Consider the following 112,812-nt stretch of genomic DNA (forward strand, 5'->3'; position numbering starts at 1 on the left):
CAAACACTTCTTTAACATACACTCACACACATGTGATGTCAACCCACCGTATGTCCCTAATAACAAGTCATCCCTGCTGCCTGTTTAACATCATCAGCTCTAATGAAACTTGTCACATGTCTGGTGTTATTACATAATACTTGTCTCTTTACATGAATATTTCAGCCATGATTAATAACCATGTGACCAGATTTTCCTCCCATAGATTCATGGTAAACACTGACAGCATGAACCTCATTAAAACTAAAGTGAAAAAGGTCACTCATTGACTCTATAATTTAGTTCAGAATGGATCGATGACATGTAAAGCACCAGGAATTTATTTATAAATCATGCACAGATGAAGACACCAGGAGGTCCTCAGGAATGAGCAGATTAAAAATAAAAGTGCATGTAGGCGATAATGAATTGCTAAAATTAAGATGGTTCATTATGCAGTTAGGTATAATTAATGGCAATTAGTGGGAAGAAACTTATTTCATATGCATTCGAACATACCCACTGTATACATATGTATACATCATTACATACTGAAAATGTAGTTGACAGGAAATAATTGATGAGTCCTCTAAACGTATAAATCTGTGACAATGTGTTACAACCCCAGCTCACCTGGGCAAAAGGAGAGTAACATAAAAGAGCTATAAGGAGGCAGTTTTTCCAAAGTAACAACAATCATCTTTTCATTAATAAAATCAAATGACAAAATAACCAAAAGCAGTATAGAGTTTACAGAAGCTAAAGGAGCTACTCAATACAAAGAAACAAATATAATCAAAGAGGAAAATTAAAATCCTAAGCCTGCTAGCCAAAAACCAAAATACAGAAAGAGTAGCACTCTTTGAACAAAATGTGGATTCTTTGGGAAAAATTGTTCTAAAAATCTTCCTATTCCTGGTTATATCTCCAAATATAAGGTACACTAGCAAGAGCAACGTCCAAACCAAGTGTTGTAAAGTGTTTAATAGATAAAAAACACAAGCCCTAACAGGTGTCCTCTCACATGCACAAACAAGTAAACACGAGAAGGGTAATTCACCTTCTAAAACAAGCGTCTACAGACAATTAATACAAAGGTGTGAGAGATACAGGGGCAAGCTGCTGACATAAAGACTGACGGCTGCCCACTGAACCACAGACAACCAAGGTTTGAATATCATGTGAAGGCCTTGCTGATTGGCAGTTAGAGGACCGAGCAGCATCAGCCAGGCAAAATGGAGTGGAGTAATCAGTGTTCGGATGGGACACTGCAGAGATGAAATACTTAGAAACTAGGCCATGGATTTCAGAATCCAAGGCCAACATGGTTCAAATTGGTCGTGAAAAAAAAGAAAGTGGAAAAATGTTCACTATCTCAAAAGCGATTAATCATTTTCTATACATGCTTTGTCCAATTCAGATTTGCGAGGGGTGTAAAAATAGTGCATGTAACTTCAAAATTGGACTACTTTAATTCTTTATTTTTGGGCGGTCCAATAGATTCTCTCAAAAGCCTCCAGCTGATCCAAAATGCTGCACCAAAAGTTCTGATGAGATTTAGGAGGAGAGATATTGCTTCAATTTTGGCTTCTCTTTATGGGCTCCCTGTTAAATCCAGAGTAGAATATTAAAAGCTTCTTCTTACATTAAAATCTCTTAATGACCAAGCTCTGTGATATCTTTAAAGACCTAATAGTTCCATATTTTCCCAACAGAGTATTTCCCCGAGACTGTAGGCAAATTTGTGGTTCCTAGAGTTAAAAGTAGAAGGGGAGGCAGAGTCTTTAGCTACCAGGCCTCTCTTTTCTGAAACCAGCTGCCAGTTTGGGTTCAGGAGGCAAACACCCTCTCTAGCTTTAAGATTAAGCTTAAATCTTTCCATTTTGATAAGGCTTATAGTTATGGAAGGCTCAGATGACCCTAAAACCTCTTTTAGTTATGCTGCTATAGGCCTGGGCTGCTGGAGGACTTCTTTGATGCCTTTCCTCACTCTGCTCTTTTATTTTTGTCAGTAACTTATATTTCTCTGTCTCAGCAGGTATTCCTGGTGCTATGATGCTTTTTGATGCCTCTTTCTTGACCTCTTTTAGTCTTGACCCCAATCGGTTGAGGCAGATGGACACCCTTCCTGGGTCTGTTTCTGTCAGAGGTTTCTATGCATTTATATATATATATAACAGATAGATAAATAAAATAAAAAATGGCATAACCACTGTTGGTGTCGCAGTTATTCATTTTATCTTAAAACAGCAGAAAAACTGCAAAAGATAAACATATAAAAATAGTGGTTAGCATGACCAGCTGCTGTCACAATAACCAAACAAAATTCCAGTTGATTTAAACCTAAATATAACATCAGAAATCTGTAAAACAGAGATATTTTATTATCTAACTTCTGTCTTTTTTAGTGCTCTTTACTTTTTGCAGCATCTAATTCCCCACTGATGGGATTGTGTGAATGAGTCACACTCATTGCCTTGATTGCTGCATGCAATTGATTTAGCTGTTTTCTTGATTTCCCCTCATGCTGCACTGCACAAGTTCAACATGTCTTTTATTTTCTAATAGCATGCCTCCCTATATCAAAAGCTCAATTGATAAAAAAAAATTCTGTGTTGATTTTGTTTCTCACAGGAAAAATACAGTCAGGCTTTTTCCTTGTTTTTATCTGTACATACACAAACACATACTGACATGTAAGACAACATTCACAGAAGAAAAAGATATTTGAAAATGTAAGATAATGCTTGTTTTGATTCCCCTCCAGAGACAGTAAAGTTTCTGAAAAGCCAATAGCTTAGAAAAAACAACAAAAGAAAAAAACCTTGACCAAGATAAGCAGGTGAGAACACTGAGTGTGGCTGATACACGGTGATGTTGCATTTTACTTTTGAGCAGAGCCGGCAGTCCACATGGCAGAATTTCATCTTGGGCTGAAAAGGTTCACATCTGCAGACACTTACCTAAAACGCCTCCACAGGCCCATGAGAGATGTGGGTGCACCATTGTCTGTTATTATATGTCCCACACTGTCACCTTGCTCTCTCTGAATACAATTCCTGCTGTTCTCTCTGTGCAGGGGTTCGTCTGCAGGAACCACACTCTGAAAGTTCAACTGACATGAACTTCATGAGATGGTTTTGCACTGAAAGAATGTCACAAACAATACATATGCTGCATGGTTGCAAAAAAAAAAAAAAATGGATGTACAGTGCACAACACCTGACTACTGTACATGCTGGACACAGAACACAGCTTGCGTCAGCCATGGCGTTCAGCACAGAGCCTGAAAAAGATAAGGAGCTGATATGTGAAGCTCCCTTTTTTATTTTCATGAGGCTGTGTGCCTTGAATATTGTTTTTCTAGGAGGACACATTCCCATCTTTGTGGGCAACATTTACATTACCAGTGCATCTACCGGTGCCAGTTGTAAAATATGCTGAAAAAAAACTTTAAATAGCATGAACATTGAGATTTATGACTAAAACGGAAGCATGACAGAATAAGACTAACAGCCAATGCTGTGAGAAGCTATATGAGGTTCTTTCATAACAGAAGTATTTTATCTGATCATCTTTAACATCTTAAGTGAATATGGCAGCATGCTAACACTTGCTAATTAGAAAATAACATAAAGTGCTGCTGCGGATGATTGAATTTCAACCTGATGATGACCCAAGGTGACAGTTTATGAGGTGATTGACATGATCCAAAGGTAGCTAAAAATGCTGAATGAATACACTGAAAAAGAAAAAAAAACATAGACAAGTATGAACAAAGTATGAGTAGTCTCCTAAAAGTTCAAATAAATAAAGGAATAAATAAAACTAGACAGTGTATCTTCACATTATGTTGTTTTTTTATTTAATTTATTTATTTAATTATTTGATTCATTTTATATAATTTAATTTAACATGTCATCATAACAACAAAGCTCAGAGAAAGTTTTAACACCGTGCTGCATATTGTCGGCCCCACAATATATTTCCCTTAACATATCTATTCAATTTGCTACGTTCATGAAATAGCTTATTCTGGCCCCACCTTTCACAGCCTGCATGGGTTTGCTTTTGTGCTCACGTTTCCTTTCACAGACCAGCTCACAGTACATGTCAGGTCAGTTTTAAACTGACCATAGAAATGAGTGTGGGCATACTTGTTTGTCTCTTTTTGTTAACCCTATTATGTACCCCGCCCCTTGCCTTATGGCAGATACGATAGATCCTCTAGATGGTAGAATCATACAAATCATATTGTAGCAGTAGTAACACTAACACTTACAGTAAAGAGTTTTGATAGCCATTATAAGGAAACATAAAGGAAATCGTACAGAAATTTTCTGACAAAAGCTGTAAGTATTCTGTTGCTAATTTATGGTAATGCAGTGTAGTTCTAAATCACATGTCTTTATAGCTGTCACAAATGTAAACTCATCAGTTATTATATCAACACCTCAGCTAATAATGTTGCGCACAGTAATGAGTCTGTGTGTGGGCAGTGCTACTCTTTCCAGTTGTGGGAATCAAAATCCTTGAAAGGTGCTCATTATTTCAGGCCAACGGCAAAGGCAAACAGCAGGCTACAGGCTCCTCTGTAAATCCTGGTTGACAGGTAATCAGTGACAGGTATGTCTGAAAAGACATAAGCTTTCCATGATATTGTGCCAAGGACTGAGTCACACTGAATGAATAATTTATGGAAGATTTACAAGTGCCTACCGTAAATCTCACGGGGCAGATGTGCTTTAAGCACACCTACCACTGCTCTTCACAGATGCATTATTTATAAATCAAGCCTGGGTCTGGGTTAAAGCCACTCCAAGTCTCTTGAAGTAATGCCAGAGGCTTTGAATTGTTTCGTCAGTCTCAGACTTTACTGCAGATCTAATGACGAAGGGCATCCCTTGTTGTTGTAACTTGTTACAAGTGAATGAAAGTTTCTGCTTTCTGTGTGTGTTATGGGGAATCTAATCAAACTTGACTTGTTTCAGGAAAAGGTGAAATTAGATGAAATTCCACTTTTATATACTGTGGAGAAAATAGTTCAAAAGGTTACTTTAAACACAGCTTTAAAATCTAGTGCAGCAAAATCACATATGTTTGTTTGTGCCTCTTTGCATTTAATTGTTTGTGACGGTCTCATGTGAAATGTAAATTGACAGTAAGTGCCACATGTGTAGGTCAACATTAAAGGTCATGTTGTAACGTCCAGCAGGGGTGGAGACAGCTGTGGGGAGACACTGCTGAGAGGTATTCAGTACATAAACACACACAGTCACTTCCAAACATAAAAATCACCAGTTCAGACACACACACACTCATTATAGCTGTGAATGTAAACACAACATGAGAATCATGTACTCTATGCAGCCTACATGCACACACACTGGGGGACAAAGATAAACAGAGAGCGACAACATGTGACTCTGAGCAGTGTACGAGTGCATCACAGCACAGAGGTCAGAGGTACCAGCCACATGTGTTTTCTATTATCACTCCACGGGACACCGCTGGATTCAGAGGAAAGCTGGACCTCACATAGCTGAAACCTGTGGGTTAAGGGATCAGGAGCAGTAATAGATGCTATAGCACTGCCTTTAATGACATAAAACATTCCTACTACTGGACACAATATCGTTATAAAAGTGCTGCAACAACACCATCTTGTGGATTCTTTCATACACAGATTTCTGCAGGACATCTTCATTAAGCACTAATTCTCCCTTACATAATGACATGTTACATGCATACAATACATTATTACTGAGTTCCTTTTAAGTTTGGAATGTGTCCTAAGTGTGCAATCATAGAAGCAATTATATGCAGCGACAGACGACAGAAGAAAGGTCCCTGTGTCATTTGACTATAATTGTGAAATGATTTAAAAAGACTGATTAGACAAAAACCCTCATAAAGAAAGCATTTTAAACCAAGTTTGATATTAAGTCAAAATAGTCATCAATACCAACATGCTGTCAGGTTAATCAATACCTAAAAAAGTTTTTAAAAAAGTTGGACTCAAACCTTTTACACAGTCAAGGATTGTTTCAGTTTTTCTTAAGGTCATCTGTGCTTGTTTGAAAAGCCTGAATACTCTCTGGGTGCAAGAATTGACTTTACAAAATCTTTACAGACCCAGACCATCCATTGGGTGGTTGCTTGAGAGGTTGTAGAAAACTTGACCTCTGTTTAAGGACAATAATTCAAGCAAGTTAATCATAATAGTCATGACAGAAAGCTGATAAGAATTTAGGACTTTCATCATTCAGCAAAACACTATCAGCACTTAGTGCTTGATGTCATGACAAATACTGATGGAATAAAGGGACGAACATAAGTGAAAACCATGATGTCGTACTAACATCTGTGTAATGAAGCAATGGCGTTTTAATGGATAGACATAATTATTGGAGGGAAAACAATTTAAAAAAGACCTTTTCAAAAAAGGCTGAAACCATCTGTGCTTTCATTCAAGGATGCAAAATGATAGCTTTGTTTTTCTTTGTTTGTTTTTGTTTGTTTTTAAGTAATTAAGCTTAACTATTTGAAAAAAAAAACATAAATGTGCGTGTATTTCCTCTGCTGTCTGGCAGCACTGCGCATTGACCACAGGGTGGCAGCAGCTGCAGCACTTTTTACTATAAATCTTTATAGCAAATTTAGTGCAGACTTTTGCCTGAAGATCTAAAATACATTTGGCATTTCTGAGAATAATTATCCGTAACAAGTTTGTAAACTTCTAAAATTAGTCTATTGCTCATTTGAAGTTTTTTCATTTTCATTTGAACAGGCTTCACGAGAAAATTAACCACAGCACAGGAGAAAATAACCCCTCTGTTTAAGTCAGTCCCGCACTTGCAGCTGCTTACACTTCCACATCAAAGTTAGGCTTCTGCCATAGGCAGTCTGTAGCTGCTGCTTTTCCAACTCAAACCCGTAAAAAAAGGCGGTGCTATAGTTGAGTGGTGGGTCATATCCTGCTCCTCACCAGGGATCTCCCGTCTGCCGCTCAGTCCCTGCTGGAAAACACTGGCAGGAGGTTTGTCTGCTCAGCAGCATGGAAGCAACCAAACTAGAGGAGCGGTCGGCCGGACAGACGGCGTCTTTATTTGGGACATCAGATGTGGAGAATCAGAGGATCACCGCTGAGCGGAGAAAGAAACGGATTTACTACAGTAAAATCATTATTGGGGTAGGTTATCTGGCGTTAATACTTTTCTGTTCAGACTGGAAAGCTCCACTTGGCTTTAGACCGTACTGCAAGCAACATTTGAAAGTCACTGCTCCTTCTGTGAAATATCACACACTTTATGAGTCAAACAAAACCAATTCTTACAGGGCAAATTAGAACTTTTTACTTGCCAGACTTGTTTTTGTCTTTTTTTTTTCATCTTTCATCTTTCATGGATCTGTGTGGTGTGACCTTAAACTGCATCTACAGATTTCAAAGTTCCATTCAAAACTTATCATAGTGACTTTGATGAACTGGAAAACAAGCTACAACTTTAATAATTGTAATAAAGCAATGATAATTGCTCAGTAGCTTTTTTTATCGAGCAAAAATAGTGCAAATATGTAGCATGTTTTGATTCAGAGTCCTTAAGATATGACTTTCTGCTTTTCTTTGTTGTATAACATCAAAAGCTGAATAAATTTCTGCCGCAGACTTGCAGCCAAACAGCACAAAACATTTGCAGGTGATATTTTGGACTCTGGAAGGTTTTACTTGGACTTATTTTCTTTCTTATTATTTAATCGACTTATTCAATGATAGAAAAACTTCTTCACAAGCAGCCCCAAGTCCCTGTAACAGAATTGAGGAAAATACTTAAAATACATCAGAAATAAAAAACCGCAGCCTCATGTCTGCATTTTACACTGTTTACTCTCTCTGTCATTAATCCGCAGCTGTCACACAGCTGAGACTCTGGGTGCTGGCAGTGTGAACCTGGAAACTAAATGTTTTCACCCTGGTGCAAAGAGACAGAGGCCAGGAGTGTATCTGCAGGTGGACATAACCAACAGTTGTAGGTGTAAATCAGGACTGGACCTTCCAGCCCATAATTCTGTTTTAATGTTTGGGTTGTTCAATTGAAGACCTTTGCAACCGCCTCGTTCTCCTGTAGTTGCAGTTCTTCTTGATGCTCGCTGGGTCACAGGAAAAGGTAGAAGATGATGATAAACTATGAGATTATAATGAAGAAGTGCATCGTTTTATTAGTTTTGTCCAAACAGCATTCTAAAACGCCGACATATTCACTCTCCTTAAATGAAACAACAAGATAAAGCAACAAATTTGACAATCTTCAAACACAATTTCAAACAAATCATCTTACAAGTTGCAAGTTTGATCCAGGAAGTATGCCAATATGCCATTAATTCAGAGTTTAGTTTCCGGTTAGTATACACGTGGCACCATTACATTATTTGGATAAAAGCATTGACCATGTGTGTTTATTGACTGATCAACAATACCAGCAGTCTATAACTGACTACTCATAGCCATTACACAACCTTGAATCTGATTGGACATTGTAGCAACACAGAGCCTTTTTCTTATATTAGAAAGAAAGTCCCAAAACAATCCTTGCTTTCATTATTCACAGATATTGAGAGAAATCCCACCTGTTCTGAGTGCAGCATTAACATCATACAGTTACTGAAATCGCTGCAAGGAAATGCACCACACTGCTTTGTTATTTTTAGGTTGCTGATGTCAGAGCTATTACAGTTCAAAACAAACACAAATTGACATATTTCACCAAATGGCATGTTTGAAATTAAAACTGTATATCACTGACCTCGAAACTGCCTGACAGTTCACTCATCTTTCACACTCTTCCTGAGCAAACTTAATCTGGAAACCACTGGAACCAACTGCCGTCTGCTTGGCACTGATGCGATACACAAGAGCCAAAGTCTAGACAATGCTATGCTCCACCACACTATGTCTGTTAGCAATTGTAACTCTGGTACTTGTTGAACTTCAGATCTTTGAAAGCTCTTTCTGAATAGAATTATTGCAACACCCTTTGGCAAACAAACAACAAGATTTGCTTTTTCTACAACACAAGGATTATTCATTAAATGTTTGCTGATTTTTGGTATCTAGAAGGATCGTGTTCAGGTTTGTGGCCTGTTTTTGTGATGTGTCAGTTCAAACGTAGGTTTAACCAGTTCATTTTCACGTTGAATGCAGAGACAGAAGATTGTAATTACAACTGCAGTTGTGAAGTTTATTTCTGAGTCAGACTCGTAGGTTTCTACCAGACAGTCTGTTTACTTTCACAACCTACAAAGACTACATACTAAGTTTCTCCCGAGAAGCCCATCCAGGTTTCCTGTCAATTTACCTATAGCTGAAGAAAAGAAGTACCCAGACACCGTGCACACATGGCATATTTTCACAACTGTCTAGGAATTCTAATTCTTGTGTGTGTGAACCAAACTATGTGGATTACTTGTGGTTGATGATTCCCACAGACCTGCTTTTAAGACTTAACAGCACATCACCACAGCTTTCTTGTAGGGTAGAGGTAGACAGCCTGTTTATGATGTGGAGTGTTGTTTTTGTCTTAAAGCAAGTAAAACAGCCCCAAATAGCACACAGCAACAACCAAGTTTGTTTTTTATGTAAGTCAGTGCTGAAGAAAAGCCTGTAAGACAATTGGATTTGAAGTCCAAACGTTCCCTCACTTCAGATTTTCGTTTTTCTCCACTTTACAGAAGATGTGTTTTACCACAGATGAAAAAGAAAATGGCAGGAAAAAAATAGAATGAGACTAGTTGAAACAAAGTAAGGTCATCATATTATGACCTTTGAGGAGAACATTTTTCAGATAAAATTAATCTTTTTCAGGGACTCTCCTCATTAAAGTTCAACATGTGATGTAATGAGTAAACATTCCCTGCCACCTTTCCAAAGGAGGGGTCATAAGATGGTCAGATAGATTAAAAAATGTCTGCACATATCATGGATCCTGGACCTTCAAGGACACCTTGGATCTCGAGTAAACTAACAAGGGGTCACAATTTTGGGTGTCACAAGCCAAATTTAAATCTGGCCACACAGAAACTCCCAAACTATTTCAGACTTCTTGATAAGTAAACAACCTCAATAACCACTGAAGGCCTGCTGTAGGCGTTGCAGTCATTGACAGCACAGCTGAACACCTCCCCATCTCTAACTCAGCATATTCTGATTTCTTTGAAACGCCTGTCTAATTACAAACCCCTCACTTCCAATGAGCTTCCATTCCCGAGCAGATACTAACTCAGCAGCTGGTAAAAAAGATAGGTTCAGTTGTAGAGGGCTCAGACCAACATTTTAACAGATGGAGATGGGGTCTTAGACACAATGGGAGAAAATGTAAAGAAGTGGGCCAGTGATCTCTAAACAACAAATATCTAACTCAAGATGTAAAAAAAAAAGAAAAAAAAAAAGATTTGGAGTCTGTTATTTTAGAGAAATCAGGGAGAGTTGGTAAAATCAGCCCTCACTGCAGACAGATGTTCCTTGTGATCCGTCCAATATTTGTTAAGACAATCTTAAACTGTGCTAAAAGAAAAGTAAAAGAACCACCAAAACCATTCAACCACAAGAGACCATGAATATGTGTACAGATTTTAAGTGTTTTCAGCATGTGTTCTGCTGTATTTACTGGAGGTGATTTATGCCTCTTCTCAGGGATCCAAAAGTTTGTTGCGGTATTTCTAAATTATGGTTATAAAAGCATCTAACTGACAGTGTCTCTGGACTGCCACTAGCTCAAACTCAAACTTTAGCCAAGGCTATTTTCACCACAATATCATTCCAAATATATTGAAAACTAATTTTTTTTCGTTGTCTTTTTATCACTTCTCATTGACAGTAAGTATGAACATAGTTGGTAACAACTATTAGTCAGTCTTAAACTGTGCCAATTCGCATTGTTTGTGTCTGTGTGTTTCAAGCCTGGATTTAAAAATAAACGATTTCAGCCATGTTTGGCAGCTATGATTGATAAACCATTATCGTCAGTATATCAAACAACCATTTGTTGTCTGGGTTTTAGGTTCTGCTGCTATGCTTACTGGTTATCCTGCTGGCTGTAGTAATTTCAGTGAGAATGGGTGCGTCTGACACAGGTAAGCTTAACTTTTTCTGACTCGGTTTTCAAACACACTGATTTTAAAGTATGTTTCCTGAAGAAAAAAAAAAAAAAAAAACTTACTTAGGGGTGTGAGGAAAAATATAATTTTCCTATGATTCATATAAGAATTATATTTGTTATTTTCAAACATTTATTATCAATTTACAACTTAGATAAATCTGCCTAATAGTTGCTATTTTGCCCAGAGGAATGTTAACTTCCACTGAAATTCAATGCATGGGAGCAACGTAAAGTCACATCTTCTCAAAGGAGCTTTGCTGTAGTTAGATGTAATGTGATAGCAACTTCACTGGTCTGCCAAGGCTACCAGTTATTAATAACAGTGGCCCAAAAGTCTTGATTAAGTTGTTGTGCTAGTGCGACGTGATCTTGGGGCAGATAGGGAAATACACTTTTTGATGTTGCAATTTCACAGCCTCAAATATAGCCTTGATTATGTGATTATATGTCTCAAAGCAGCGAGGTGAGCAGTGGACTCGATGAAAGACACGAGGAGATTACAACTGCAGTTGTAATTTACCTTTGCAGTTTCCCTTTACATTTTAGGATTAACGTGCCTCACTCCCCTCAGAAGTTGTGGATGCCTCTTCTCTCCTCAGGGTGCACTTTAGGAATTGAGAAATCCTTCAGAATTCTTTGCTGCAAATATAATTCCCGGTTTATGGTCATCACAGAGGGGAAAGGAGATGAGAAGGCTTAAATGAGATAAATGAGACGAGCCTGCTGTTAAACCTCTGACTTTCAAGAGAGAGATTGCCTTTCATACTTTCACTTTTCAGTTACTTACTTTTCTACTCTGCTCCCACCTGCAAATGGTTAGGGTTAGAATTCATGTGCATAGTAAGGTTTACATGTCAAAAATACAAGGTTTGGGGGTAGGAAAACTAAATGTCATGAACTGCATGGTTTAATTTATCACATTTATCACAGCTCCTGTTGTGTAACACAAAGCAGCTCAACACAAAACAACTGCCTACCAAACTATCTTCTCACATTTTCAATCTCTGGGTTGTGAAATTACTAAATTTTTGGTTTATTAAAAACAAAATGTACATACGACAAACTCAATTGCGGAATCGTCTATGTCCACATCACGATCCAGTTTAGAAATTTCCACACAGTGTGTCCACATTTCAGAGCTAACATGTGGCGAGTGGGTGTAGAGGCTATAGTGCGTGCCTAAGATTAGATGACTGCACACCCAATCTCAGTACTATACATCCTCTGCACCTCAACAATACCCTTGCCAAGTTGGAAAGAAATCAGAGTGAGTGGTTGATGAGAAAAGCAAACTTACACACACCCACACACAGAATGCTGAGGTTATTAGTGAAATAATCAGCAAAAATGATAGTAATATATGTACAGTGTTTTTTATTGGAAAATCTTTTAAGTGCTGATACCCTAACAGTGTACATACACACGGCTCTCAGTGGCAGCCTTTTTCCTTTTTTGGAGAGCCCAGTAACCCTACAGTGTAACCTTCCATAAGCAGGCATCAACATAGTTTTGCTTTAACTCACCCATCACATCAGTTAATACTTTTTCTTTGGGTTTTAAATCTGCATGGACCGTGGATAGAGTGTATTGGCGGTGACAGCGTGAATCCCAGGTTACATTCTTTCACTGAAGACTTGTTGGCAAAATACATTCAAGCCTGTTTACAAACCTGCCTTAAGACATGCAAGAAAGTACAGCTAATGTTGAGCTGAGAGTCCCACCGCAGATCCTTCAGAAATCTGAATCTGGGAGTATTTAGAGGAGCAGTGACGCAGTGAGCGATAGAGAGAAACAGAGGTGAATGTTGACTAAGACTGAATGTGATTTGCTCACAGGATACTTTTCCTTCTGGCTTCTTTGTCCACTATTACAAAGCATGTCATAAACACACTTTTTCATGACACAGGAATGTGTTCTGCAGCCTCTGGTTAAACGTGGGCAGCAGTGTCAGTATGCTCTTTGTTGCAAACAGCCATGCCAAAACACCCCACTTCCTTTTCTGGGGCAGCGGTGGTGAGTGTGGGCAGCTGTCTCCATGGGTGGGGTGCTCCCTCTGCTGTGGCATTTTCCTCTAACTTATTTTTCCAACCCAGCTAACATGAAAGCCATATGGGAAGAATACGTTCAGATTTTTCACTCACCCAGACTTTTATTTATGTCTTATACACATCTATGCAGGGCCGCTGGAACTTCTGCCTCTTTCATAAGGTTGCTTTCTTGGTGTGGCCTTTGGAAACAGATGAAAAGAAGTAGAAATAGCCCAGGATCCCATTTCTTCCCAGAGACTCACTCTGTTTTGTGCAAAATGCTGAGAGTGGGTTTTCCTGTGGATTACAAAACACAGCAGCTTGTCTCTTGAGACAGAGCATCTCCGTGTTTGGTCCAAACCGCACCGCTGGCCTCCAAGCAGCGAGGAGGGGCCTTCTCACCAACATGCAAAGACCCCTTCCGTCATATGTCCAGTCAGCAGGCGACTTGACAGATGGGTTGGGGAGGATTTGGTTTGAAAGGTGAAAGAGGAGGCTCAGAGTTTCCTGGTTGGTCTCACCTTGTCTGTGGGAAAGTCCTTGAGAAAGTCCATTTGTTTTGGGTTTTGTGTCAACTTGTGTACTCTGTCACGGCTTTAGAGGATTTATCCTTAGCTCACACTTCATTGCAACACCAACATTTGGTTTCCCCAGTCATTCTTTTGACACTTCTGTCCCAAACTCAGTGTTGTCCTGTGTGTTCCCCCCAATACTTTCTGACAGCTTCACTTATAACAGGGCTGCTGGTCAATATAAGAGGGCTGTTTTAGTAAAAGTTAGAATCATGATTAATTTATTTACTTATAGAAGTGAAAAGGCCACCAAGAATGGCAATGTGCCCACTGGCCATGAAAATAAGAGCACCATTCATGTTTGTCATGTTTCCATCATTTCTTTAATTCCAACTTTGAAGTTGCCCACCAGAAAAGGCTGATAGAAACTGCACAATTCAAATAAACTGTCAGCATTGAGTAAAGACGAGGATCCAGGCACAGACTTGCACAGGGGGCTGGAAGGTGTGGAATGAAAGAAAACTTTCATGGACTTACAAAATGAACCAAACAAAGGTGCTGTGGGCGAGGAAATACACGACATGAAAAATGAAGCAGGAACAAAACTGAAGGCAACCTCAAAAGAAAACCACAGAGTAGAACAGAATGACTGAGAAAACCATGAGGGAGTGACAGCGAATATCTAACAAAGATTGGGACCAATCAAGGAGCACAAATACTGTGGGGAAACCGACTGAACTGAGACAGATTGAATACAGGTGAGCGTAAAGCAGAGAACCAAACAGGGGATTCAAGGACAACTACTGGTGAGAAGGTGAAACGAGAAACTAAAATGAACTGCAGCAAGACTAGACTACCTGACCAAAGTAACACTACTACAGAACAATGGCAAACTATGAGCTCAAACAAAACGCCAACAAATAACACAGAACAGAAAGCAACCAAGGAGTACAAAGAAACAACCGCATAAGACACAGAAGAGTAGAACAAAGAACTAAGAAATAATTAAACCAGAGAAAAGACCAACAAAAAAAAAACTTGGAGTAACTGTAAATGAAGAGAAAAAAAATCATGACTAGACAAATACAAACTGAATAAATACTAATTTAAACCAATAACTCAACACACCAAGAAGAAAACAGAATAGAAAGAAACAAAGGCAAGAAAAAAACAAAGTCCAAAATATGTACAAACCGTAACACCTTTTTGCCTCTTTTTGAACCACCATTGACAAATAAATTCTGATGTGGCATGCACGTTATTTGCATGCCTAATCTATATAATGACTGATTATATAGAAAAAAGCGTGAAATATGAGCATGACATTAAAAAAGAACCCCTTTGTTCCAAGTTTAAAAGAATTCCTGAAGACTTTGCTCCATTATTCTGTCTTGCATAGCCAAGGTGAGAGAATTAGTGTTATTTCTGATTAGTAACCATCACTCTGTTTATCACACTCTTGAATAACACAGCATATGTTACCACAGTTTAGTCATACTACTTTTTTTACCCCAAACCAGCAAATAGAATGTTTCTAATGCACATTTTGTTTTGTCAACACTATAAATGTTCACTTCAGATTTGCTTGACCATTGGATGGAAACGCAGCTTCAATATTAACTGTTCCCAGTTTCTATGCTGTGGATTTTTATTCAGGAAATTCCAATCATCCTCAGCTCTATGAGCAGTTCTTAAGATTTAAAAATTAAAAGTTTCAATGTGTGTAACTTTACTTCTATGGTAAATTTAGAGTTAGGGTTAATTTTCTCTTAATTTTCCCACAATCGTCATGTCCTGTAGCAGTAGCTGGAAGTTTTACTTGGAAAAGCTCTTATAAATCCAGAGAAATTAGCATTTGGGAACTAAAGAACCATGTGTTTCCTACAGGAAAAACATAGCATTCATTTGGAGGAGAGGTTGTGTCCAAACATTTGACTTTTACTTTATGTCAGTATTGTGTTACAGCTTGTTGCACTGCCCCCATGTTGCCAAAAACTCATCACATTAGCAAATGTTGGTATGTTGTAGTTCACTATATTTAATGTGCATATACATACATAGATAAAGTAAATAAGATGAGTATGTGTAAGGCGATTTCAAGTCTAAAGCTCAAAATCATGTGATCACTTGGTTTTGGATTTGCTTAAAAGAAAAAATTGTATTCATCGTGTTGTGTTTCTAAGAGTATCATATCCAGATGTTTTCCATTGTATGTAAGCATATGCTGTCCAGAACAAAATCTGGTATAAAGTTGAGAGTTTTTTCCCCCATCTGTTCATGGAGTCGGTTGATGGAGTCTGTCTGTACTCTCGTTCTCAAAGAGCTCTCTTTTGCTCCTAAAAAAATAAAGTAAAGACTTTACTGGCTTGAAAGCACATGAGGCCCTCAGTCATCCTCTGTCTCTACCTCATCACATGACTGTGGATAGAAAATTGACTCCACTGTTCATTTGTGCACTTTTGGCAGTCATATGATTCAACTGTCCCGTTTATCGCTGGATTCTTTTCTTTAGATGACGCTGTTAGTCAATTTTGTTCCAACTACTTTCTCACAGGCTCCATGGTGTTGAACTCTCTGTCTGAGTGTTTATCACATAATGTGGAATAACTGGATATTGAATTTAGATGTTAGGTAAATGTTTACAAATAAGAACTGATTCTTTAAAAAGTTCTGATACAGCTAATCTTCCTAAGTGAGTCTAAGTTGTGGATCTTGCAATTACTTTGGTATTTTGTAACATAGATTGTGTTCTACAGTCACATTAGCTCAGAACAATAAACTATGCACAGCAGGAAACATTGCTCTTCTCACCCATAACTTTCCTCTTCTCTTCCAGGTGGAGACGTCTGGATACAGGCCTCTGAGGAAGTTCAGTGTCCACCTGGGTAGTGAAATACTCCTGTTTTATTGCTGCAATGTGGGAAACGGTGCAGTTTTGAAAGTATACAATGTCTCAGCTTGTACGGAGCCTGTTTTGGATGACGTCAGCTCAGCTTCTCTTTTCTGAGTGATATGTTGCTGCATGTTCCACAGCTGTGAATGAAACAATTCAGCTGTATCGCCCACTGTTCCGACTGTTCCAACTGATCAATCCTCAGTTGGAACCATTTTTCCCTGCAGGCAGCTCTTGGTGGAAATTAAACTGTGACTACAGAGAAAAATGGAGAGGTTTTCCTGTCGCTGTCTGGCAGTTTAGTCTGTACTTCTTTGTGTTTTTAGAAGTGCGTAAACAACCCGAATACACGGCTTGTGTTTTTCCAATGGAGTCATTTTATTCGGAAAATAAGTAGCTGTCTCTATGGAAACTGGGCTAATGACTCTGACTAATCAGGCATGTGTTGCTGAGTAGTAGAGTGTCTGTATGTTAGGATGAGATGAGCTCACATTAGTGTGTTGCTGCTTTGGTATGGGAGTAAGCCCAGACAGACTCATCACAGTATGGAAAGGAAACCTCCAAACTCCAAATGAAGTTATTTTGGGTCTGCAAATATCAGATCCAAGTATGTCTGGGTTTGCCTTTTTTTATCAGTCACTCATTCTGCTGGGTTTCATTACGTTGCTTTCTAGTGGTAAACCACACTTTTTTCTGTCTTTAGTCTTTTTCCACAGATAAAGGGTCTAGAGTTGATTCCATGTGTAGCTTTTTCATCAGCAAGTTGTACAACATATGGTCCAAGGAATTCTCAGGAACTTCTAAATCAACAGAAAGAAAGATTTTTTTTATTTATTTTGAAATAACCTTTATTCCAAAATTGTTCTATTTACAGCATTTTTTCACAAGCTCAAAACCAAGCTAAAAAATCAAAGCAAAAACACGAAAAAAAACAGACAAATTTTTTTTTTTAAAGTTCAGGATCAGAGAGTGTTCTCTAACAGAGCACAGGACGTCCTTCACTCCCCATATATTTACAAAGTTTCCAGTAATTTTAGAAAAACTGAAATCTATTTTGATCCGAGCTGCCATCAGTGCAGTCACCATGACCACCACGTCTTCTGACCCCTGACCTCTGACCCTGTTCTTTCTTTCTGAAAGAAAGAAATACAATGTACTGGTGTAAAATGGCAACTTTAAAAAGGCCTTGCTAGCACCGGATGACAACATGTGATCTTTTCCATGGTAAAGAAAAACTCCTTCACAACTTCCAGCCAAGTGAAGAACACTCTCCAGGAGGCAGGCTAATTATAAAGACAATACTTCACCGGAGCAAATACAGGGTTCGCTAGAAGGTGAAAACTATTCACAGCCTCAAGCATAAAGAGGACAGATTAGACTTTGTCCTGGAAGATTCTTTGGATAGATTAAAAAAATTGGATGAAAGATAAAACTGCCTTGGAATGATGGTAAGAAATCAAACTATGTGTTGACAGTTTGGAACAGTTTGTGTTCAGAATCAACCAGCCTAATTTGTTAAGCATGAGCAGCCAGTTGGATCATGCATGGTTTTCAGTGGTACTGAGTCACTGGTGTGTACTGATGACAGAAGAATTGGGAATTTACAGAAAGATACTGTCCTCTCAGATTAAGCCACATGCAGCATGACTCAAAAGAAACCATGAAAGCAACTAAGTTTTTGAAGATAAAGAAATTAAATATTCCAACAGGATCCATCTGCAACCTGTAGGAGCACAGTTTGCACCCACTTCAGACCACACTCTCATTACAGGCCACACCGACTTTATGTTTGTAATAGGAAATGTAGTGAGGGGTACCAGTCCCTCAATCTCCTCATTTCTTTGAAACAGACATCAATTGAGCAATACTATTATCTATAACAGAGAGTAAAACTACATGTAAGTGTGAAAGGTTGAGCCTTTTTTCTTTATCCTGTATGGGTTTGCAGTAGCTCAAGCAGGAGAGCAGTTATCTGCTAATTGGAAGGTTGACAGTTCAGCCCCAGCTACATGTCAGACCACATGTGTAAGTGTCCCTGGGCGAGACACTGAATTACCATTAATCATTACAGTTGTAAAATCAACTCATTGGCAGCATCTTTAAATATCTAATGGGACTCTTTGAGATTTGGAAGTTTTAACTTTAACCTATCTTGATTTATTCCTTACTTATGAAGATAAAAACCAGACCCTTCTGGCAAAATAAAACTTCAGACAGAAAAACCCAGTGGACCAAACAACAACTGAAAATATTGACCCATTCCGATCAGCTAAAGTCTTTTTCATTTTGCTTCATTTTTCAATGTGTAACTTTATGTTTTAGTTCAAACTTAGAACTCTGTATGGTTTATGTAAGCAAACATCACACTTTTTTTCACAGCCAAGCAGCAGAGGAACACTTTGCTAAATGCTGGTAATCATAGCAGAGTTTTTAGCTACTAAAGACATGGAAGAGATGGGATTTTATCATATCCGCATAACTCCCGCTGACTGATTATTTCACTTCCTTTTTCTCAAACCAACTTCAGAGTTCCCCTCAAGAAATTCCATTAATCAGCTGTTTTTTCCTGCTCAGGTTTTCCAAGCCTCCTCTCATCCTGGTGTCTTTGGATGGTTTTCGGGCAAAGTATCTCAAAGATCATGAGAGCCATTTGCCCACCATCAACAAGTTGCGTAAGTAATCAAAATAATCGACTCCCAAGGTCTTCAATGTTTTACCAGATATCTGGGTGTGACTGAACTTTATTGTGTTGCAGGAAATTCCGGAACAACAACACCATACATGAGGCCTACCTATCCTACAAAGACCTTCCCCAACCACTACACTATTGTGACTGTAAGTCCTTCCAGTGGCAGTCATGAGTTCATTTGTTGATAACAAAGAGAGGATTTGTCTGCTTGGTTGTGAGTTATGGAAGAAAAAACTCTTATTGTCTTTCAGTATCAGTGTAAAAATGTAAACATAGATCAAGTTTAAGTCAAAAACCCATATAGGTTAAACAGAAAGTATGCAAGCACTTATTCTGCAGGAGAATCCAGTTTATAGAGATGCACCAGTACATAAATATTCAACTGTTGTTTCTCACAAAATGATTAATGGCATAAGAAAACAGAAAAGGGAATGGTCTCTTAAACTAGTTTTGTATTGACTGTTTTTCTGTTATTCAATCTTCAGTAATTTGAATAAAACCGTCTGGAAAATACAGAGAGAAAATGTCTCTTTGTAAATGTGAATGTACAAAGAAATCATTATGATCTGACTTTAAAATCTTGGAAACAACTAGTTTAATCATTAAAGATGCTGAATATTTTATAAGTTCTGTTCATTAAATTTGTCAAATAAATGTTTCCCTCTGCTATAGTAAAGTAGAAGCATAAAGTAGTGTAAAATGTTAAGTGAAAGTAGCTTTGAATTAAAAGCAGTGCTTAAATAAAAGTTGCTTCCCACTACTGCTGCTCTGTTTAAGAGGAAACTTAAAGGCTTTTCTCTGCAAATAGACTCAGTATTTTTCCCAAATAGTACAAAGTTTCTGCGCTGTTTAGGCCAAATAGCTTACATATGCATGGAAAAATCACTGAACTGAGGGTCTTACACAGTGGAATCCTGCAATTTAAATAAACTGCTGTGGTTACCAGCAACATTTAGATTAGAAAGATGGAGAGGGTGTAGCTACAGTATCAAAGCGACTCACTGTGACTGTGTGTTTATTTTCCCTCTGACTCCTGCAGGGTCTTTATCCCGAGTCTCATGGGATTGTGGACAACAAGATGTACGATGTCACGCAAAACACTTTTTTCAGCTTGAAAACTAATGAGAAATTCAAGTCAAACTGGTACCTGGGCGAACCAGTAAGTGGATCTGTAGATATTTTGTATAAAAGTGGAATTGCAGTCCAGTAATTATTAGCTTTTTTTTTTTTTACATTATGTTTTACACTAGGAAGGAGAAATGAGTGTGTAAAGGAAATCGGCCTCAAGCTGGCATTTTGAGTAATACTTACATCATATTTTGTCTTCCTGTTTGAGTTACTGGGTTGTGAAAGTTTCCATACCCTGATTTATGGAAAACCTAACATGATTCAGAAGAAGACACTTGTCGTTGTGTAAGAACTGTGGAACGTGCTCAGGTTACGCTGTAATTTGCTCTCCCAGTTATAAGCTTCTTGATGTGATTATGGATTCAACTCGTGCTAAATGACAGTTTGTGGGGGCTGCAAGTTGTGCTTGTCTAAACACTTTGTGGTTTCCATTTGAATGAGAGGCTTCATAAATCTAATTCCTGTACTGTGTGACAAGTTGCTCCTCTCAAAAGTCCCCGATGCAGCAGCCTTATGGCTTTCCTTGGAGAGAAGGAGAGACAGATGTCAAGCAATTTACTGTGCAGGACTGAAGTCTTCTAAAGTACTAAATTAATTTTATACCAATACAACAAAGTGCATCTGCCAAAACATGTTCTTAACTCTGCTACATGAATGGAGCACTTGTACCTACAGATTGATCTAATCGAAATTGATTTAGACTAAACACAGGCTGTTAGATTTACTTCAGTTTGGACTTGGCTGTGAGAGATTACACTTATACTAATGGACTAAACCCTGCTGCCATTACTCTACTACAGCTCGCTCTGAATTAATCATCGTCCTAAATGACAGTGCTCCTCTTCTATCATCTCCAACACTTCCGTTTCTCTTCTCCTCAGGTTTGGATCACTGCCATGCGTCAGAAGCTGAGAACAGCAACTTTGTTCTGGCCTGGCTCTGATGTTGCCATCAATGGCACCTTTCCAAATTACTACAAGCTTTATGATAAGTAAGAGCAATGTCATTATCATATATTTGTTTTTTAGGTTAAATGTAAGGAATAATGCATGAAAGTATTAATGCCTTCATAAATCACTTTAAGCCTCTTGTGTACAGGAGCTTGTCATTTGAGACCAGAGTGTCAACAGTGCTTGAGTGGCTCAGTCTTCCTGAGGGAGAAAGGTACGACCTGTTCATCGTGACCCTTCTAGTGTTGGCTACAATGAATAATGAAAACCACGCTTAACTGATGTGTTTTTGATTATAGACCGGACTTTTACACTTTGTACCTGGATGAACCGGACACTTCGGGACATTATTATGGCCCAGGAAGTCGACAGGTCAGTTACTCACTAAACCTGCACCTGTAAGCAGATTATTGATTAACTGAAAGTATCTACATTTCTCACTGAAATCTTCACTGAGAGGAAGTCCACTCACATTTAGAACCCCATGCGTCAGATGCTTATTAATACCTATGATGCATTCGTCTGCATGTGAGTGCATGTATGACTATGTAGACAAAGAAGTCCTGTTTGAAAGTGTGTGTGAATAGGGCTTGTAGTGTAAAAGTGCTTTGACTGGTCAATAAGTCTAGAAAACTGCTACATATTGCTTTGAAATATGTATTTTTTTTCTCTGATTAATATTTTTGATAGAGTAAAAATGATGTTCAAATAGTTGCCAGTGTACTCTCTTGTCATTGAATTCATCTTGTATTGACATTCAATCAAAATTTAAGCAACTTTTGGTTTTCCATTGATACATTTTTCATGTTTTACTTTCTCCTTCAGTCTTACAGTCAAAATAATGACCCACAAGTCATTTTGACTCATTATATTTGTTAATTACATATTATCCAAAGTAAGTTGTGGAGAATTCTAATGCAAAACTACGGTGCATGTAAACAACGGGTGTTTTTCACCCAGATTAGCACATTGACTGTGTTAAAGTTTAACATGTTGTTCTCTCCTCAGGTGGTAGATTCTTTGGAAAAGGTCGACAGGATTCTTGGCAGGATGATGGATGGCCTTGTAGCGAGAAACTTGCATCAGTGTGTCAACATAATAATCATATCTGACCATGGTGAGATAACTGTAGTGTCCACACTGCTGCGATACATTGTGACCAGTGTGAACTTGCATTGGTTGAAATCTCAATAAATATAGAGTGGTTTTGAAATACAAGAAACACAATTTCATACAAAAGACAAAAATAGTTCATTTTGAGGTGACAAAACACCAACAACCCATTCACTCAAAAAAAAAATAGATTTTATTAAAGGAGAACAATTTTTCTTCTTTTCACCCAGTTCACACAGGTCCCAGGCACCTTAATGACATGTCTGTGAAATCATTTGGTTAAATTCGTCACGGATCAATCACAGCAGCCCTCTGTGTAAACTGTCTGTCGCACTCGAGCACTGAGGCGGTCGATTTTCCTGCCGCTGCAGCAGCAGCAGCTGCAGCTGCTCACTCCGCCTCCCTCTTCCACCCAACGTCCGCCCAACGTTCCGCGTCAGGCTGCTATAACAACAGTTGAGCATGAGCAATGGTCATGGCTGCCCACACACCATTGCAACCACATATTGTTGAGCCAGAGTCAGAGCCTGAGAATGTATATACTCTAATATAACACAAGCTGCTGTATAAATCATTTATTTCAGCATTTCTGTTTGTACCTGCATGAACTAGCGGTTAGCATTAGCTCGTGGTAATCCGACAAAAGAAACACAAAGCACACTTACATCGTCTGTCCTTTCCCCACGGATGGTTGGTATCGATCCCTCTTTTTGGAAATGTTTTGCTTCCAGTCCTGCACTATACTGACCCAAATTGTGGAAGCAGTCCATGTAAAAATGTTTGGCACTCACAGATTGGTTTATGCCAACCATCACCGGAACTTCGCCGTCAAAAATAAACTTAATCCACTCCCGTCGTAGGTCCTCTGAGACTCGGGTCTTTTTGCATAATATGTCCCCTTTAAAAGCTTTGCTTTAATTAGACTTTGTGGTTTCACAGTAGGGAGACATGTGCCATGGGGTACTTTGATGGTTTACCGTCAGCTTCACAAATTTAACTTGGTTGAGACAATGCACCTTTTCCAGGAAAAACTACAGGCCACTGTCAGCGATAATAAACAAGTCTGAGATGTGAGACCTAAAGCTGCTCTCAGTAGCAGAAAATTTGTTGTTTATTTTTTTCCTTTTCCAAGAAGATTCTCTGGATATCTGGGGACCATATGTTTAGCCTTGTAATTATATTAAAGATCAATGAGTCGGAGTAAATGTGGCCCAGGGCGATGCCCAGCCATCCTCATCAAAGACATTACTTCTAAGAGAAGGTTTCACTTTTAAGCCACTCTTGTAGTTTTTAATCTGCAGTTTGTCATGAAGCACAAGATACAAGACATACTCGACGGGGTTCACGTCACACCCAAAACACTGTCAACAGATGTCAACACATGTGCATTGTGCAAATCACATTGTAAAAATATGGAATCTGTGAATAAGTGGAAATGACAACATAAGTGGTCATATCTTCAGCCACAGTGAAGTTAAACAATACCAGTATGGGACTAAATGCAAACAGTGTAAAACCTGAGAGTTCATACAGTCATCTTAGCAGAAACTTCACTACTTTAAAATAACGTCATTACACCATTACAGCGGAACCAAAAACACAGACTGTTAGGGATAATAATGCACTTATGATCTGATCAGAAGTCTTAACAAACTCATTACCATGTAACATTTGACTTCCTTCTGAGGAAAAATGGTATTTTTCTCTTTTTAAACAGGCATGGAGCAGGCTTCGTGTGAAAAGGCAGTGTTTGTTGCAAATTACCAGCATAACACATCTGACTTTAGTATCATCCAAGGCCCAGCTGCTCGCATCAGACCCAAGCGCCTCCCAGAGGATTACTTTTCCTGTGAGTTCTGGTCTTAAACACTCTCCCTTCCTTCCTTGCAACTTTGCAACATCACTGGGTGTGAATTTATTTGAAACCAGGGACGCTAACCTTGTCCTTTGTTTCTTTCCCCAGTCAACTATGAGGGCCTGGTGAAAAACCTGTCGGTATGCCAAATATTCCAAATGCGATTTTTGTATTGATAAGAAGAATGAAAAATTATCTGCTTGCGTGGCTTCGTGACAAACAGGCCCATTCTCCCTCTGCTGCGTGTTGATTCTCCTCATCTGTGTCTGTTCTGAAGTGCAGGACCCCTGACCAGCCAATGAGACCTTACCTCAAAGAAAACCTCCCCAAAAGGATGCACTATGCTAACAACAAACGCATAGAGAGGGGTCACCTTTATATGAAGGCAGGCTGGCAGGCAGCACTGTAAGTGACTCATCAGCGATCTTTGTTTAGATTTTTACTATTAGTTCATCCAACTGTGCTCTGAAATCGTCTGAAGTTAAATGTTAGTCAAACATTCCCTTCTATGTGAGTGTGCACAGAAGAAAAACTTGGTCAACACTTTTTCCAGAGAGGCCAGAACTCCAACAACACTTGTGGTCTTTAGAGGCTGAGTCAAACAGTCAAATTATATACTGCTAGTGTTGTTGGAATGTTGTCTTATCTAGACATTTTCCCTTCCTATGCATCATGACAACTGATGAGTTGTGCCAGGAACTCCTCAACAGTTTACTGCAGTAAAATTAAGGCTGAAAATTAGTGTCAGTAAGCTGACAAGATAAAGTATATACAGGAAGTTCTGAACTGATGATTATTATGCTGTGCAGACATGTGAAATAAGAAAGTACACTTGGTTGCTTCTAACTGTCTTCATACCTAACGAACCGGCACGGGTGGACTCAGTTTTTCACGCACTACCTCTGCATTTTTGGCTAAGTTTTGTTAAAAGCAACAGATGTAATATATAATAGAATCATTTATAATAACTGAATAATAACACAGTATAATATGTGATGTGTTGTTGTTTATCTGTGGTGGTCTTCACTAGATAATGAATATTTTTTTAGTGTTCTTATACGTAAAACCTTGGAAGTGTAAGAGGATGTGCTTTCTTTTTCACAGGACTTTATAGAAAATATGCACATAAAACTGTTTAGTTTTAGAAGCATTTAATCTTCATAATAGTTGGCTAATATTGGGCCTGTTGTGTATGTGATTGAGTAAGTGAAGGAATGATATTCGAATTGATGTCAAGGTTAAAAAATTGAGAGCATGCAGCTGTATTTATAATAATAAAAGATTGATAAAATGTCATAGATGCAGCACTTAGTGTCATTGTACTGTTTCTGCAGACTGGCTATTTCAAAGTTATAGACACTGTAGTGCTGGTTGAGTTTTGCAGACACAAGATATTTGAAGGATTACGGTAGATGCTGAGATAGATTTTATACCAACTCTTAAGGCACACCTGATGTAAAATCACTGAAGGTGTCAGGTTCAGATGTCTAACAAGAAGATATTTACAGAGGTTGAAGCATTTATAGTAATTAGTGATTGCAATTATGTATAATGAATAAAGTATGTGGGAGAGGGTTTGTCCAAACCTTTGAAGGATAGCAACCATGTAATTGTGGAAAATTGCTTCAGGCTGGAGAAATAAATCCATTGCCTTGACAGACAATAAACTGCTCTGTAATATGCCGCGATGGGTAATGGGATGAGGTGTTTCTTTAAAATGAGATGAAATACACACATGAATAGCTATCAGGGTAGTGTTTTAGTAACTTTTTTCCCACATTCTTTCATCTAAGGAAAAAGTCTTATTTTCTCTCCTCAGCAACAACTGGGAAATCAAGTATTGCACCGGTGGTTTCCATGGCTCGGATAACATCTTCGACAACATGCAGGTCAGAGGAAGGAAGGATAGATGTTTATAAGTGATGATAAACTCACAGTTTCATGTCAAGTTTCTTATAAAACAGGAAGTTGTGATCATTAACACTGACAAGGGGGGAAAACACACATAGATATATATATATAGCTATATATTTTATATTCTGCAGTTCAAGTATGCTTGACAATAAACAGGAAATTAACGTTCGCCCCTTCTTCTGTTGATTTCTAGTTTTTTGTTCAAACTCTTTCAACTCAACGAGTGTTAAAGTTACCAACTTTTTATTAAAAAAATCAGTTTCTGAATACCTTCTCAAATGACAATTTAGAAATTTAAAACTAGACCATTTTCTATGTCTAATGATCAGACTGAATTGCTCTTAATAAGGATAAAAGTAAAATTATATTCTCAAGATAGCGATGTTGACATTTTTAGATGCTTCAGACCATGTTTCAAAACAATTGCAATGACTTGTCTTGCCACTGTATTTGAGACCACATCCAACTGTACTATCTCTGTTTTGCTTTGTACAAATTGAAATCCAAATGCAAAGTAGACATTGGAGCAAACACTTTGAAAAATGTCTAAAATACACATGAGACTCACAGAAACTCAGAAGCTCTGAAAGTGTATTGCAATTCAGCACTTTCTTACTACCAACACACGCTGAGCTTGAGACTGATTTCCTCCTAATCTTAGTCATCACTGCACAGTGTGTCTCAGTATATTTCCAGACATGGTTTACACGAGAACTTGAATTGGTATAATTAGCCTACAGGCCTGCTGATTCCCTAAAAAAAAAAAAGGGTCAAAGTGTGCTTGAAATAGACATAGTTTACTCACCTACAAATATCACTGAATGCTACCCCATTATCTGTCCTTGAATAGCAACCTATAAAATTTTCAAGGTTATATGAAACCCTTTTACTGCTTTTATCCATTTCAAATATTTACGCAGGATCTAATTATGGTAATGAGCGTTTGGCATGTTGTTGTTTACAGAGAGAGTTTAAATGAAGGTTTTTGGTTCACAAACTGGTGGGTGATGATGTTTAGAGACTGCAGTTGACTGAAAGTATGGTTCCTAAACATTAGACTTTATCTTCAAAACTTCTGGAAAGAACTAAATGAAAGTTACGATGTTATCTGTTGTTTTCAGGCAATCTTCATCGGCTATGGTCCAGGATTTAAAGAGAACACAGTTGTGCGCCCGTTTGAAAACATTGAAATATATAACCTCATGTGCGGTGAGTTGCAAGTGTACACTTCTCACTTTACCTCATCCTCCTATAGCTGTACTTTAACTTCACCACAATTCTTTAGTCAGTAGATATTTTGTGAAATGTACTGGTTCAGGAAGAACCAAAAAGAAAGTACACCCTCTTTAAGTTATAAGGGTTTATGTATCAGGATTTGATAAAAACTCATCTGGTCCATGCCTACAACTTTTTAACAACATAGATTAACAACACCACATAACTAGAACAATAACAAAACAATTTCAGTCCACTCCTATTTACAATGTTGCTCAAATTTATTGAAGTTTGGGAGCATTCATACATGCACAGCTCTCCTAAAACAACATTTCAGTTAGGTTCATGTCTGGACTTCGACTGGTTCATTGTAACACTTTTTTTTTCAGCTATTCTGTTCTAGATTTGCTACTGTATCAATTTTATACTGTAACATCATTGTCCTGTTGTGTGACACAATTTTGGATGTTCTCTCATTTGACTCTGAAATACATAGTCAGCATAATGACTGCAAGGCAACCAAGTTCTGTGGCTTCAAAACAAGCCAAAATCATCACCATTAATCATCATGAATTCATGTCCACAAATAAGACACTAAACCATTTGTTTGACACAACATGATAAGATGTTAGGCTAAATCTTGCTCCTTTCTCTGACTTTGATGGCTAAAGGGCTCAGCATGGTTTATTACTTACATAATAGCTGATGAGCCTGCAGAAGTTGAAATTTCAGTAGGTGTGTCATCAACATTATAGTCTGATATAGTACTTAAAATATTGTTATTTGACTTTTAAGTGTATTGTGCTACCTTTTCTTTCTTGGTTTGTTATGAAATAGTGTGCTTCAATGACACACTTGGGAATTATCTTTGCCTTTCAGGATGCAATAATAATAATAATAGATCGGTTTGCTGTTTTACTTGCTTATGCTGTTTCAGTGCAGTGTCGTACAGGTGCCTGTACAGACGCACTTTCGAATTGGTCCAGATGATTTGTCGTTGTCCGCGCTCGCCAAGTTACAAATTTTGACTGGTGTACGACAACGCGCCAGGCGGAAATACGTCATTTTTACGTCACGTGCCGTGCACGCAGTGAGCGACGCGTCAACTAATAAAACAAGCTTCAGTGAGCCATTTTTCATCTTGTTTATGAAAACAGCTGTAACTATAAAAGATACTTGACAGTTCAGGTTCAGGTTAGAAGAGGAAAAAGAGGGGCTTCTCCGAATTTCTGTTTGCTGCTCGGCTTCCAAAAAAGCACAGCAGGAATAAAAGGCAACTGCACCAACCAAAGTGAGGGGAAAAGAAGATAAACTGGCATGAGTAACTGGATAAAATGGCAGGTTCAGTGAAATACAGAAAATCCACTTAATTTTAGATGCGGCTACTTCAAAGTCAGAATAAGGAAAGACAAACAATGTGTGCACCATTGCAGTGACAAACAACCAAGCTGCTTCCACGTGTTTACAGCCTACGCTAGTTTATTAAGGTAGTATGGTTTAATTATGGACTGTATATTTTGGGATTCTTTTGTGTCTTTATGCTTTTCAACGTATGGTTTAAGTAATATTTGGTCATGTTTGGTAACACCCTGAAGGGTTTCAAGATGGTGAATACTTTTGTTTAGCAGAGAAAACTTGTTAGTGTGTGTTTGTGTGTGTATATGTGTTACTTGCTACCTTTGACATAGTAGCCTAGTTTTACTGAATCTGTATATGTAATCCATGATTTCTTCACTAAATAAGTTATTTTAGATATCTGTGATGATTATAGAATTTACTTTCTTTCCGATCAACTCTGCATGTTCTGGTCTGTACCATGTGATGGTCCTTTGTTCTGTACAAGATGTGATGCCTTCCTCTCTCTTTGTCCACCAGATCTTCTCGGTATTCGTCCGGCTCCAAACAACGGGACCCACGGCAGTCTAAACCATCTCCTGAAGAATCCTGTCCACCAGCCAGTGCACCCAGCTCAGCTCTCCCATGACACTCCCTGTGAGGCAACTGACTTAGCTCCCACTGGCAACCTGCACTGCAACTGTTCATCCCAAACCATGGCAATGGTATGTTCTAACCAGACAGATTTTTGCCTCTTTAGATAGTGAGGTCAGTACAAAGAGGAAAGTGGATTGTTTGTCTTGACATTTAGTACAGATATTCATTCGGAAACAGAGAATTTTTGGAGATTTGGAGAGCCTCAGATTTTTATCTAAAGTATGTGGATGCAAAATTTCTTGTATTCAAGGTCCAGACTTTGTGTTATCATGAACATTGTTTTCTCACAAAACTAAATTCCTAAATCTTTAAAAGTGACATCACATGGTCAAAAATTCACGCAACACCTCATTTTTACTTTCAACATTCCTTTTAGGCTGAACCAATTAACTAACAATCAAGCTAATCTTACTTATAAGATGTGTGAATTTCTTTTCAGGAGACAGAAATGAACAGAAATCTCACAACAACTAATTCAAGTGAGTTTTATCTAATTTATCTTTGCATACATTATGGCTTTTGAGAAATGATTGTGCAACACTGTACATTTTCTCTTTAGTAACTAAAGCCAACTTACGTCGCCTCCACCAACCCTTCGGCACACCTCGAGTTGTCCAGTTAGGTGCTTCCTTCTGTCTACTGCACCACTCTGACTACCTCAACGGATACAGTAAAGACCGCCTCATGCCCCTCTGGGTGTCGTACACCATCCAGCCTTGGGTTAGTGTGTCTTTTATCTCTAAACTTAGCATGTTCAGTTGAGGTTGTCCCAGTTATATTTTTTGCTGTGGTTATGGCTTGGCAGCAGATTGGAAGATGTTGTTTAGCATCTGAAGCAGCTGTTACTCATCGCCTCTGTTTATGGTTGCTCAAGCAGCTCTTGTCTTTCTCACTGTGCGGTTGAGCTTTCAATGTAAATCATGATCTCAGGCAGAGTGATGCATTCCCGGGAGAGTTTACTCTGTTGCATTATCTTGTCTGAATGATAGAGCAAGTGAGGATGTGTTATCCAAATACAGCACAGTCTGAATTAAGCCTGCTAAAAAGATTCATAGCTTAAGTAACAGCTAGTTAAAACAAAGCTATCTTATAGATACTTTTTCTATTGGAAAATCATTTGCAGCAGAACTTAATAACTTGAATGAAATTAAACGAAAATATTTGCTGAAACTGTAATACATGTGACAAAATATTCTGTTAAATCAGGTTTACGTGCTTTAGATAGTGTGTTTGCAAGAATGCAGCGTGCCTGATTGTAAACAACCCGGAGAAGTTATATTGTTGCCATAGATACTGGCCTGCATGTACATAACAGCCTTGTCCAGAGGGAAGGGCTTTAGGGACAGAGCTGAAGCACAGCAGAGAGGGAGGGGGAGGGATCTGCAAGCTTAGTTAATTTTCTAAATTTTTCTAGGCATAAAAAACACTTTGAATTTGAAATATTTTTGATTAGTTTTCTGGAAACTTGTGTGATATCACTGAAAGAGTCTCCATTTAAATTCAAGTTAACATGAACTGATCTGATGCGTGTCTGATATAATTTATGTGATATTTTAGTAAGCTTTGTGGCTTTTGCTTATTATTTTATTGTAACTGACTGAAATGAACATTGAATACAGCACTGGTTGTTAAAAAAATTAAACCTTAGTAACTGTATCTAGTTTAAAAATATTATGAGAAACTTGTGAAAAGGTTTTTCATTTTAGCTTTGTTTTGGTTTTCTTAATACTATACAAGTGCTGCTGAATGCATATATAGTTATATGAAAAAAGTAAAGCATACTTTTGATTATTTAGTTTGGAGGAAATCGTTTCTACCAAGTTATTCTTAATGCAGAACTTCAATATGTTATTCTATAATTGTGCAGAGTTGTTTGACATTTTCTGAATTAAAGGATTTGAATATTTTCAGTTTTGTACAAATGTCAGCAGGAATTAGAATGAGGTTTTCTTTTTATTGGACCACAGCTCTGAGGGTTTCATCGAGCCCCCCCCTACATGCTGTGTTCTCTGAATTTATAGAAATGTTCCATAAAAGTGATACCACAACATAGACCATAGTGTTATCAAGAATTTCACTGAAAAAATACCATTTTTCTGCTATGTCAGTGGAATGTGAAATGATTATTGTTTTTAAAGAGCTCTGCAAACAAAATCACTGCAATGCCCTTGCTGACCCATATCCACAAATAAAGCAAACCGAGCCAAGTGATCTTGCATAACATTTGGAGCACTGGTTTGGACTCCTGTTCTACACTGTCCACTGCTGACTTATCCCCTCTTTCAGACGAGCACACGATCCCCAAGACCAGAGATGGAGGCGTGTGTTCGTGCTGATGTGCGCGTCCCACCCTCCGCCAGCCAGCTGTGTCGGCGTTACAGAGACAACTCTACTCTGTCCTATGGCCTGCTGCACCCCGACTGTGAGTGTGTGTGGCTGTATATGTTTGTGTTGCAGGGGGTCACAGCTTGTAGTCCCCACCCAGGTTTTAAATGCAAGTTATTTCAGAGTTAAATTCTTCTGTGACAATTTAGCCACCTTTTAGAGAGATAAACTTCCTGTTGCTTCTGATTGAGATGGTATGCAGTCAGTGTATCTTGGGTGAATGATGCTTTAGTTACATGTGCCATCAATAAAAAAAGTGAAACAGGGAAGTAAATGCCCTCCAACAGCTGCGAGCATGACCACAAAAAGTTTGACTTGTTATTATTAAAGTTTTCATATCTTTTCTCTCTGACAGTCAGTCCAGACACTAGTTTGTGCAGTTTAGTGACAGATTAAATTAGTCGATCTGTTAGTCAATTAATCAGCAACCAAGTTGTAATTTCAACCAAAGAGATTAAAGTGTTTATGGCTTCGGCTTGTTTTTTTCTGTTTCATCATAATTTCTGGGTTTTCAAATGTTTGTTGAGTTAAAGGCAGCCTGATTTTAAACATAGAGGGAATATAGAGAATCAGTTGCAGCCCTAAATGACTATTTCTCTACCTGAATTTAGCTCCAACAATGTGCAGATGTAATTTCTTAGTTATTTCTGAGCTCACAAATGATTTTATATTCTTTCGTAGTGAAACACTTTTGGAAATTTGTGTTATAATTCACGACTGAATCCCATACTCACACATCATGTGTTTTTATCTCTACAGATCTGAATGCCAATGGTCCAGAGACAGACTCTCTCCTCAGCAGCAACATGGCGCCAATGTTTCCTGCTTTTAAAAGTTAGTCGGTTTTGCAAATATTCCTTGATTTCTGCTTTGCCAGGTTCCTGTACCATACCTTGTTTAAGGAGATATTTTCATCTTGATTTGATGCTTATGTTTTATAACACTAAATTAAGTTAACCCTGGGTAAATCCCAATTAAAAGTTTTATCTGGGGAGATTTTCCAAAGTCGGTCCTGCTACACCTTTTACATCACAAAAATATTCAGTTAAAAAGTGTTTTGTTTTTGTTTTCTGATCTGATTAGTTACACATCATATCTAAAGAAGAAATTATTCATTAAGTTTGAACTAATCCCGATTGTTCATTCATTTGATCAGGATAAATTGCTGGGAGACTTTCAGTGTTTGTTTTTTAATTTTAACATAAATCCATTGAAGGCTACTTTAGGCTTTCTACCAAGTAGCTTTTGTGTTGAAAGCCTGACCTAAAGTTAGTTAACAAATGCTTCCCCCTGGTGGCTCATCACCCTCTGTGCACGAGTGAGAAAGAGGCCACTGTGTAACATTAACAACGCAGTGTAGAGTACACTCAAAATACTAGATGTAATAATCTTATCATAGATAGATCACAGCATTATAGTAGCAGTCGTATCATTTTCAATGCAATGTATTGTTGGGGTATTAAAATCTTTTGTGTGTGCTTTCTCAGATGTTTGGACCCATTTCCATTTATCCATACTTACAAATTATTCACATCACCTGAATGGAGTCAACATCATCAGTGGGCCAATATTCGATGAAGACTTTGATGGAAATGTGGATCCACTCAGAAAAGTTTCAGAGTAAGTCAGCTGGACACATGTACCAGGTTAACAATAATTGCAATTCCTTCTATGATAATAGTTGAGCTAAAATAAACTCTATCCTCATACTGAGTCAGCTTCTGAGTATGAGGATAGAGTTTGTGTTTTGACCAAAACTAAGGCTGTAGGAGGTCTCTTTTTTTATCTGTTTTTTATTTTTTTTTACTTCAGATTAGATTAGATTAGATTAGATTAGATTAGATTCAACTTTATTGTCATTGCACAAAGTACAGGTACTGAGGCAACGAAATGCAGTTAGCAACCAACCAGAAGTGCAAAACAGCAGTAAAAGTGGTTAAAGTGCAGAGTATGTGCGTATGTAAAGTGAGTTCAGTGAATAAATGCAACACAGTACTAACAGTTCAGTGGCTGAAGGGGGGCAAAGGGGGGTTTGCGTGGTAGCCCGCAGTCATTGTGTGTGTGTGTGTGTGTGTGTGTGTGTGTGTGTGTGTGGCAGTCCACAGTCTCTGTGTGTAGCACTTTGGACTTAGTTTGAAAATGTCCAATATAATCAAGATGTTCCTCAATCGTGCAAATCAGAATTTGATGATAGTTGGTGGGTTGTTTTATCACTTTCAGTCACGTGTTATCAAAATACTCAGCCCCAGAGAGGCAGATTAGCTGTTTTTTTAGTGCTATAACCAAAAGTAATAAGTCTCATACCTGCAGTCTTTTCTGTTTGACCTCAGCTGATCTAAATAAGATATTCAGATGTTTTTATGAACACATAAAGCTTTAAATACTACAGTTTGTAAAAATTGTCATCTCTGGTCTCCACAGGAATGAAGCTCCCATCCCGACACATTTCTTTTTGATCCTAACCAGCTGCCGTAACTCGACCTTTAGCCCTCCTAACTGTGAGGGTCCACTTCAGGCCAGGTCCTTCATCCTTCCCCACAGACCTGACTACTCAGAAGTCTGTGCTGTGAGTAACACCATTGATACACATTTGTATCTTCTTCTCTGGAAACCTGCTGGCATACAAAGCTGGAATTTAAAACATCTCTCATTAATACCTTTGCTCTTTGTTCCTCTTCAGGACTCAGATAAATTGGAGTTTGTGCAGGAGTGGATGCAGTTTCACACCGCTCGAGTCAGAGACATTGAGCTGCTTACAGGACTCAGCTTCTATCATGACAGGTTATCAGTTGAAGAGACGCTACAGCTTAAGACATTTCTACACACGGAATAAAGTCAGAGACATTACATGAGGCTTTGATTCCCAAAGCCATATTGGTCAACAGGCTGTTTGGACTCAAAGTTAACAGTGGGTATTACAAATGCTTCTCTTAGAAAACCTGAAGTTCCATCCATTTTTTATCATTATGGTTGTATTTTGAACTACAGAACAAATTTGAAAAGATTATTCTTGGTGTGCCATGCTTTTGTTTAATGTTTTTAAAGATTATTGTACAGAGAGGTTTTTGTTTCAAAACTTAATGGCTTCCAAGTTTTTTTTCTCAGACATCTAAGTCAGAGTAAAATAAAAGGGAAAAGAAAACGTGTATTGATGGAGGAACTCAGATCCACACGGATCAATTTGATGCTGGGATCTGAACATCTGGAAACACTTTGCTGAAGGAATTTCTTGACACATCTGGAGACACATTCACAAATAAGTTTTCTTCCTGCCAAATGTTTTTGAATTTTCATGTTTTTACACCAGTGTTGTTTTTGTGTTTTGTAAATTTCTGGATTGTTTTGCAGTTTTCAGTGTGTGTCTGTGTGTTCGTGTGTATTCTATATGCATGCGAGATTTGAAAGGTTCAGTGTGTATCATTCACGGCATTCTACTGACAGAGATGTAAGAATCGTCATGTTTTCATTACCTTATAGCAAGCAGTTTATATCCAAAGATGCCACTGGTTGCCTTCCTCACCCCTTTGCCCTGTTGCACATATATGTTAATGAACTGAGCTCAAAAGAAAGTCCTCTCTAGATTGTGAGTTTAATTTTGTCCCCAGAGTTCTAGGGAAGGTAAGGAGTATTCAGTTGGTTGCAGTCTTTAATTTGTACCCTGTTAGATGTCACTAAAGGCTACAACGCACTGGACCTTGTAACCTGATTTATTTCAGACTCACAACCCCCTTTTGTATATATTTATTCAAACCTTTATTTATACAAAAGAGGGTATTGAATCATTGAGTAAAGTAAAAGATTCAAAACCACATAGAGAACTGCCAATGGCAAAAAGGTCTTGGTTCAAAGTTTGTTTAATGAAAACCACTAAAATTTTCTGTGAAGGTAGGAGGATTAAAAAAGAAATTAACCTACAGTGACAGAGGTTTTTCAGTTTGAAAAACAGATTTCTAAAATCTCTGATTAGCTGCTGTGGTTTTGTTTTTTCTTCCAGCGGTTAGGTGCATTAAAATAAAGTCTTTCCAAATTCTGACCGCAAACATTGGAACAGGTAGGCTTTTCTAATCTATTGACCTCTCACGGCTTTACAATACAGGCGACACTCACCCGTTCTTTTTTGTAGTATACATCACTTTCTGATGACAAACACGGGCAGTTTGGAGTTCAACATTTTACCAAAAGGAGTCGGGCATCAAACCACCATCCTTCCAACGGGTGGATACTTACTACTTCCTGAGCCATAGTTGACTCTTACTGTCTTTGTTGTCATTTTGCTCTTTCATTGTGTCTCTTTCGGTGAAATTGTACTAGGAAGTGTAACTCTCAGGTTGCAGCTGTTGGTTGAAAACAACAGCTGAACTTCAACATTTAGCCAAAACAGGTCGTCTGTGCCTAGACAGTACATTCAGTAATCCGTCCATGAATGTTTGTGATGTTTGTGTGCGTGTGTGCAGGTATTATCTTTTGATCAACACACTCTTCAGTCTTTGATTCTTCCCTTTTTATATCGACTTTCTGGAAGTTTCTATTATGTGTTATATAACTTCTTTTCAGTATTGTGGGAATAACTGGTATGGACAAATACACAATTTCATATAGAAACTCTTCTACATTGACCTTGTGACTTTTTTTTCTTTTTTTCTAAATTGTTTGCACCAATAAGTGCAGCAGAAAACACTTTCCGCACACAGGATTGCATCTAAGGTAAAGGGTATAACCAAGCAGCAGTTTCTCTGAAAGCCCCCTCCAGAAAATAGCAGCCTGTGTGAACACAGAAAGGAAGGAAGCAGCGCTGTGCACATTTCCTTCACTGTTTAAAATCTGCCACTTCCTCATACTGACCACTCCAAACATGCTGCAAGCCAAAAGGTAAGATCTTGCAGCTCTCTGCTCATCTCAACTCTGCAGTGACCTAGTTCTCATGTCATAGGACTTGATTTCATTTAGATGCATTTATAAGATGAGTGCAGTTTGCCAGCCCTCCTCTGACATGTCAGTTAAGACTTAGCAGGAAGATGCTATGTTGAGTAAACGTTTTGCAATCACCTCGTGTTCTGTAGTCCTTCTAAAGGGAATTTCCCCTGTATTTTTTACAATTTTAGTGTTGTTTAATTGCCTGGACACATTCTACATGCTCGTGTCATGTGTTGCATACTGAAGAAGCACTATTGGTTATTGCAACTTAATTTTTTTTCCCCACTCCATATTCTTTAGTTTGCATGTAACTTTAGTCTTTTCAAAGAACTTCATTAAGAGCTTTTGAAAATTAGGTGGAAACCTCAAGAATGGTTTCACAAATGCACAGAAAATTTCCCAACAAGTATTTGGAAAAGAGTTTGTGTTGAGTTGCCAGTATTTGCAGGTGCAGGTCATACCACTGAATGTGGTATGTGAATGAGACCATGGTAGCCTCTTGGTTTTAAATTAGAAATTGATTGCAGTGATCGGTCTGGCTTAGAGCACAAAGCTCACACGAGGTATGCCGTCACTCACTCAAGTCTTCCAGGAAACTCGTGCCGGAAGGCTTGCAATTGATTTGGATGTTCTCACGACACTGTTGCCATATTTGGGTCCTATTGTAATCACTCAGATGCCCTTTTGCTCACTATAGCAAATATGGTCTCCGACCCACTATTCTCGGATGTGAACTCAGTCACCACTAAACCACGTACAACCTGAATCATTACGGTCCCTTGCACAGTTGAGGCGTTTGTGAAATGAGTGTATTTATACTGATACGATCAACATCCCCGAAATGATGGTCAAATCACAGTGATGCATGACAACATGTTGGAAACTCCTTTTATAGCAACAAGCATATTTCCTCACTGATATTTACAGCTTGAGAGAAGCATGTTTCATGTCAGCAAAGGGTAGATAACAGCTGTGTTCCCCTCTGAGCCATAAGGTCTAATTACAACTGAGGCTGATTGTTTTCTCCAAGCTTCCTGGCAGCTCTGGTTAGTAACAAGTGTAGGCTCTTATCTACAAATGCAGGCTGACATCCAGCTATTGAACAGGACCCTTCTTTACTGCTCTCACACCATGATGTGCCTTGCTTGGAAATTATGAGATGGATGAGAACTTCAGGAGCAGTTTTGCATTTTAGAAAATGCATTTTATACCAAGAGCAAGATCATCATTTTGACAGAAGCTCATAATAACACAATACGCTGTATTTTTCAAATAGCACCAAAGGACTATATTCACTACATATACAGTAGTGGTTTGCTAGCACTATAGTAATTATTTTGACTAAATAAATGTAACACAGACTGGTAGAAATGATAATAAACCCTTTATAACTGCACCTATCAGCACTTTAAGCTTAAGGCACTCATGTTGTATTTTGAGTTCAATCTTGATTAGGTTCCATCAGCTTTCTGAGTCATAAATCCATCTTTGGGGGTCATTCTAATTTATTTTTCTGACTGGGAAGTTGGAAAGTTGCACTCCTTGGTAAAGATGGAATATGCCATCATGCTGCCGTCCAGTCCATTCAGAACTGCTGCATTTATATTTTGTCAGAAATACCAGATTCTCATTTATATATATCAACATCAACGATAGATAGATTTTTTTATTTTCCACAAGATATAAACACATCATCACAAGAAAAGCATGAGGTGTTTAAAGTGGCGCAATTTGAAAGTTTTACTCAACTGTAATGAGTCAAGCCACAAGTAACTAGTCATGGGCACTCATGGTGCCGATCAGATTTCAACAGGGGCTATGGAACTACTCCTGTTCTGCAATTATCTCCATGTCTTTAAGGTGTGAGGGTTTCCTTACCATCAGACTCGGCCACTACATAGTGTTTTTCATCCACTATTTCATGAATTGGCTGCACGTGTCATATTACTGTCTAGTTAGAAGAATCAGAACTACTGAGTTATCTTTTCCAAGGATCACGTCAAGCCTAAACATCCCCCACCAATGTAAATAGACCAGAGGCTTTTTTTCATGTGCAGTAGCTCACCTGGACAAGAAGAAAGCTTGTGATCATCAATTCTATGGTCAAATGAGACAAAAAAAATGTATAAGAAAGACACTAAGAAAACCATCCCAGTTACTTTTCTAGTCTAGTTGACCACTCAAAGCTGTGTTTTACACTACAAACCACATTTGACTTTACCTGTGGAAGCACTAGACCTTTCAACAAGATAAAGATATGATACTTATAAAGTGGTCAAGAAATATATATATAAAATATATATAACAATGATACTTACCTTTAATATAGTATGGCATAATCATTTTGATCTTGCAAGTTCCACATAATAGAAATTGAGAAAAAATGCACACTTATTGAAAGCTTTATGAAGCTACATCATGAACATCCAAAGACAATAAATAAAACGAGAGACTGGGGGGAAAAAATGTGGCAAGCAGAAATTTCTGGTGATTTCTGAGTTCAATCGGAAGAAAAGCCCACTCTCCAGCCTCTGGATTGGTGACTAGTGAATGTATTTAATCTGAACACATCTTGAATTTAACTTCTCTATACTTTACATCTTTCAAGTAAGATACATGAAGTCTTGCAACAAGTGTCTGTTCCAAGCAAAGAGCAGCAGCTTCCTACATTCACAGAAATGAATGTGAGATCTTCTCATGTCAATCTTTTGAAGGAAGCGAAAAACACATGATCCACTCCTTTGAAAATAAAGCAGGGAAACTAGGTCACAGGCACACCAGTCATCAATAATGCAAGTGTTGGCATTTGGTTTGTTTTGCAGCCATCAGTGAAGCACCGCTGCACTTCCTGCAGCTGAGGAGGCAGCGGTGGTTTGCCAGGGGATGGGTTGAGTACTGGGAGGAAAAAAATCGAGTCGTGACACTGACACAGGAGAGGGCTGAGAGGATGTTAGCAGCATGTGATAGATGAGAGGAAGTAAATTGTCATTTGAAGCTTGAAATATTGCATCAGATCCTGCAGTGCTGAGGGTCTGAAGTTACTGTGAAGCTGACAATCTGTGTAGCCAGAAAGCAGACTAGAGATTATAAAAGAGGGGCACTTCCACTGCTGTTTGGACATACAACAATATATGGTCATGCAAGCGGAAGTCAGTGTTATATGTGGGGCTCTGGCAGACAAGGAAAGAGAAGGAGGGGTCTTAACAGCATCTCTCTTTGTCTAATCTTTCAGTTTCAGAAGACAGTAGATGATATCTGAGGGGTGGGTCCAAAAAGAGGGAGGGTTATAAAAGGAGAAGAGCAGGAGGAGACAGTAACAAAAAGAAGACAGCAAAACAGAGGGGAAGACAGAGAGAAGAGGAGCACTGAGAGGAAATCAAAGACTGCCGGTCAAAGATGGATTTAAGTTTCCTTGAAGTCCTGGAGAGAGAAACAGTCCTGGAGGTTCTTCGCAGAGACAAGCAGCTGCGAATAATTGAAGAAGACAGAATCAGGTGAGTCATTTCAGAAAAATTGTATATGATCTGAAATGAAACTGATTCCTAGTGATGCTGGGAGGAGTCAGTACTAGTAACTCCTTAAGCAAAATAATCTCTACCTGCTGTTCTTTCTCTAAACAAAACACATTTCAAACAGGATGTCATTTTCAGACTGTGAGCTTTTTAGAGTCAGTCTGCTTCCCTCTGAGTCAAGTCTATGCAAATCCAAGCAGCTTTCAAGTCAGCATGCACACACGCGGTAGCAGCCCTCTTAACTGTAAACAATAAATAGTAGTTAGAATAAAGCATTTTAATCTCCGTGTGTTGCAGTTTTTCTGAGTTATGCTTTATATAGCTGCTATCCAGATGTTGATGGAGGGATGTTGTGAAATCAGCAGTGAGTAAAAGATGTCCGTGTCTCACCTCTCACCTCAGGAGGATGAAGTACGAGCTGCAGGAACTTCGAAGGAAGGGCGCCAAGAGCTTTGCCCGACAGTACGGCGAGCGGACCTGCGCCCGCTGCCAGAGGCCGCTCGGAAAGTTCTGGAACTCGGGCGCCGTGTGCCGTGGCTGCAGCCACCGCATCTGCAGCAAGTGCCGCATAGGAGCAGCGGATTGGAAGTGCACGGTGTGCTATGCATACAGGTAGAGAGATGAAACCAGCGGCTGATTGAATGTGTGACTCAAATCACAGCGCTGACTATGTGTCAAAGAAACAATGATGGGTCATACTTTTTTATACATCAAAAGACTAGAAAAAGATGTACCTGTGCATCTCTGTTTAAAGCTCCTCTCAAGCCTCTTCTTCCCTTCCATTTTCATTATAAAGCAAAAGCACAGATGAGAGATGAGACAAGCATGTACAAATCAGAGAAATAAGAGGACCCAAAAAAACTAGAGGACCAAGCTAAACAAAGACATCTACTAAGTCTGACTTTCTGGAATTAAGAAAAAGTACAGAAAATAAATCAGTTAAAGTGAGCTTTCTAATTTTGTCCACCAAATTTAGAGAAAATAGAGATAATCGCCTGAATCTGCTGAGATCTTTGCTTTCCTGATTGAATTGAATTGCAGGAATCAATCATTCTGTAAATCACTCATCAAAATGGTTGCTGATTCACTGTTTTAACACAGTCTTAATTGCTGGTTTTATTGGTTCAAGCCTCTCAAGAGTGAATATTTGTTGGTTACCTTTCATGATGAAATCATCAGATTAGCACCTGCTGTATCAGCAGACTGTGGACACAGTTATTGCAGATTTGATGTTCAGGAAATATTTATAATATCAAATTCAACATAAAAGAAAAAAGCATTACCAATAATTTCCTAAACCACAGAAAGGGTCATTTTGGTTTGTCCAAAAAAATAGGATACATACATTTGATAAGCTTTATACTGCTTTGAAATCATTTAACATAAAATAAAATACATAAAACTCGTGCTGAAATAAGAAAAATTGCCTTGATAACAACCCTAAACTAATAACGCCAGATAACTGGATTAACCATACTCACTGCCTTCCCTTTTTCATCATCAGTACAATTTGCTAATAACCTATTTGTGGTATCATTTCTGATGACGGTGTGTGTCCTCCCCACAGGGATGTGAAGATCAGGTCTGGAGAGTGGTTTTTAGAGGTAAAAGAGAAGAAATTTCCTGTCACCACAGGTTTGTACAGACACATGTACAAATTTGTTATCATCAATTATTGATGCTTCCTTGATATCATCTAGTCAAACAACATTGAGTCATAAAACATTGATGATCCCAGCTGCTAATTCAAGCTGATTTATCATCACCAGTTTATTGTGTAACACTGATATAAGAATCTGGTTATCTAACTGCAATATGCATGTTTTTACAGACAAATTTGAGACTGTTGGGGAGAAATTACTGAAGATCTACAATGTGCTGAGGTATGATCAACCTTTATTTGATGATGCAGCTCTTATTCATTGAATGAATTCATGTTTTTACATCTTTTTGTCGTTTTGCTCTATTCCGCAGCCATATATCAGTTGTGCCTCCCACTCCTCCACCCCACTTGGATTATCAATTTTTGAGCAGATCTGGGGTAAAGCACTGATATATTTTGGCATAACTTTCCAATGAAAGTGTAAAACGTATGACTTGAGGACCAATTATCATTCCTTTGATCTGCAGGACCTCAATAACTCTAAGCCTTTTACCAAGTCAATGGAGAATCTAATGGTTTCCTTCACGAGTCACATTAAAAGTAAGTTCATGTTTTCATGTCTGTTATATAATCAACACTCATTGAATTTAGCACTCAATACACATGGCACCTCAGCCAGTGTTATGTAGCTTCATGTAGTGAAGCGCTTTGAGTGGTCAGTTAGACTAGAAAAGCGCTATACAAGTACAAGTCCATTTACCATTTATCATTTATCTTGATGAGAAAGTATACATTGAGGTTAGAAGTTTCCTATTGATAATATCACAACCTTCTCTGTTCAGTGAGCTCAGTATTTGCACTGTGACCACAACGGAAATTAGCCAGAAATAATACAATGCAGGAAAAAAAAACACTTATGTCACCTGCTGCATCAGCAGATATGACACAAGCAACAGTTCATAGAATAAGTCCACAGCTCTTTGTACATTTTTCATCATTTTTGTCCAAATTTGTGTCATTGCAGAAATTTCCAATTCTCAGAATGATGTGCGAGAAGACCTGCTGAGAGTCGACAATGGCCGAAAAAGATCGTGTTTCAACTTCACCACCCAAAAGAGCCTGTCTGAAACCGACATCAGCAAATCTAGCACCGTAAGTCAGTCTCAGCTCTCTCTGCTGTAAGACTTTCTTGTGGTCATTGCAGCAACTTCAGTCACCAAACTCTGCAGTCTTAGAGATATCACCACCACAGGAGCAGTAGTTGTAAACGTCAAAACCTTGTTACAAAACATACAGCTTGATCTGAGAATTTGACAGTGAAAAAGCAATAAAATGGACCTAAGTTTGTCAAAAACATAGCAGCCCCTGTAGGTGGTAGGAAGGAATATCAACAACAACCTCAAAAAGTCAAAAAAGTGCCAGGACCTAAAAAATTGAAAATGTAACTGACATTAATCAAACCAATCAAACACCATCTGAATAATTTAACTCTGTTTTGATATCTGTGAGTTAATGTGTTTAAGAGAAAACAATCTGTCTTTCTTTTGCAGCTCTTTAAAGTTCCAAGTCTCCCAAACCTGTTCAAGAAAAACAAAGACAGCGACCATGAGGGCTCCTCCACCGGAGCTGAGGAGGAAACCTCCTTCAGTTCTGAGCAATCTGGAGGAAAGAGAGTGAGTCTATCATAGCTGATAGTAATTTTAAAAAAAAAACACTCCATCCTGTGTTTGAAATATCAAATTATAGATTGTGATCATTTCAGCCTCATACTCTGCCTAAATGGAATCACACTCCATCGTAGTGCATCTTTCTTTTCTCTGAGACATAACATGATAAGCTACAGCCTGTAATTTTCTTTCTCAGGGCAGCTGCAGCAGCATCAGCACAGACTGCAGCCTCTTCGAGAGCATCTCTGTGGCTGGGGAGCTGGAGCTGGCGGTGGCCTACAACTCCAACAAGTCCTGCCTGGACATCACAGTTGGCGCCTGCCGAAATCTCACAAATGGAGACAGCAAGAGGAAGTGTCACCCGTAAGGACATCTTCAAACCACTCTGCATTAGATGTGGTGTTTTTCTCCTTCACAACCTCAACATGTTGCATTTATTTCATTGTGCAGATATGTTAAACTTTACGTGCTGCCAGACAAAAGCTGCAAGCTGAAGACGTCAGTGAAGAGAAACATGACGGATCCGGTTTTTAATGAAGTTTTAAAGGTAAAAGGAAGAAATACCATAATGGTCAGTTTCTCTAACATCATGCTTCACTTGATCAGTGTGTGGATAAGTTCCTTATCTGCTTTTTGACAGTATGACATAGAGCGCCATCTGCTGTTTGGAAAAAGACTGCAGGCCTCAGTGTGGCATTCAGGGACCCTGAACAGGAAAGTGTTTCTCGGCGAGGTGCTCATCCCACTAGATGCCTGGAGATCGAAGGACATGGCCCTCCATTGCTGCAACTGGTACCCGCTGTGTCCGAAGGTAAAACAGAGCAGTTAGAATATATAGAATGTACAGCTTTGAGAATGCAGGTCCAGATTAGTACATTAAAAATGTTGCCTTCTACCTTAAAGAGGACGTGTCATTCTTTTTGGGTTTGATGGTTATTTTGTTTTAATTCATATAGAAAGTATGAAAAAAATTTGATACACTGCTCCTGAACTGCTTGTTTGTTGTCTAATCCTTTCATCCTGTACATATCTACCTCATCATGTAATACCACTTCAGATGAACATCTGCCTTGTATTTACTTTTGTTTTTCCCCTGACTTTGATTATATATTTATTCATAATATACTGATGTCTTTTATTACATGCTTCCTTATTAGTTTTGAATAGCTTTGTATAGCTGATAGAGGAATTATTTTCTTTTGAATCTCCCTGCGTCAGGCCGAGAATCAAAGTGGAAACGTTGTGGAGACCAATGGAGAACTACAGGCCAGAGTCAAGTACAGCTCCAAAAACCTGGGTGAGCAGCTCCGCTCCATTAAATATGGGTCTGTTCCACATTATTTAGTGTCAGTTAAGTGATAATTAATCAGCATTTCTACATTTGCATTAGATTACATTCTCTTAGATTTGCTCAAATATCTTGTTTTTTAACAGAATGAAACATATGATTTGTGTTAAGCTTCTATGTTTTTAACCAAATCATCTCAAAACAAAAGCAGCATTAAGTCATTTAAATGCAAACACATTTTTCATTAAAAGCTATTTAAAGTTGTTTTGATTTGGGTTGAGATGCTCTGCTTAGGAATTTTTTATTAAGAGTCAGAGTTTACAAACTTGATTTACATTTTAATCCAACTTGTAGTTTTTTATAGCAAAGATCTCATTTTAACAAACAGAAGAAATAGAAATGTTATGTCTCGTATCAAATTCATGAGTTGTACAACTTTCTTGTTGTAACTCAAGTACTGTAGTGAATTTTGTTATATAAAGTCGTGTTTAATGGTGTGGTTATCACGTGACTTAATGTGCTACATTTGATAAACAACTATTAAATTTTTGTAAATTTCTCTAGAACTGATTTCAAATTCACATTTAAAAGGGTATAAAACACAGTTGACAGCAGGCTTCATCTCTCAGTTCTTTGATTTCAGCACTAGAGGTCAGAAGAACTTCTCTTTTGAACACTTCCATGAGAGCTGCGAGGTTAACGCTTAGTCGCAGTGATCGACTAACTGTCCTTATCGACATTGCCCAATACCTTCCCATTAATGCAAACATGGGTCAGAGTCCCCGCGTCAGAGTGCAAATACTGTCATTGTGGCCCTGTGTGTCTCATTGTGTGCGCACCTCTGTGCCTATGGGCCTGCAAGGTGTGCTGTGTATGTTCTGGTGTGTATGTGAAATGAATGCATTAATGATTTAAGGATTAAATAAGTGTTAGTGTGTGTTTATATAGTTATTTATGTGTGTGTTGTGTTTAGGGGTCTGACCATGGCAGCAGCCAGAGAGCTTGTGGAGACAACGCCTAGTTCTGAAAGCGAGATGGGGCCTCTCATCGGCTGCTCCGGGACGTCACTCTGAACTGGGATCTATGGGATCAAAGCTTCTCCTGGGAAGGTCTTGCATGTACTAAAGTAACAGCAGAGATGTTCCTTCAAACATTCTGTGGCAACACTTCACTATAATCCCACATATGAAGCATTCATAAGCACATAAAGATGATATTTACAACTCCTTCTGCAAAGCATTACTTAAAGTTGATTTACTGTTTGCAATACAAGTGAAACAGGTATTCATAAATGATATCCATGAAATGTATTTATTCTACTTCTTAATTATCTATGTTAAAGTAAACATGTTTTGTAAAACTGTCGTCTATCACAGGCCATAGTTCCATCAGGCCATATCTTGCTTGGCCCAGCTAATAACAACCCCGTATCTTGGATGAGACAGATTTGTTAGTAAACGGCTTCAACAAGAAGATTGTTGAGGCTCGCAGCTCAGTGCTACAGCACACATTTCTCTGATTAGTTAAAGGTCTGTCTATGGTCAGCACAGGCATTTTCTGCACCGTTATTTTTATTGGTTTATTATTCTTATCCAAAATAAACCATGTTTTGACACAAAAATGAAGTTGATTTTAAAAACCTCTAGCCAGCAAACGACTTCATTTTGAAATATTCAGTATCCCCATACCTCAAATTCAGTCTCTTCAATCTCCTGAACATTAGCTTTCCATAAATAAACCACAGTATATTCACAAATTTTTGCCAAACATTTATTTTTCGTTGCTTTTAGTGTGCCATTTTTAGAGATTTTTCACTAAAAACTGCATAAAAAAAAGAGAGACAGGATTTGAAATACAGGAATACAGGAACAGTATGATGATGAAAAAGATGAATTTGGAAGTATGTGAACCTTCTCTAGAAGATCAAGATCAAAGCTTATGAACACTTGAAAGTATCGTAATATGGATTCTTTAACTGTGATCATCTCCACTCATGAATGCTTCATAGATGGAGTTGTGGAGAAGAGCATAAATGATCTTCACGCTACATCACCACCTGCTTTCAAATGTTAAGCGTAAAAGTGAAGTGTTGCTCTGTCAATTCGAGGTCTCTCTGCTGAATTCAGAGCAGTTTTCAGATTCTCTGTCAATAGATGCAAACATGCCTGCAAAAAATAGCATTAGTGAGAAAGACACAGGCTGATATTTCTGACAAATGAAATCTGGGGCCACACCCGCCTCTCACAGGAAGTGGTTCCTTTACAGTGAGACACGAGGGCATGTCTGACTCTTCAGCGTTTCCTCCTGGACAATGAGGCCTTTCTCGTCTCTGAGGAAGCAGCGTGTGAAAGACATGCTCAGTCTCTGGTTTCACAGTGCCGACATGTTGTTTTGTAAGGAGCGCTGATGTCACTGACCTGGAATTCTGTGTTCTCACAAGTCACCATGGCAACTGGAAGCCCAACAAGTGGCATCACCGGCCCAACAGGTGGAGAACATGACGACACTCAGTTTATTTATTACTTATCTTTATTTAAAGATTAAAAACTCTGCACTTTATTCTCTGTGAGCAGTATTTATTAAGTTAGAGCTGTCAGCTGGCCATTAATTAAATTGATATATGAAGCTCCCGCATGGCACTTGTATTTTCATGAATTTAACTATTTATTTCTCTGTCCAACCGCAAGTACACCTGTGTGTTTACAGGAACTCCCTGAGGTTGCGGCAATGCTTTGAGCAGTTTACTGTCAGGATGCTTTAACTGGTCTTTGTGACACTGTATGTATATGATTTCTAAGCAGTTATCAGATATAGTTTTTCACCATCTTTCACACACATCCTTGTTTTTTTTATCTTTATGGGGTCTGACAGTATTGTCTCTTACACTAAACAACACTTTAACCTTTAGCCCATCCCGAAACAGATTCTAACTCAAACCATAAAATGGTCTTTTAAACTTCTGGTGTCCATTTTTGTTCCCACAAAGCAACCTGACCCTGTGAATTTAGAAAAAACAAGGTCTCACACACTTTTTTCAAACAGTCATTATCAATGACTTGACAATAAACCAATGGTTAAAGATCAATATTACATGTGACAATTATTTTCCCTCTTCTCTAAAAAAAAACAAACAAAAAAAAAACATTTATAAAGTTTCACTCGTAGTTTTCAGCTGTTCATCCCTTCATGCACAACTGAAATGTATCCTGACAGGGGAATTTGGTTTCAACTTTGATTTTGAATACATCACAGACTTGGTGAGACATTTCACAAAAAATATGAAATGCTAAGATCAATTGTGTCTACTATCTGGAAGGACAAAACATTACAAACCATCTGGCAATTGAGACAATTCTGAGTTATCCATGCAGCCAGCTTATGCAGATCATCATTTCACTATTCTGCAGATGTTACCATTGCAGAATCTTGACATCCATATGGGCCTGTAGGTACCTGCTGTGCCTACTGGTTCATACCTTTCATGTTTTGTTGATGCATCACCTGAGCAATCAACCAAACGTCATGCTGCAATAGTAGCGTTGTGAAAGACTGTTTCTGCAAAAAAACATGTCTATCCAATGTTAACTGGGTTCTGGGGAGTTATAAAGAACAAGTGAAAGCAAAAGAAAAGGGTGAATTAATGAAAATAAAGATAAATAGAGAAATAAATGCTGTATCATGGATTCAAACGGTTGAAAAAGTGCATGCAATGGTATAAATGCAAATAGATCACTCAACTTTTGCATTTGTTTTTCTGTCTGCACGCCATAGTCATAAATTTGCATAAAAAGCACTGTAAGTAAGTCATGTCAAAAAGTGTACAGTAAACCGACATTTGGAATATGGTTTAGCTTTACAATAACAGAGGGTGTCTACTACTTTTCACCAACTGAACAAAGTAAATACATGCTGATGCTGATCAGTTTTTTTTTTATTGCCAGTATATTGAACACCTCATTAAGAAATCCGGTTCACATACAAAGGCCAGCATAGCCGTGCGTTTCCATTACAGTGTCACTCTAGTCCACAGAGAGGAGTGAGTTTGGTGTTGTTCGGATCAGTCTGTTATGACCAACTTTAAATCTCTGACTTCAACCCTGGTTTTCTAACCTCGGCTGAGGTCTAACATTAAAAAAACTAAAGGTTTCCAGGGTTCCATCCATTTCTGTGATTATTCACCTTGGCTGAGAGGTGTAGACCAACTGTCTGGGGCTGACCCCTGCAGAGGGAAAGTCGGGGAGAAAGGCCACTTTAGAGGGTAAAAGCACACAACACGTGCTTTTCTCTCTCTACAGCGGCGTGACACAGAACAGACAGGTTAAATACATTAAAACCTAAGTATCCCAGTCAGCAAAGTGCTCTGCAGATCAAGATGTTCCTCGGCGTGCTGTGGACTCCATGACAGAAATGCTGATCAAAAGTACCGGGACATAGTTAGCGATCTCCTCATTTGATTTTAATAGCATGCAGCTGGATTTCTCCTACAGTAAAAAATAATAATTTACAATTAAATCTCTTTAATTAAGTGATCTAAATGACTACATATGGAACATAAGACTTATTTTTGTGGTCAATATATAAAACCTTTGAAACATAAATGCTTTATCGTTAGTAGATAACACAAATATACAAACCAAGATGAAATACCCTTTTTATGTCCCATATACAGTATAAATATCAAACTAGACATGATTTGTAACCTACTTTATAGTAATATTAAACATAAATGGAAGTGTTCAAAAATAATGGATTTTCCTGCATATACTGTCTTCCCCTTTCTGAGTGGTCGCTATTAACAACAAACTGTCCTTTCCTTTACGAAAAATGACATGGAAAAGAAGGCTTTGATTACATATTCTAGGTGCACATTCATGATATACTAATCAAATCTGGCTACTCCCCAACTTCATCGCAGCCCTGCTTAAAAACAAAATATGATTTTGGTTAGACCTAATCCAAAATGACACACAGTCAAATAAGACTGAAAAAAAAACAAAGAAGAAAAAGAGTGAGAGGCAGTTTTGGCACTAAGGTTTTGCAAAGACCTGCCTCCTGCCAGACAAACTCACGGCAGGAGTTCATCTCTGTGCTTTAGTCTGCAGCCAGCATGTGTTAAATATGTCTTTGGGTGAGTGTGTTTGCATCAGCAGAGAAACAAGACGTAGTGACCATTCAGAAAGGGCACAAGGCTGAGCATCAAGAGGCTTCTTATAAGGCTTCAAACTCATCGATCCTCTGCTTGGTGTTGCCCTGCCGGATCTGTCGCAGGGTCTTGTATTTGTCTCGGCCGACCCGCACATTCTCACTGTGAAGGAGGTCATTCTGGGTGTTCTTGGATTCATCACGAGCATGAGCCAGTTCTGAGGTCAGAGCCTGAGGGGGTGAAAAGAAGAAGCAAGGGAACATCAGACAACAAAACCCACAATGTCCCACTGACACAGTTGTAACACGAAAATAGACCGCAGTGATGTCATCATGACACTGAAATGTTCTGGCCTTTGTGTGAAAACACTATCTTCTTATCTTGTTCGTCTTCTGTACTGATTGAGAGATTTTCATTCTTTTAACATCATTGTGGACATTTCTGAAGGCATGAGTAGCAAAAATCTAACACAAGGAACCTATAAAACCGGCATTTATGCAGTACAAATATAATGAGAATCTGAAACTTCTCAGTTCTACAGACAATCTGAGCTGCAAAATATATAAAGAAGCATAGAGCATCAACACTGCTCCTCTATACGGCGCGACGCGTCATACAGAGGCATCCGGAAACTGAATTTTGAACCTTCAATTGGAGAAAAGTAAAAAAACATCCAAAGAAGAGCTCCAAAACAAATCTGTCTCATTTTATATCTCCATGGGCCTGCTTTAATATTGAAAATACATTGCAGCAGTTTTTAACAAGATGTGAAGCAGCATCACAGGGAGAAAGCTGTCTGCTTTTAATGAAAACTGTTCATCTCGCTTTAATCAAACGAATTCAGTTTAGTAACAGGTGCGTAAGCTGTCGGTTGAACAACAAAACCAAGATTATCTAAAAAGAAGGCACTCGTTAAACTCATTTGCGATGGAAAATCAAACTGCCAACCACAGGATTCTGTGCCCATTGACAGGATTTTAGGATGAATTCTAAAGCTTACAGTTAAATCTGACCGCTTTCTGTGAACCGATGTCCAGATGTGACGTATAGTCTGCATTTGAGCCTGGCTCACACTGTCCTCACCTTCAGCTGTTTCTGGACACGTTCGTTCTTCTCAGCCTCCGTCAGACGGTCCTCTTCCTTGCGGTGGTCGTTGATGCCATCCATCTGCAGGTCAGCGCTGTGCGTGCTGGCGTTCTCCTCGCTGTCGCTGTTGTCATCCAGGTGGTCGTACATGGGAGGAGGTGGAGGTGGCGGGGGCACCGTCATCACCATGTGCAGCTCCTCCTTGGTCTTTATCAGATCATCCTGGGCTTCTTGGGCCTGGTGACAACAGAGAACGTCACTCAGTTTGCTTGTGTCTCATGGCCTTACTTTCCTAAATGTATGTAATTCGACTTACTGTACAGCACCAAATCTCTTCAAGGACAACAAATGCAAAGCATTGCGTATCGACAGCTTTGGCCAGTAAGGCATTTGTAAAACACAAAGTATGAACAAGTCCAATTCCATTCCTGTGACGGATTGAACTTACATGCTTTAAAGAGTGAAAGTAGACAAAACACAACAATTAAAGCTCTCACTTTGAGCTGCCATGTGTCGGCCTCCACCTCCTTGCGCTTTTTGGCCTCCTCGAGCAGCGAAATCTTTGCTGTGTGCTCTGCCAGCTCGGCAGCCTGAAACAAAACAACACATTTAATATAGTCATGAAAACAAACAAAGAAAAACAAAACAAAACTTAATTTTGGATCTCATTTATGGACGTTTTAGCTCACCGATCAAGAACAAAATGAAAGATTCCTTTTCCTCTGTGCTAATCTATTTTCACATTTACTTTTATGCCCACAAACTCAGCCATAAGAAATTCTGATATATCAAATCTACTGGAAGAATCCTTTCTGAAATGGAAAGTACAACTGCCATTTCATTCAACTGAATGAAAATGAATGAAATTCTTTCCTTTATTTTCCATTTGTGTGCGTATCAAAGACATTTCTGTCTTTGATACAGAACCAGGCCTGTCGCAACTAACCAGTAAGTCTTATTTACGATGGTCATGATCATGTCCATGCTAATTTCATAACTGCCTTGGTAGGGTCATTATCCACAAAGCACAGAAAAGAAAAGCACTAAACCTACCAGTGATTAATTTAAAAAAAGCTCTCTGACACGACTTTGTTTGTTTATGTGTTTGTTTCTATGACAACAGTTTCTCAACCCTACATTTCCACATTAAGTGTTCATGATAAATTAGCTCTACCCCCTGCATTATCTGTTTGCTAAACATATTTTTTCACCATGACCACCACAGAGGGAGCTTTCCGTCATATTGTCAATGGATGAGCCTGTCACTACTCAATCTGACAGTCGCAGTACAGGAAGAGGTTGCTGTATGACACCAGTTGTCAGAGACAGCAGAACAACGAATATCAATATTATGATCTTCAGTTCTCTTGGTTACTGAGGGTGGCAGTTTCTCACCATATGATTGGTTACCTAAAATTAAGGATTGTGATGATACCGGCTTCCTTCTGAAAAGTTCAGAGATTTTCAACTTGTAGGGCTTGGCGCAATCACACAAACAAAAACGCTTTCCTCTAGGCAGCCACTCTATAGTCAGTGGGAACAAATGGAAAGAAAGATGTTGGCTCTGGACACAAGCCCTTATATCTGTATTTAAAGAGCTGGGTGAAACTAAGAGAAAAGTCATATCTCAACTTTATTTTTCCACCAAGCCCCTGTCCAAAGCAATGGATGTGGCATCTGGACAGTTTTTGTTCAGAAAGCCTAAAAGGCAACCAAAAATTGTATTTATGTCCCTGCATCTGTTTCCAAGAAACATCTGTTTAAACTTATCAAATCATCACTCTGCTTATGTTGTTATAGTGAGATAAAATTGAGCAGAGAAAGATTGGTAATCAAAATTATCTAAATGACAAATAAGCATGAGAGATGAAGCTGGCTCCGTGAGATGTCTGACCGGGTAGCCCCTGCAGGTGTCATGGCACATTCCTTCAGACCACCAGAACAATGCGATCAGCTTGTTTTTCACAGCACTGAACTAACAGAGCTCAGCATCACACACTGCCCCTCCTTTAGCTGTTCAGCATGTGCGAGTCGACTTCATCCCACAAGGGAGCACCAAGCCGTGAAGCTGTTATGAGAAAGGTGTTCGGCTGGAAAATTCAATCACTCTGTGAAACAAGAGGGACTCGGAGCACTATTACTAATAAGTTACGCGCTTTCAAACATTTAAAACATGATGACGACACAGAGGCCCTGCATAACGCCACATGGAGACTAAATCCATTGCATAGCATCTTAATAGGGTTTTGGTAAAAGGGGCGTCGTAGCAGATCTCTTTCACATAAAACCGCTGCTGTTTGGGAACCACTGCTGTATTTTGTGGGCTGTTAAAGTCAAACAAAGTCCTGTGGGTGGTCCACAGCCAAGCAGCTCGGAGTGAGGGGGCTGTTGGTCTGAGGTAAATAGGGCGTGGTCCAACTGAATGCTACAAAAGTGGTTTTGTTTGGAGCCACAGTAGCCAGGCACTGATCAATACACAACTCTGCATGTGCCTTGTGTGGACCCTTGTGAAATAATAACTGGAAACTTGGAGAAAAAGTTTTAAAATAAATTACCTTGCAAACAAAATGCCAAGTTCTAAAGTATTGTCAACAAATCTGCAATTACCATCTTATGTTACAGTAGTGGTTAATTTCATCATATTACAAAACAGTGCCATTAAAACACTGACCAGCTGCTCCTGAGTCTTCTTCTGGGTCTCAGCCTGGCGAGCCAGCTCCTCTTTAGCCAGCAAGGCAGCCTGACGCTCAGCTTCCAGACGAGCTGCCTCCTCCTCGGCCCTCCTCCTCTCCTGGTCCAGCATCATGGCCCTCTGGAGCTGGTCCTGCAAATCTAAAATACAGACGGGAGGCAGAAAATCGCATTCAAACTCACAGAAAATAAGGAAAACAGATGGAGTCCAGCTATTCTCTGTAATATTCCACATCCCTGCCTTTTAAACCTTGTAGTTTTCTCCTTTTTCATGAACTATTAGATATTTATTTCATTATCACCAAAGATCAAAACTGATCTGTCTCCTGACAACCTTTCAACATAACTTAACGACTGGAAAAAGAAAGATATTTTCATTTTCAGGGCTGGGGCATTTTCAGGTGTGGTTTAACAAACAAGGAGTGTTCACAGCAGCACAGAGAATGTGAGATTGAGTCAAAATACACATACAGGCTCGTGTTCAGTGTGACTCGCTGTTTTTGGACATCAACAGCTTCTATATGAAATAGTTGTACAAACTACATCATTGTTAGTTGTGGTCAGATTGGGACGTATGAATCAAATGGCACCAGTGTATTAGTTTTAACCTGTTAAAATGGCAAATATGCAGAACTGGCATGAATATTACAAAGGAACAGGTGGTGAGATGCATAAACAGCGTGTGTAGATATAAAAACCTGCCCAAACATATATAAATAATGCATATTTTCCATTTTTCCACAACTAGATGAGTGTCCAGTTTAAAACAACTTGTGGCAACAGCACTTTAATGTTCAAATGTGTCACTGAGAAAGTGTCTATATCTATTCATGACTAAAGATACGAGAGGTTTTTGTGCATGAAATGATTTAGGTTTATGAGAGATAATCACCCATACGCACAGATTTAGGAATGTGGCAAAAAAGAAGGTGCAGAAAGTACATTCTTAGTTTTTATAGTGATCCCATGTTAAGCTTAAAGTATCTGGCCCCTGTAATAAGAAGTGAAATTGCGGCTTGAATAAAAATTCCTGTCTTAACAGAAAAAAAATTAACTTTTGTTACATGTAATGTACTATTAAAAGGCACATCAGCTGGTAACTAAAGGATTAAAACAAACTATAAATAACTACCAGGTAATCTATGATCAGAAAACTAAAGAGGAAGTCCTGGAGTCACGAAATGATCTGATGGCCCTGTTCCAGTTTATCATATGCAACTATGTGGAAAAATAAGCGGCCTGCTTTCTTAGAACAATCTGAATCTGAACACACGACTGTCCTCTACTTTCTGACTGCTCACAGGATAAGAAACAGGTAAGACTTTTGTATGATCCATCTAAAAATGTGGAATCCTTAAACATCTTTACTGTATGGATTTCTATTTGCCTTTAATATCATTCATAAAACAAGGAACAGGCATATACAGAATAACCTGTTAGCATTCCATTGACAGCATCTGCTAGTGTAACCGCACATAGATATGCCAACTATTTTTCCACACAAGCACACTTTGTAACCTCAGAGTTACAGTTAGTGATTGACGAGCCCTCCCACCTTTCTCTGCCTTCTTGGTCTTCTCCTCAAACTGGTAGAGCCTCATCACCAGATCCTGCTTCTCCCGTTCCATCTGCTCCTTTTCTCTCTCAATGGCCTCTCTCTTCTTCTTCTCGTTCTCCAGGTGGGCCCTGCAGATAAGACACAGCCGCTGTGAGCCCACACAAAGAGCTGACATAGTTGATGCATGGTCACGTCTGGAAACAGTTAGGCGCACACAAACCGAGGACCACAGCATGTTTGCAGAACCTGCTCTCTTATGGCTAGTCAAAACAAGAAAACATCTTTACATCCGTCATGATCACACAGAATCTAATATAACTTCCATGTATCAGCCAGTCCTTTTCTTGATTTACACAGGTAATATGTCTGGAATATAAGGTGCTAAAAAAATAACAAAAAATATACTGACCAAAGTTTCGCAGAGGTCAAGTTTTAATATTCCTATCAATCGTTTTGTTTTTTTAAAAAAAAAAGAGAAAATTTTATAAAATAAAAGCAGGAAATCTGCTATCAGAAGGCACAAAACTACAAAAAAGGAGTTTCTTTTGATCATCTGAATAATCAGCAGAGTAAACACTGCATACCTATCAGATACTTTAATCTTATTAAACTCTACTTTTGTGCATTCAGTGAAGTAAAAAAAGGACTAAAATTTCCAAATCTTACAGCTAAAAAGTTTAAATGAGAAGATACTTGATGTTTAGACTCTAAGTCTTCAGTGATTAGGTAAACAAGAATGACATTCAATTCTTTGTAGAAATAACTTAATTTATTCTATATTGTATGCACACAGTGAACTAAACATGGGGAGGCAGAACATATCTAGAACTAACTGATTCATTCATATCTTCCTCTGTACTGGAGTTTCTATCTGTTTACTGTCAACGTTTTTCCTGCTAAAGATTTTACAAACAGCTCGTCATTTTCTGCGTCTTTACAGTTGCTCACTGAGTACAGTTCTATTTCCTTGCATTATTTCAACACTTCTGCTGCAGTAAGAGCCAGATGTCTCCCTCAGGGCTTGTTTATGTTTAAACACAGTTTCTTATGAGACATCATAAAACTCCTGTAACATTTTGGACACCAGCTTGGCCTCTTACAGTCAACTGTGAGCTACTGTGTGTGAACTCTGGAGATCTCATGCTTCTCCTTTTGTTATTCACTGTGTTGTCTGTGCTGTGTTACATCATCATGTTTGAACAGCTGTGTGGGACAGACTGTGGGCTGACAGCTGTTGCTGAGACCAGGGTCATATTCACTTTCAATTCAGCCGACACAGGAAGTAGACTGCACTTGCAAGGAATGCTGAATTTGTTTCAAATGAATGCCTCTGTTTACCATACTGAACTGCTTCACTAGACTATCTCTAGTATCTGCCAGCGATAAATCTGTTCAACTGAACGAGGTCAAGTGCTCTGCTGGTTTAATCTTCTCATATCACAGTCATATTTACATAAATATAGCTATTCTTACCTCCAATAAGGTTTTTAAGGCACATAAGAGCACACAGACTGAGCATAAAAGATGGATATATCATCCTGGTCAAAAAAACAATGATTGTAGTTTTTGTCCTACGTTATCTAAAAACCAATAGAGAACCATTCCTGTGGTGGTCATATACTGTCACAGGCATAGTTTCTAGACTTCTATAAAGTCAGCATCTCAACAGATTTTTGCTGCTCTTTTTTGTGTCACCACGTCTTATCTTTGTGGTTAGGACTGATGTTCCAACAAAGCGGGAGAGGTGAAAGGGAAACATTTAAAGGGAAAATTATTCCATTAATTGAGAAAATAACTGACATATGAATTGGTTATGGAATTAATACGAAGCAAATAACAGTTTCTCCTCCCGTAATGACCTGCGATGCATAAAAAAGATGCAGAACCTTTCTTTAGGCTGAGTGACGCTGTATGATGACCTTAAGTAGTTGAAACTGACATCTTATCCTGTTCCCCATCATGACACAATCTGCCATGTGACTAACTGCCAAGCATTTGTATTAAATGTCTTCGCATATCAATAAATCTGGTTTCATTCTTACAGTTGAGCTCTCCTTATTGAAATGACTTTCAAAGGAAACTCCACTTCACATATTTTGAATCTACACATTTTTCTTTCTTTCCAAGAATCTGCGTACCTCTCCAGCTGTCTCTGTTGCTTCTCCTCTCTGGCCTGGGCCTTCATCTGCTGCACCTCAATTGTGTCGGGCTTGCGGCGACGCATGTACAGCTCATGGTTGCCCATGCAAAGCTGCAAGATGCGCTTGTTGATCCTCAGTCTCGGTGCATAAAACACAAAGTCCTATAATTTGGAGTTGAAAAAAAACAGAAAATAATAAATATGAGGGCTTAGGAGAAAATCCATCGAATGCCCACTGTGCTGAACAGAGAAACCTCCACTGATATTTACAGCTTAAAACACTGCACAGACAGCTAGATTTATTGTAAAAAGAAAAACAGCCTAAGGCACCAAGATACGGTCTGTACCACTTGTTTTTGTGCGCATCTGTGGTCTATCAGGAATTGGCATGACCTAGAAAGCAGATCTGACTTTTCCATATGCTTGACTGCACTGAATATATATCTAATGCTTTCCCCTTCCATGGCAGAGAAACATGATGCCACAGCTAAAACGGAGGAAGACACCTCAAGTTCAGCCACTCTCTGCAACTCAATTTAACCCGTTTAAGACCTGAAACGCCTTCTAAACATGCACACAGGTTGCATCAGTTCTACGAGCATTATGAAGTAGAAGGAGGTTCAAATGAGAAAAGGAGATTTTCTAGGAAAATTAAGGATTCTTACATTTAGAAATGTCAGCATGTAAGAAATTTCAGGTGACATTTTACTCACTGGGGATTTTTTGTCAATAGGTTTGATGATGAACTTCTTGTCGTTGAAAGAAATGTTTCTAATCTCACTCCAAGGGAAGCCGATTTTTGGGGTCAGTCTGAAAGAGAGACAGCATGAACGTGGACATTATTAGTCACATGCAAGAACACATGAGAAAGGCCTGGAGAACTCAGTCCAGACATCCAGTCCTTTCTCAATCACTGTCTGTTCACAAAAGCACTTCTCTGACATTCCCGGCTGGAGATTTGTTCTCTCAACAGGACATACTGCTGTCACTCATGGATTAGGCACAATCACATAGAAAAGAGCATGAGAGAGCAACAGGTACTGGTATATTCAATCACTCGCAGTAATTTCTCCAGAAGATTATCAGCTTTTTTCTTCATCACACATGGCATCATTGGGTCTTTTTCAGGAGTTATAACTAGATGTTGTGAACATCATGTTGTAGACATCAGGTTTCCCACATGCATTCCCTCAGAGCTATAGTGCATGTGTGAAAAACACCTTATATAATTTACGATGCACTGCGCGTGCAGTGATGTAAAAATATTGCCAATTAGGACAGTTCATACTCTTCTGATAAGTTTTCACCCACAACAGATAAAAGATAAAGATAAAAAAGACATTACTTACAACAATACACCATAAAACTAACAATAACTACAAGTGACTAGTGATCAGTGAACTCAAATAATTTATAGACTTAGAAGATTTCGTTTGGATGTGGAAGCAAAACAAACAAAAAAAGGAATACATTGATTTCGACTTAAAGCACTTTACTGACTGTGACAGTAGGCATGCATACATCCATCAGAGATACAATGCAGTAAATGTTGCTCATGCTTAGATTTCTCCATTCTGAGTAATAATCAATGAAACTGCTGGAAGCAAACCAAGAAACCAAGTCCCACCCAGGTTTTATCATATTTACACAGGTTTACTGTCTCCTCTATAATAGATTCTCAAGTTTTACTATTAGTTTAAAAGATTCTAAATCTCTACATTTAGATAACTGTCTCACATACACTAAGCTGCTGCCTGAAGACATCAACCACAAACAAACAGTATTAGTTTCCCTTTTAAGTTAGGTAGGCTTTGTGTGAGTGCATCTTTGTGGAAATCATACATTTCATTGTAATATAATACAGAAATAAAAGCATTTTGAGCTGCATTCTATGTATGAATGGTGAAAGTGAAAAGACTCTGTATGAGACCAAGCTGTGGGCCAGGAGACAATTGTGAATAGCATTTTTTCAGTCAGTAGCAGCTTTACAGTATTTATTACAGCAATAGTCACAATTTTAGCGTATTATATACATAATCAAACAATTCTAGCCATTTCAACCACATCCCATTGATCCACCTCATCAAAATGTCAGACTTAGTGTCATCAGGCTAATCCTCTCTGGCTAACAGTGAACGTGGCTGAGGGATGAATTTAGGGTGTGGCAGCTCACTGCTCTGTTGTGCCAGACAAAATGAACCAAAGCCAATTTCATTCAACACAATACAAAGCAGCAGTGTAAACATGGACAAGCTGATAGTGTTGTAATCTGGATCAGCAGCCGCCCACCTTGCAGTGAAACTCACTGCTGTGAAACTGTACAGCCTAAACTGGAATTTCACTCCATCGCTGACCCTGACACATGCTTGTGGCATTGAGAAAATAACGCAGAGGTTTCTACTGAATATTTCAATCTGAGTCTTGTGGTTTCTTGAGCTGTGCTTTATCAATGAACTTGTGTTGGACAAAACTTCCAATTTCCATGGGAAAATGTTTGGGTTTAAAATGCCAGACAAGAGTACGTTTTGATACATCTTTGTAATGTTGCTGGAGTGAAACTAAAAGAATTTTCAATGTCAATCAAAATTTTTGATTATTTGACCAGTCCATCTATTGTTTGGTCTACAAAATATCAATAAGTGAAAAATGTTGGTCTTTGAATAGTGTGTTATTATTGTTATGTCCCTAATCATTGAAGACCCAAAGGATAATGAGTTTATAATGATGAAAAGGAGTGTCCAACATTTTTCTCATCTGTCTCATCCGTAAACCAGTGTCAAGGATACGATTAAATATATTCCAAGGCTTCAGATATTGCTGCAGCCTGTTTGGAAATTATCCCCAATTCAATTGATTTTACCTGCAAAGTTATGTGGTCATTCTTTGTGTGTGCAGCAACAAATTAAGTGATGATTGTATGTGGATGTGTGTTTGACACTACCAACTCGACTCTCGCAAAAGAAACTAGAAACTAAGAGTTAAACCAACTCCAGGCTCCGCCTCAGTAAAGCCTTGGCTGCACTGCTGCATTGTGGGCTAGCTGCCCTCATTGGAGAGACAGTGTAATAGGTTAGCCTCACATTCTTAAGTGCCGCACAGCTTGAAAAACCAGTTGGCGTAGCCATGGTTACAGCAGAAGGCACCGTGGAGGAGAGGCATTTCTTTGCTGATCCCGGGAGGCACATAAAGAGACTCACACAAGGACTTATATGTTTCTGAGTTTCACTCTTGTTGGAAGGTTCATACCACAGTTAGGTTACAGTAAAGCTTAATGAAAGACTGGATACTTTACAACACAATGGCACTCACAGTAATTAAATCATTTAGATTTGAGAAGACATAGAAACAGACAGTAAAGGTTGAAGTGGAGGGCCTTATGAAGCAGCTTGTTGGTTTAACTTTGTCATTACTCTGCCATGACTATGCCGTGCTCAGTTCTTCCACTGGCAGACTGTAGACCACACTGCTTGGCAAGTAAGCTGAGACAGAGTAGCCACCTCAGTATGGGAAGAGTTCTAATCTAAAACAACTCAGCCAGAGCAGAGCTGGCACTATTTCCAGAGCAGGGTCAGTGACTGAAAGGAAAGTCACCTGGTTTGAAGTGCTCCTTTGACACAGTGTACTTTACTCCAGTAACCCCACAAACGAGACCACCCGCCACAGGAGATCTCAGAACTCATTTAATCAAATACAGGCTCCAACATCATCCTGCACTAAACTGCCTACAAAACCCCGAAGACAGACAGAATGCCAGAAATGCACCCTGAAATATCTCAAAAAGTAGATTCCCCTATGAGCACAATGCCAAAAACTCATTAAAGGAGGATACAATACAGGAATATTTACATTTTTTCCATCTTTTAAACAAGAAAAGTGTGAAGTGACTGACAGTTGGATATGAACCTGGTTCAGCAAGTCTATCTCTGTTACAGAGCTGAGGCGAGAACCAGCAATGTATTTATCATCCAGCAGTATGTAGAATAAAAATCGTGCCACTACAATGTGAACCCACACATTTACAGGAGATGAGGACTCACCAACTCGAGTCAGGCAAACCTATATGCATTAAAGGCCAAATTTCTGAACCACAACAAGCTGAAATTTGGAGTCTGTGTCCCACAAAAAGTCTCAAGACACAAATTATTACCTGAGGGAAACATAAAAAAAATAGTCACTTTCCAAGCAACAGTTCAAGGACTGCCTAATGCTAATTGATGATTGGGCAGCTCCCCAAGGACTACATTGGGCTTTTTTCTGTGCGCATTTGAACCACTGACAGGAACGCTGAGGTGACAAGCGATTGGAAGAAGAATCAAAATCATGTTGTGATCCCTCAGGGTTGCACTGACCAACCATTTCACTGTATTTGTTTCATTTTAAGGCTACATAAAGCTATGCTCTATGTTTTTACAAATCTTTTCACGTTTTTTTTCTTTTGCTTTGCAGTTTTTTTTAAATGGCGTCTGCTGATGCAATTAACATCACACTTTCATCACCTTTACCAATTATTCAGAGTCACAGATCATTTTATTCTACTCCAAAGTAGAAGCTAAAAGTAGTATGTACAGATGTACACAATAAAAAAAAAACAATACACATGCTATATAGAAACTATACAGTATAGGGACTGTAGGGAATCCCATTGGTGGTCCAAGGACAGCTTATGTTGCTCTAGCAACAACTATTTCTTGACACATCCTCACATTTTTAACTTGATTCTGAAAATGCAAAATAAATCAAAAGCCTTTCTTTTGTCTGGCAATCTGACAAAACGCCAGACAAAAGAAATGTTCCCCTTAGCTAAGCCCCAAAACTAATGTGCAGATAATAAAACAGAAAAACTGATTTTGAATTTCACACTCCTTGTTCTCCATTGTTATTCCTGTCATACTATCTGCACAGCAACAGGAATAGTGATCAAATGCAGACCTTGCCAAGCCAGTTTAGCTGTTAATCACAGGGCTGCAGCCAGCAACATGCAGTGAACAAGAGCCATAACACAAACCAACAACAAAGCTGTGTACTCCAAGAGTCTGTTAGAATAGTGTGCTTACTTGTCTTCCTTCTCATAAATGTTGAGCCCCAGAGCGTCCACTCCCAGCCACAGCTCTGTTCCCTTCTTATTCTTGATATCAAAGTAGTTGACTCCATACATTTCCAGGTCCTGAGCGATCTTCAGGTACTCCAGCATGGCATCCTCCCTGCAAGAAAAAGCAGGAAAATACCATACCATACCAACTTTATTTATAAAGCACTTTCACACAAGCATAGCTGAAACAAAGTGATCAATCTTTCTAATTCCTACTGGTAAAGCAGAATTCCAAGGTATCATTATAGCACTACACAAAGTAGATTAACTCACTTCATCATCCCACAGTGCTCCTCATGCCACACCTGAATCCTCTCTTCCCACTGTTCTCTGGATAACTTGTGTTGTTCCAGCACTCTACAAAGAGAGACAGAGAAAAATAACAACAACAACAAATCAGCTACAATTCAATGCAAAAGCCAAACAAACCAGACAATTTGCTCTATAACATTATGGACTCCATTTCATGCAAACACGTTGTACAAAGTGAAAACCTCTAGGGGAGATACGGAGGTACTTTCCCTGAGGCATAGTGTTTCCTTGTCTGCGAGACTTTGGTGTTTTGGTTACTTGTCACAGAGGATGGAAAAACATAATAGGAAGTGTAGCACTGGAGACTCAGCAGTGAATTGCAGTGTTATGACTATATATACTAATCACTTAGTCATCAGTCTTTAACAAGCCCAAACAAAATGTCCATATTTGTCCAAACTACACCTAGTTATCATGCCAATGGGTGCGCCACTAGCTGCAAACCATTATCCTTTGGTATTCCAGGCTTTGTTTCATAACATATGTCATTAGTATTGATGCATGCAACTGTGATCTTCCTCTTGAATGCTCTGGTCCAGCCAAATAATTATTTTGTTATAATTACTTTTTCATATTCAGACTTTATGTAAAAATGTTTTGACCTGGTAACGTCACACACTGGTAGTTGTGACCTAATCTGGGTAGATGGTACTCACACAAACATTTATCCTCATCTTTTATCCAGAAAAAATATTAATCATATAAACAGCGTCCTTCTGTGTTCCTTTGGATAGATATGGGGTTTATCTTTGCAGTGGGTTCAACCATCGCTGCTTGTTGGAGTAGTAAACACATAAACACATTCATGTTAAGTGATGTGGTGTGAATGAGCAAACAAAAGGGGAATAAAATCTGATGAGTTTGAGGTGTATTACAGCATAATGTCCTGACTTTCAAGATCAAGATGCTGAAACAAAGGAGCTCAGATTGCCATCCTGAGCATATAGGCACATCTCACCTGTGGGGCAGCAGCCGTTCAGACAGCAGGTATCCGGGCCGATGCACCTCTTTGCTATAGTCACCAAACTTGGCCTGAACGGAGTAGGAGGCCAGTAGCACAGCTGTCTCTGGTGGACAGTAGACCTCATCACTGAGGATGCCTTCTTTCACCTGCAGGAAGAAGAGCTTCTGGGTGATGTCTTGGATCAGCTCCTCAGAAACGTCCTCCGGGAAGAACTTGCCCCGAAACTTGAATTGTAGCGGGTTCTCCTTCTTTACGTCCTGAGACGACACCTGCAGAGGATTAAAACACCGTATTTAACTACCATTTTGTATTTTGTGTGCCTTGAACAGTCAGACTCTTGCCTGATTTCTTGCTAAGAGCAATGATAAGTGGGACTGGGATTATTCTTATCGCCCAATTTTCCAGAAGAAATCAAATAGCTGAATTTCCCTCAACCTAAAACTGAGAAAAACTGAATTGCACAAATGTCAGTTGTATTTTGAGTATGAATAAAAACTGGCTAAAAAAAAAAGTCCCAATCAGCAGCTTGAACACTGGACATCAACACTTTCCACTGATGGAAACTCATTGTTACATGTGTTGCAGTGACCTAACCAAAAGAGATTTACCCTCTCAGTATGTGGAAACGCACTTTATTAACTGCCAGTTACAGCATGCGTTTACACAATGTGTTCTCTTCCTCTAATTTCAAAACAGGAACCAAGTGGTTGTGATTGAGAGAATGGGGTCAGGAATATTCCTGTTTGTGCTTTGCATTGTGCTGATGAGCTGCAGTGCCATGTCAGCACACAGTTTTACAACAGCTGACTGATGCAAGCACAACTTTCTGTCACTCAGTGACCCGTGTTAATTATTACAAAATGCAAAAAGGCAACTTTTAAATTAAATTATGTTATTACATACATTAGCCCGGTTTCTGAGAGGTGTCGCAATCAGAACAATTTTCCTTAGATCCATGATTTTGCTGTTCATCTTCAATGCCGCTGATTTTGCATTGCACTATTATAACTTAGTCAGACTCACAATGGGCTGTTTAAAAGCAAAAGTCAACACCTGCAGCAGAGCCTATAATTTCATCATTTTTAATCCATGCATTCTTCTTCCATATCAAAACTTGCTACCATCATCATTACCCACAATGCATTTGAGCCACACTTTTGAGATTCAGATGTGTTATGCTCATAGTCTGAAGTTTTGGGGTCTCCCCAAATGTAGAGGGACGTAGCTTCATCTTGCTCTTCGTTCGCCATCTTTCTCGAATGCCTTAGTTTTGTTGTTGTTGTTGGTGGTGAAGACGTCAACCGGAAGTGGCTCCATTAGCGATAGTTAAAATGAGTACAGCGCCACCTATCGTGCTGGGGTATGACATGCTTTGTGCCAGTGATTCGATTCATTCACCGCTATATTTCCAAGGATAATTACCCTTGCTCTGATAAGGAGCATAACCCAACTATAGCTATAATCGAGTTAATCTCATCATATAGACCCACTGACTGACTGACACTGGCACAGTCTGAAACGTGGGGTTCGAATTCATTGCAGACATGACTTCATCTGCAGGCTGATTTACTTAGTTTAATTATGAACAACTCTGGAATAACAACTTGTGGAGTCCAAGTAACGTCTGTTTACCGACGGAAACAGAAGAAAACAGAGGTATCTATGGTTCACTTAGAGTTCAAATAATCCACCTTTAGCTGATAACATGCAGCCAGGCGGGGCCTCAAAATCAGCTTCCATGTCGGAAGTGGAACCATACAGTGTGTGAATATACACGCAATGTAATATGGTGGCTACTGATTGACTGAAGGGCAAACACTGGAGCTTTGATTATGAGGCTTCCTTAAAGCAATCTATTGTTTCTCTATTATTTCATAGAATTGAAAAACATGGACTGTTAGGACAAAGGTTAATGCAGACATTAGATATCAGTATACATAATTCTCAACTATTGGACATGAAAACATCTATAATTAAAAAAACAGATTTAAACTGCTAAGAAGTGTTGCAAGTAGCATTCAAGTATTTCTAGTTTATTTACAGTATTTTAAAAGACTGATTCATCAAAGAGTTTGACAAGCTGGAGTAGGTTTTCCTCCAAACCATACTGATTATTGTAAAGTCTAATGACTATTTGTTTTATAACTTGATCATGAAACCAAACCGATAACACATTTTCTTTAAACTGATTTTACCTTTTTGTCCAGTTTTAGCCAAGTGTAGTAACCTTTGTTGTCCATATACTGGAGGCCGAAGTACCAAACCTCGCGTAGGCCGACGGTTTTTACCACCTGCACAGTGAAAAAAGAAGTCTTCATAATGTGGCTGCAACAAATGTCTGCTTTCATCATCACATGCTCTGCTGGTTATTTTGGGGTCTGTTAAATGTTAAAACAATGTTGCAAAAATAGCAATTACAGCCTGCAATTACAGCCTGAGTACAAGGTAACAAAGTCATAAAACCAGAGAAAGTGAGGCAGTTCTAAGCAAGTATAAATAATAAGTTATAGCACAAAAGCAATTAAAAACATTTTCAATTAATTTCCTTTTAGATTTGGGGGCATGAGTAATATAAACTAATCTCATGAACGACCCTCTTAGAATTATACATTCCCAGGCTAGAGTAGGGAGGCAGGTGGTGCAGTAAACTAAGACAAACAGAGGTCTTCTTAAATATTACATCTCTGATTTCAGCTACATGTAACAGTAATCCAATGGTAACCACTGTAAAACTATCCTTGCATTCCTGACTGTTTTCTAAAACACAAAGTGTCATTGTCTATTTTTCATGTTTTGTCCAACAAAAAAATAAATAAAATCAGAATTAGATCAAATCAGATAAATTACTTAAAAATTGTGAAAACGGTTGTGGGAATTGATACTTTTTCCACCCTTGATACTAATGGTTTTATTTCCAGTCATGTGTGAATGAGGGTTTGATCAAAGAGGCACATTTAACTGTTTTCTGAAACACTTTACAACATCTCTGCTTGCATCCTAAGAAATTCTTGGTTCACATTGTATCTGATGAGATACGCTGTTGCACACAAGAGCACCGTACAGCCTGGTCTTCAACAAAGTGGTTCTATTGTTTGACTGCTGAGAGTGAGTGACACTGTGTAAGGAGGGTGTGCTGCATGACTGGCATCCTGTCTCTGACTCCAGGAACAGACGAAAAAGGCTGGAGACAGGCGGGGTGAGTCTGCTGCAGGGCCATTTCAAAACTGCTGCTCCTTATTATTAACATCTTAAAATGCAGATTATGAAGCCAGTTTTGATTTCAACCGCACTGGAAACACTTCACATCCAACCTTACAGGATTTTTTTTGAAGATCAGCAGTTTGAAGATTCTTTTTTTTTTTTTTTTAAACAACCAGTTTTTGACCCTGCAGCTGCAGCAGAGAGGGAAAAGTCATTTATAGCTCTGGAATAATCACTTCTGCTGCAGGACGAGTTACCATTTTCCACTGGCTTCTCTCAAAGAAAAACCAAAGTCTCTTTATGGCCTGCAGAGAAGTTTTCCAAAAGCACAGAGTGGGAAAGCAGGTTTTTTGTCTCTATGTACGTGTCACTAAGTTCTCATTCAATCCTCTGCTGGGCCCTTTTTGAATGCATCTCTGCCAAATTCCCCACCCAGTCACCAGGTGAGGTGCTAAGTTTCCTAGGTAAAGTGTGAGTCAACATGATGGCACTATAGCTAAGTGTGTTCCCAATGATAAGCTCCAGGAAATGTTCAAATTAAAATCAAACTCCTCCTCACTTGGTGTCCGGCACAAAACACAGGGCAGGCCATAATGCGGGAGTTAAAGATGAATGGCTTTGATTCAGGCACCTTTTAATGGACTGCATTTAGCAGCAAGCACTACAGGAGGCCTGAAATGAGAGAGCACCTCAGGCTGCATCACCTGTAATGAAACTCATGAGGCCTCAGAAAACAAACAGCCCTTTCATGTTGGTTTTTGCTTTAGGGTCCACAGAGTGAGAGGCAGGAAAATAGTGGGTTACCACACATATATCAATCATCTGTTTTATAATCCACAGTAAAAATGCTTGATGCAACCTTGTCATTGCTTACCCACCTTAAACAACCCTGTGATTTACCTCAACAGGAAATAAACCTGTTTAAATAATATGCTGTAAATGTACAGTATTTTAATTGGATAATTAAGTCTGGGGACACAGGTTTTGTAAACTACTGCGCTGCAGGTTGTTTTGGCAGGTTGCTTTGACTTTAACGTGAGGTTACATTAGTTTGAAGTAATATGCATTTGAAATAAAATCTCAGAAATAAAAATAAATAAAAATAAAAATAAAACACTTGCAGTATCATCCCACTGTCAGTCATAAATTTGAAAGTATGAAGAAAAACAAACCATAATAATAAGGCCAAGCCTTATTCTCACCTAGTTTACATCAGTATGTATTAATCATTTCCCAATTATAGAATAAAAAACATAGCAGAAATGGAGGTTTTTGTCAGAATGAGCTCCCCTGCCACTCCAGCAAGTGCTGGTGACTACACGTACGGTGGTAATCCTGCAAAAAAGAAAAGCTAACAGCCTCCTACTGCTCAATCGACTGTTTAGTGATAAGTTAACAGGTGTGTGATGCAACATAAGAACATTACTATTGTTACACTGTAACTGTAAATGACAGAGAAGAGAAAAGACTTATAGGAGTTTATAAAAACCTAACGTCAATGCATCTTTTATTTTGTGTACAGTTGTTTGGATGAACAATTCTATGCAAACAGCACAAAAATAAAAGCCTGTTTGAGCTTTAAGAGGCAGCCTGCAGAAGTCTGCCTCATACTGACAATCATTAAAAAAAAAAAAAGGAAGAACTCTGTGAAACATTGGTGGCCAGGCTGAAGAAGCTAAACCTTAACAGATTCTGGGTCACCGGCCCCTTCAGACTCATTTTAGGTTGACAAGCCATGCTGCTGGCATAGCGTATTCTACAATCAGACAAAGAGTGAAAATTTCTCCCCATTTTATGGGAGCTCAGGCCCTGTGGTGAGAGAGGAATGCTGTTGGCCTGAAAAAGCATTACTCACTGCATCCTCCAGGCTAAATAACCCAGAGTCCTCCGGTGACTGAGGGGAAGGGAGGGGTTCACCTAGTCAGGCCCCATTCAAGGAACCCACCAGTACAAAAATGAAAGAGTGCATGTCAAAGTGGCAACCGGTAGTGCAGGCAAAGAATACCAACATGAAGAAAAATTTGTTTATTACTGTGAAATCACATTTTCACTGTGACTGTAGTGAGCAGTCAAATGAGTTTACAAAGTCAGCATTGCTGGTTTTAATATCTACAAACTGTCCTGGTAAATTAGGACAAGTTTTAGTACAAATCTGCAGCAGTTTTTGAATGAAACTTTGACGTGTGGGTTGGGCGTCCGCCTCAACAAGTTTCACATTTAGCTTCTGGCACCTGTCAGAGAGATTATCTGGACTTGGACTGAGTTCAATACATTGTTGAACTGTTTCAAATTCGCCATGTTTTCAGATGGTTAACATAACTCTTCCTACTTTTTAATTGATACAAACCAGTTCGACAAGGCTGAAGCTGAAACTGATCTTTAACAATCACTCTAATACAGAATAGGGTATGTAGATATTGGCTGAGGGCAGATTTCTACAACGATATCAGTGATTTTTTTAGGCTTAATACCTAGTGAAAGAAGCATCAGCACACGGTATGGAAGTGAAACTGCAGGAGGGTGTGTAGGGGAGTGGCAGGCGTTCCTCTTTAAGAGCTGCATGACAGGGACGAAGGCTATGATCAGTGCTGACCACACAGGCTACACCAGACCTTGCACTCGCCCTGAGAATGAGCTCACTGCTGTTACTCAGCATTTCCACAGAACCTGTTCAACACTCTGATGGCACTTCTGCTTCTGTTGATGATTACCTCCAAGCCAGCTACTTTAAATGGAGGTGTCAGACTTCAGGGACACTCAAGCTAAATGTCAGCCAAAGGAATAAGTAGCATCCATTTCTCGTGTTCAAACTGGTGAATTGAGTCTTTGTATGAAAATAGAGCACTGAACTATCTTTGACACCGTCACAGGGAGGGGGCTATTATCAGTGGAACACCCCACTGGGAGCTATTCTAACAAGTAGGTGGAGAAACTAGCAACTATAAATAGAAAGATGTCAAAGGGTACTAACAAGCTATTGTTTTATTTAACAAAAGTACCAACAGTGCTTTGCCACACTTGTTACACAACCAGGTGAAAGACAATTTCTGCAGACTGTTGTTGTAGGTGGGTTTTTAGTGATTTTGCCCTCACCATAATTATATACAAATGCTTTAACTTAAATCTTCTAAAAAGCAGCTCAGTCAAGGGGTGAATCCCTGACACGCATCCATGGTCGCTACACATGAATTGAAAAACGAGTTATACAGGAAGTGGTTAAAACAATGCATTTCCTTCCCCGGTGCCGACATGAAGCCACAGAGGAGCTCATACTAATGACCTGACATCTACATTTCAATCCTACTGGCTGAGCTTCACAATAGAAATACACAAACAGAAGAAAACGCTATTTATTCTCTAGTAAGGAAATGACCATTAAAAGTAAACTGTTTTTAAACAACTACTGTCCGTTGCACCATAATGGGGATAAATTACACTATCTTGCAACATACAACAAGCATTGGTTGATAAAATTAAGCTATGTTTATGTTTAGGCATTTGCAGATGCTTTTATCCTAAACGACTTACAAATAAGGATATAACATTACAGCTCACATCAAAGCTAACAATAAGCTACATAGAGAGAAAACCACAAGTCAGGCTCTGTCATAGGTGACAGGGGTGACAGTGTAGAAATAGAGTGCAGGTACAGAGGGAAGTACAAAAAGAGACAATGCAGTAGCGGGGGTAGAGATGTACAGGGTAGGAGATGCTCTCTGAAGAGCTGGGTCGATCAGACGTGCCACTGCGTTCTGGACCATCCATACCATAATTGTAATGGTTTAAAAGCATGAATACATAAAGTTTCTAAACAACTAAATGAACACCATGAGCCCTAGTAAATGATCATTAGAAAAGAATCCATTGTAAAAAAGTTGACGCTCTTCACTGTCTGCTGACACTGTGGAACTTACTACAGAATTCATTCTAAACTTAAAACAACACGAAAACCATAAACCATTTCCTTGATAAACACTTCAAAGTTTTCTCTTGTTGCACTGACACTTTCCTCAATAATAGTCACAGGACAGTGACTGATGAGAACTCTTGAAGCCAAAAGCTCCACTAACCTCGGAGGACCATTTTTCAGGGCTAAAAGTGATAACAGTTTGTAAAGGTTTTGTTGCCGATTGTGGGCAGACTTCAAACAGATCTGAGCAAATCAGTTTTGAAAATGCACAAAAAAATGTTTGATATGTATAGGTACGTAACTGATGATCAACAGTGCAAAAGATTTCTCTGCATTGGAGAGGAAGCGGACACAGTAACACAGAGGAAACCATTTGTTTGAGGACAAAAATAAGAAAAAGACTACTTCGTAGAAGCTATTTTAGTGTCAATTGTAATTTTGACTTCCTGATAAATAAAAGTTGAAAGAAATATTATGCTTTGCAATCATGGTGTTGTTTTTAATCACTTCTTATGAATCTTGGCACATGGCTGAAGTATAGGCTGGTCTGTAGCTCTCCATCGAGGAAATATAGGCCCTCTGTCACTCTTTGCTTGGATCCTATGCAGGGCTGTAAATCACGTGGTCCTGGGCTCCTGGTTGCCCTTGTCCAGGCCATAGACCAACCACAATGAAGAGGGCAGCTGGCATAATGGTTCTTCTTTAGTGTCAAGTCCCAGAGTGACCCACCTCGGTACTATACATTATAACCTACACCCCATGAGTGAGTTGCCTTTTAGTTTCAGTTTGACTGGTTTTACTCATTGAATCTTTCACTGCTGCTCTTTCGTCTTCTTTGGTGTTTTACGGCAATTGAACTTGATAACGTGTGCAGTTTTTTTTTCTCCTTCCACTAAGGCCAGAAAGTCACCAATTATTGATCATGAACTATAATTTTACGTGGACTTCAGATTCTCAGTTATATTCTGTTAATGCATGGATGTGAGCTGTTCAAGACCGACGAGAATCAAGCAGCTGTATGTCAGAGATGCGAGTCGGTGGATTTATTTTCACTGTAAAATTTTGAATAACTTTTTTTCCACAGGGATCTTTATACACTGCTGCTGCAAGTCAGTGAAAGACCAATATAAACTGTACCTGCTCAAACAGCTGCTTGCCGGTGGTGCTGGGCTGGATGGCAAACTCCAGCTCAGCGTCCATGGTGGTGACCCGAACATTGACCTGTAGAAAAACATGAGAAGCAAGAGTTCAATTGCTGACACAGAGAAACAGAGTGGATCTCATAGGTAAGAACGAGTAAAAAGTAAAGTGTGCCGAACTACTGCAGAGCATTGCTTGGGGGGGGTTGAGTGTGTTTGTGTGTGTTTAGTAAGGGGGTGTATTTGCAGAGTAAACAGACGGGGCTCTGCTTTCTCAGAGACAGACGAGCTGATTGAAGTGAACTCTGCTGCAATGTCAGAGGTATTAGAATATTCAGGGAAGGCTGCAATGCTTCAGCTCAAATGTGGAAATAACACATTTGTTCATGTCCAAAACTAGATGCAGGTCTAACAGTAGTTTCACATGTTCGTCAATGGCAAAAAATTTGTGTGTTTTGAGTATTGGTTAAACTCCAGGCCCATTCACAGAACTAAGGCACGTCTCCCAGATCTCTGGTTAATGAATGATCACAGTGACCTGTGCATACAAAAAGAAGAGGTCTGATTAACTAAAATGTCCTTTTTGGTCATCAAATTCAATATCCATTTTAAGATCCGCCCCAGTGATTAATGCTCAATTTCAATTGCAAACAGGATGACTGACATGCTGCATAAAATAATAAAAACTGACATCTACTGTGTATCACAATGGTTAGAAACAATATTCGGTATTGTAGGTTTTGTTAGTAATCAGCACACTGCATCTGAATTTAACACAAAGGTCATGAAACAATACACAGATATTTACAATGGCGGCTTTGAGATAAAGCACATACTGAATGTCTTTTGTGGGTAAAATGTGAAATGTCTCTGGTATTTGCGGGGGTTATGAAAAAACTCAGACCCTCTGAGTATTGACTGAGCTTATTAATGGGTAGTGAAAATGATACAAAGAGGTGAGTGGACAGAGAGAAAGCAGAGGTGAGTGGAGAGAGAAAGCCTCCTGACAGAAGCCTCCAGTGACATCTTTCATCTCCAGTCCATTGTGAGCTGAGCCTCAGCGGTGAATAAATTCAATGTCGCCCTTTGGAAAAGAGATCTTTAGGTCTGCTGAGTCACTGCAACCATGATTCCCATGAAGGTACATGAAGGCTAATACAATCACAGCATCGAATGGAAAGTACCTAACGTATGCACTGTCCAGGATTTGGCAAGGAAACAGAAGTCTAGACAGTGGATATTCAAGATGCCCCATCTTCTTAACCGTGTGCCTGCTGTAGCCAGAGGCTCCACAGAGCCAGACTCTTAGTTTTCCGTCACTGAAATCAAAATAATGCAAGACTAAGAGCCACAAAGACTTGCTAACTCGATCCTGTGATGGTACACATGTGTACAATTTGAAATTTTGGAGTCAGTTGCCCAATTAAGCAACCACTTTCAAGTCAAAGCTTGAGAGCAGGGGAAGGAGGGGGGGGAAACCTGCATTTACTTTGCACTAAACAAAGCTCCCCTTTCAGCTCCAGTGCCCCGGCAGTGCCCCACTATCATCATCTACATCCTACTGGAGCCAGATTACTAAAATCAACCACATAAACTGCAACAGAAGTGATTAGAAACAGTTCTAATGAATGTATTTTTTTTACTCTCTCCTTGTTAAAAAAGATAGTTCTGCTGTTCAGACAGTTTGGGATGCTTCTTTCAACATCACAGTTACAGACGGAGCACCTAGAAAAACACACCCTAACCAACAGACAGTGGAATATGTGAATTTGTGACACAGACGAGCCAACAGAAACTACTGAGTGAATGATATCTGATCTGAAACCAGGTCCTCTAACGGTACAACACAATAAACTGAGGCCATTCACAGCGGTAAAGAAAACATGACACATGTGCTAAAAATATACCGGGCAAGGACCCAGAGTTCCACAAAGAGCAACTTTAGTCAGAGGAAAGTATGAGGGTTTATATTAACCATTCAAATCCCAGTTTCATAAGTCATTAGAGTAAATACTGACTCATTTATTTATCTACAGGGGCTCTCAAATATAATAACCCGTAGCTTATGCAAGTTTGGTAACCAGGAAACAATAATAAAGGTGCTACGTAACACAGGAGGAAAAAAGGGGTGATCAAAAGACACTGCACAAGTCATTTCAAGAAATGTATTCCCCTACTATCCCAGAGTTTGATATGACTGCCAGGACCATTTCCATGTCTGTGCATCCAGATGGTTTGGCAAGCCTTCATTAAGCTTTGAAGCAGTAGGAAAAAGCAACTCTGTCCTAATTGTGTCCAGTTTACAGAACTAAACTGCATATTTAATATATAATATTCTAAACCTAAATATAGCAGCAAACAGCGATTTGTTATGTTGAAGCCTTCCTCCCTCTGTGCACGTCATATTCTTTGTTCACGTGTTCTGTATTGAGGCAGTATGTCCAGCCACTCATGCATGTTAAGTAAAAATGTTAAATGTAAGTCCTTCTCGTGCTTGTTTTAAGTTTGCAACATGTTTCATGAACATGTTTCCAATAAAAGTTTGGACAGGGTCCTTTTTTACCCCTGTTACTTTAGCTCTTCTTTCAACACTCTTTAAGTGTTTGGAAACTGATAAGGCCAGTTACTGGGTTTTGAAAATGAAACGTTTATCCATTCTTGGTCGATACAGGTTTTCAGCTGTTTCAGCAATTTGTGGACTTCTTCGGTGCATTTGTTCCCTCTTTTTACACCAAATGCTTTCAGTGACTGACAAGCTGGAACATCAGTTTATTATCAAGATGACGGAGCTACTCTGTTATAATTTGTGTAAATGTGGTTAAGTATAGTTTCGCTGAAATAGGAGAGAACTTCCAGACTTTCAATTTTAGGGAAGGCTGCAAATATTGTTCAGCATTAATGGTGCCTTCACAGAAATGTGCAGGTTAGTGTTGTCGTGCGCATTAAAGCCCCACCATACAATCACAGATGCTCGCTGTTGAGCTGTGTCCTGATAACAAGTAGGATTGCCCCTTTTCGTCTAGAAGACTCAGTGTACATCATTTCAAACAGAACGGTTTTGATTTGGAAGACCAAATAACAGTCTTCTACTGAATGATTTCAGGCCCAGAGAAGATGGCTGTATTTCCAGACTTCTGTGTTTCAGAGCCCATGAAGTGATTTCCTTTAAATTTACTCTTTTTACACCTAATCATATAACTGACCAGTTGACAATGAACCAAACCAGCTGTGAGAAAATGCACCACAAAATGTTTCAAGTTTTTTGATGTAAAGATTTTTTGAGAAGTGCCACCTGCTTTAAATTCACATGCGTATTTCTTTGAAAAATAATGAAAATGTCTAAATTATGTGACAGGCCATTTCTTTACAGTTTCCAAGATTTTAAACAATTTACAAAAATAAAAAGCAATTCTGGTATAATTAATATTTTACACAGCCTCACAACTTTATTTGGCAAGAAGGTGGTAAAATATTCCTGATTAGGTAAAAGTTGGTTAATCACTAAATCAAGTCAATAAACCAAGAATGCCGGCTATCTATCAGGTCCGATACGTGTGGCGTACTGACACCTGCCCCTCCCTGTTCGCTGAATCACTCACTCTCTCTCTCTCTCTCTCTCTGTCAGGTTAAGAAGCTGTTCCGGGTCAAGTTTAGGAGATGAAGTGGTGATCACGTCTGTGGTTAGACTGAATGGGCTGCATTACATTCTTCAGTCTAGAATATTCAATGTTTAACCCTCTGCATAGTTTAGATGCTTTACAAGAGCATGCAACAATGGGAGGTGCCATGGGGAGGCCACTGAAATTATCTGAGGGGAATATGGAAATAAATTACTGCCACCTTTGAAGGATGGTGAGAATAACCCTACAGGCTCTGTCAACATTAAGCAAATGTCATCGAAGAAAGAGATTTGAGACTTGTGACCACCTCTGGAATAGTGACTCGTGCTGGTGGTGGTTCCACGTATGACTGTTTTTTGTCAATTATTTAAAAAAGGAACAAATACCAACCATAAAAGTGGACATACAAAGGAAACATCCATCCATGCTGATGGTGTCCACACCTTGTGTGGTTTCTGTCGCGGGCTCTGGACCGCAAGGAAACAGGATTCTGGGAGAGCCAAGAAATGCTATCGCTTACTTCCAACAATGTGTCATTCAAATAAGTGAAACGTGAGTCTCTGAGGCATCAATACTGAGGCCTTTCAGTTCATCTTAAATCTGGTCCAAGCTCCAGCCCCTGGGTCATGTAGTCCTATCACAAGAAAATTCATTTCTCTTTTCCAGACAGCACAAGCAGCAAACCGCTGACATTTTTTCTTATATGAAGCCAAGTACCTCAACTGTAATAATCACAGACAGCCCGCAGGTATTTTTGTGCCAGTCAGAATCAAGTTTAAGGCAAGTTCATACTTTAATTCTGCTTGATCTTTGTTTGCTGAGAGCGACCACAGTGACACACATGGGTCTGTGACTTCGCATTTCAATTTCTTCACTGTGAGTTATGAGAGTGACTGAGCTTTGTCTGAAAGAGGGGTGGGTGGGTGGGTGGGGGGTGTATTTGTGCCTTTTGCAAGATAAGAGTTGCCTTTCATGAACAGGACAAAAGGTCAGGAGAAAGGAGATGAAGACATAGGGTGAAGATGCAGAATTCAGACCCATGGAAGGTATCTCTCATTACTCGCTCTTCAGATATAGAACTCCCTTTTTTGTGTCTCCAGAGACAACTCTTGTATTTTCACTGAATAAAACCTGAAACTTGGAGGCTCATTAAAACTTTCAAACAGGTTTTCAGATTCTCAATATCTGTTTTATCCTTCCTTTTGTCCATCCAAATTTTTTGACACGCAGGAGTTTAGGGGTGCTGGATGAACAAAACAAGACATTTATAACTGTGTGAAAGCTAAGCTTTTATTCAAGGGACGAATCAATAATAGAATAAACAGGTTGTATGCAGGATAAAGTAAATATTACTGTGGCTTTAAGTGTTATTTCCTCCTGATGTGTTTCTGGCTACAGTCTGGCTCCACTTATACTTCTGTAACGGATAATCCAATTTTTTCACTTTTTATAGATGTCAACACACAATCTCTTATTTACATATCTCACCAATGCCAGAAGTGAGACTCTGCATTTTCAAGATTAATTTTAAAGCATGAAGGTCTCGGGTCAGAACAGCATCAAAGGAACGGCTTCATTAAAACAGACTTAGTGTCCTATTGATATTTTTCACGCCATGCGGCAAAGACTGGACCAGTCATGTGGCCACAAACTGAACTGTTAGAGGTATACATTATGAATACTTGTGAGCTCCTCTTGGTCTCATGGAAAAAGAACAGAGTTTGATATTATCGCTCAAACAAGCTGTTTTGTGGCAACAGTTCATTGCTGCTTTCAAATATAAATGATGTAATTTCCACAGCGACCCTCATGACAACCCTGAGGCCTTTCTAAACAAAGCAACAACACGCTTTATGACACTGAATGCTGCTATGGTCGTTGTCATCACAATATTACTCTGTTCACCAGCAGTCTGAACTAAATTATATCAGTTAATGTTTTTAGCCTAAGAAAAAAATCAAATCTAAGCTTAGTCCTATTTTCTATGGGGTTCTAATCAAACTTTGCTGAGTGTTTTTGGCATCTCTTGGCTTTCACCTTTTCCTCGAGATAAGTTTCTATCAAAGGTAAAAAAAAAAATTTAAATGTGCTTTCGTCACATCGATATCCAAGAAATCTCATCACATTTTCCTATATACAGTAAAATCCACATGTGCTTGACCAGAAATTTCCGAACAGTGAGTTGAAGGAGGGGTATGTGTGACTGCACAGCATGAAATAGATAGGGTGGGGCACGGCGAAGTGAGTCAGGAGTAACTGAAGGCAAAAACCTGTTCAAGTATATTGAACAGCTTCAAAGAAACTCTTTGAATAGCTTAAGTCCAAAAAGACCTACAAGGGCTTTCAAATTTCGGTCTCGAAAATTCGAATGGAGACTTTTCATCCTGTTTGTTCGGGATGTTGTACAGCAGCACAGATCCTGATTTAACAGATTATTCTGCGCCGGTGTCCGCCCACACTGTAACTGCATCCTAAAACAAATCTGCTTCTCTGTATGTTTAAGGAAATAGACTTTAGTCCAAATTGATCTCATACATGTAGGACAACCCCAGGATATGCGATGAACATGTTATTTAAGTGGCATTCCCCTTTAACAGAGACTTCATTTTTACATTTGTATGACAGAACTACATACTGATCCTGTTAAAATGATATTGTGCTGTTCCTGTTAAGTTTAATGCTTCACATTTTATATCTTTCTGTTCATGTGAAACTACATGTAAGTGGGTAAATATATTTAACTGGTTTTATTTCAAAAAGCACATCCAAACATGATTTATCACCCCAAAACATCAATAAATACCTGATGTTATGACATTTGGAAAGTATATCTAATATCTTTATGACGTTCTGTCAACCAATATAATAAATCATTTCTAAGGTTTTAATTCAATTAATTGACCAAGAGATTACCTTAACCTAACTTGAATGTTAGATTATAGTGATTAAACAAAGTTCTGACCACATTAAACGTCATCCTGCAATACTTCAGTGTCTCGTCCATCTGTAGCTGTGTTTCAACAAAACTCAGTAAAAAAAACATCTGAAATCCAAAGAGTCACTTACCGCTTTGGGCATTTTTCTGTCTTTTTTCCGGGCTCTGCGCGAGAAACAGTGAAATAAAAATCAATGTTTCCAGAAAAAAAAGACTTGCGCTCTGTGTGGCTGCGGTTCTCACCGTGCCTTCCTGAAATGAGAGAAAAGAGGAGAAACGAGTTTCAAACACTTCTGCCTTACTTACACCCGGCTGAGGGCAGTTCGACACTCCTGTGGGCGACAACCATCAGGATGAATCACCTCGGAAACCAACAAGTTAACAGCAGCCACCACAAAACAAAAGGCGCTTAACTGACGCCTTCAACATAAGATCAACACGATGCTCATACTCCAAACGTCACACGTCCCTATGGTAGAACAAAGCTTGCTTTCAGGCAAATACAACCAAATCATTCATCCAATTATTACAGCTATTGTTAATCAGTCCATTGAGTATTCGTTCAGTTTGTATCATCCCCTTTAATTCATAAGCAATCAGAACCCGTCCTGTGTGGGATTTTTATGTGACACTAGATAATACAGAAGTATTGTGTTAATTTGAACAAAACCAGATGTTTAAAATGAACATATATATATATATATATATATATATATATATATATATATATGTTTGTTCAATCTAAATCGTGCTTCTAAAAACCAGACTAACAGACCCAGATAATGCAGTCGAGGATCAAGTTTCTCCTGCAAGTATATGCTCAGCTCTACTCAAACGGGCCTAAGCGCTCACACACTCTAAATGTCCATCTTTCTTCAACTTTTAGTTAAAGTAGAAATGAGTAAGTGTATATCAATACTGTTCCTTATCCTTATTTTATAATCGCTTTTATAATTTTATGGAACTGCCATTCCAGTGATTCAAATCTGTTTGCACATTGAACACCAACAACAAGGTCAATTTCTAATTACATTTTTAACAGTATTTCTTCTCAAATCATTCATTGAATCAACTATTCTCCTAATTGTTTAAAAACTTCTAGACATTTTCAGGATTGGTATGGTTTTTGTTTGACAGTGTTTGGACGCTGTTTAACACAAACCAAAAAAAAAAAAAAACGCATGCTATTCGACATTTTAATCTGAAATACAGCACCGGAAGTAACTCATTTTGTCTATGATTGACACAGTTGAATCACCGAAGCACATGAAAGTTAAATTTGGTATTTAACTTGCCTCACCCATTTTACCCATAGAATAAACTCATCGTCTCCACCCGTGTCTGTTGTAGCCTTCTATTATGACGCCTTCTTACGCCAGTAAACCCATACCTCAATTGAGATTTATGGGACCCTTTCATGCCATTATTGCTCTGTGACAAAATCGTTAAGGAATAAAAGAGAAAATGCTGCGCCTTTTTCTAACGAAAAACAATAGCAGTTCTCTGCTATACTGTAACCTTTAGATGTGTTTACAGGGTGTATAAATGTCATAAAGTGATCATGTACAGAGCAGGGAATACTTCCTCGGGATGGTTTTGTTTACGTTGGGTGCACACCCACAGCAACCGGGAAACTACTGAGACCCAGGACACAAAATCAAACTTATCCACCTAAGATCTCATAGTAAAATCGACCGCAGAACTGTTTAAACACCAATGTATTCATCTCGGGTTGTAACAAAGCCTCCCTTTGTGCGGGAGGTTCATCTGCGCTGCAGTCCGCCACATCCTCACCATAATCCCACAACAGGTGTGGGATTCTCCTCTTTTGTGCTGAGCAGCAGAGAGGTGCGCGGAAAAAGTGCAAAAACAATATATTTGAGCATATTTGGGCTGCGCCAGGATATGAGCTCGACACACCGCTGCTGAGTTTGGAGTCTTACCGGAGCTGTTTGGAGATGAGATGATGATTGACCGGCGGTCCGAAACGGGCAGCCGCAGATCTCCGCTCCCTCTGTTCAGTCAGGCGCAATATGGCGCTCCTCCATCTGAGAAAGTGTGCAGGAGCAGTCATTCCCAACAAGGGGTGCGGGGGCCCTGGAGTGGTCTCTGAGGGACTTCCTCACAAAACCAGTCAGTTTTATTATTGCCCCCCCCCCCCCCCCCCTCTTTAAATCTTTAAAAGTTATGTTTGTGAGTTTTATCTTATTCTATAATCAAAAACACATGGCTTAGATGGCTTTCATTTAAAGTCAATAGCAAACCAGCAGTGACGTTGTGAAGCAGCCTGTGAATTTGTCACTTTAATGTGAATCAAAGAATCAAGAAAATTTTACTAAAAATTTCGGATCAAATGGAGTCAAACTAAAAAACAAACTGATAAATTCAAAAAATAAAATAAAATAAAAAGGTGAATGCATTGTTATATTTGTACCTATTACTTTTTCTTTGTCGCTCAAAGCCTTCATGGCTTACACTTGTTAAGGTAGGCCATAAGTAATGAATGTGTTAATTGAATGTGATGAAACCTAACATAACTCAATTAAAGTTCAATAACCGTCATAGAAATGTACTCAAATATTGGATTAAATGTGCATGACTTCTACCTTAAATCTGCTGAGAAAACTGAAACCTGTGAGAATTCAATCATGTGAGCAGCAGCTCTTAATTCATTGTATAAATACACGAAAAGCTCATCAATCAGCTGAGTAAAGACTGGGGCGTCATCTGTCCCGGGCACAGATGCATCACAGCACAAACTTTGACGGGGAAGGGCGCGACATCATCCGCCCGCGTGCTCAACTGAACCGAGGAGGCGCTGCCGGCGATGGGAGGCGTCAAAGGTGAGCCGACCAATGGCACGGCGGGATTAAAATAGACTCGTATATAGCAGAGGTTAGACCTGCTTCTTACCATAACACGAAACCGAAAGGTGATGCGACAATACCCTACACCACTTCTATTATGTAATCTTTTTCAAGTAGCTTCATCTTAGTGATCAGTATCACTGCCCCAATCTGATAATCCCTTCTTGGTGAGCCAACAGGAAATAAAAAATGTGTGAGTTTAAACTGACTCGAAGACACAAACCAAACTACCTCCCCACCTGACTGATATAATAAGGATTTGTAGTTTGAAGGAACACCACTTTGGTTTTAAAAGAAACGAAAGAGCAGCAGGATTCAACCTTAATAACGCTTCTCCTATGGATTGTTCAGGAAGCAGAATAGCATGAGCTTTCAATATGTCTTTCTGGGACATGCAAAACATTCTTGAATTTGCCTGTTACTGCACTTGAATGAACCTTTTGCAGAGTTATGCGAAATGCAAAAAAGATAAAGCCAATAGAAGGCACTTTGAATGGGCCTCTGAATATTTTGAGTTCCTTAAAACCCGTTTCTCGCCTACTCTACTATTATGTGACTCATTCTTTTCAAGATAAAACCTTTCAAAGTGTGCTATATTGTCTGTTTTTCCTTGGTTGGAATGTTTAGAAGCAGGGGAACAGACAGGAACTTTCACCCTGATAAGTTCAAATGGAGAAATGTCAGGAAGTCCCAAAAAACAGACTGTTTTCACTGGCTATCTCAAAAGTGAGAAAAATTAACAATTACAGGATAGTCTTTCTCCACAGCAGGTTCCATTGGAACATTGTACACCCCATCACTGAATAAAAACTGCTATTTTCAAGCTAACAAATTAACCTTCACCCTTATCATGGTATCTCACAATGTTTAATTCAAAAAGTGAAGTCAGACTAATGATAATGGCATCATTGCTAAGGCCCCTGCACAATGTCCCACTTAATGCTGGCATTTTAAACATATTAGATTACCTCTGTCCTCTGATGAATGGATTATTGAGAAAACTCTTACAGGAGCCACGGTGGGAAACACACACACACACACAAAAACAGTGATTCTTACACTTACAAGGACTTTTATTTCATTGTAGACAGCATGAACCCAAGATATTTTACATTGCGTCTCATCATTTTAATTAGATCTCATCTGATACTACCTCGTACCATCCTAGAGTGTGGCTTTTGGACTTATTGCTGATTACAGTCAGGCTGGTTTGTTTTTCATTTTGGTCTGGTGCACTCGGCATCATTAATCTGACCACATGACACTTTCTGACCGTCACGGTCCATCCCAGATTTCTCTGATCCCAAAGTAGTCATGCCTTTAATGAATCCTTTAGTGATATTTTGCACTGTAGAGGGAGAATTACCCAATATATTCCAAATTTCTTTAAGGATGACTGTCTTTGTGCTCCTCAAAGACTCAGCCTCCCATGGCAACTGCTTTAGTAACAAATCAGGATTACACTTTTATCTTATTACAAGATCGAAGCTTTTTTTTAAGAATGTGTTGCAGACCTATTCAACTTATCAAAATGGATGTATAATAACGAGACTGTCGGCAGTGAAATACGTCAAAGTAAATACAAGAATCACTGCATTTTACCTGAACGTTTATAGATTTGGCAAGGTAAAACCAATAAGAATTCCACATTTTAGGGTATCACTGAGACAAATTTGCTGTCTTTGCCCAGAAAATTTGTCTGTAAAAAACAAGGCAACCATCTCTAAGCTCTGCAGATACAGCTGATGTCAACACTCATAAAACAACTCTCCACAAAGTTAAGTCCATGATATGAGCGACACACTGAATACAAACAGAACATATAACATTCCAATGTAGAAATGTAAACAAACATATAAACTCACACTGGTACTGGTATTTTAGTCAATGAAAAACATTTTATTGTTCAGAGACTCTTTATGAGTCAGATCTGTTCGGCTGTGTCTCCAGCACTTTGAACTCCTCCAGTCTTTTCTGTGTGACATCAAGGATGATATCTGAAACAGACAGACCAGATAAACATCTTTCAGATGCATTCTACTCCATGTGCGTAGACGTCATCATGTTAGTGACTCTGTAATGTTCAGAAACAACCACAAGGTGGCACTCAAACTTTGTCTCTGCAGTGATAGGGATGCTTTCAGGGAATTTATCAGCTGATAATCATGTTGATTACCAGCACAGCAGAAATGCTTTTTAAAGTAAACCTAAAATAAAATAATCTACTAGTCTTTAACGTTTTATCCCAATGATTAGTTGGTATCAATTCCCGGCTGGGGCCTTTCTGTGTGGAGTTAGCATGTTCTCCTCGTGTATGCGTGGGTTCTCTCCGGCGTCCTCCCACCATCCAAAAATATGCATGTTAGGTTAATTTGTGACTCTAGAATTGTCCCTGTGTGTGTCTCGTTTGTCTCTGTGTGGCCCTGTGGTGGACTGGCGACCTGTCTGGGGTGTACCCTGCCTCTCGCCAATTATGGCTGGGATAGGCTCCAGCCCCCCCCGCAACCCTACAGCTGGATTAAGCGGGTATAGAAAATGGATGGATGGATTAGTTGGTAAGAACTTGTGGTCACCAAAACATGTGATTTCTTTTGTTTGATCCATGAATGTAATGGAAGCAGGAATATGCAGCTTCTGCAGAATTTTGTACCACTCAAAGAGGGTCTATTGGCGACTGAAATTGACCCCAGGAGTGAGTGTGAGTGATGTTTTTGTCTCATTTGTCTGTGTGGCCCTGGAATGGACGAGTGACCCATCCAGGATGTATCTCAGTGGCAGCTGAGATAGGCTCCAGCCCCCCCTCGCAACTCTGAATTGGATTAAGCAAGTATATGGATGGAAGAATCAAAATATATTTTAAAAAAAACAATGAGAATATCTTACTGTCCAACATTTCTCTCGCTGTGTATCTCTTCTCCAAATTGTTGTTAACCTCAGCCATGAGCCATGGGAAGAAATTAGTCTCAATATCTGAAAATCAGAAGCACAAACGTGTCATAAACGTCACATGAAAAACATTTGTGCAAAGAGTTGTGGGTGCAGTTAGCTCTCGTGTGGCAGAGTGGTGAAAGCTGAAGAGGCTCACCTTTCTGCACAGGGTCATAAAAGTAGCCGTGGCTTCTCAGTGAGGTGAAGACTGCAGGCAGGAGGCCGGCCAAGTACTGCTGGGTGTACGCCCGGGCTGCGATCTTCTCCGCAGTTTCCTTCTCTTTCTTCAGAATCTCCTTTTGCTGGGCAATCCTACGCTCCTGAGATCAAAAGGAACATATTTATAATCAAGCACCAACAAACCCTTTTTATTAAAGCAGCTTCATCTTGCTTTTTAATTTTTGGTGTGTGGTAGTTCATACTTTGAAAAGAAAATCTTGGTTTCAAGGAAATGCAGAAAGAAAACAGCACATAAACATGCATTTATGACAAACTGGCTACTAATATCAAACTAAAGAGGCCTTTAGGTGATGTGTCACATGAATGTTTGGGACTTAGATCAAATTTCAATGCTCAAACACAGAGCCGATCTGTTCCATCAGTCTCCCTGGTAACATGAGCAAACAGCCCATCAAGTAGATTCAGAAGGTAGATTATTGCATACTTTTTCCTCATTGTGGCGTCTCTCCTGCTCCTCAAGCCGCTGCACTTCTGCCAGCTCGTTATTTCGGAGCTCTTCAAAGGCCCTCTGCTGGGCCCTCAGGCAGGCCAGCTCCTCTTCCTCCATCACCTCCAACAGAGACTGTTCGATTGTCTTCCCCACCAGGACCTCCAAGACCGGCTGCACCTCCATGTCAAAGTCGAACAACTGCAGGGGATAATTGAAGGAAGTAATCTTAAAAATTGTTTTTAAACCAACCATTAAACCAGCTAATTGTTTACATGTTCTCTTTCATTAATACCCTTAGCTTCCTATTTCACTTCCATACAGCCGTGAGTAAAAAAAACATTTTCTAAAAAAAGCATTTCTCAAGCTGTCATGAGTGGGGCAAGATGGCTTAATTTAGGTATGTGTAAGATCAGAAGAGGGATTTTTTTTCGAGGTAGTTAAGATTGCCCACCTCTCCCTCCTCTATTTGTGTTTCAGCATCTTTGCCAGATTTGGCAGGAATGAAGAGCGGAGTTGCAGGTTTGTCCATGAACGCATCAGTCTGACACTCAATGTCTGTAGCTACAATTACTTCACTAAGTTCCTCAAGGTAAAGCTCTGAAACAAATATAAAAATGAAAGAGCAGATCAACAAAAACAAGATTTGTGTTGTTCTTAAAAACAAACAGGTGAAAGTTTGCTGCCAGGAGAAGCAGTTTACCTGTTTGTACGTCAATGTGTTGTCTACCCGGCAGGGCTTCAGGAGTCCTGGGTCTGAACTGCTTTCTGGCCCGTTTTCGAGCCATGGCTGCCTTTCTGATCGCCTCTTGTCTTTGTATCTCAGAGGGGTCGAGCTGAGCGGTCTGTCAATAGTGAATGATAACAGTAGATAAAGAAGGCCACAGAAAATCACAGGAAAACAGAGGGTTCATACATACAGTAGACACGATGTGCTGGGCGTAAGTATTTCCTCTGACAACACGACGATCATACATGATGTTTCCATAATTGTGCTGTTCCCTGTAATGTCAGGAAAAAGCACAGTGCGGTTATGCAAATGAGACAAGAACAAAAAACATTCAGACACATACACTGACACAAGCAGAAAAAAGACGATACATGTAACAAGGAGATCACTATAACAGTGTGTCCAAAGCGGGGACTGATAGATTTCAGTACTGTTTCGGAATTATTGTCTAAAAAGCACTGTCATGTTGAAATTGAAGCCCATTTTGACGAGGTAGATGGACTATGCATGACATTTTGAAATTGACTATATCAGTACACCAACAAACAACTTTACCTGTCAAATTAAGCAATGTACTTAAACTACAATAACTCACAAACTCTCTGCATATTTGCATTGTATTTCCTTTGCAAATACACTGCATTACTCTTGTTTAGAAGGATGACGTTACATAGACGTTATAAGCGCATATATATAAATAACATTCTTAGGGAAACGTACTGTTCATAGTGAGGCTCCCTGTATTTGGAGCGGTTCTCAACAGGTCTGGGGCGACTTGAGAAGGTGTACGTTCCATTTGGGTTTCTGTGGCTTTGTGAACCGAAAGCCATCGTTCAGAAACGATCAGACACTTCAGCTACAGTTAACTAACTAACGATAACGCTGACAGGTAACTAGTCAGCGCGTATTAACGCTCAAATAAAAGGGCAGACGCTACCGACTGTTATGCCATCTGCTATAGCAACCGTTTCCAGGAAGTTTAAAAAAAAACGACTGTTACGTGACTTCCTTTCAAATGGATCCGAGCAAATTTTTTAACCGTTTATTTTACCACTGATGGGCTGGCACATTTCATTTACAAATGCAATTCAAAGCGCTTTTCCACATGCATGTAAAGACACACCATGAAACATTATACTCCGAATCAAAAGAACGGAGTAGTTTCAATAGGAAAACTAAGTGTAAGCGAATTAAATAAAATTAAAGGAAGTGCAGACAGGTTTACAGAGGAAATGATCAAATGAAACGGGCATGAAAATTTGAATTATGAAAAGTTGTGGGGAATAAAAAAACTTAAATTATTGTATCATCATGGGGCGCAGTCAAAGCAGGCTGCATCCTTGATTGTCAAAAATAAATCATGTAGCAGCTATGATAGGATTAAGTGTCATGTCGTGTTCGTTTGTCTGAGAGAAGATATACAAACCAATCCAAGTATGATTCAGAATTTATTAAATGGTTCATGGTTCAAGTTACACAGCGCTGTGGACCTCTCTCTGACAGGCAGTCTGATCAGAAAAAAGGGTACCACTCTTTTGCAAAATATACTTTTATACTGCCATACAAATATGATATGAATATTATTGGTCCAAAAGTTGGGAGAAGCTGTGGTTTAGACTTGGCATTCCCTGATTAGGCCTCGGTCCGATATCAGCCTCGCAACCCATCTCTGCTCAATTCAAATGTCTTCTCCCTGTGTGAGAAAAGTCCTCCCTTTCTCCCCATGTCTGATATTTTTCCACTATAGAGGCTTCATCTCACCTGTTTTGGCTCTCTCTGTAAGCATGTAGCAGTTTCTCTCTACACTCAACTCAGTGTCTTTCCTGTTCTGACCTTTCACAGAAAGGAGTGTATCAACTCTGTCTAAGCACAATGCATAAATAATAAAAGGTAATATATTAAACCTTCAACTGTCAATAACAGCCTGCTTTTACTGTAACCTACCTGTTACATACTCCTGCAGTACAAAAAAAACAGGAGTTTTAACAAGGTCCACACCCTACCCACTCGAGGCCAGAGTTTTTTGACAGGTCTGCTGTACAAACCATCCATTTTCTTTCCCCGCTTAATCCGTTGGTCGGGTCGCAGGGCGGCTAGAGCCTATCCCAGCAGTCATCGGGCGAGAGGCAGGGTACACTCTGAACAGGTCGCCAGTCCATCACAGGGCCACACAGAGACAAACAAGACAAACAGCCACACACACGCTCACTCCTAAGGACAATTTTAGAGTCACCAATTAACCTAAGATGCATATTTTTGGACAGTGTGAAGCCAGAGTACCCAAAGAGAACCCACACATACTTGGAGAGAACATGCAAACTCCACACAGAAAGGCCCCAGCCGGGAGTTGAACCTGGAACCCTGCTGTGAGGCGACACTGCTAGCCACCACACCACTGTGCAAACCAGTAATAAGGATTCATTTAAATTTTTTTAATCTTTTGATCTTTTTCAGAAAGAGAATGCTGAAGATTGGACAGGAGGAAGGTGTGAAACATGGAATAAGAATGGGGACAAAACCTCAGAGGGTGAGATTACCAGATCAGAAATGGAGAAAAGAGAGAAAATTACAATTTGAGAACAGAATATGACAAAAAGGACAAGTTCAGAAACAGGGAGCACTGGATGAAGACAGGGAGGCAGATGATGCTGCTGCAGGATTTCAGGCTTTGTATTTTACTCACTGATCATATATATCCCTGTGAAATGAAACATCTTTCAGATGTCATCTCTTAAGACATCTGACACTTAGGGTCAGATATTTGTTAATGTTAAATAGATCAGTTTGCAGGTTTATCAGTAATTAGAATCAAATTTAAGGTAAAATTAATACATGAATGATATGAAAAAAACAACATAAGTTTGTATTCAATGTAATATCAATTAATTCACATTCAGGGCATTATAATCTAAAGTTTTCCCCTAAAGCCTCTACTGTACATTGGCAGAAAAACCAAGCTTTCACACAGAAGGGTCTAAACCTTGGCCATAATGTCTTCCCAGTGACCCTCTGAGGAATATAGCTGTTCCCAGCTTTGAGGATATTGATTTATATGCTTGAAAAGCGTGGCACCACACCTTAACAACTTTTGCATCTTGTTGTCATGAACAAACATGCCCAGATTTGTCCTGATGGGTTGTGCAGAGGCACAACAGAGCCACAAAGTGCCGTGCAATTGTTTTTGTTTTTTTCTAAACCACTTATCATTCGATCTCATCTATGTATGTTTTTGGATCTTTTTTAAAAAATTTCATTCTTATAAAGCGGGCCACATATAGCCGTGCCATGACACTATGTTAAAACATCGTTGTAAAGTTTTCTAGATCAAATGGAGTGCAAAGCACAGGTGCATCAGAGAATTTGGTGAAAAACAGACACACTTTTCTTGTACGCTGTTACAACATATCTCAGTGTTTCTTAGTATAACCTTCTGATGCAAGCACCACTTCCTGTGCAAAAAAGCCAAAAGGTGACAAAGTTGTCCTCCTGTTGCACATCAATATATTATCTCAAAAGCTGTTTCTTCAAAAGAATTTACAGATTTATCTTGAATTTATCATGTCTTTTAAGTTATCACTAGGATGGGCATTCATGTGAGCTCTGATGCAGGCTTGATATGCTGCTTCTTGTTGTTTTTTTTGGATGCCTAAAGTGTACACGAGCAAAGCAAGATTGTGCACTTGAAAACAGATTTGTTTTGCTCACCGAAATGTGGGCAGCACGAGGTGTTTAGTGAAACGCAGAAACTCAGCTCGACACTGGGCCAAACCACACAAAGCATTTTCAGCTGTACAAAAAAGATCGAAACTGTCAGGGAAAAGTAGGACACCAGAATTTATACCAATCTGTATTTGCAAGGACAAAGGTGAGAGCTTTGTGGTGAGAGTGACGACAGAAGTGCCACCTTCTTTTGTCTCCATGTCAGTGATTCAGTTCTGCGTCTTCATTTTACTTACATAACAGGCAAGGTTGATGATTCAAATATAAAAGCAAAGGATCATTATGTAACATTGCCAAGAGAACTGTGTTTATTGACAGCGCAAACAGCTAAATATAACTTCAGCTGGACGAGATCACGATGAAACTACGTCATCTGTTTTTGATCTTTTTCATGAAAGAATAAAGAACTTCTATTCAAACAAGGGACTTCTGCGTTGTTGGACTCTGGGATTTGCTCTCCACTGTGCACGTTGCATTCTTTACGCTTTAGCTGTCCCAAAGCATTACACATTATTAAAAGAGTAAACCGCTTGGCTTGCCAGTGTTTTAGCCTTTTTCTCATTAGTGATGGCCACAATATTACACAACCAGCTGGGCATGCTTCCACACGTCTACCCCTTTTCAGTGCAGTAATGTACACACAACATCATCTTTTCAGTGTGTTAATCCCACTCACACAATCTACAAATTAAAACACTCTGAAGTCACTCAACAAACACAGTGAAGAAGAATTCTGGCTGATGAAAAAAGTGATGCACTCTCTGTGTCAGGAGCTGTGGTGGAGCAGGAGGAAGAAGTATACTTGAAACCTGATTTGATAAATAGTACCTAATATCCATTTAGTTGTGGAATTATTTGAATAATTTATTCTTGATCAAAAGGAGTACAGAAAGTAAATGATCCCATAATGGCTTGACTTTGAGAAGACATCTAAGAAATCTTAGAATTTGTTGTGATGAAGTGGCGAGGGTCTGATAGTGAGGGGTATGTGTGCTGACAGGTAGGGATGAGCAGGTGAATGAGTAGATGTGGGGAGTGTGAGTGCATCTGGTGAAGAGATTTTTTGATTGACCATGATGGAAACATACTGGCACCGAGAAGGGGAATTTTTGAGCACCAAGTAAAAGGTCACTGCAGCGATAGCAAAATATCTAAAAGCAGAGTAAGGGCTAGATAACCAAGATAACTTAGATGCATGCAGACTTTGATAGTCATTCATTTGCCCACTGACCTTTCCTGATAAAGTCATACAACCCACATCCAAATTTACTTTCATCCACCTGTACAGCATTCACTGTAACACTATAAGAATACTATAAGGATGCCTATTTTGGAGCTCACTGAATCATTCTGTAAAGTTAGAACTGTTAAAGTGCGTCATTTAGTTGTTTTAGATCTTAATTTTTTTTCTGTGCTTTCTTCTAATTTTATCTCCTAATGACTAAACATGGACAACTCAGAGAAAATATTTCCCCATTCCCAAGATTTCCTTGAATGAAAGCTACTCAAGTGAAATATATTTGTTTTAATGTTGCTGCTCGCACTGACCCTCCTGCCCTCATGACCTTAAACATGAATCCAAATCAGTCTATAACCAATATAAAATAAAAGAACCAGTTGCAAAGAATTATGGTATAGCATTTTCTCCTTTATCTATTTTTTTTGTTTTTTATGAAGGATTGTTCAGTATTTTCTGTGTTGAGGGTGATAATAAAGGAAGTACTGAAAGTGCCTTCCTCAACATTCAGACAGATCTACTAGCTCTTGTCATGGCTCCCACATTTGACTCTGTTAGAAACTTTCCTAAGCAAGAAAATATAAAAATTCCACGAGAACCCAAAAATGAGTGGAAGTGGCCAGAGACAAAGAGCATTAGAAAAAGAAAAATAGATCAGAAAGCCATCGCAAACGGGCCTTTCTGCAGCGTAAAAAGCGCAAATGCAGTCACTTTTCTTCATGGAAACTGTGCTACATTTCTTTATATTGTTGTCATAAAAACTGCTGTAAAGATGATAATGCTGTTTGCAACATGCAATATTTCTGTCAAGGCACAGCAGTAAAAGTCATTGGATTCCCCCCAGTTATCTGAGAAAATATCTGTACCCTGTTTTTCTGAACACACACTTGACACGTGAGCATTGTTGATACAGAACGTTCTGTAGCACATGTTCACACCGAGGAACTCGTCACACTGAATACACTGGTATGCCACAGAGTGTTCAGCTCTTGCCTTCATTGTCAGTGAAAGATCACAGTGAGCTGAGCGGTAACAATGAACACTGGTGGGAGCTGAAAGCCTGCAAGACCAAAGGTGGCAAATGAGAAGTAAACATACTTCTCATTTGCAGATTAGATTCTCGTTAATGAACAAACTTAAAAGAGGTGTTTCTGTTTAAAATTAAATGCAAATGTAAATTTGAGAGTATTCTTGAGTGGTCTAAGATATCCAATGCAATTGGATCAATTAGTGGATCAATTTTTTTTCAAGTATGACTAACAGCAACAGCAGCATGAATCATTTCTGCTGACCTCTTAAATGTGATTTATCTAATGACTAAATTGAATAGTTTGTGGGGTTTGGACTATTTGGATTGAACAGCAGCTTAAAGGTACTGAATTTAGGATGCTGTACTGGACATTTGTTGGGCTCTGACAGGGAAAAAATGGGGCAGGTGGTCCTTTACTTCAAGAGTACCTGGGTGAAGACAAGATGGTGAACCATGGCAGCAACATGTCAAATGGAATCATGACTTTTAAGAAAAAATAATAGCGCATTTGTGAACGGGTCTTGATTTAAAATTTTAAAGTGACTTTAAAACATTTCTAAAGCCGGTTCACTCCCTTGGACGCTTTGAACATTTTTAAAGAAATGGACCACTGTAAGGCTTTAAAAAGTTTTAGCATATTCACAATGTTTGACCAGTCTATCACTTCTTGAACATTGTGAATGGGCCATGCCCAACTAGAAAAAAGGAATTTTATACACAAAAAGAAATGTAAAAAATGCAATCATGATGGCCTTACAGAACCAACATGACACATGGTATTCCTGTTGCATTTAGTAAACACTGGAAAGAGCACTTGTATTTACTGTAACCACTGTTGATTCACCACCATATATATATATATATATATAAAGTTGACAATAAAGTTGAATCTAATCTATTAACAAAGGTAGGAGCAGTTGACTCATTACATTTTAATAATTTTGGAGATGTTTCTTTACAGGAAATAAAACAAACTACGTTCTCAGTGCTCCTGTGTGTGCAATGTAATTCATCAGAAGGGGCACAAAGGATGGTTGTTCCTATTTCTAACAGTATTATTGACTAAAACCATGCAGCCTCAAGTTTCTGTTCACACCTCACTTTAGAAATTCAAACAGCGATAAGAAGATGTTAAATGAGGTTGAGGCTCAAAATAAATGCACTGGCTCCAACGAAGTACAATTCATATTTTCTAATGACAGTTTTTGATGTGTTTAAACTTTTGTTGATAGTGTGTCAGAGTGCTGTTTATGTTAACATTCAGCAAAGTATGCAAAATTATACTCACTGTCAATCAGTTGCAATTTTTTGATAAGTTAAGTCATCTTGTTGAGGAAGGAAACACTCTTAAACCATTTTAGAAAGGAAGGAAGAAGCGGTGGCATCAGCCCATCACACAGTCACAGACAAGAGGAACAGCAATTCGGAGAAAAACCAAATCCGTCCATGTGACACAGTCTGGTTTCGTTCAGTTTTAGCTTGCAGTATGTACCAGAACATGCTGTTCTCTCAATGAGGTCTCTACTTCTGTTATGCAACACATATAGCAAAGAGAAGTTGTGCCAAGCTAGTAATGTGCTTAATTTACTCCTTAATTCTACCACTAACGAGTTTAATGGAGGAAGAACAAAGGACCACATTCACTTGTGGGGAGCTTACAAAAGAGTTCATAAAAACAAAGACAAAAGACACTTCTTTACTTTTTGAAAGTTTTATTGTTTTGTTTACCTTCCTTTTTCTCTTGTGCTTATCTTAAACCATTTATGATTTAGTTTCAAGAGTCTAACAGATCCTTTGACAAACATTACACATCTCTATCAATTGCTGTTTCACTTTATTTACAGTTTAGCATACAAATAAGAAAAGCATAGTTACTCATCCTAAAAGTGCTTTTAGTGTAGTGGGAGAAGAAGACCATGCAAAGTGAAGTGCATTCACAAAAAGCAAAAAAAAAAGAAAACATAGAAACTCATAGCATATTTATCCAGGGACCTGTGTTTATAGCTTCATTGTGATAGATTAAACATCTATCGTAGTAACTACATATAATGTAATATCCGTACTTTTAATAGCACTACTAATAATATGCAACCACACAGGCAGCACATGACTGACATTCATTCAAGGTGAACCTGTAAAAAACTAAAGATTTTGTGAGCTTTTTGTACATTTACAAAGACTAACATGAAAACAGATCTGTTCAGTGGGCACAGCTGTGACAATCATTTGAACAGTCATAAGTAAGAAAACTTGCTACTTAAAAGAAATTAAGCAATCCAGCTGTATCAAACGCAGTATGTATGTGAGCATTTTAAATCCATGACTGAAGCCGCTGAGGAAATCAAAGAAACTGCCAGCTCGGAGGACTGGATTGGTGCTCTCAGCTGCACCTAGTGATACCATACTGTGCGCTTTTTATGCCTTTCAGAAATGCTTTGTGTAACTTAAATCCAATTTGTAATACCTTTACAAGGTAGATCAGACATAAGACTCCTTGGCGTAAGAAAGCTCTTCAAACACAGGATGGCTGCATCTCCGAGACACAACTTCGTGCTGGCCTGCGGATACAGACTCGGACATGGCTCTCTGGCGGAAAGGCTGCCGTTGCTCAACAACATTGTCCTGTGCTGTTTGAGCAAAGCAGTCCTGGTTGTATGAGTACTGTTTGACAGAGCAGGCAGTTGAAAAGTCATAATTTACAGAGGAAGGGCGGGACCTCCTCTCCAGCGTTACTGCGTCTTGTACAGTCATTGAGCTATAATGTGGAGGAAGGCCTGCATTCTGCACAGCCTGCTCATATGATGGAGGCCTGCAGGGCATCTTACTGTCTACCATCTTAAACACCTCAATTGCAGATAGAGGACGTTGCTTGGGAAGCTCAGCTGAGGGATCTGCCTCACTCTGGGAGTCTTCCTGGAGTGTCTCACAGGGGAAAGAGTTTTCTTTCTGAGAGTCTTTCTTCAGACTGCTCCTGCTGAAAGCTCCTAAGCTCCTGGTCCTCATTAGGACTTTAGAGGCTACTTTCATGGACTGTGATCGCTTCTTCTCAACTGAAACTGGTCTGCCATTGTCAAGCTTAGCTTTTGTTGCCACTGAGGGCTGATTGGTGATGTTTGTCCTCCTGGTGCATCCTGGTGACCCCCCTGGGGAGCTGGTAAAAACTGAGCCCTCTGACTGGTTTGAGGCGGAGCTCTCCAAAGACGAGCACGAGCAGTCCTTACCCATGTAGGGCAGCGGATCCATGTTGGAGCTGCTGTTCAGTTTTGGGAAAGACAAAACAGACTGGGCTCCACCTCGACTTTTGAGCAAGAAGGAGTCATCAGATATCTGCTTTTTTAGAGGCTGCTCATCAAAGTCTTCCCTCTCCACAGAGCAGTCGTCATGGCTTCTAGCGTGGCCTCTCAAGTTCTCAAGATCAGCTGAGCGGAGGATGATGGGCTCAGAGCAGCGGCGGCTGAAGGATGACTTTGTGGGGAAGGCAGCATCAGATTGCCATGACGAGGTGGTTGTGCTAGGACTCAGAGAGGAATATGAGGAAGATGAACCGCATTCCCCATGGGTAGACCTGATCTTCTCTCCTGCCTCTATATCTCCATCTGGGTCTGTGCTGTCATACGCAGAGTCATGATGTAGCGAAGACAGAGAGTCTATGGGGTGGGAGAAGGAAGACATGATTAGCCTCTCCTTATTCATATTTTACTCAAAACCAGTTCAATTTATGTTTTTCTCTAAAAGAGGTTTATGTTCTAATAAGATAAAATGTATTCGTCTCTCTAGTCCCTAAATAAAGATATTTACAAACATTTGAATTACTCGTTACTTTACCTTCATCAGTATGCAGCAAATTCGGGATATTTTCTCCAAGAATCTCATAATTCTCCATCAGGAACTGAGTTAGCTCTGTGACCTGCAGCAAATCAGAAAGGTATTGTGATGAGTACATCAAAGTGAAAATTAGATCATGAATTTTGATAAAATCCAGACACAATTCAATGCTTCGGGTTGGACCTGATAAGCTTTTTTTTATTAGCACTTACAAGTCTGCGCAAGTGCAGTCTAACTTGTGAAACCTGAGGTTTTCTGCATTGTGAACCACAAAGCTTCAAAGCACCAAAAGTGAGAAAGCATATTCATAACAAGAGTTTTTACCTTCTGCATCTTTTCCCTCTGCCCATCTAGCGGAGTGTCTTCCAGCTGCAGCAGCGTGGGGCCGATGCACACTGCCAGATTGTAGGCATCCATCTTGTTGATGTCTGCGCTCTCGAGGATGTGGTGCAGCACGCAGATTAGGTACTGCAGGAGGAGTTTGTTGGACCCCGGGAGATCATCTACCACCCTGGTTCGCGGGCAGAATAAAGAGGAAGGAAAAAAAAAAAAAAACAGGAAGAAGATTAGATTGGCGCTCTTTGACTGGTTTTGAATTTCTTCCCTTTTTTTAAACCAAAGGCAGACTAAAAATGAGAAGTGTCTTGTATTCAGCCCACAGAAAGAGGATATTTGGAATGCTCAGAAAAAGAACAAAAAAATCCCCATTCCTGCTTTTAACTACATAACCATTCGTGGAAAAAACAGATGCTCTTTACATACAAATGCCACATATTCTAAAAGTGAAAAATGCGAGCACAGTAAATGTCACTGACTACTCATTAACAGCTATTGATTGCTTACTTTGTGACTTCCAGAGTTCTCTGCTGGGTGTCTTCATTGTCAAGAGCTGTCATCCACTTGTCATAAAGTCCAGACCTCAGCAGGCTGCCAGGAAGCTCCTTCAGAAAAGTCTATAAACCAGAAGCAGACAGTGGTGAGGCTTATTGTTTATTCTCAAACAAACTCAGATATGCAATCAATATACAAGTCTGTAAGTGCTGACTTAAACAAATCTGTGTGATGCATTTCTAGTTAATTATGATGAATATTGAAAAAAAAACATAATTGATGACTTTAGCTGTTAGTCACTTTATGTATTCAGTAGTTTAAGCATAATTTGATACTAAAAGTAAAGGTACACAAGCTACTTTGCCTTAAGCAAAGCATAAGAGTGATGTAGTTGCAGGAGGTACACGCTGTTGTTGTGGCCGAAGTGGTCGTGGTTAGTAAGACTAGTAATATTACTCATGTATTTTACAGATGAGTGGTAAAGGTAATATAAATGTGCTTTTATGAATCTCTGCTGTAAGATTTTCTGACTCATCGAACAGGTAAAGAAACTTACTTTGAGCAGTCCCACAATCAGAACGACAGGCTGACTGTCCAAATCCACCTCTGCACCACTGTTGAGCTGCTCTTTGATGTCCTTCATATTCTTGCTGTTGCACGTCTTACGAAACACCCCCTCAGTAGATGGACCTCTCTTCCTCAGCAACACCAACAGATCCTAGTTGATGAGAGGAGACAGAGGAGCAAGCATGAGGCAGGGTAGGATTAGGATACAAAAAACGAAACAGGCTCTGTGTGTGTTTGTATGAGTGCATTTTGGGTTGAGACTGATAAACATGGAGCTCATGTGCTTGCATGGATAAATGCATGCATAAATGAAGGGTAAAAGATCAGCTAATTTGGGGTTTGTTCATTATTCAGGGAAACAGAATAACTGTCTATCCTCAAGCATTTTCCTACTTCATACATTTAAACAACCGAGACACAAAAGGGGGAAATGACACACTTTGGTTCTCGGAGAGAACCGACTTAATCCACCCACTTGGAAAATAAATCTGAAATGAAAATTAACTTACTGTAATTGGTTTGGGAAGTGAGTAGTCATCTGGACATATCTTGCTGAGGGGCTGTCCGAACAGCTGAGTCTTGGTGTCCGTGTCTGTCCGGCATGCTTTACTGGTGGAACCCTTTCTGAGCTTCATTCTGTTCCTCACCAGGTTCCATCTGGTTTCTAATGGAAGCAGAAAGGTTGCAACCATCAATATATTTTGTTCAAATAAATTATTTTGAGTTAGTGCAAACCTGCAATAAGTAAAGATGTGCAAGAATCAAAACCTAAATGCCAACATAACACGATTTCCTTCACTTGTTCGATTTAATCAGTAGGTAGATTTGCTTTTTCTGCCTGTGGTTTTTCTCGTGGTCTCAATGCATACTCAATGGGGCCCTCCCTCCAGCAAAACTGGCACTCTTAGAGATGTCTGCAAAACCAGACACTTTCAAACTCACCAATGGGCTGCATCAGCCTCTCCTCTTGATTGTTCAACTGCTTTGACAGCGCAGAGATCTTTGCATCGCCCTGGCAACAAAATAAAGAAAAAGTGATGTGGTGACAAGCTCACAAAAGGGAACATGAGCACAAAAGCAGAAGAGGAAGAGGATGTCTTTTTTCCTAACCCGCCTGTGCCACACACCCCTCAGTCAACATGCTTACTAACACGTGAATGAGTTAGAGTGATATAATCAGACTACAAATTAAACAATCTGTACGATTTATCATTATCCAACACGGGTACATTTTTCATAGTGCAGTTTAACAGCATGTTTATTTTTGCAGCTACACTCTTTTCTGAAGTTTTACTGTATATTCTTGCAGCGTTAAACAGAGAGGTGCAGATGTCTTCAACCAACAGTTTAACAAGAAGTCAGCAACTTGGAGATTTTACCTACCTCAAGTGGAAGCTCAATTAGTTGCTCCATGCCACCTCCTGTTTTAGTCTACAAGAGAGGGGGAAAAGGAGAAAGAGAAATATTATTGAATAACAGCTCCTCTGTAGTCTTTTCGTCTCAGCTAGTTGTGCTAGTGTGGACAGTTAGAAACTTACCGCGATGCTGCCACTCAACACCTTCATGAGGACGTCTGGAGGTGAAGAAGAACAACCAGTCCTCGCTTTTGAGTCGTTAATTTTTCTGTGATGAAAAAAATAAATTTGCTTAGAATTTGTAGGATTTGTCTTAAGAAAGTTTGCAATCTCTCAAAGTATTTGCTTTTTTTATTGTTTTCATTTCTGTTTGTTATTTGAAATTTGAGGGATTAAACAAGAAAATTGGTTAACCAAAATGGAACGATGTACTCTTACAATCTACAAAATTAAACAGGATCATTCAGGTTCAAAGACACCCTCTTGTTTTTATCTATCATCTTATCAGAATTGATGATCATGAAAGGCTACTTTTTCCCATTTCATTTAAAACTTGATAACAGGAGATGTGTTGATCTGTATTTGTGCAGTGTAACTACATCACAAGGCAGAATAGATCCGAGTATTTACAATGTACCTCAAGTGCAGTTAAACCTATAGCAACAGTAAATGAAAACGTATGACAGTCTGTTGATTTAAGCTTTGTTAAAAAGAATGTTATTTTTCTTACCTGTGAAGAGTATCTAACCAGCGTTCTTTCACCTCAGGCGAGCTGTGGGTGAAATAACAGCATGGTATGAGTTACTAATCCACACAGTTTCAAACAAGCTATCAGATGACAGTGGGAGGAATGAGACTAGGCTTGCACCCACAGTCTCTTTTAACAACTCTGGTGGAAAGTGTAGCACAGTCATGGGAACAGGAAGCAGCGTCACGGCGTGCCCCAAACCAGACACCTTCCACTTCCTCCTTGACTTGCTGTCGAATTGCTGTAGCTTTATGTCCATCAGTGGAAACAGGACGACAACACAGATGCACAAGCCTACGTGTGCACCTGTAAGGCTTTACCCATGATAACCTAATTTCATGCCTGCCGTTGCTGGTTTTTTTGGGCATAAAAAGTGTCACAACAAGCGAGCACGAGGTTCCTCGTAGGCTCCACGGACGTCTCCGTGTGAAACTTTCACAGAGTGAATCATTGCCAAAGTCTCAATCAAGTATCCATTCAGAAAAAGGCTTCTCATTTTTAAACAAAGCAATTCAAAACTCATCTGGGTATTAATCAGCTTCTTGGAATACGATAATGGGCGAAAAACAGCCTCAAGGTTTGATTGTACTGATTTTGCGAGAAACGTGGGAGTCAATGAATAACACAAATGAGGCATTTGTTATGTGGTGCCATTTTAGTGCCTTTGATCAGAAATTCCAAGCAGAGAAAAATGTACACTCATTCCCTTTCAGCCAATGACACTGTCTAAACATGATAAATGAGAAAGGTTTCTCTTACTGTAAAGGTCAGTATTTCTTTATAAAGTCAGCTGATGACATGAGAGTTTGGCTTCCAGCTCCACACTTCCTAATTTTTAAGGCTTTTTGTCTTGTGATGCTTCAGTGACAACTTTCTCTTTGCTACTTCTTTGTTTTACGGAAGGCCACAGATCACATGATCATTTACTATATGTACAGATATTCAATGGAAAGCCTTAGATTTCATCGACCTAATGACTTGCAAAAAAACGTCTCTGCATGTCTTTTTTGCTAACATCTTTTTTCTTTCAGTGTGGCCCTACAGGCAGCAAAATCTACTATTGGCATCTCTTAAAATTGATTTTTAAGAATCAAATGTGTAGCAGTCTGTCTAGGTGGTAGATAATCTTTTTAAATACTACACAATATCCCTGTAGATAGGGCAGGACTTACAAATGAAACAACAAGGCTTATAGCGCTCTATCTCTCTTAAAAATATGTAAAATCAAGAAGTCTAATTATATGTTTGGAGTTAAAAGCATGATTAGGATATATATTGTAAAAATAACAATCACATGCAGCCACACGCATATGTGTTAATGCTAAAGACGTTCATATGTCTTTGAATCAACACTTTTTGTGTTGCTGTTTGCATGTGAGTCATCTTCTGTGTGTCTTCTCACCGGAAACCCACTAAACAAAAAGTCAGAGCCCAGGCCAGAACGAGAGTCAGCCTGAGGTCAATATCCCCAATCATTCTGTCGTCCTCCTCCTCCTCCGGCTCGTCCTCAAAGCCGCAGAGCCAGATGTCCTCCAGGTTCACTCTGTGCTTCAGACGATAGCTGGCGGTCGACCTGTTTGGAGAGAAGCCAAATAAAAGCAACGCCCCTTTAGATAGTCTTTCTGATATATTTAGTGTGTTTTCAATAATTACAGTGCAGATTTCAGTCCCATAGATTTATGTCTCAGTGATTTGTGTATTTCCTTCTTTGTTCAATTTTACAGAGTCATTTATGGGTAATACAGAAACAGACAGCATTTCTGCTTACAAGCAACAGGTTTTTGTTTGTTGTGAGAAAACCGAAGGGCATACATTAATACATTATCATGTAAAAGCCTGTTTTAAACCTTCTGAACACCCCCCAAACATTTAGATGGAAGATTGATTTCTGTACTGTGTACAAAACTATGGTGGCCAACAATGGTCAGGGCAATGACACAGAAATTTGCTCATATGATTTTGTGAACAATTGTTGATTGTTCACATTTCTGAATAGAAAAACTAGTTCAATAACTTTACTACGGAAAAATAAATGTCCCAGGTGACTGAACTCCATTATTGTTCTCTGAAGGCTGTACAGTGATGGATTCTGAATAAATTGCCTTTGTAAGTGGTTCAAACACAGCCTCAACGAAAGGTGAGTAGTGAATCATTAGAGGGAGGAATCATTATTTTCCCACCACACCCCCATACAGCCACACTTCAGTTTTAAAAAGCATTTGAGCATGACCTTGCGGACCTCTACGTGTTTGCAGCTGAGGCCTGCTGAGCAGGTCCTGGTGTGCCAGAAGATTAGAAGAAAAATCTCAGAGATGAAGGACAAAAAGCACTGATCTGAGGGATTTATGAGGTTTCATAGTGCACCAATTTAAAGAGAGAAGTGACTCACCGAGCAGCTTTAATTATAGAAAGCAAGTGAGAACTAAACACAAACAGATCGATGACCAATGTGCATTGTTTGTCTACAGAGCTGTTATTTACACTTTGGTTTATAGACATCTTTTACAGTTTTTCTAAATTGCAACCAGTACTGTTTGTATTGAAAGTCAAGTGGTAAAACTACACAGGGCCATTTAATCACTATTTAATCACCAAATGGAAGTAATAGTTAAAGATTACACCACTTAAATGTGACTCTAATAAGCCATTGAACTGGAACCGTCCACATGTGACTTGTTGTGTGCCAAACTAAAATCCAAAATGAAATATGAGTAATGCCACATGCAATCATATCAAGAACTACTGAACGCTCATATACAAGCCTCAAAAGCTTGTTTACTGTATCACAATGTTGTCCCAGCTGTGAGCACCTACAGGAACAGTGGGCAGGTTGTGGTACAGAGATGACTGTGATTATCCTCCCACTCAAGAGGTGAAAATCTTCCGCCAACTTTGACAAACAGATCTAATCCGAGGCATAAGAATATCTCTTGTTCCAATTTACCTTTGTTTTTATATCAATGTGGTATCTTTAATTATGTTGGGAAAGCAAGATGAGGTTGTTTACTTTGTACCTCACTCATAACATTAAAGTTTTGGTTTTCTTTTCTCATTATGGGCAGGTTGGAACATTTTCTAATTTCCAATTTCAACACTTCTATGCCTAAAGATACATGTTTTGAAACAAATTTTTTAAATGAAAGCACGTTTTAAGGGAAAACCGTTAAGTTTTCCCCTCGTGTGACTTCCCTCGAGGGAAGCACCCTGCTTTCTTTAACGAGCGTGAAGTCCGAGTTAAAACACAGGCAGCTTGGGAGATTCCCCAACAGTCCAAGTGTGCGGTCCAAAAATACACATCTTTGTTTTTACTTCCTCTTTCGCTCTGAGGCTCAGACTGCACAAACATTTTTTCACAGAAACTCTTTCAAATAGCACATCGGCATTATAACTGTATTTATTAACTTTGTCAGGTGAATAAGGTGTTTCAAAGTGGAGTTTGATTAACTGTTTCATGACCATCCAATCGAAGAATAATGATATCTTACTTGAGTTTAGCAAAGACAATGACATCACTGAAGAGGAACAGGTGTCTCTCCCTGGTCTTCGTGCCTTCTGTGACCTGGACGCACTCATCCAGCAGCAGCTCTCCGTTCTCACTGGTCAGTCCAAGGACAAATGGACTCTGCTCCACAGACACCCAGCATGGCATCTCCTCCCTGAACCAAAAGACACGCACCAAAAAAAAAGCTGTTTTGAAAGGGACTCTCCACACCCAGACCCATTTCAATGGTCATACGGGATCATTTTCCAAAACATATGGGCGTTACAAAGATCATGTGCGACAAATGTCCTTAAAAGGACAAAGATGATCACATTCTTGAAAATTTACACGAGATGGGACTTCATCAAATTTTCATGTCTATAAACTGCTCAGTTTACAGAAGTGGTACTTGAAAACCAAAGCTAAAGTGCTGAATAATTAGTCAGTGTTAAACAACAATTTTAAAGATCTTAAAACGCACATATTGTGCCCTTTTCCCAGCTGCCATTGGGTGAGAACGGGATACACCTTGGACAGGTCTCAGTCCATCACAGGACCACTAATCATCACTAATCATACACATCAAAACTCAAATCCAATTAATGAGAATGGACAGCACAACTCGTCTGAGATTCCAGGACGATGTCCTTGTTTAATAAATCTTAACACATTTAATTTGTGTTTAAAGTGTTCCAGATTTAGAATATTCGAATTGATACAGTTTATAATTCATTAAAAGAGTTCAACATTTTATACTTTTGTAAATGAAACAGTTGAGTCAAAAGACCATTAGTTATCTTAAGTTAGCGCAAAGATTAAGCCACACTTAGCCAGACTTCTCTTGCAACAAACAGACTGTATGAACAATGGCTGGATGTAAAGCTGAAGTGCTTTAATGCAATACCACTGACCAATAAATGTTGCTAGTCACTGGCTTTTTTTTTCAGTTAGCATTTAAAGATCACTCTTCAGCACCAGAAAGCCCAACAAACGCCAACATGCCAACAGTTCAATGCTGAGTTTATGGCCTGTGCCAATGGGTGATAAGTTGTTGCCCTTTTAATTATAAACAGCACTTTGTTTTTACAATTTGCTTTTTCAAATCAGTTAAGTCGATATAAAGAACTACACTTCTAGATATTTAATCTTCATATGTAGGCATATACGTAAGCATATATATATATATATATATATATATATGTGTGTGTGTATTTATATTTGCTGAAATATGAATTGCAAATGGAATACTTTGAATAGTTTTTGCATTATGCAACTTATGAAAGCAGATAGTTTTAATCAACTTTATCTACTGTAACATTAGAACTAGACAGTGGTGACTTTTAAGTGGGAATGAGTCACAAAGGTTGGGAACTGCTAATCTACTGCTGGTAACCAAGCAATCATATAGATAAGTGACTACAGATGTTTCTATCTCTGTAGGGCAGTTGTACATTTTACAAAAGAAAAATGTCAGATTTATGTGTGACAGAGTTGCCAGATAAATATAAGCCCATTTTATTACACGTTAATGGTATGAAGTTGACTTCAGTTTGGAATCCTTTTTTGCTACAGAGAAGTTCAGTAATGGCTTATTAATGTATGTTTCTGTGACATACAGATTTGCATCTGTGAACCAGATTTACTCATGAACAAGAAAAATAGTGACTTTGGTGGGGGTTTTTTTCATTGTCTAAATAATTATTGCTTATTCTAAAACATTTTACAGCACTGCTTACTGCCTTATGAAATTTTATGAAGTCTGAGGATTGAATGATTATTCTTTGATCACAGAAAAAAACAACGGTGTGTTGTTGTTGCCCTGTTGGGTCTCAAACAGGCCAATGTCCAACCAAACAAGTAAGAGTTTGCTCTCAGGGATTGTGAAACCAGATTTTGTGAATGCTCTTCCCACTGCCTTATAGTTGAGAGCATAAATTCAAATTCTTTCAGCAGAGGTACTTTCCCTGTCACCCTCTGCAACCTACTAAAGGTGACACATAAATACCAGCAAATAGCACAGTGGGAGAGCTTCTTTTGTTCATGCTAACAACATAAACAATAAAACTGAAGCATCTCTGTAAACTCTGGTATGATTCTATACATGACTGTCTTTTGCATAGTATTGATTAATAAATGTAATCAAAATGATAAGATTGTTATTTACTGATAGCTTTGTCTCAAAGTCACAGCCAGAGAGCCATCTTCTGGTGAGGGAGGTATAAGTCTGGCCCACAATCCTCCATATAAACTTAATGTTTTCAGGTATTTCTTTCCTTTGGATAAAGCATGCTAACTTGTAAGCTATCATTATCACAAACCTGGACTAGCAACTATGCAAATCAGGACCCTCAATTCAAATCTTCCCAGTTTTCCCTCGTTTCCTTCATATCTTACAGCCTGACTAATCACACAAATGTAGTGCCATAACAAAATGGTATAAAGACCCTAACTCCATTTTTTGTTTTCAAGTTGTAATTTATCTAATAACTTCCCCTTTAAGTAATTGTGTAACTAACATACAGGATACTTCCATTTAAATACTTCTCCTTCACCTCAGAAGCAACCACATCTGCAGAAAATAATTATTATGGGAAGCCTTGACTATCCTTTAGTGTAATAACTGTATCTGTGAACATGAGTTTTGTGGGTGGGTTTGTGGAAACAATAACCTTCTGAGAGCCAGCAGTTTATTTTTGTCCTCTGTGGAGAGACATTAGTCTGAGCTCTTAATAAAGCAGCATTTCTACATTTGAGTTCTACAGTACAGTGGACATCCTGTACAGAACACCTGGACTGTGTTTTCAAAATGGCAGGCACTGAATTTTTCCCTTTTTATATTTTATGGCAACAAGGGAGTGTTTTCTTTATATTCTCTCTCTAACTTTCTCTCATTTTTCCAGGTTTTTTATGCTTGAGTATTCCAGGACTTGCTAATTTCTGTTTTTACCCAGTATCCAATCAGATGTAGACCTCTCACGGGATGAGGAGGAGGAGGAGGCCAAGACAGCAATATTGGAAAGTGAAAGTTCAGAGCTGTATATTCCACGTTTTGAAAGCAGGAGCAAAGTGATGACACCCACTGTCTTTTGATGTTGTAATTAACTGGCTTTGTTGGGTCATGCATGTCATGATGAGATAATGAGATGATAAAAATGCTTTTAACTCCACTTCTTCAGTGTCAACCCATTTTAGGAGGATGCTTTACTGGACAAAGCTAACACAGCTTTAAAGACTGAGAGCTTTCTGACTAATTAAGCTAATGTATACATGACCAGTTTTTAAAAAGTGAAGATAAATGTGCACACATACAAACCATAAGGTGGTCCTCACCCTTAAAACTACCCCAGAAATAGAAACACGTGAAAATGAACATATATTAAGCCATTATATTCTGCCATCAAACAACACCTGGACTTCCCTGCAAGAGACAGATTACGAAAAATAAATAAAAGACATTATTATATAGGGTGAAAAAAAAAGAATTCCTGTTACATGTTTCTTGCAATTATAATAATTACAGTCACAAAAAAATATATATATAGGTAATTATGTAAATGTGTTAGAAAAATTCACTAACAGACAATGGTATGAAACCAAGAAATCCCTCAGAGACCTCAGTATTTTTTACTTGCAAGGGGAGAACAACACACAAACCTTCTCTCTGCAGATTCACAAGAGTTCTCCAACGAGTGGTTGCCTGCCTTGCTCTTTTATTTGGTGACACACACACACACACATACATACAATCTTCTACTAGCTTTCATGTGCCCAGGTCTGGTATATCTGCTAAGTTTGGTGTCATCTCCTTATTTGGGGAGCTATAAAGATAACGATCAGTGGGGAGACAACATTCCTCCTTAAAACGCAGCTCTCTGTGTCTCCCCTTTCTCCCCTTGTAAAATTTTGATATATAAAATGGCCTCTCTGGCTGTGACCTTTATATAATGATAATAAGCAAACTTTTCAGACAAAATGTGAGCTGGTATGACAATAAAAGTTCCTTGAATCCTATGTTTACAACATGAATCAATACATACTATGAAGGGTAATCACTCCTACGATCGCTTCACTACTCTATTTGAATAATCTTGTAAGAATGCAGTGATTATTGTTGCGCCTTGGCTGGAAATAAAAACCAATCTATCACTTTAAATGTGATTTTAGTGTCACCTATGCTCTCCGTTTCCATCAGTGGAATTCCCATTATAGTGAAATCAACACCCGCAAGCCCACCCGCTTCGTGATGTGCGAGTGTGAGCGCTGAATGGGTGGCTGTGAGAGAGTGGGATGTGTCTGACATTTCTCTGCTGTTGCTTTCACAGACTCGCCCACTGTTTTGGTGGTCTGTCACTCAGGGACTTGTGATGACAAATGCATGAAGTTAGACGTCAGATGAATAAAAGAGGGCGAGCCCACACACCTTGTCTTGACAAAAGTCTGAATAGTCTGTAGGTGTTTATGGTGGGACTGAGCTTTTTGGACCAAAGATTAAGTATGGATCTTGTTAAGAAACTCTCTTTTGATGTTTTGTGTTTCCTATGAATAAGAGTCCAAGAGTACTAATCTCATACAAAAGTAGAAGTCAGCTCGGTCACTTCTTGGATGAATTACAGAGAGATTGCAGTTGAACGTTATAACTGACTGAACTTACTCTGAAGATGACTGTCTAAATGTAACATGAAACCTTTCTCAACCCCGACAGATGTTCTACTCAGATCAAGAAATGTTTTGGAAGTCTTTTTGTTGGCCTAAAATCCCGTCATTTCCATTTAAGCACACTCAAATCAAATATCAACTAGATCAGACTTTAGTGATATTTTTGTTGACCTAATCATCATAGAAATTGGCATTGATAGTATTGATTATTGCCAAAAGGATAAAAATGTTGAGGGTTTTTTTTAACTCTAAGTTACTTAGAGAAAACTTAAAACAAAGGCAGGGTTGTAGGGACTTAATAATGTTAATTAATATTATATCATGTGTTGGGACAGCAGCATTATGACTAAAAGAAACTGAACAAACTGATATAGAAGGCTGGCACTGTGCTGGAGACTGCTCTGGAGCCCCTGAAGCTGACTGTAAAAAGAAGAATGATGCACAAGTTGATGAGCACGACAGACAAAACTGCCCACCTTCTACATAGAATTGTGTTGAAAAACCAACTGTGTTCAGTGAGAGGCTTCTTCATCTTCGCTTCAACACAAAACGAGACAGGAGATCCCGCTTGCCACACAATGACAGCTAAACATGGTGAATGAAAAAATAATGATGATAATTACTGCAACATAAGATTTTACAGTTGGGATTGAAAATGTTTTCATTCGTGTGATTTACTTTATTTCCATTTTATTTCACTGAAAAACCAGATGGAAGACAAACTTTTGTCAAATTTAATGGCTCACTGTTTTGTAAAATATAGAATGCAGTTGGTGCCGTCAAAATTAAGAAAATGTTATGTTGTAGACAAGATGTGAACATGACCAGCTTCCATAAATCCACATACAGTCTGAAAATGACAACGCTGTCACATTAATGAGCTTAACGCAGCCCCATGGACTGTACAGCCAGCATGATAGTGAATGAGGTTTAAGTAGTTCAAATGTGAACAAGCTACAGTTTCAAAACCCCCTGAGTGATTTCCCCACACGGACATCTGTGCTTGTGGCTTGAGCAGAGTGGGCTGTGAGGCCTGCAGTGGTAAAAATAAGGTGACAGCAGGTCGCTGTTACACGTGGAAGGATAAAGGGGAAGAGGAAGTCCATTTCTTTCTCTCCAGATGATTTTCTGTGACTCTCAGATTGCTTTCCTGCATGCTGCCATCTCTAGGTTGGAGGCTGAATTTAAAAGAAACTGAAACTGGATGGAAGGAGTAAGAGTTTACATAAAAGCTGTGATTTCTTCGGTTACAGGTGTCAGGAGAATATATTTTGATACTTTTTGATAAACGGTGAGGTTGGGGAGAAGGTGGGGGGGCTTCACAAAGGCCAGTAGTCCATTCTTTTAAGATAAGAGTGAGTTTGCAACAAAACCATCAGGTCCATCGCAAAGTTTTACAAAGCTTTATCTAAAGCCTTCTTATTGTTTAACAGCTGGTCACTTAGTTCACATGTCTCAGGTTTGTCTCATCATGTTACCAAACATGAGGATGGTCTGTTTAAGGCAAACACATTAACAGTTATTTTCATAGAAAATACGAAGGTGCATCACGCTGTGTCGCATGCTGGCAGGAATGCCATCCTGGAAGGTTTGCTCTACAGTTAACTCTGCCTACCACCTGGTTAGTTTTTGGTTTTGTTTGGCCAAAAACAGACAAATCTATCACAGGAGGGAAGAGACAGGAAAAGAAAAAAGGAGGAAGAAGATAGACTCTTATTGAATCATGCCACTAAATGCAAGATCTGCTCATTAATAAGCTGGTATTGTGCCACTGGAGTTTTAAATGCTCTGGGTTTTATAAGTCACTATATTGATGATCTTATGTGTTTTGATATTCAGACTCACTGAAACTCACACTAGGGCCACACCAGTGCTCTCATTGGGTCCTTGTACACCCCACCACCAAGTTTCACCAAAATGATCATGTAGCAAAGCAAGAGAGAAACATTCAAGCAGAAAAGAAAACAGAACCTTCTTGGTTTAGAGACTTCATGAATACGGAACCGTACATTTGTTCATGCGATGCATTTCCTTGCACTCTTTTAACCAGGACAGTTAATCAGTTAATCGCCGTCTTGTTATATAAACTAACCACTGATGTGGATTAACGTCATTATTAGCTCAACATAATATAGTTTTTAAAACTGATTTCCACTTGAGTTTGAATCATTTTCGAAAAGAAAGCCTAACAAAGGGACATTATAAAACAACCAAGTTTATGTGTAGTCTGTAAACTCATTATCTCATCCTCACATCTGTTACCTCGAAAACAGCAAGTAGGATCTACAAAATACCTGAAGCAAAAGGGTATGAATGAGTCATTTAAGTGCGATGGATTATACAGCATAATTACAACTATGACTAAACAGTGACTAGGTTTTTAGTTATAAAAATGACAACTCATTGTTCAGTGGTCATCTTTGTGCAGTTACTGTCTTTATATTTGACCCGAGCAGCTTCTCGTTAGCAACATTTTTCAGCTACCGTCACTGTTCTGAGGAAATTCTTGGGACATGGTCTACTGTAACCGCATGATTGTTTTTGTAGAGCAGAGTTGACTCTTGTTTCAGTAAACGTACCAAAAAAAGCACTTTTCTTTGAGAAAATGCTCTTGTTGCAGGTGCTTGTTTAGATCTGAGTCAGACAAAAGATGACACAAACATTTCAATCCTAAATGTCAATTTGTGACACAATATGAGGTATTGAAGCAAACAGCAGTTGTAAGTATTATTTCCAGAAGAAAGGTGTTGATCAATGATGTTTATGCAAGATTTAAGAGCGCGTCATGTTTAGTTGGACACGTTTTAAAGTTTTGTTACTGCTTCATTATGTGAAAAGAAAATCAGCAGGAAGAAAATAAACTTCTCAGAAATACACCACAGCAGTTGAGACTTGATGCCAGCACCTGCTTTAATTCTTGTTGTTGGTTTGTTTTTCGCAGGTGTCATTGTCTGCTGCAGCTGTACAGCTGCCAGGTAATGACATCTGCAGGTTAGACATAAACAAATGTGGTAACATCAGCTGGTATTTCATCAGCTTAGTGACAGGGTTTTCTCATCAGTCATGTCTGTGAGACATACAGGTGGTTTAACCTTTGGCATTTCTGATGAGCCCAAAGCTCAAACTTTCGGATTTTATTAATTTTGTTAAATAAGTCCTTGCTATGCTCCAAGATTTTTTCCTCTTCTGTTTGCTGCATTGATTTCCTCACTTCTTTCTTATGGTATGTAACTCACAAACAGATCCTTGACTCTCAGTGAGACTGTAATCAATTGCAAACTCAGTCAATTGATTAGTTACACAACACCAGTTCAGATCTTGATACACACCTCCTCCATTACATCTACTGTTAAGATGTCCAGACAATCTGTGAAACCACTACACAGCACAAAACAGATGGGAATTATTATTGCAGCTTTCTGTTGGACACGTACAAGACTCATTTATTTGTGTAAATGCACCTTCAGTATATAATCATCAACAAATTGTGCGCACCTGATAGGAGACCACGGCATTCCCAAAGCCTTCCCAAAGACCAGAGAAGGAGCAGAGCGTCGTCTCTGAGCCAAGTGTCTGAAGTGCTGTGTGGAAAAAAGAGGCATGCAACAGTGACATTTAGCACAATACTGTACATCAATCATCACGGCACAATACCTTCGGCTTATCAGTTTTCTTAACAGTTGTAAAAAACCACATTATTTTAGGTGTGGCATTTATGTGACAGAAAACAAACAGACCTTTAATCACAGTGTGGCTGTTTTACTGCTCTTAATTGCAAAATGAGAAACTGAGTGAAGCAGAACTGAAGCAGGGAAAAAAGATCAGCAGAACGAAAACAAACAAAAACCGGCACACGTGACAAAGTGTCTGCAGCTGGGCTGTTTTACGAAGTACGCTGACTCATATTGGACCAGATCTGGGACATAAGGGACTGAGGTGACTTGCCACCAATTCACTGCGCTTTCACAACACCAACCTCAGGTGTTGGGCAGCAGTGGTCATTGGAAAGTTGGTCGGCACAGTCACAAACTTCTGTATGTGTTTGTGTCCTTGTGCAAGGCATCAAACCTGACATGGCTCCTCCAATATGCCACACTGATGTGTGAATGTAGAGCATGTAAGTGCTGCACATGTTGAGTTGATATATGTATGTACATGATGTATGTACTGGATGAGTGCATCTGTGTGAATGTGTGGAGTGAAAAAGATATTTAAGAAACTAAACAAAGTTAACGGTGCAGTATACTTTGAGTGCGGACCATTTACATAATAGTTTGTTGAAGGAAAGGGAATTATTGGAATTCTGCACGGTGGTGTGGTGGCACGCACCGTCACCTCACAGGAAGAGGGTTCCTAGTTTCATCTCTGACCCCGGACAAAGTATATATACAAAATGTGTGAATGGAAGTTTCTATTCAATGCTTTAATCAAACTGCCTCAAAGATCTCTGTGCTCAAAAACCTCCCAGGATGTGATATTCATTTCTTCAATGTAAAGGTTTTTTACAGAGACTAATTTCTAAATACCATCATCTTGATCCTTCTTTATATTAGATCAAAAGCCTGTATAATCTTTTCATATGCCAAGAATAAATCCCTCAGCTTTCTGTCCACACAACATATTGAAGTATCATCAACTTTGAAGGACTGCAATATCATCACTAAAATAGTTTCTTCTTAATAAAGATACAGATATGAAAACATTGTGACTGTTACTGACAAACAATATGATTTATCTAAGAAGGTTCCAAGTTCGATTCCCAGCTGGGGGCTTTTTGTGTGGAGTTTTGCATGTTCTCCCCGTGTATGTATGGGTTCTCTCCGGCTTCCTCCCACTGTCCAAAAACATGCCTGTTAGGTTAATTGGTGTCTCTAAAACTGTCCTTCGGAGTGAATGTGAGCATGTGTGTGCTTGTTTGTCTCGTTTGTCTCTGTGTGGCCCTGTGATGGACTGGGGACATGTCCAGGGTGTACCCCGCCTCTCGCCCAATGACAGCTGGGGTAGGTTCCAGCCCCCCCATAACCATAAATTGGATTAAGCGGGTAAAGAAAATGGATGGATGGATGGATGGATGATTCATCTAGGACTGTGACTCACTGCATTTTAGGTGTAGACCAGAGATTGGCGTGACGTAAATCTCATCATTTTACAGTTGGCTGATGACCACTGATGACAACCAAACAGATTTGTTGAGTCGGATTTTCTGGTCGTGTACAGAACACGGTCCTCCAGACAGATGTTTTCATGAGAAATGTTAACTGAGACCCTACTAGCTACCTTTAAAATAAGCGTTTTTTTATTCTAGGGGATATTCTATGTTAACAAAAGTCAAAACCTAGTTTGAATAGCTTACTTGTTTAGTAGTGCTGTATAAATTAATTGTTCATGCCTGAATCACTCAGTGATGTACAATTAATTTTTCAAGCAATGCAAGAGTGATATTTTCCTTTAATTCATATTACACAACAAATGATGTATATGATTTAGAAAAAATCGTTAAATGAGTCTAATTCAAAAATACATTTTCTAATATTCTCTGGTGAAAATGGTTTTCAAAGGTTTCTAAATCAAAGAACAGTATTAATCTGTTAAA

At 39.1% G+C, this 112,812-nt stretch overlaps 5 protein-coding genes across 6 annotated transcripts; 2 read left to right on the forward strand and 3 right to left on the reverse strand.

Moving 5' to 3' along the window:
• The first annotated feature begins 6,974 nt into the window (after positions 1–6,974).
• Positions 6,975–36,421, forward strand: enpp1 (ectonucleotide pyrophosphatase/phosphodiesterase 1). The gene is made up of 23 exons (XM_072362928.1): positions 6,975–7,171; positions 11,034–11,106; positions 16,508–16,556; positions 19,139–19,236; positions 19,320–19,399; positions 20,293–20,412; positions 21,263–21,372; positions 21,480–21,545; positions 21,631–21,703; positions 22,340–22,448; positions 24,162–24,293; positions 24,408–24,439; positions 24,577–24,704; positions 26,119–26,188; positions 27,335–27,422; positions 29,304–29,488; positions 29,860–29,899; positions 29,980–30,140; positions 31,707–31,842; positions 32,565–32,639; positions 33,293–33,425; positions 34,227–34,371; positions 34,486–36,421. Exons 1-23 carry the CDS (start codon positions 7,037–7,039, stop codon positions 34,636–34,638), a joined length of 2,391 nt encoding a protein of 796 aa, XP_072219029.1. The 5' UTR covers positions 6,975–7,036; the 3' UTR covers positions 34,639–36,421.
• Positions 36,422–39,930: 3,509 nt separating this feature from the next.
• Positions 39,931–46,350, forward strand: sytl3 (synaptotagmin-like 3). Its single transcript, XM_072362892.1, has 13 exons — positions 39,931–40,213; positions 40,634–40,843; positions 41,799–41,866; positions 42,063–42,114; positions 42,206–42,272; positions 42,362–42,434; positions 42,859–42,986; positions 43,385–43,507; positions 43,698–43,864; positions 43,952–44,048; positions 44,142–44,312; positions 44,720–44,798; positions 45,763–46,350. Exons 1-13 carry the CDS (start codon positions 40,116–40,118, stop codon positions 45,768–45,770), a joined length of 1,341 nt encoding a protein of 446 aa, XP_072218993.1. The 5' UTR covers positions 39,931–40,115; the 3' UTR covers positions 45,771–46,350.
• A 1,279-nt stretch (positions 46,351–47,629) lies between these two features.
• On the reverse strand, positions 47,630–80,592 carry ezrb (ezrin b). 2 transcript variants are annotated; one of them, XM_072362891.1, is made up of 14 exons: positions 80,521–80,592; positions 78,709–78,829; positions 72,021–72,104; positions 65,968–66,063; positions 63,767–64,041; positions 62,770–62,853; positions 62,462–62,608; positions 58,121–58,217; positions 57,406–57,569; positions 55,265–55,395; positions 53,690–53,850; positions 51,516–51,608; positions 51,016–51,255; positions 47,630–50,162 (listed from the first exon to the last, which is right to left on the reverse strand). In XM_072362891.1, the coding sequence occupies exons 2-14, from the start codon at positions 78,718–78,720 to the stop codon at positions 49,998–50,000; spliced, it is 1,749 nt and encodes a 582-aa protein (XP_072218992.1). In that variant the 5' UTR covers positions 78,721–78,829; positions 80,521–80,592; the 3' UTR covers positions 47,630–49,997. The 2 variants fall into 2 exon arrangements, with proteins under 2 accessions (XP_072218992.1, XP_072218991.1); XM_072362890.1 differs by lacking the exon at positions 80,521–80,592 and having other exon boundaries at positions 78,709–78,918.
• Positions 80,593–83,232: 2,640 nt separating this feature from the next.
• rsph3 (radial spoke head 3) lies at positions 83,233–86,671 on the reverse strand. The gene is made up of 8 exons (XM_072362339.1): positions 86,490–86,671; positions 85,960–86,041; positions 85,743–85,884; positions 85,494–85,639; positions 85,037–85,240; positions 84,530–84,692; positions 84,328–84,414; positions 83,233–83,441 (listed from the first exon to the last, which is right to left on the reverse strand). Exons 1-8 carry the CDS (start codon positions 86,597–86,599, stop codon positions 83,362–83,364), a joined length of 1,014 nt encoding a protein of 337 aa, XP_072218440.1. The 5' UTR covers positions 86,600–86,671; the 3' UTR covers positions 83,233–83,361.
• A 7,467-nt stretch (positions 86,672–94,138) lies between these two features.
• On the reverse strand, positions 94,139–99,190 carry tagapb (T cell activation RhoGTPase activating protein b). The gene is made up of 10 exons (XM_072362304.1): positions 99,065–99,190; positions 98,518–98,602; positions 98,363–98,410; positions 97,922–97,991; positions 97,489–97,643; positions 96,969–97,130; positions 96,425–96,534; positions 95,906–96,092; positions 95,582–95,663; positions 94,139–95,403 (listed from the first exon to the last, which is right to left on the reverse strand). The coding sequence occupies exons 2-10, from the start codon at positions 98,542–98,544 to the stop codon at positions 94,235–94,237; spliced, it is 2,010 nt and encodes a 669-aa protein (XP_072218405.1). The 5' UTR covers positions 98,545–98,602; positions 99,065–99,190; the 3' UTR covers positions 94,139–94,234.
• Between the last annotated feature and the right edge of the window lie 13,622 nt (positions 99,191–112,812).

The sequence above is a fragment of the Leuresthes tenuis genome, unplaced genomic scaffold, assembly GCF_036924035.1.
Source record: "Leuresthes tenuis unplaced genomic scaffold, fLeuTen1.0.hap1 SCAF_13, whole genome shotgun sequence".
Classification (NCBI taxonomy): Eukaryota; Metazoa; Chordata; class Actinopteri; order Atheriniformes; family Atherinopsidae; genus Leuresthes; species Leuresthes tenuis.

Excerpts from the sequence above, each read along its gene's own strand:
- sytl3 (XM_072362892.1), top strand. The coding sequence starts at position 40,116 with ATGGATTTAAGTTTCCTTGAAGTCCTGGAGAGAGAAACAGTCCTGGAG. Across the intron at positions 40,214-40,633 it reads ATTGAAGAAGACAGAATCAG|GAGGATGAAGTACGAGCTGC; the intron begins GTGAGTCATTTC and ends CTCTCACCTCAG. Across the intron at positions 42,435-42,858 it reads CTTCACGAGTCACATTAAAA|AAATTTCCAATTCTCAGAAT; the intron begins GTAAGTTCATGT and ends GTGTCATTGCAG.
- rsph3 (XM_072362339.1), bottom strand. The coding sequence starts at position 86,599 with ATGGCTTTCGGTTCACAAAGCCACAGAAACCCAAATGGAACGTACACC. Across the intron at positions 85,640-85,742 it reads ACACATTGACGTACAAACAG|AGCTTTACCTTGAGGAACTT; the intron begins GTAAACTGCTTC and ends TATTTGTTTCAG. Across the intron at positions 84,415-84,529 it reads TTATGACCCTGTGCAGAAAG|ATATTGAGACTAATTTCTTC; the intron begins GTGAGCCTCTTC and ends TCTGATTTTCAG.
- tagapb (XM_072362304.1), bottom strand. The coding sequence starts at position 98,544 with ATGAAGGTGTTGAGTGGCAGCATCGCG. Across the intron at positions 97,992-98,362 it reads TAATTGAGCTTCCACTTGAG|GGCGATGCAAAGATCTCTGC; the intron begins GTAGGTAAAATC and ends TTTTGTTGCCAG. Across the intron at positions 97,644-97,921 it reads GAGGCTGATGCAGCCCATTG|AAACCAGATGGAACCTGGTG; the intron begins GTGAGTTTGAAA and ends TGCTTCCATTAG.
- enpp1 (XM_072362928.1), top strand. The coding sequence starts at position 7,037 with ATGGAAGCAACCAAACTAGAGGAGCGGTCGGCCGGACAGACGGCGTCT. Across the intron at positions 7,172-11,033 it reads ACAGTAAAATCATTATTGGG|GTTCTGCTGCTATGCTTACT; the intron begins GTAGGTTATCTG and ends TCTGGGTTTTAG. Across the intron at positions 33,426-34,226 it reads CCACTCAGAAAAGTTTCAGA|GAATGAAGCTCCCATCCCGA; the intron begins GTAAGTCAGCTG and ends TGGTCTCCACAG.
- ezrb (XM_072362891.1), bottom strand. Across the intron at positions 58,218-62,461 it reads ATTTATGAGAAGGAAGACAA|ACTGACCCCAAAAATCGGCT; the intron begins GTAAGCACACTA and ends TCTCTCTTTCAG. Across the intron at positions 53,851-55,264 it reads GACCAAGAAGGCAGAGAAAG|ATTTGCAGGACCAGCTCCAG; the intron begins GTGGGAGGGCTC and ends TCTGTATTTTAG.